The 144,179-nt window shown below is 39.1% G+C and overlaps 1 long non-coding RNA gene across 1 annotated transcript in view; it reads right to left on the reverse strand.

Annotated features, from left to right (window-relative positions):
* Nucleotides 1-261, reverse strand: part of LOC105739002 — a 6,006-nt gene extending 5,745 nt beyond the window's left edge. Inside the window, exon 1 of the long non-coding RNA XR_004026788.1 lies at nucleotides 65-261. This is a non-coding gene — a long non-coding RNA (uncharacterized LOC105739002). The remainder of the gene's footprint in view (nucleotides 1-64) is intronic.
* Nucleotides 262-144,179: the final 143,918 nt, after the last annotated feature.

Below are 144,179 nucleotides of genomic sequence, written 5' to 3' on the forward strand. Positions count from 1 at the left end.
CACTTCAGTTAGGATTTGTTAATTATATTAATTTACGAATTAAAAACAACAATCAAACAATCACATTCATTCAAACACAATGAGTATTTTAAAAGTTGAAATAATCAAGGGGAGTTTCTGCTCTGAGGACAGAATGGAATGGATTAACTGTATTTTCTGTTCCCACCAGAGGACAGGGTAATTAAGGACAAGAAATATCCTGCTACACTGCAGGCTGCCCAAAATGGACTCATCCAACCCTTTCATAAGCATATTTTTTTTTCAAGCTAACTTGCCTACTGGTATCCAACAAAACGGAATTGTTCTGCAGCTGTGATTCATGTGCCCTTCTGTGGATCTCATTCCTGTGTGACCTCACAATACAGTATGGATTTTAACTGAGACACATGGAAACATCAGGTAAGCGCCTGTCTCAGAGCAGTGTCTCAGCTACCTGGGTCTGTGGTTACAGACCTTATAAGTTGGGGTGATTCATATCCACTCATATTCACAGCAACATTTACAATCCCAGGACTGCTCCCAGATCATCATAGTCTATTTTTGAAGGTGGTGACCCCAATGCCATTGCTATGGGGCATCCAGGAACGTATGTCTCTCCAGTGTCTGCTGAGCCACTGGCACATGCAACAGTTCCATTGTGAGGCAGCGGAATCCAGGGTAAATAAATGTTAGACACACCAGCTCCACCACTGACTGGCTGAGCGGTCTTGGGCAAGATTACTTGCCTCAATATTTCTAAAAGTGTAAAATGTGGATAGGATATTATTATCTAGTTCATGGAGTTATTTTGAGAATTGAAATGAGATAATCACTTGAATGTTAATTTCTTCCACTTGTTCTGGATGTGTTTAAGCCCTTAGTATTCAGGCAGTTGCAGCAGGGTTCATTTAATTTGGAAGAGAGGGAGCGAGAAAGAAGGGAAGAAAGAAAACAAATCAGAAAAGAAGAAAGAAGGAAGAGAGGAAGAAGGAAGGAGGGAGGGAGAGAGGAAGAAAAGAAGGAAGAAAGTGAGAGAGGGAAGGAGGAAGGATAAAGGAAAGGAGGAAGAGAGAGGAAGGGAGGTAGAGATGGGAAATTTAAATTCTTTAGTTGGCTGTCTCATGGATCTACAGTCAGGAGTGGCTCTGGCTGTACAGATAAAGACTGTAAATATAAGGGGCAATAAAAGGGAGGTGAATAGTATAAGTGATAATTGGAACCTGGGTTTGATTCCCAGATTATGGCAGGGAAGGTAATTGGCATTGATTGATCATCTATATCAAATTTGACCCTGTGTTTGACATTTTACCCACACTCTTTTCATACAGTTGGTGAGTTTCTAGGCTCTGATTTGAACACACGTTCCTATCTATATCTCTGATTTCACAGAGGTCAAGACCTAAGTTACTTTCCTAGTCTCCTTTGGCCTGTTGGGTCTGTTTGTGTCCTGAGAGATGGACTCTCCACTTGTCTGGTTGTCAGCTTCCTCCCCAACAAGTTCTTAGGTACCCCCATGTCACAAGCCTCCAGAGAGGAGCTGTCTGATTTCCCACCCTGGGTGAGAAGATGGAGAAAGATCCTAAACATATCTTCATGTTCCAGGACCCACAGGCTCAAAAAAGTGCAGTCATTTCTTTGTTAAAAACATAGCTGAGTTTGGGGTCTCTGTCTGCATTGAAAGTACTTCTGGCTTCATGCTCAAAACTAAACATATATCCCTCTCCTGACCTTCCACAAAAGATAATAGTTTGAGCTTCTATAGGCAAAGCAATTTTTGTTTACAAACCCTGGATCTAAAAAAGCATCAGGATTTCAAGTATTTTAATGTTTATGGGACTTTGTCCTACTTATTCCCTCTGCCTGCTTAGTTTTCTCTTGTACTTTCACATCCCATCCCCCTAACCTGGTAAATTATTATGGATTTTTTCAACATTATCGCAATAATCACCTTCTCCAGGGAGCCTTCCCTGATTATACTCTTTCATCCAAATGTGGGTTTGGGTCTGTCTTTCTGGGACTTCCATTATCATCATCATCACTCTGAGCATTAACTGCCACTTTGAGCTTCTGTACTCCTTAGCATACCAAGTTCCTCCAGACATACTCTATGGCTTGATTTCTATTCCCTAATACCTACCTATTCGTGCTGAGATCTAAGGAGGTTCACCCTATCAAAAATGGTCATACTCAACTGGATTAATTAATCTGATCAAGATGTTGAGGTCCCATAGAATCCAAACAGCTCTAGCAATTCAAGCAATTGTTGTTAGAGGACTCCCAGCATGTTCTCATTAGGATGAGCACAGTTGAAACTCATTAGTGTGTCCCATCCATACTCCCTGGAAAGGGAGTGAGATTTATCTAGAGCAGGCAGTTTAATCTAGCTTCCTTCACCACATTCATCTATAGCCACAGGGACTGAGAAGAAGGTCAGAAATTATCCCATGATTTAATCAATGCAAGAGCTAATCTCGGCAGTTCAAATGAAAGGAACCACCTGTTCTTCAGCAGCCCTTTTTTTGGTTATCATTACAGTTCAGTCTGAAAGTGAAATTTTCCTTTTGTTCCTGTTTTCTTCTCCTTGGCATTATACGGTGCTGTGGGGCAGCCCTTCTCAAATCTACATGCATCTGAGAATCAACCAGGGATTAATCAACCAGATTCAGTTAAAATACTGAACCTGATTCAGGAAGTTTGGGGACGGGTCTGAGATTCAGAGATTACAACAAGCTCCCAGGCTAAGCACTGCTGCCGCTGGTCCATAGAGCACATATTGAGTAGCAAGGGTATAGAGACACAGTTCTCAACCTCAGCTGTACATTTCAATTACCTGTGGAATTTGATAAAGGGTCAATTCCTGAGCCCTGTCTCAGACCATTTAAATCAAACTATGGATGAGGCCCAGGCACGGTATTTTGTAAAATCTCTTCTGGAAATTCCAACACATAGCCAAGGTTGAGAACTGTTGGCCTGGACCACAAAGTGTTCCCAAAATGCAATCACCAGAATAGCAGCTTCAGCATCAACTGGAAACTTGTTAGAAATACAAATTCTCGGTAAATAGATACACAAATTGTGATCTACACAATGACTGAAATATTATTCAGCAATAAAATTGAGTGAAATACTGATACATAACTACAACATGAACAGACCTCAAAAATACTATGCTAAGTAAAAAGAAGGTCAACCCAAAGGATCATATGTTGTGTGATTCCAGAATAGGCAAATCTATAGACACAGAAAGTAAATTAATGATTGCTGGGGACTAGGAGTGGGAACTGGGAGTGACTTCATAGATACAAAGGTTCTTCCTGGTGTGATGGAAATATTACAAAAATAGACTGCATTGATGGTTGTACAAATAGGTAAAATTTTTAAAAATTACTGAATTGAACACTTAGAATGGTTGAACTTTTTAATATGTAAAGTCTATCTCAATAAAAAATAATGTAAATGTTCTTGCCACACCCAGAATAGTCAATCAGGAGTGAGGCCTATCACTATGTGTTTATCAAGCCCTCCAGGTGACTCTGAGGCACACTCATCTTTGGGAACTCCTGGTGTGGAGTGGGAAGGTCTTCAGAGTTCCCTGCTGCTAGGGTAGGGACACTGGTAGGAGTTTTAGAGTAGAACCACCAGAAAACTGCTCCAGGTCATTGCAAAGTGAAGGCAAAATAGCATTCTCGAAACAATTAAGAGTGTAGAATACCAGCTTTCTCCTACTACTAAGAGATTTTTACTCCACTGTTTCTGGAATGCTATTTTGTAAGAGTAATTTTCCCAGGCTGCCTTCTCTTAGCCTCGGTAGCCTAATCTGTAATGCAAATAAAAACAAATGCCTTTCAGGCTTATTGTGTAGATAAAATTAGAGGACAAACATGAAAGCTCCTAACAGTAATAGACTCATATTGGGCACTTACACTGCATATAGTGAGGAGAATAACAGATATGGGTCTATTTTCCTTCATATAACTGTCATGATTTAGCCTCTTCTGAGAAGCCCATTCTGGAGTTTTCTGTGGTACTGGGGAAGCTTTCTGCCACCTTCTTTAGAATACTTTTTTTTTCCCCAGCAAATCCATATTATTCTGGATCTTTTCTCACCTCTTGGGTCTTACTTAAGGCTGCTTATTCTCTAAGACGTACATACGCATTTGCTAAGTTGAAGAAAGCTTTAGGAGAATGCCCCTGATTGAGTTCTATCCTCTTTGTTACTGCCAGAGAAGAAACAGCATTTTTACCACAGAAATTGGCGCTCCTGAAAAGACTCCTGCTCTTATCTTGGAGAGGAGAAATTGCTCTTTGCACTCCTTAATCTAATGGGTAGACTAAACATCACAGGAGAAGAATAAGTGCATGTTCCCCAAAGCCATCCACAATATATACTAAGACAATCTGAGTTCAGCTCCAATGCAACAAAAAGAAGTAGGTAGAATTTGCCTCCAGTAGAATATATTTTAGGGTGACATATAGCACTTTATAGCAATTGAAGCTTACGTCAAGATGTAATCAACTAATCATTGGTAATCATTGGTAATTCAGATGTGAATCATGCTAATTTTCAGACAAACAGCCCTTCAGAAGGCCCCACTGAATTTCAGGCACAGGTGTTTATGATGAGCAGCAGCATTTGGACCCGGGGAGAAAGCCCTAGCGCTGTACGGTGGGACAGTGAGACAAGGAAGCCATGGCTAAATTGCTGAACTCTCAGTCATCTTTTTATGCCTCTGCCCACCCTTAGCCAGCCCACGAAGAGACAGAGCCATTTTCTTCTTCCCTGAAGCTCTTTAATGCTCTTGAAAGGCATTCATTTCAATTGGCTTTCTCTTCCAGTTGCTCAGTTAATGTGCCGTGATTCAAATGGAAAAGGCTTCATCCCAGCCAGTATAATTTGTCTGCCATCTATGTCCCATTATAAACTTCTCTAAAGAAGTGTCTGTGTCTTGTCCACTGATGTGTCCTACGCGGAGAATCCTGCACATTGCAGCAGAGCACTATGCACTTAACATGCTCTATTAACAGTTAATATTCACACTGCTCCTGTGAGGACAGCATTATTATCTACAATTTTTCAGGAAGTACATAGTAGAACTGGGGCATGAATCCATGCCTCTCAAACATCAAAGTCCATATTCTTCATTTATTCCCTCTTTATCTCATTCCCTATTTGTATCTAGAAATAAGCAGCAAGTTTGCTGTCCTGGAACTTGACCCTCCAGTTTATCCCCTAGTTTCTGAGTTATTTGGGATAATAGAGGTTTATAAGCCTTGCATGTCCATGCAGTGACAAGAGAGCAAGTCTATGCTCCCTCCTTGCTGTTTTCTGAGGCAGCACCAATTGTTTGAGCCAAATCCATCTCTGCCGAGACCTCTGAGTCCAGTTCTGCCCATAAGCTCTTTAAACAGCTTGCTCATCCGGTCTATAACAGTAAAAATCCCTGGTAAGACAAGCCAGGAATTGCTTGAAATTCCAATTAAGCCAAGTTTTACCAAAGCCTTTTCCATTATCTCAGTAAGCTGCTTTCTACATTAAAAGGCTCCTCTTAATTAATTCTTTGTGCAGGTCTGTGGACATGCAATGCTTTATTATGACCCATGAATTCAAAAGCAAGGAAATAAAGTGTAGATAAGCCGTACATTGAGCTCTTGCTATCAAATCAAAGCAGTGTCATGGTGCCCTGTCGCTGGTCGTGGCTAATTGCTTTTCACATCAAAAAAGAAAGCACCCCTCAACAGATGGCTGCAGAAGACATTAAAGGGCTCTTTCTGGTCTTTGGTATGAATAATGGCATCTCCTAGGGGGTTGCTTGTGTAACTGTGTCACATCCTCCTCTAGACAGAAAACAGAGGCAGCAGAAAGATGGCCCTCTATTTCCCATATTTCTAGCCCAGTAGTGAATGCATATGAGGGGGTTGTTGCATGAATAAATGCATGTGGTGAGAATGTTTGCATGATGCTAACAGATTTCTGGCTTCTGACATCTTACCACCAGATGACTTCCTGTTGAGGGTTCCATCATAGAGCACCCATCCTACTAAGACTGGCTGCTTTTCTTGTGTCTACTGTGCTCTGCCAGTCTCCCAGGTATCAAAAGGCACTGGTTTCAGAGGCCCGATCTCCCTCCAATGCAATCCTACATAGAGATATTGAAGCAGTAGACCCCCTCTTTAGCTTAACCCAGTCTTGTTCAATGCCTAGTTAGAGGCTAAAAAAGTGGAATTGTTTCTACTGGGTATACAGGCTCAACCTGGTCCTCTGTGGACTTTGTGTTTCTCTGACCTGCAATGTTTATTTTCCCTTTTCACTCATGAGTTCAGCTTCACACAGATTTTGTTTTTGTTTGTTTTAAATCACATTCCTCAGGATCTGCTACCAACCCCCGAAAAAAAAAAATCCCTCTTACACTTTGCAATACTTCCCCTTCAGGTAGTTGTTGCTCCAATGTTAGATTTGCCCAGACTTGAATTCTCTATGTAAAAGTCAAGTTCTCGCTGACTTAGACAGTTTCTCTGGGCAGAGAAGTCAAGGCAGGCAGTCCTGAATTTGGAGTTAAACAGGATCCTTGGGAACCAGGGATCTGGCTGCATGTAGTACTAGCAGGGTGAAAAAATGATGATGAGGAGGAGAAAGGGGAGTTTCAATTCAGTCTGACAACAGGTTTAGATTTTAACTATGCTGGGATAAAACTTTAACAAAATTGATACCATGCCCAAAAATGGGTGCTACAATGAAATATGTTCAAAGTATCTATTTCTTTCTCTGGGGCTCAGGGCACTGAGCTATAAGAGGCTGGGTCCTTACTTATAGTGTTTTGTTACTCATTGTGCAGTATGAGGTGGCAACTGAATACAGGGTTGAGAGTTGTCAGAGTCACAAATATTCTCCAGAGTGTGCAGAATGACAACCTCGGTTTTCAAGAAGAAGACATTCTGAAGGTATTTCTAATTGCTTTCATTGAAAGCCATAAAAGGAAACGACTATAGCAGATAAGGTGAGATGGCTTCTGGGAATAATATCTGCCTCTCAAGATTATGCTTGATTTATGGTTTTGCATTACTGAATTCTAGGGTTCTTCCTCCTACCTCTCTGTAAAAGCCATTTCTTTATCTCCATCCACACTGATAGATGGTTTAAGTTCAAGCAAGAGCCTTTTCTCACAGGGAATATTACAGCAGCCTCCTGTCTCACCCATTGTCCTACCAACTCCATGAAACACTTGGAGCTATCCTTATAAAACAAAAAACTGACTGTGTCAAGCCCCTAAAGAAACCCTACCATAGTCCCCTATATCCCCCTTTGGGGTGAAGACCACATCCCCCCATTATGGAGCTGGGAAGGTCGATGAGACGCCACTCAGCACAAGGCAGGCATTCATGGTAGGGGACACCAGGCCCCACTGCTCCCCAGCCTTTCCTCTCACTTGTCTGTCTCCTCCTCTTGTCTATGACTTTTTCCTTAATGTGTGTTGGCTTCCTCAGCATCTCTGTGTTTTGTTACTCCTAAAATGTTTTCAATGAGCTCATTTATGTTATCACCATTTATAAATATTTGCTTTAGGTCAGGAAATGCTGCAGGCACTGAAGACACAGCCATGAGCTAGAGCAGCCACTGCCCTCATGGAGCTCACCTGGACAAGGAAGGGGGGGTGTTTTCATGGAAGGCAGCCAAGAAAACTTTCCTGTTGAGCAGAGATCTGAAAAAGGGGAGGGCATGGATCATAAGGGACCAGAGTGGCTGGAGGAGGTAGTTGTGGGGAGAGAGGAATGTGGTAAAGTCAGAGAGAGGTATAGGAGACCTGTGGCCAAATATAAGGAGTTTTAATTTTATTCTCAGTAAAACAAACAATTACTGGAGGACTGTAAACAAAGAGGTAACATTGCTTGGGTTTTCCAAGGATTTTGTAGGCTGCTACATGGAGAGCAAGTAGACTGAAGGGGATAAGGTGGAAAAAGGAAGGACAATGGGGAGACTATGGGGTGACAGTGGCTATGATATAGGTGGTAAGCAGCTGAATTCTACGTATATCTAACTGGGTTTGCTTGTAGATTGGATCAATGGTATAGAGAAAGAGAAGAAGTAGGAAATAGGGAAGAATTGTTCTAACATTCTTGGCCTGGATAATTCCAATCACCTAAATGGTAAATACTCAGAGAATAGCAAGGGGGAGTAAATACGTATATTTTCACACTGCTATCAAATGGCCAATTCCCTTCCTTACCTGCCTGCCATCTCCACCACTTCCACCCCTCTGAGCTACTCTAACTAGAAGTTGTTCATTATCTACAGCTCAACTCTGGGTTCCTGAAGCTTCCACCCACTTGTCCCAATTCCAGTCCAGGCACAGAATTCATCTAAGTCATGGTCTATTGTCAGTGGTGATGTCCCTCATGGAACTTCCCTGAAGGCCATGCATGACATCCTCAGCCTAGTCACTCCCTTTCATACTTTGTCCATCTCAGACACTTCCCTCTGAGTACTTCTAGTTTTTCTATATTCCCATTAAAACTGGTATTCAGGAGGAACAAAAACTACCAGGTGGACTTGAAAAAAGAATTCTAGAAAGACGCCTCTCATTCTAGAATATTTACTTTTTTTTCTAGAATATTTACTTTTTTTGTTTCTTAAAGAAGGATCACACCTTATCCACATAGCTGCCTGACCCTGTGCATGGTCCTGATCGATCATACCACATCCTCACTTCCATACCCTTCCAGCCAACATGAGCCCTCTTATATACTCCAGGGTGAATCACGTGCTGTATGACTCCCAGAGGCTTCCCATCATTTCTGTCTTAGCCTAAGTCTCTACTACATTGTGAACTACCTGGCCATTCTTGCCTCCTTTCTATTCTTGTCACACACCTAACCATTGCTTTCCCAAGGCCTGACACCTACCATTCTCTTGGCCTCAAAGCTTTTCCACCAGCACCAACTGTGATTGGTTTAGTCTCATCTTCTGGGTTTCATCTCTGCTATTACCTCTTCAGAGAAGCACACCTATCCTGACTACTTTATCTTAAGCAGTACCCATTTACTTCCCACCTGTACCTTCATAGAACCCATACCTATTTGTAGTTGCCTTGCTGACTTATTAAGTTATTTGTTCATTGGCTACCACCCCACCATAACGTAAGCCCACTAGGACAAAGGAGCATGTTTGTCTTGCTAAGTGCTATATTATCAGCATCCCTAAGGTCTGGCGCCTAGTAGAGTTGCCATGCTCTACAGGATGAGTGGAGGATTCTGAGGCATGTTAAAGTGTAATTGTAAAGGCCAACGCACAGAAAGAAAATGAAAATTCACCTCTCTCCAAATAAATTGCTGAAAAAATTTTGTGCAAATCCATCTGAAACTTTTTTTAACAAAGCTGCTTTTCTTAAAAGATGAAAACATACCAAATATGATAATTCATAATTTAAAAAAAATGTGGCATTAGATTGTGGCATCACTCCTTAAGAACTAGTATACTAGTAACCATATAATGGTAATCATATTTTTCTATTAATATATGAATCATATTTGTTTATTATATATGATATTTAAAATGTGATGACATGCTTAATGGTTGCTTTTTATTATATCATATTCATGTACTATAATTTAAATATAGTTTATTTTCAGATGTTTAATCTCCCCTCTTCCAATTTGGAAGTTCATAATTAATATTTCATGGAATAAATTTTAACAAATTTATATAAGCACCTATTTCTAATTATTTACCTATCATATATACATAAAAGTAGTTTCGCTGGGTTATTTTTATTCTTTTACTTATTAATTTAAGAGTTTTTTAAATTTTAAGATTAAAGACTGCATTAGTCCATTCTCACACTGCTATAAAAGAAATACCAGAGACTGGGTAATTAATAAAGAAAAGAGATATAAATTGCTCACAGTTCCACAGGTTGTACGGGAAGCATGGCTGGGGAGATCTCAGGAAGCTTTCAATCATGGTAGAAGGAGGAAGGAGTCATGTCTTACATGGCCAGGCAGGAGGAAGAGAGAACAGGCGGAGGTGCTACATGTTTTTAAACAACCAGATCTCCTGAGAACTCACTCACTATCCCCAGAACAGCAAGGGGGATTGTCCCCACGATGCAATCACCTCCCACCAGGCCCCCCCTTCAACACTGGGGATTACAATTCAACATCAGATACGGGCAGGGACACAAACCCAAGCCATATAAAAGACAGATTCTGTATGTCTTATGTGTTGTCCTCAGTTTTCTGCTTCTATAATAAATTTCTAGCAAATTTTTTCCTATATAACTTTTCAATTTTGTTTTGTAAAATCTATTAATTTTTTTCTTAATGGATACTGCTTTTAATGCCATTCTTAGAAGGTTTTCAGAAGCTAATAATTAACATATATTTGCCATTATTTAATTTTGTTCATGCTTTTATCACTTAACTTTGTAATTCCAAAATTATTGTGTATATAGTAGAGTGAGCACTTAAATTAAGTTTTTCTCTAGTGGCTTGTCAATTGCTTAATTTTAAAAACAGGCAATCTTTTCATCCTGTGATTAAAAAAATTTCTATCATATATATTATCTAGAAACTTTGTTGAATATCTGGGATTCCCTTTATTACTTGTTATTATAGTTTCCTATACTCGTTATTATATGTTTTATAGCTTAATGGTCCCAAAGTTTTGCATCAGTTTTAGTGCTAGTTTCATATAGTTCATTGAAGTTTGCATTAGTCTCTTATTCTTTGATAGCTCAAATAGCATTGGATAAAATTATTTCAAAGAACAATCTAGCTTGAACACTTATTTTTGAGGTGGTTCTTTGACAATTTTTGTCATTTCCCATCACAGCTAATAATCTTTTTTCCTCTTCTAAGTTTTTTTTTAAATAGACCTTGGTAATTTGTATTTTTTGAAAAATTTTTCATACACCAAGAATTGTATGTTATCAAGCTTGAAATGACATACTCAGTTCTATAGTTCCATTGGAATTATTTCACTTATTCTTACATCTGCGGATATATCTTATTTTACATATATAATGTTACATATTTTGGGGTTTTTATTTTTGTCATTTTTAGTACTACTAGAGACGTATCCGGATTATTGTTCTTTTCTAGGAATCAGGTATCAGAATTCTCAATTTTATTCCATCTTATTCTAATTCGCTAAGTCTTGTCTTTATTTTCTTTATGTTTCCTACATTTTTCTAGGAAGTTTTTGTTGTTACTTTCTTGTTTCTAGAATTAAAAATTTCTTTCATCAGTTTCTTCTTATTTAATAATACTAAATAATTAAGCATGTGAATTTCTTGAATATAGCTTTGTGTGATAATTTTTTAGCTATAGTGCTAGCTTGATACTAACTTTGAAAAAAATATTTAAAGATAACTTTGTTCTCTGCTTTAATCAAGAGTTAAAAAATGTTTGGAGCTTTCTGGTGAATTTTCTGTTATTTAGTTTTAAATATGTTAATCATCTTTATACTTATAATTATTAAGTGGCTATTTTATCAAAATATGTTATTTAATATTAAGTATTTGGTTTGTTTGCATTATAATTTGTCAATTTTGATAGAATTTCTACTCCTGAGTTAGATTCTTTTTTAGTATTGATTATGATTTACCTGTGTAAATATACTGTTGGCATCAAAAATGTCTTTTCCTTAAGTGTATATTTGAAATACATGTATTAACGAAACATTAATTAAGGAAGTCCTCCATATAATTTAAAGAAGTTGTTCTCAATATGTCAAAGCAGAAATTTGTTTCAGACTCTCACTATAATTATGTTATTATCAATTTCCCTTTCATCTTCTAACAGTTTTTAAAATATTATTCAGTGATTTATCATTCAGTTCATAAATGTTGTATCTCTGTTGTGAATTATTCCGTTAAAATATGAAGTACACTCAGTATGTGTGTAGACCTTTGCCAGTACATTCTCGTTTGTCTGAGGTTAATCCTGCTGCATCTGCTTTCTGCCTTCCATTTGCCTGATCTACTTCTGCTCTTCCCTTCTGAAGTTTCTGTTTCAAGCCTGTCTGCAAATAGCTTTTATTCTAATTTGCGTTTGTGTTTTGAACATGTGTGAGACATCACCTTTAATAATTTACATTATTTTTATAGCTTAAATGTTTTGGTTTACTTCAATTCTCTTGTAATTCCTTGTTGTATTTTTCCTATTCTTTTCATTCTTGATTTTTTTTCAACTGTTTTGGAAGTAGTAGCTTTCATAGGTAAATTAATAACTTTGTTGAGGTATTTCATCCAATTAAATAAAAATCAATTTGATCAGTATGTGGGTAAATGTCATGGTCTGGGAATGTGAAAATGGCCTGGGTTTTTCCCTTTAGAAACTCCCTTGTTATATAATACAGTCACTACAAATACCCCTTGCAGCACCAAGGGAATGATGGTCTCCATGCTCAACCTCACTTATTTTACCTTCCTTCTGCCCACTCTATTTTCTCTTGTGTACCAGATGATACAATATTGAAGCAGCCATGTTGTCTATGGTATATCCCTGGGGTTTCTTGTTGTGCGCCAGAAAAATTTAGGACACGGACACATGCGAGGAGTTTAGGAGCTGAGGTTTAATAGGTTGAAGAGAAGAGAAGGAGAAAACAGCTTCCTCTATAGAGGAAGGGGTCTCCCAGTGGAAAATACCGGTTGGCGGCGAATGTGCCGAATTTTATAGTCCACTTTGAGGAGGCAGGTCTAATTTAAATAGGGGTCATAGATTGGTTGGATCAGTTATGACGTTTACATAATGGAGCCACCATTTTGAGCATGTCTAGTCCTTAGTTCCTGCCTGCATTCACCCGTGCAAGCTCCCAGCTTGCTTGTCTGTGTCTGCAGCTCAATTTTATAGGCTGTGCTTTGTTAGAAAATGATGTGGGACTGCTTTTCACTAAAAATAAAAGCCTTAGTGAGGACTCCCTTGCTATCTGCCTGTGATTTCTTCTTGACTCCTATATCAATAGCATTATTATTTTAACCTGATATTTAAAAAATTAAATCTATACAAAAGTTTTAAGAATAGTAAAATGGACATACACATACTCTTTGATTGGCCAAATAGTAGTATTTTTACATCTGCTGTGTATGTGTATGTGTGTGTGTGAATCATTTGATAAGAGATAATTATAATGACCTTTCATTCCTAAATTCTTTGCACAAGTTTCTCAAGAATAACGATGTTATTTTATATAACCACAGTGCAATTATCAAATAGTGGAAATTCAATATTGATAAATTATTCTTGCCTAATATACAGCCAATGTCTGAATGTTGCTAATTTTTCCAATAATGTCTCTTAGCAGAAAATAAAATCTTTTTTTCTGATAGGCACCACTGTAGGCAACTGATTGAAGCTAACATTATCACTATTGGGACAAAACCATATCACATGCCTCTTGATATGATATACTATGAAAGATGCAACATCACTTTGATGATATCCTGCCAAAAATGCATAACCTGAATCTAATCATGAGGAAACATCAGAAAAACCAAGTTGAGTGAAATTCTACAAAATAATTGTTCTATACTCTTCAAATATGTCAAGGATAAGAAACACGAAGAAAATATGAGGAACTAATCCAGATTAAAGGAGATTTAAAGGACCAGACAATTAAGTGCAAAGCATAACTCTGAATGGAGTTGGAATAAAAGAACTCTAAGGCAGACGTTGGCAAACTAGTTCTTTAAAGAGCCAGATAGTAACTATTTTAGGCTGTGTGGACCATACGGTCTATGTTGCAATTTTTCAACTCTGTGATTATAGTGTGAAGGCAGCCATAGACAACACGTAAACAAATGGGTTTGGTTTTGTTCCAATAAAACCTTATTTGAAAACAGATGGTGGGTGGGCCATAGTTTGTAGACCCTTGCTTTAAAGAGCATTATTGGGACAAGTGACAAAATTCAAAATGGACAGAGGATTAGATAATGGTTTTTGCTTTATCAGTGTTACATTTCCTAGTATTGGAGCGAGGGGATGAGATGGCCAATTAGATGCAGCCAGGAAGTGTTACTTCCACTAAGAGAGACCAAATTATCAAGTAACCTATCATAATTTGGGCAAGTGTTTGGAGATAAAACACTTAGAGTGGATAGAGATGCAAAGTTGAAGCCCAGGCTGAAGAGAGAGGAAGCTGAGAATCCTGTGCAGGGTGCCTGAATGCCAGGGCTAGTTCCTGGCCCCTAAGGGCTCCTGGGAAAGGGGAGAGTGAGGGAATTGAGGGGTGGCATATTCTTGCTGCAGACGTAAGAGATCCTAGCTACAGAGGACCCTGAATCTCCCATAGATGTGCGACCCGGTAAAAGGATCTCCCCAGGGAGCAGGCAGAGACAGGCCTTTGGATGGCATGGAAACCAGGATCTTTTGTGTGCTGGACAGCTCCAGAGGAAAGAGGCCATAGATGCCCAATCCTCAGGGATCCCCATTGCCCTCCAGGGGGTGTGGGCCTCAGCTGACCTCTGAGCCAGGAAAGAGCAAGGCCAGCTTCCCATAGGAGCATCTGTTCTGCAAGCCCTCCTACCCACTGGCTCCTCCCAGGGTCCATACCAAGCCGCCCTGTAGAAATGGGTGCATAGCACAGCCCCTGCAGTCAACCCTGAGTGTGTTGCTGCACCTAAGTAATTTCCCAGTGACCCAGGAGCACATTAAATCCCCCAGCATAGCCAGAACCTAAACTTAAGCAATGGAATGTCCGGGAGCCCCGAGGGGAGCAGTGTACAGCTTGGAAGCGCAGAGTTGAGATCTGTGGCTGGCAATCAAGTGGGGGAGGAGCACCCATTCTCAGAGCACTTAGAGGGATGAAATGCATGGGTCCTTGGGCCAGGGCAGGAGCAGGGTGTGCCTCCCTCCACAGGACCTGTTCAGAGAAGGTGAAGTATATCGCCTTGTCACAGCTTCTGCCCAAGGGGGTCCTGCACCCCAAAACACCTAACCAAAAAAAAATGTGAGTGCATTGTCAGTGATAGGAGGAGCAGACCTGGATGAAGGGGCCATCCGTCTTTCCACATCCACTGCAGAGCATGCCTGCAAACACAAGGAAGTACAAAAGAGCCCTGTGGCTGTGTATTAACCTAGCTACAGGTTAATATACCAGTAAATGGTACCCTTAATTACCATTTACTCTATCAGAGCCCAAACTATAATACCAAAAATTTATCCCACTAATAATATACACCTATGAAACTAAGTGCAAGAATTCATCTACACGTGAAGATTCTATACAGAGCCATAGCCCTCTGAAAGCATCCAGAAGTGAAGCCAATTGACTATACTCAAATTACATCATAATTAAAGGAATATCAACCGTTCCAGATGTGAAAGAATCAGCACAAGAACTCTGGCAATTCAAAAAGCCAGAGTGTCCCCTTACGTCTAAATGATCACAGAAGCTCCAAAGCAATGGTTCTTTACTAGTCTGAGATGACTGAAATGACAGACATAGAATTCAAAATGTGAATTGCAAAAAATTCATTGAGATTCAGGAGAAAGTTGAAACCCAATCCAAGGAATCAAAAGAATCCATTGAAATGATCCAGGAGCTGAAAGATGGAATAGCTGAAAGAAGAAATGTTAAGAAAGAACCAAATTGGACTTGTAGAGATGAAAAATTCCCTACAAGATTTTCATAATACAATCATAAGTATTAGTAACAGAATAAACCAAGTGGAGGAAATAGTCTCAGAGCTCGAGTACTGGTTCTTTGCATCAACTCAGTCAGACAAAAATATAGAAAAAAGAATTAATAACAATGAAAGAAAACTCCAAGAAATGCAGACTTATGTAAAGAGACCAAATCTATGACTCAATGACATTCCTGCGAGAGGTAGAGAAATAATAAGCAACTTGGAAAATATATTTGAGGATATAGTACACAAAAAATTTCTAATCTCTCTAGAGATGTTGGCATGCAAATCCAGCAAATACAGAAAATCCTAGCTAGATACTATACAAGATGACCATCCCCTAGGCACATAGTCATCAGATTCACCAAGATCAATTCAAAAGAAAAAATCATAAAGACAACTAGAGAAAAGGGTTAAGTCACGTACAGAGAGAACACAATCAGGCTAGCAGCAGATCTCTCAGCAGCTCTCTCTGCAGAAATCTTACAAGCCAGAAGAGATTGGGAGCCTATTTTCAGTGTCCTTAAAGAAAAGAAATTCCAACCAAAAATTTTATATTTTGCCAAAATTAGCTTCATAAGTGAAGGAGAAATGAAATCTTTTTTTGACAAGCAAATGTTGAGGGAGTACATTTCAACTAGACCAGCCTTACAAGAGGTCCTTAAAGAAGTGGCTAAACATGAAATCAAAAGAATGACACCTTCTAGCATAAAGTCACACCTAAGCTCAGAGCCCACAGGGACTATAAAGCAACTATGCAATCAAGTCTATATAACAACCAGCTGACAACATGATGACAAAATCAAAAACATACTTATCCATACTAACTTTGAATGTAAATGAACTAAATGCCCCACTTAAAAGACAGAGTGGCAGGCTGAATAAAAATACAAGACCCAATCATTTGTTGTCTTCAAGAAACCCAACTCACATGTAATAACACCCACAGACTCAAAAGGAAGAACGGAGAGAGATCTACCATGCAAACAGAAAACATTAAAGAACAGGAGTTGCTATTCTTTTATCAGTTAAAACAGACTTTAAACCAGTAAATACTAAGAGAGACAAAGAAGGGCATTATATAATGATAAAGGGTACAATCCAACAAGAAGCCTTAACTAACCTAAATATATATTGCACCCAACATTGGAGCATCCAGATTCATAAAGCAAGTTATTCTTGGCCTGTGAAAAGACTTAGACAACCACATAATAAGAGTAGGAGACTTAAGCGCCCCACTGACAGCATTAAGTAGATGATTAAAGGCAGAAAACTAAAAAACTCTGGACTTAAACCTGACATTTGACCAATAGGATCTAATAGACATCTAGAGAACACTCCACCCAACAATCACAGAATATACACTCTTCTCATCTACACACTGAACATATTCTAGGTTCAATTACATGTTCAGTCATAAAGCAAGTATCAATAAATTTAAAAAATTATACCAAGCGTGCTCTTGGACCGCAGTGCAATAAAAATAGAAATCAATGTCAAGACAATGCCTCAAAACTACAGAAATACATGCAAATTAACAAGTTTCTCCTGAATAACTCCAAAGTGAACATTAAATTAAGGCAAAAATAAAAAATCTTTGAAATTAATAAAAATAGGGACACAACTTACCGAAATCTCTGAGATGCAGCCAAAGTATGGTTAAGTGGAAAGTTTATATCCCTAAATGCTTTCATCAAGAAGTTAGGAAGTTCTCAAATTAACAATCTAACTTTTTACCTAATGTAACTAGGAAAAAAAAAAGAACAAGCCAACTCCAAAACTAGCAGAAGAGAAATAACTAAAATTAGAGAAGAACTTAATTAAATTGAGATGCGAAAATCTATATAAAAATCAATGAAACCAATAGTTTATTCTTCGAAAAAATAAATAAGATTGATAGACCCCCTAGCTAAATTAGCAAAGAAAAAAAAAGAGAAGACCCAAATAAATACAATTAGAAATGACAAAAATAACATTACAACTGATCCCACAGAAATACAAAAGGTCCTCCAAGAATTCTATGAACAACCCTATGCACACAAATTGGTAAATCTAGAGGAAATGGAAACACACACTCTCCCAAGATTGAATCAGGAAGAGACTGAAACTCTGAATAAACCATTATCAAGCTCTGAAGTTGAATCAGTAATTTTAAAATTCTACCAACCAAATAAAGCTTTGGACCAGGTGGATTCATAGCCAAATTTTACCAGTCATACAAAGATGAATTGATACAAATTCATGGATATCTTTTCACCAATGCCCCACTCTACTGGTACCAATTGACTGTATTAGTTTTGGTATGGCTCCTGATGAAGCCACTCCAAAAAAAAAAAAAAAAAAAAATGAGAAGGAGGATCTCCTCCCTAACTCATTCTATGAAGCCAGTATCATCCTAATACCAAAATCAGGCAGAGAGACATAACAAAGAAAGAAAACTTCAGGTTAATATCCCCAGTGAACATATACACAAAGTCCTCAACAAACTGCTATCAAATCAAACCCAGCAGCACATCAAAAAGTTAATTCACCATGATCAAGCAGGCTTTATTCCTGGGGTGCAAGATTGGTTCAACATATGCAAATTAATAAATGTGTTTCACTACATAGAGAGAATTAAAAGCAAAAACAATATGATCATCTCAGTAGATTCAGGAAAAGCTCTTGATAAAATCCAACGTACCTCAAAATAATAAGTGCCATCTATGAGAAGTCCACAGCCAACACCCTATTGAATGGGCACAAGCTGAAACCACTCCCCTTGAGAATGGGAATAATGCATGGATGCCCACTCTCACCACTCCTTTTCAACATAGTACTGGAAATCCCAACCAGAGCAATCATAAAAGAGAAAGAAATAAAAGGCATCTGATATAGTTTGGCTGTGTCCCCACCCAAATCTCAACTTGAATTGTATCTCCCAGAATTCCCATGTGTTGTGGGAGGGACCCAGGGGGAGGTAATTGAATCATGGAGGCTGGTCTTTCCTATGCTATTCTTGTGATAGTGAATAAGTCTCAGAAGACCTGATGGGTTTATCAGGGGTTTCTGCTTTTGCTTCTTCCTCATTTTTCTTTTGCCACTGCCATGTAAGAAGTACCTTTCGCCTCCCACCGTGATTCTGAGTCCTCTCCTGCCATGTGGAACTGTAAGGCCAATTAAATATCTTTTTCTTCCCAGTCTCGGGTATGTCTTTTATCAGCAGCAATAAAACTGACTAATACAGTCAATTGGTATCAGTAGAGTGGGGCATTGGTGAAAAGATATCCAAAAATGTGAAAGCTACTTTAGAACTGGGTAACAGGCAGAGGTTGGAACAGTTTGGAGGGCTCAGAAGAAGACAGGAAAATGTGGGAAAGTTTGGAACCTCCTAGAGACTTGTTAAATGGCTTTGACAAAAATGCTGATAGTGATATGAACAATAAGGTCCAGGCTGAGGTGGTCTCAGATGGAGATGAGAAACTTGTTGAGAACTGGAGCAAAGGTGACTCTTGTTATGTTTTAGCAAAGAGACTAGCGGCATTTTGCCCCAGCCTAGAGATTTGTGGAACTTTAAACTTGACAGGGATGATTTAGGGTATCTGGCGGAAGACATTTCTAAGCAGAAAAGCATTCAAAATAGCACTTGGGTGCTGTTAAAAGCATTCCATTTTAAAAGAGAAACAGAGCATAAAAGCTTAGAAAATTTGCAACCTGATGATGCAGTAGAAAAGAAAAACCCATTTTTTGAGGAGAAATTCAAGCCAGCCACAGAAATTTGCCTAAGTAGCAAGGAGACTAGTGTTAATTCCCAAGATCGTAGGAAAAATGTCTCCAGGCCATGTTATAGAACTTCACGGCAGCCCCTCCCATCACAGTCCCAAAGACCTAGGAGGAAAATGTGGTTTTGTGGGCTGAGCCCAGGGTCCCTGTGCTGTGTGCAACCTACGGACTTGGTGCCGTGTGTCCCAGCCACTCCAGCTGTGGCTGAAAGGGGACAATATAGAGCTCAGGCTGTGGCTTCAGGGGGTGTAATTCCCAAACGTTGGCAGCCGTAACGTGATGTTGAGCCTGTGGGTGCACAGAAGTCAAGAATTGAGGTTTTGGAACCTCTGCCTAGATTTCAGAAGATGTATGGAAATGCTTGGATGCCCAGGCAGAAGTTTGCTGCGGGGGCGATGCGCTCATGGAGAACCTTTTCTCGGGAAGTGTGGAAGGAAAATGTGTGGTCAGAGCCCCCACACAGAGTCCATACTGGAGCACTGCCTGGTGGAGCTGTGAAAAGGAGGGCCACTGTGCTCCAGACTCCAGCTTGCACCTGCACCTGAAAAAGCCACAGATACTCAACACCAGCCCATGAAAGCAGCCAGGAGGGAGGCTGTACCCTGCAAAGCCATGAGGCAGAGCTGCCCAAGACCATGGGAACCCACCTCTTGCATCAGCATGACCTGGATATGAGACCTGGAGTCAAAGGAGATCATTTTGGAGCTTTAAAATTTGACTGCCCTGTGGGATTTTGGACTTGCATGGGCCTTGTAACCCCTTTGTTTTGGCCAATTTCTCCCATTTGGAATGGCTGTATTTACTCAATACCTATACCTCCTTGTATCTAGAAAGTAACTAGCTTGCTTTTGATTTTACAGGTTCATAGGTGGAAGGGACTTGCCTTGTCTCAGATGAGAATTTGGTCTGTGGACCTTAGGTTAATGTTGAAATAAGTTAAGACTTTGGGGGACTGTTGGGAAGGCATGATTGGTTTTGAAATGTGAGGACATGAGACTTGGAGTGGGTGGGGTGGAATGATATGGTTTGGCTGTGTCCCCACCCAAATCTCAATTTGATTTGTGTCTCCAAGAATTCCCTCTTGGTGTAGGAGGGACCCAGGGGAAGATAATTCAATCGTGGGGGGCAGTCTTTCCCGTCCTTTTCTCATGACAGTGAATAAGTCTCATGAAATCTGCTAGGTTTATCAGGTGTTTCTGCTTTTGCTTCTTCCTCATTTTTCATTTGCTCCCACCACGTAAGAAGTGACTTTTATCTTCCCCTATGATTCTGAGGCCTCCCCAGCCATGTGGAACTGTAAGTCCAATTAAACCTCTTTTTCTTCCCAGTCTTCAGTATGTCTTTATCAGCAGCATGAAAACGGACTAATACAGCATCCAACTAGGAAAAGAAGGAGTCAAACTATATCTCTTTGGTGATAATGTGATTCTACACTTAGAAAATTCTTAAGACTCTGTCAAAAGGCTACGGGAACTGTTAAACAATTTTATTATAGTAAGGTTGCAGGATAAAAAATATCAATGTACAAAAATCAGTAACATTTCTATACACCAATAACAATCAGGCTGAGAGCAAAATCAAGAACACAATCCCATTTACAGTAGCCACAAACGAAATGAAATAGCTAGGAATACAACTAACCATGGAGGTGAAAGATCTCTACAATGAGAATTACAAAGCACTGCTGAGAGAAATCTGAGATGACACAAATAAATAAAATAACATCCAATGCTCATTAATTGGAAGAATCAATATTATTTAAATGGCCCTACTGCCCAAAGCAATTTATAGATTCAAAGCTATCACTATCAAACTACCAACAACGTTCTTCACATAATTAGAAAAAAACTATTTTAAAATTCATGTGGAACCAAAACAGAGGACAAACAGCCAAATAAATCTTAAGTGAAAAAAACAAAGCCAGAGGCATCATAGTACCTGATTTCAAACTATACTATAAGGCTATAGTAACCAAAACAGCACAGTACTGGTACAAAAAACAGACAAATAGACCAATGGAACAGCATAGAATATTCAGAAATAAAGCTGTACACCAACAACAATCTGATCTTTGACAAGGCCAATAAAAACAAGAGATGGAGAAAGTACTCCCTATTCAACAAATGGTATTAAGATAACTGGCTAGCCATTATGCAGAAGAATGAAACAAGATGCTAACCTTTCACCATATACAAACATTAATGCAAGATGGATTAAAGATTTAAATATGAGACCTCAAACTATAAAAATCCTGAAAGAAAATTTAGGAAATTCACTTCTCAACATTGGCTTAGCAAAGAATTTATGACCAAGCTCCCAAAAGCAACTGAAACAAACAAACAAAAAATTGACAAGTGAGACCTAATTAAACTAAGAGTTTTGCACAGCAAAAGAAACCATCAACAGAATAAACAGACAACCTACACAATGGGGGAATATATTCACAAACTATACATCTGATAAAGGTCTAATATCCAGAATCTAAGAGAAACTGAAGTAAATCAACAAGTAAAAAATGACCTCATTACAAAGTGGGCAAAAGACATGAACAGACAATTTTCAAAAGAAGACATACAAGTTGCTAACAAATATCTGAAAAAAAAATGCTCATCACTAATCATCAGAGAAATGCAAAATGAGATATCATTTCACACCAGTCAGAATGGCTGTTATTAAAAAGTCAAAACAATAGATGCTGGCAAGGTTGCAGAGAAAAGGGGACTCCTATACATTGTAGGAATGTAAATCAGTCCAACCACTGTGGAAACCCATTTGGAGATTTCTCAAAGAGCTTAAACAGAGCTACCATTGGACCCAGCAATCCCATTACTGTGTATATATCCAAAAGAAGGTAAATCATTAAACCAAAAAGACACATGCACATGTATGTTCATCACAGCTCTATTCACAATAGCAAAGACATGGAATCAACCTAGGTGCCTATCAATGGTGGATTAGATAAAGAAAATGTGGTACATATATACCATAGAATACTATGCAGCCATAAACAAGAATAAAATCATGTCCTTTACAGCAACATGGATAGAGCTGGAGGCCATAATCCTAAATAAATTAATGAAGGAGCAGAAAACCAATTACCACATGTTTCACTTATAAGTGGGAGCTAATCATTGAGCACCCATGGACATAAACATGGGAACAACAGACCCTGCTGACTACTGTGCAAGGAGTGTGGGTTGAAAGACTACCTATTGGGTACTAGGCATACTACCTAGGTCCAATATACCCATGTAACAATTCTAAATATGTACCTCCTGTGTCTAAAATAAATGCTGATATTAAATAAATCAGCAAATTTCATAATATTGATAACAGCATGATAATAATAATGCAGAGAATGTCCTTTTTAAGAGATTACACACACACACACACATATACACAGAGGTATAGAGGGAAAATATAGATACATAGATGGATAAGTAGATTGATATGGTTTGGCCATGTCCCCATCCAAATCTCATCTTGAATTGTAGTTCCCATAATCCCCACGTGTCATGGTAAGGACCTGGTGAAAGGTAATTGAATCATGGGGGCAATTACCCCCATGCTGCAATTCTTGTGATAGTGAGTGAATTCTCAAGGTCTGCCGGTTTTATAAGTGGGTTTTCCCCCTTTGTTCGGCACTTCTCCTTCCTGCATCATGTTGAGAATTACCTGTTTGCTTCCCCTTCTGCCCTGATTGTAAGTTTCCTGAGGCTTCCCCCAGCCATGTGGAACTGTGAGTCAATTATGCCTCTTTTCTTTATAAATTACCCAGTCTTGGGCAGTTATAGCAGTGTGAGAACAAACTAATTAATGTATGATAGCTGGGTAGATAGATAATCTTACCCATATCTTTATCTAATCTGTATCTTTTCTTTTACTAATCCAGGCTGTAACTCAGGGCCATGCCTTTCATGCAGTCTCCTCTAATTGGGAACAGTTTCTCCTCTTTTCTTTCTCTTTCATGATTTTGACACTTTTGAAGAGTCGAGCTATGTATTTTTGTTTTTATAGACTATTCCTCAATTTGTGTTTGCCTCATGATTACACCCAGGCAATGCATTTCTAGTAGCACTACTGTAGAAGTGATTATCTGCCCTACTCAGAAAATCCCACCAGGAGGCACATAGTGCCTATTTATTTTATTGTTAGTGAAGTTTACATCCGTCACTTCACAAATGTGGATTTTCCAGGCTTCTCCACTGTAAAGAAAACTTGGTTCATCATTCTTAATTTACTATTTCCAAATTTCTTCAAACAACCTTCATAGTGATATCTGACATGTTCCTCTGTTCATGGAAGCCATCATCTTTTGTATTTTATACACTTACACAAAAGAACCATTCGCATTGTATTGGTGACCTTAGAACTCAATCAGTCTTGGTGAAATCTTTTTTTGAGAGTCTGTATTTGTTTCTGCCACATTAAAAATAATTTTCATTATATCTGCATATAACAGTGCAACACAGAGTCTGGGCATCTTAATCATGTGGGTGGGCCCCTTGCAGAGGCTCCGTGTGTTTAAGAACATACTCTTCTATTTAAGGGTTGTTGGGCAAACACCAAGTAACTTTCACAGCTGTGAGGTGGTAACTTTGATTCATGGGCCTTTCAAAGCTTCTATGATTTGCATTACTATAGTTAGAAGGTTTTATTACAAGTTATACATTATAATAACCCAGATTTAAGAAAAATAAATATGGGTTTTAGTACATTAATGTTCTAGCTACACAGCTAATTAAACATTCAGAAAATCAAAAATACTAAGCTTAAGATTTGAATGTTTCAAATGATTTTTAAGACTGAAAAATAGCAGGTTTGGTTATTAATGTGGCTACCAAACTGATTTCCTTTGCTTTAGCTGCACCCCTCAGAGAGCACTGACAAGGAAGCCAGGATCCAGGGACTTTCATCTGGGGAGATATCTTCAGGCACGTAGGTCATCAGATCTACTTTAACAATGGGATATCCCCACACGATGATGGACATATGATGGATTACATGTGAAATAAATAAATGAGTAAGTGAAGAAAAGAGGAGAAAGAGTGGATGTCCTAAATCTAAACAGAGCAATAGGATTAGCAGTGTGGACACAGCCTTCAAGAGGAATGAGGCAATATGACAGGCCCACCTGTGATGGAAAATGCCAAGCACCTTGCAAAACTCGTGAATTAAGAGAATTCTCAAGCTTGACACATTAGAGCTGAAATAGGAAATCATTCAGGCTTCCTTTACGTTGATGGATGGAGCCTAGTAGTACATTCTGGCTTTGAAAACAAATATACCCAGAAGAATGAAAAGGAGGTAACAGCCAGAAGAGAGTAAATTCAGAAGCCACTGTTCTCCCAATTATCTTTGGAAGAGATAAAGATTTATGGAAAGATGTTTATTCAGGATGATCAATGGTTTCCTGTCCAGTTCTGGGTACCCAGCAGAAAATTTTTATTTTATATAGTGAGTGGAGAACACCAATTTATCTTTCTTTTCAGAGGCTACAGTTGACTGGGGGTGCAGAGCACACCTAACTTGGGCTCCTCCATCACTATCTTCCTGGAAATGGTTCAATAAATCTACCTTAGGAAAATACCCAGCAGTGCATTTGCTTCCTACAAGAAGTTTTGATGGCCCTTCTGTAGGACTCGGGCTGGCAGAACAGATTTGGACAGAAAAGACAGTGAGGGGGATAGAAAGCTACTGAGTAACAGCTGCAGCCCACAATTGCTCCTCAGGCTGAGATCTGTGGAGCAAAGTCACTGCGCAGCAAAAGGTAATGTGAGTGCCCAGAGCACTCAGCAACAGCCAGGGGACCAAAGCTTCAAACTGGAGCTGAGTTGTCAGACAAAGGGAGGATGAAGTATGGTTCTTCCTTTTGCTTTCATTGGCCAGGCATATATTGAGCGGCATTTATCCCAAGAGCTCTGCTCATTCCCAAAACACCCACTCCATTCCCTACAGCCCACAGTGGCCCAACACAAGTTTAGGTAGCAATTCTCACTGTGGGTCTGGCAGGGGGCAGAGACTTTTGGCAAGAAAAGATGGTAGCAAATGGAAGAGATTTTTCAGCAAAATGCTTTCTGATGTTTGTAGAGATTCTATCTCCCCATGGAACCTGCCCCACTTCCCCATTCCTGTCTATCCATCTGCCTTAACAATCTGTTCCTCAGAGACCCCACAGCTCTGTAAAAGCTGACCTGGGTAACCGTAGCCATCCCCATGTAAGTGATCTGCTTCTAACCCAATTTTCCATCTGAGTTAACAAGACGAAGTGAGTTGAAGCAATTGGACTTTGATTCCCAGTGAGCCTGTAACAGAGCCTACATTTAGAAAATAACTCACCTTTCTCCTCCCCAAGCTGTTCATGACAGCCACTATGTCCCTGAGCCTTTGAGCTGCACTTAGATATGGTCTCAGTTAATATTTACTTAATCACCAGATGGACATTTTCCAGGCCATGCCAGCGGGCAGGTCATGCGGAAGAGTTCCTCCCCCCTCCTAAGTCAGGCACCATTAATCCTTCGATAATCAGTCAATCAAGCAATCGATCTACTTTTGCCAATTAATAAAATAAAATTTCTAAAGGCATGCATGCTTCCCCCCCAATCACTCATTTTAGCATTCCTATCACCTTGGACCATCTGACAGCTTTTAATTTTTTTTTTAAGAAAATCTTGAAGAGGAAGGCATTAGAACCTTCTGAGAAACTTTCTTACTCATTGCCTGAGATAGGTTATGTTCTCGCTTCTTATTCTGTTCTTTCTTTTAAAAAGTTCATTTCCTTTTATAAAAGCAGCAAAACTATCTATAATCTGATGCATTAAAATAACTTTCCCGTTACTAATGAAACCAATTTTTAGAACTAGCATTCAATTTGGGAGTTTTAATTATGGACATATTTCCAAATCTGATGAGAGTACCCAAGATATATTGGACTGTGGCTTTATGTTTTATTCCAGGAAGAAAAAAATTCTACTCTCAGTTGCCCAGATTGCTTGCTTAGCATTATGACAATCACAAGCATTGGATTGGTGAAGGACATGGATAATTCAGACAGATGGGGAGGCGGAGAATGACAAAGGCATGGCTTCAGACAAGCGGTGACTGAGGACAGCAGGGTGGGGGTGCTGAGCATTCTGTAGGGAGGAAAGAATGGTAAGTAAGCCTGAGCCTCAGGGAGGCTGGGAACCACAGGTGGGGGTGGCTCTGTGGAGGATTTGTTTTAAACAGTCCCTCCCAATCCAACTCTGAGTGTGGTGACATTAGCAGAAATAGAGAGCATGTGGCATTTGAGGAACATTTCAGTTTCTTCTGCCTGCTTAGACCACACTGTGCAACAGAGAATTTATTAGCTCACAAAACATAATTTATTGGGGCATAATATACTGTATTAGGCCATTCTTACACTGCTACAAAGTAATACCTCAGACTGGGTAATTTCTAAGTAAAAAGGTTTAATTGGCTCACCATTCTGCAGGCGATCCAGGAAGCAAAATGGCATATGCTTCTGAGGGGGCCTCAGGGTGCTTCCAATCATGGTGGAAGGCAAAGGGAGAGCAAGCACATCACATGGCAAAAGTGGGAGCAGAGAGAGCATGGAAGGGGAGGTGCCACACACTTTCAAATGACTAGACCTCATGAGAGCTCACTCACTGCAGTGAAGATAGCACCAAGCCATGAGGGATCCATGTCCATGACTCAAACACCTTCCATCAGGCCCCACCTCCAGCATTGGGGATTACATTGCACCATGAAATGTGGGTAGGAACAAATATCCAAACCATATTATATTTGAATCCAGTTTTCCATGTATGAGCACATCTGCTTTTAGGAAATGCCCAACCTGAGGAGCTGTGTACAGGAAACAAGAAATGCAAAGCACTGAGCCCAATGCCCTGCATGGAGCAGAGGCTTAATATATATTTCTTAAATGAATAAAATGATAAATGGATGAACGGATATAAGTTTATTCCCTTTCCACATTCTGATTTCTGCAAGGTCTATGATTTGGAGACCAGTTGAAGATCCTAAGTGATCTTATTTATCTGGGTAATCACTCCAGGGCTGAAAGTAGGTCTGAAATATCAGCCTTACCCAGGCAAGTACTAACTTACAGCAAACTAGTGGGGAATAAAAAGCAGGAATAATAACTAACATTGGTTCAGAGTGCACTGTCTGTCTGATGCATTTCCAAATGCATACATGTACTAACCTGTAATCATCACAATGATCCTATTAATATAATAGAGACACAATTATTAATTCCACTAACAGATGAGAAAAATGAAGCTCAGAAAAATTAAATAATTTGCTCAAAGACACTCTGCTTGTAAAGAGCAGAGCCAAGAGTTGAACCCAGGCGGTTTGGCTCAAAGCCTAAATTCCTAACTTCTGTGAAGCTCTGCTTCTCCTGGCAGGATGAGCTCCTGAGAATCCATCAACTGGAGGATGTGGGACTGACCCCAGTGATAAAAACTGCAGTCCAAATACTATAATCAAATGAAAGCTGGACTTGAGGAAGAACATGAACATGCTCATCCCCAGGCAATGGATGTCATTAGTAAAAGGAGGTGGTTTGTGGCAAAGGTGGTTCATTCAGTTTAGCAGAAAATCCCTGCCTGAGACTGTATTTGAGGAGACAAGGACTTCCCCTAGTGAGAGCAACGTGGTAGTGACTAGGAAGGATGTTAGGACATGAGAAAACTGAGGAGAGCCAGAGAACAAAGCAGTAAGTGAGATAAGAGGACAAATATATTGCACTGTGGACATGTGGTGGGGATTAGTGAAAGTCTACAATCTATCAATAACAAATTATGATTCAGGGTTAGGGTAGCAAGGCTAATCTAGTCTCTTTCTGCAAATGGCCTGGCTTGCTGAAATGTAGCCAGGTTTTCTCAGGGTCTGGATGGCCTGACTGAGAAAGTTCCAGGCCTTAAGGACTCAGAGAATGTGATTGCTGAGGTCAGAAGCCAACACAAGTATACAAAGGTGGGCACAAAAGCTAACCATCTAGGCAGGGTGCAGTGGCTAACACCTGTGATCCCAGCACTTTGGGAGGCTGAGGTGGGCGGATCACTAGGTCAGGAGATTGAGACCATCCTGGCTAACACGGTGAAATGCCGTCTCTACGAAAAATACAAAAAAAAATTAGCCAGGCGTGGTGATGGGTGCCTGCAGTCCCAGCTACTTGGGAGGCTGAGGCAGGAGAATGGCATGAACCCGGGAGGTGGAGCTTGCAGTGAGCCAAGATCGTGACACTGCACTCCAGCCTGGGTGACAGAGCAAGATTGCTTCTCAAAAAAAAAAAAAAAAAAAAGCTAACTATCTGTTCCAGGGAGGAGCAAACAGGTGGCAGGCAAGTGGTCCTAGCAAGAGGCTGAGATGGAATCCAGTATCCAGAATAGCCATTCAAATAGAGGATGAGCAGACAATTAACAGATGGGTGCCATCAGGTGTCCAGAGTACTGCAGGTGGGCAGTTGGATAGTATCTGTTGATAACCAGAGGTATAGATGGAAATACAGCTGACAAATGGTGACTATGGTCCACCTGAGGTCTAGACAACTCACTGATGAGGTCAGACACCAGCAGAGGCACAGGTGACTAGAAGAACAACATCATATCACAGGATGACTGCATTCAGATAGTACTGTGAGATCCCAACATGTACAGCTATTCTTTGCTGTCCAAATTCTCCACTATCCAAACTTGAGTATTGGAAAGGATTGGAGAGGTAGTGATTTTTGTATCAGGAAGCCAGTCTAATGGAGACGGGGCTCCATGGAGGAGATTATCGTGAAGCTGGAAGGACTGGAGACACCCTTGGTGCCAGGCTAGTATATATAATGCCACAAATTAAGTGCTACATGGCCTTTGCTTGTAGGATCTCAGCCCTAAGGGCAGGTCAAACAGGCTGTAATGTCTTGATCCACTGGTTAGAGTTGATATTTCAGCTCCTAGTTCCCTGCACCCTTGCTCTCCATACCACAAGAGGTCCCACACAGCAAGGGATGAGCCCAACCTGCTGAAAAGTAATTATACACCTGGCCCAACAGGCTCCTGTAGAGGCCCCACCCAGTGGTTTCAGGCCACAAAGCACTCTGCCCAACGTAGGGCTCTGAGACATCCTGGTATGTGAAAATGGCCAATCCAAGCCTTCAGGCCCTAAAGGAATTTTCTGGCCTTCTCATTTTTCCATACTTAACAATAAAAGGAATCAAACCAGGAACCTATCCCACCACTGCACCCCATGTACATACATATTTATGCTCACTTCTGTTTCACAGTTGGCAGTATTTCCCTTCTATGAACACTTCCTTCTCTTGTTCTACCTAGCCTCAGCTAATGTTTCCTTCCAGGTATGGTTAGGCCAACCTTGTTCCCTTCTTCCATTAAGCCAGCCTCTTCCTGTACTGCGCTCACTCCTCAGCCTTCGTTTAACCTCTAGATTAGATTGTAGACAACTTTGCAGAACCCTGCAGCCCTGTGAAAAATGACAGAGCAAACAAAACAAGGGCTGAGCACAGTGAGCCAACAGCCTTTTGCTGACTATGGTTTCACATGGCTCAGCCAAGTCTTAGTCCGGCTCTTTGGCTCCTCTTGGTCCCATGGTCACAGGGCACCCTTTCACTCTCTCTAGTTTCTTCTGGCTCCTCAAATGAGTCACACACCCTCTTCCTACAGGGATTTGGCACTTGCTGCCTGAAATAATCTTCCCTCTCCTCTTTGCTAGATACCACTTATGCATCCTTTAGATTAAAACTCTTACTATCAATTCCTTAGGAAGCCTTCTCTGACCTCTTGATTAGGCAAATGCTCATTCTGAGAGTACCATGGCCTACATTTTGGATGGCTATATTCATATAACAATTTGTGTGGCTGTTAGATTAGTATCTAACTCCTTTCCTGGGCTATAACTTCTCTAATTTCATTTACTTTGGCACTCAGCACTGAACATGATACTTCCTAGATGTCCAATGAATATATGGTAAATGAATGAATAAATGAATGCCTTTGGTGAAAACACTAACAGCCGCAAGCTGAGCCTATATTTCCATCTATGCAGAATAGGAATAATGAAAGTAAACTGCCAGGGTTTTTGTGGTAGATTGGATCATAGAGCATCTATAAATGGCCTTGCATGTTGTCTGGTACACATTCTGTCACCCCATACCTTCAATTTATTTTGTTCTCTATTTCCCAGTGCCCAAGTGTGGTAAGGTCTCTCTTTCCCTGCCTAGGGCTTTAATCTGCAGTTAGCCCTGCAGGAGAGAGATGCATAATGCTAAGAATATCGACCTTATGTCAAATCCACATGCAGAGAGGCCATGGAGCACCTTATCTCTCTTAAGCCTCTCTTTTCTCACCAGTAAAGTTGGGATTTTAATAATGCATAGCTCATAAGGTTGTTATTGGTAATATACTGAAAAGTACTTAGCACAGTACCTGATGTGATATTCAGGAATCGATAGTTGTTGTTATTATTTTTGTCTGTATCACAGGGACCCACTTAGATGTTCATGAAAAAAAGAACATATGAAGACTGACCCAGAGTTTGCCACATCCTGAATATTCTATTAGAATCCTGTGTCGTTAAACCAGCTAGAGGGCTATCTTGCTGACCAGGAGAGAGGTCCTGCAAAGCCAGGGGAGCATCACTACACTATTTTGGTTAGAGGTTTTCCTTCTGTAAGTTGGCTTCTCAGCCTTGTCAATTCAGCAAAATGCATTTTACTGAAACTTGAAAATGCTCACTTGATCATATTTCCACTTATTCTTTCTGAATACAGCTCTCGTTGAATCCTGCTAAGATTGGCAGTTCCATTTTTCAGTTCTCAAAGACATCTTAAAGGATAAAGGAAAATTCTATCCACTGTAGCTGGCTGTGTATCACTGCAAAAGAGTTTGTATGAGACCAGCTTGAGCCCTAGGTAGACAAGAAAAGAAATTGCAGAGGATGAGCCAAATAGATGAACCAAAAAAGCCAAGAAAGAGAGAAACACAAAAAGAAAGAAGGAAGGAAGAAAGGAAGGAAAGATTGAAGGCAGGAAGAAAAGAAAGGAAGGAAGAGAAGAAAGAAAGAAAGGAAGGAAGAGAAGAAAGAAAGAAAGAAAAAAGGAAAGAGAGAGGGAGAGAGAGAGAAAGAAAGGAAAGGAAAGAAAAGAAAGAAGGAAAGAGAAAGAAAGAAAGGAAAGAAAGAAAAAGGAGAGAGAGAAAGGAAGGAAGGAAGTGAGAAACGACAGTGTGCTGGCAGTCCTCACAGCCCTCGCTTGCTCTCGGCGCCTCCTCTGCCTGGGCTCCCACTTTGGCGGCACTTGAGGAGCCCTTCAGCCCACCGCTGCACTATGGGAGCCCCTTTCTGGGCTGGCCAAGGCAGGAGCCCTCTCCCTCAGCTTGCAGGGGGGTGTGGAGGGAGAGGCGTGAGCGGGAACCGGGGCTGCACGCGGTGCTTGCGGGCCGGCTGGAGTTCGTGTGGGCGTGGGCTTGGTGGGCCACACTCGGAGCAGCCGGCCCGCCCTGCCAGCCCCGGGCAATGAGGGGCTTAGCACCCAGGCCAGCGGCTGCGGAGGGTGTACTGGATCCCCCAGCAGTGCCGACCCAGCGGCACTGCACTCGATTTCTCACCAGACCTTAGCTGCCTTCCCGTGAGGCAGGGCTCGGGACCTGCAGCCTGCCATGCCTGAGCCTCCCACCCCCTCCACGGGCTCCTGCGCGGCCAGAGCCTCCCCGACGAGCGCCACCCCCTGCTCCACAGCGCCGAGTCCCATCAACCACCCAAGGGCTGAGGAGTGTGAGCGTGCGGCGCAGGACTGGCAGGCAGCTCCACCTGCAGCCCCGGTGCAGGATCCACTGGGTGAAGCCAGCTGGGCTCCTGAGTCTTGTGGAGTTGTGGAGAACCTTTATGTCTAGCTCAGGGATTGTAAATACACCAATCAGCACCCTGTGTCTAGCTAGGGTCTGTGAATGCACCAGTCGACACTCTGTATCTAGCTGCTCTGGTGGGGCCTTGGAGAACCTTTGTGTCTAGCTCAAGGATTGTAAATACACCAATCGTCACTCTGTATCTAGCTCAAGGTTTGTAAACACACCAATCAGCACCCTGTGTCTAGCTCAGGGTCTGTGAGTGCACCAGTGGACACTCTGTATCTAGCTGCTCTGGTGGGGCCTTGGAGAACCTTTGTGTCCATACTCTGTATCTAACTGATCTTATGGGGACATGGAGAACCTTTATGTCTAGCTCAGGGATGGTAAATGCACCAATCAGCGCCCTGTCAAAACAGACCACTCGGCTCTACCAATCAGCAGGACGTGGGTGGGGCCAGATAAGAGAATAAAAGCAGGCTGCCCGAGCCAGCAGTGGCAACCCACTCGGGTCCCCTTCCACACTGTGAAAGCTTTGTTCTTTCGCTTTTTGCAATAAATCTTGCTACTGCTCACTCTTTCGGTCCACACTGCTTCTATGAGCTGTAACACACCGCGAAGGTCTGCAGCTTCACTCCTGAAGCCAGCGAAACCACGAGCCCACTGGGAGGAACGAACAACTCCAGACGTGTGCTGCCTTAAGAGCTGTAACACTCACTGCAAAGGTCTGCAGCTTCACTCCTGAGCCAGTGAGACCACGAACCCACCAGAAGGAAGAAACTCCGAACACATCCAAACATCAGAAGGAACAAACTCCGGACACACCGCCTTTAGAACTGTAACACTCACTGCGAGGGTCCGCGGCTTCATTCTCGACGTCAGTGAGACCAAGAACCCACCAATTCCGGACACGGAAAGAAGGAAGGAAGAAAGAGAGAGAGAGAGAAAGGAAGGAAAGAAAGAAGGAAGGAAGGAAGAGAGAAAAAGAGAAAGAAAGAAAAAAAGAAGACATGAAGACATTTTGTCATCAGACACAGACTGTCTGATTTCTTTAATAGAGGCAGGTTGACATTAACAGGGCCAGGGGGAATTAGGGAGGACCCCAACGAAAATCAACATGCTCCCAAGAAGTTTCTTCAAATAGAATATTGCAAAGATGAGGCTGAGACTCCATTCAGGAAGCAACTTCTTATCCTTGAGCAGAGGGTCTGCTGAGTCAGGCTGCAAGTGAATCTCATCCTTATACATCCTTCCAGAACAAGGAGAAATGCTTAAAGAAACTCCAACAGAAATATAGGAAAGAGCAGGGAGGGGCCTTGTGGGTCACGGGAAAAATACCTTGGAAAGACTCCTATCAATAGCTCTACCCTCCACATGGATTTAACTTGAAGAGATCTCTACAAGTCTAGAATTAGAATTAGGACAATTAATGACTCTCATTATAGCAGTACATGTTAAAGTTCTGGCTTACCCCACTGGAAATGGAACTTGTTTAGCCTCTGTCTTATGTGGGGGAATAGTAACCTGCTCTGCGAGCTGCTGGTACATGTTACTCCAGCTCAGACACAGTGGCTAACAGACTTCAATGGTTCTTCAGTATTACCTGAGTCAAAGAGGAATATTTTAGAGCAACTGAACCATACACTATAGAATGAATGCTAGGCAATTATATGTGGTTATTTTTGGTGCATACATACATACTCTCATCAAGCCGTAATTAATATACTTCAGGATTTGTGTTATCTCTAATCATTCCCTCAACACCAAATTAAAGAGCTGCTTGATCTCTTTGGTCAGGTATCTCCCTTGTTCACTCAATTTTCAATTTTTATTTTTGCAGATTGGAAAGATGATGTAGCCTTTGAGGGCACAGAGACCAGAGCTCAGATCCTGGGTGTGCCATTTACTAAGTGTATAGCCTCAGGCAAATTGTTAAACTTTCTAAATTCATTTCCTCCACCAGAGAGCCAGAATAATAATACTCACCCCCATAGGATTAGTATAAGGGTCAAACGAATTCATGGAGGTAAAACATTTTACACCATGACCAGCAAGAGTGAGACAAAGCCAATGTTAATTCTCTTTCTTTTCTCTTTCCATATTCTAGTGCACATTGGACTAATTTCATGTTTACTTCACAGTTTTATGCAAACTACAGAGAACTTTTCAACTTGCCCTTTCAGAAAGTTTGGACTTTAATCTAGAATCTTCATCAACCATGTACAAAGCTCTAGCTACTGCTCTTTCTAATCTGCTACTCTCTAGACCGGTGCACTGCTTGAACTTTAGGAAGTCTCTTCCTCCCTAAGTCTAAATTGATCATTGGGAATAAATTTGGCTTCTCTTTTTCTACCTGGCTCATGTGGGGAGGAGGAATTCTGAGATTATCATGACTTTTCATGGCAGGAAAATCACTTCCAAATTAAGTGTCCATTTAAAATATGCCCTAGTTGACAAAGTCATTGATTTTGTTATCATTCCAAACATGGTTCCAGGTAATATAGTCATTTCTTGCACTGTCATAGTGGCATGGACAAAGCAAGAAGTAGCTTCCATTCACACTGTTTTTGGATCTGAACCCTCCTGTGCTTGGAGCTGAGAAGAGAGTCCATATGTTTGGACTGCAGTGGCGAGGGCTTTGGAAATCATGTCTTGCAGTTGGCAGGGGAGTGGGGCCCTGGGCTGGTCAGGGCAGAGTGTTAATATAATTGAAAGTAATTATGTTGACAGAAAGGGGAATTGTAAGGGCACCTCATAATTAGAAACAGATGCGTTTGGATAATAGCAACCAGTCTTTCAGGGGCCCAGCAGACGGATGATTCGGCAGGGACTCATATCCCCAGTGGGGCAGAAATGCTTTGACACCTCTGATAACCCAAATATAGCAAGTCAAAGTGATGGAGTTATTTGCAGAGAAAATGGCACACAAAGAAATCATATGAGGAGGTCAGTATGGTAAGAAAAGCTTAGGTTTTAGAGCCAGATAGACTGATTTAATTCCAGATATACAACTTAATAGCTGTATGTCTTCATATTAACTATTCAAGCAAACTGTGTCTCTTTCTTTATCTCTAAACTTCTGAGACAATATCTGTTATACCTTTTGAAGTTATTAGTAGAACTTAGGAAATATATGTAAGCTGTCCAGCAAATAAAATACACACAATTGTTGCTAGTGCAACCTGAAGTCATTGTTTGCACAGCCTCTTAACTGATCTCCTTGCTACCATTTTGACCCCAGGATCAGCTGTTCTCCAACGAATTCTTTTATAAGTCAGAACACACAACTGCTCGAAAGTTGCTAACAGTGTCCCACCATACTTCGACTAAAATCCAGGATCCTAAGCCTATAAGATCTGGGATCAGGTCTTACAGCTCTCAGACCTCCTCTTCTCACACTTTCCTCCTTTCTAGTGCCCTTTATCCAAGATGATATCTTGGTCATTTCAGCATGTCAGACTTTTTCCACCAGATGTTTGCGTGCCTGGTTACTTGTCACCACTCACGTCCCAGCTTATATATCACAACTCAGAAGAGGCCTTCCTTGACTGCTATCTTGGTTTGCACTTCCCAGAAAAAGAGCCTGAGGGATGGGTTTGGGAAGACATGATTTATTGAGTGTACACTTAGGAAAAATCTCTAAAGGGATGAGGAAAGCAGGGAGGGGAAGAGGAAAAAAGAGCAAGGATTTGGTCTTAGATGTGGTCTTAGGTAATGTCTAACTTTGGACTGACCTGTGGATGGGGGTGGTGAGCGGATCTGGAGCATAAATCACACCTCACAGGTGGCCTGCCTTGAAGGAAGGGGCCAGGCTTTCATAAACAACATCAATCAGTCATTCGCTGCCCTGCAGGTATCTTCTATCACCTGAGGATAATTCTCCTGAAAAGACTGTCGGTTTAAGCCACTGGCCATAGACTTATCCTCCAGTAGCTGGAGGAGGAGTGCACCAACTTGTAATGAGGATCTTATGGGGCATCTGCTCACCTGCACAATCATCTGGCCCAATTTTGCCATTTACGGACTCTATTCCATAATCCTATTTCAACTTTTTGGTTGACATTTATTCTCGCTTAATATTTTTCTTGCTAATTATTTGTTGATTTTCTGTCTCTGTGACTACAGTATATGATCTTAAGAGCAGGGACCTTGTCTGTTTTGTTCATGGGTATATCTCCAGACTCTAGAACAAACACTGGTTCAAGGAGTGAATGTGGATTGCCACGCACCTTCTCATTCTGAAATGGAAAAAAAAAACAGTTTATGTTCAGACAAAGAATATTAAAACTAAAATGAAGACAAGGACCATTCAGACCTTGTCATGGTCACCTGCTCCCCCAAGTTCCTCTGTTTCCTTTGCTATTTTTATGTTTCATCAGTGAAAAATCAGCTGACTTTTTAAAGCATTCCAAAGAATTTTGCTTATAAACTCTGTTTTCTAAAACAATGATATCTGCCACCAGGGAGGCAAAGTCATCTTTCAGCATTTACCCTGAAATATTTACAGAACAGATTTGAAGAAATGGAAGGGAAAAGCTATTTCCAGAAGCTTATTTCCCTCACTTATTTAATATGACTTTCCCCCAAAGATATTTCCCAGCCGGTTAATTGCTACAGGGACCAGATTTTAAGAAAAACATATTTTCTACAGATGAAGCTATTCCCCTCCTTCCCCAGATCTTTCATGTGTATCAAAGCACAATATTTTTTTTGTTACTATTGTCTCCTGCTCCCTCCTTTTCTTTAGGGAAAAGAGATTATGGCTAAATAGCAATATGTTAGAAGATTAATATAATAATGAGATGTATGCCTCTGCTTCATACTGTGTCTACACAAACCATATATGCACGTCTTGTTGAAAAATAAGGGAGGCCAACAGTTTTTGTAGCAGCCTTTCTGAAAGTTTCAGCTTTTCATGAATCTTCTGGTCATCAAAAATTCCAAAGATTGAGACATTCTGAATTATTTAAATAAGGAGCCAGAGGCATGAGCAAAATAAGTTGCATCTAGGAATGCATAAGAAGACAGTCCAGAGGCCTGTGCCATTATACTGTAAAATAATAATATGCTATTTGATGTATTTATGAAGCACCAAGCATTGGGCTATGTGATTTCAAACATCATCTCATGGGATCCTTCGAAAATGCTGTGAGATGCACAATAAGTTTTACAGATAAGGAAACTGATAGACATAGAGGATATGCACTAACCACAGATGGTTTCGTGGCTGTTTGTTGTTTTTCCTCTCCAGCATCCATTTACCATTCTTCTGGCCATGACACCCTGACTTGTCTTGAGAATCCCTTTCCTGGACTTTAAGTACATGTATTTCCATGACCTAGGTCTGGATAATCAGATTGTTTCATTGTCTTGGCCGTCTTGTGGGTTTGGGGATGGACACATGGCCTAAGCCAGGCAAGTGAGATTAAGCTCCTGGATTTTCCTGGAAATGTTGGGAAAGAAATTATCTGTTTCTCTTGGGATCTCTCAGGCAAGATAAGTAGAGCTAATTGTGATGAACTTGCCACCTCTAGGGGAGGAGGAAGTTGGTGACAAAAAACTGACATTAAGGAAAATAGAGACATGAGATAGAGACGTAGTCCTAAGGTCCTGGTCAAGCACCTATATTCCACTAGTGCTGAAGTTGTTTCGAACCATGGGATTTCGGGGGGAACAAATACATTTCCGTTATTCTTTAAGACAGTTTAAAGTAGAATTCTCTCTCTAGTAACTGGATGAGTCTTAACATAGAATTAAATAAGTAATGGTGACCTTGAATATTAACTGAAGCATGGCTGACCCTCCTCCTCACAATGCTTGTGTACATAGCTGGAGAGCAGTGACACTCCAAGCATCAAGCAAAGAGAAAGGAACTGAATGTGCTGTTAGCTATTTTAAAAATCACTCTTATCCAACTGGCCACAGAACTAACCTAGAAGAGGACGAATGAGAACCAGACTTACAGATTGAAACACTAAAGGAATATGGGCTTAGAATTAAACAGTACTTGGTTGAAATTTAAGCCTCGACACTACCCATCAAGTGACTTTGGAGGATTGCTGAACCTCTCCACTCCTGTTTCCTTGTCAGTAAAATGTGTTAATAAAACCTACCTGGTAGGGCTATTAAGAGAAATACGTAACAGCATGCATAGTGCATTCGATCCCAACCCCAAGTAAGCCACTATCTGATCATGACTGTTGAAGTTCACACACACTGGCACAGAGAAGTGTTTAGGAGTTTTTCCTCCATGCCTGCCTGCAAATATTACTTTCTGGTTTTAGGATAGGTAAATGAGGTAAGTTGGGCTCATTCTCTGAGGGCTTGAAGAACTAGTTATATGAATATCTTATAGACTGTTAGAAGGAGGGCATGTGTCTAAACAAAACCAACCCAATTGTTAGGGAATTTCATTTTAAATAACTGACTGTGTCTTTGACATCTTGTCAAATAGCTAATTTGACCGATTTTCCTCTTCCCTCTGAATAAAGGCTGCCTGGATTGATTAAGCCAATGAAGTTTCTTGACAATGTGTAATAATACCAGGGACATCAGCTCCATGACAGCCACTTGTCAGCAAGTAGAGCATGCACCCTGTACAGGAACCAGGTGTGTACAAGGCCATCTACATGCTGTAGAGTCCCTTAAAGCCAGTGGCTATGGTAATAAAAAATCTAGTTAGAGTTAGGGCATAAATAACGACTTTAAAAGAAGTCTGGATAGATTTTTCTCCGGAAGAAAGAGGTCATGCCTTTATCATCTTCTTGCTATATGCAACCTATTGGGCCACTCACAGGGCCATGTACGCTGTAATGAGGAATAAAACTGCAAGAAAATGGATGGAGACCCATTCTTGGCTGTGGTTATTAGAGTCCATTTATTCAATGTGCATTTATTGAGTACCCACTAGGTGCCAGGAAGTGTTCAAAGTGCTAGGATACCTATAAAAACCCTCTTTCTTGTGGAGCTTAAAATCAACTGGAAGGATACAGATAAAAATAAGTAAATTTTCTAGTATAGTATGTTGGAAAATGGTTTAAGTACTGTGAAAAAAAAACAATAAAGTAAGGAAGGAGAATAAGAATGATTGATGCCAGAGGGCAGGAGGTATAAGGATTGTAACTAAACAGCAGGTACTCCTGGCCGGGTATGGTGGCTCACGCCTATAATCCTAGCCCTTTGGGAGGCTGAAGCAGGAGGACAAGAGTTCAAGACCAGCATGGACAATTTAGTCAGACTCTGTCTTTACAAAAAATGTAAAAATTAGCCAAGCGTGGTGGTATGAGCCTGCAGTTCCAGTGATTTGGGAGGCTGACCCGGGAGGTCAAGGTTGCAGTGAGCTGTGATTGCTCCACTACACTCCATCCTGGTCACAGAATAAGGCTTCGTCTCAAAAAGAAAAAATTAAAAAGCACTTGTGAAGGCCTCAATAAAAACATGATGTTTGAGCCCAGGAGTGATGGCTCACACCTCTAATCCCAGCACTTTGGGAGGCTGAGGCAGGCAGATCTCTTTCTTTTTTTTTTTTTTTTTTTGTTTTGAGACGGAGTCTCGCTCTGTGGCCCAGGCTGGAGTGCAGTGGTGCAATCTCGGCTCACTGCAAGCCCCGCCTCCCAGGTTCACGCCATTCTCCTGCCTCAGCCTCTCCAGCAGCTGGGACTACAGGCACACGCCACCACGCCCAGCTAATTTTTGTATTTTTAGTAGAGACGAGGTTTCTCTGTGTTAGCCAGGATGGTGTCAATCTCCTGACCTCATGATCTGCCCACCTTAGCCTCCCAAAGTGCTGGGATTACAGGCGTGAGCCACCGCGCCCCGCCAGGTAGATCTCTTGAGGTCAGGAATTTGGGACCACCCTGGCCAATATGGTGAAATCCTGTCTCTACTGAAAATACAAAAAATTAGCTGGGTGTAGTGGCATGTCCCTGCCACTCAGGGGGCTGAGGCAAGAGAATTGCTTAAACTCGGGAGGTGGAGGTTGCACTGAGCCCACTGCACTCCAGCCTGGGCAACAGAGCAGGAGTTCTTCAAAAAAAAAAAAAGGAAATGAAGAAAATCATGTGGGTTTTTGGGAGAAAAGGGTTCCAGACGTGTGCCTTCCCTGTGTGAGGACAGCAAAGAGTAATGATGGGAAGGGGTAGCAAAAAAAGTCAGAGAATGGGCAGAGGCAAGATGGGATGGCGTGGGCTGGGGGGCTGGAGTGCCAAAAGCCTCTCCTTCCAGAGAGAGGAAACGCCACCAGAAGTTCCTGAGCAGCCGTCACTTGTGTTTGGAGCGTCCCCCTGCTGCTGCTGCTACTGCTCTGAGACAGACTCTGGAGGTACACGGGGCAGGGGGGGCGGGATATGAGCATACAGACCAGGTGCCCCGTTATGGCAACGTAGGTGACCAAGGACAGTGAGAAATAGCCGGCTTATGGAATAACGTCACAGATTGTGCTCGGGCTTCACGTAATGGACTGGGGTAAAGTAAGCAGCCATCTAAAGACCTGAGCAACATGGACAGGCTCTCAGGTCAAGGAACGTGAGGCAGTTTAGCAAGGTGCCACGCTGGGATCATAGACAGGGCTACAAATCTGCAGCTGGGAAGATAATTTCCTCAGCCTTAAGAGTGAGGCAAAGAGGGACTGGGGGAGTAGTGGCTATCACGGAGGTCCCAAGAGTGGCAGGGCTCAGCAGCAAGGCCTGCAGTGGTGCTGGCGGTGGTGGGCGGGACTCGTAGAGCCCCTTAGAGGCTAGATGAGTGAGGGGCAGGAGGCAGGCACGCGAAACCCCAGGGTGCCAAACTGAAAACGAGCGCCTCTGAAACAAGGTGGAAACGGGGCTAGGGTTGGGGTTAGAGTTCGCCTCCCCCAGCCGAGGGGCTGCATCTTGTTCACATCCGGAGGAGGTGAGGGGCCCTGTGGGTGGGGGCGGTGCGAATGGGAACAGTAGAGGCACAGGGACCGCCTCATCAAGGCTTTCCTTTTGTGCGAAATCAGAGTGAACATAGAAAGTGGCTCCTTCTCTTCCTGGGAGTGACACTGATTGAAGATGATGCCCCTAAGTTGTATCGCAGAAAATGAAGCATGGCTCCTGGTGAGTGTGATTTTCTGCCTCCCTGCCCTCACCCTGAGCGGTGCTGAGGTGCAGCTGCCTCATCCTTCACCGGCTTCCTCTGTGCAGGAGGCTGAGCGCACCTCGGGCGATGAGCATCTCTCACCCGGACAGCGGGGATCCAACCGCACTCAGGGCTCGCTTTGTTAATCTTCCAAATCCTTCAGGCCAGAGCACGATCCCTTGCAGAGGCCTGAATCCGAGCATGAACAGGAAATGAAGGGGAGAAGAGAGCCCCACTCATTAACCTTTTCCTCTCAATCAGGCCAGTACCAAATACTTCTTGCCTGTAACTCTCAAAGCTCTCACGGAATCAGGGTCTCGGAGATGAGTACATGAAGGAGCTGAAAACAGTTGAATGACTTGCTCCAGGTCACCCCCACCCTAAGTTTCTGGCCCCAACACCGCAATCACCCCCATTTCATCCTCTGTCTTCAGTAGAGGCTCCAGGAAGGAGATATTCAGCCTGCCCCGACTATTTGTTTTGAATAAAAAGTCACATCTGCTTAAGCATCACTGTGGTTGCATCTTCTTCCCCCAAATAATGACAGGGACACTTTCCTTTGTGAAAGTGAAACCCCAAGTTTCTCTCCATGATGGCAGAAGGAGCGTGAATGCCCAGCAATGACTACGCAGAGCCAGACTCTGGCAGGAAGGAAACCGCCCTGTGAACCATGACTGGCCAAGCATCTCTGAGGGCCATGAGCCCCTCCTGGCCATGCCACAGGAAAGCATTTCGCACCCTATAGGGCCTGCAGGTTACTGAGAAAAAGGAATGAGGGAGAGACATATTTTCTGGACACACTGTGACAAGTTTTGTGCTCCGTCTTTTTATATACATGATTTTATTTAATCCTCACGGCTTTAGGAAGATGTTATTTCCCTGAGGAAACTGAAGCTCAGAGTGTTTACCCAGACAGCGAGTGGCTTTTCTGGAGGCAGGCCCAGCCCTGGGTGCACCTGAAGCCTGTGTTCACTGCAGCATGAGCCCTAGAAAAAGCCCCTCTAGTTCTGGTTCTGGCAAGCTCTGGTGGCAACTCTCTCATTCTTTTCATCAAGAGTCACCAAAATTAAATCCAGAAAATCAGACTTGTCAGAATGACTGACGTCAAAGGATACCAGGGAGGCATCTTGGGCATCATGCTCAAGGCTTGTGATCCCTGCAAGGGGTGGATCGTAACCTGCCCACTGTCAGGATTCAAGAGTGACGATGTACTGAGACGGCTTAGGCACATCGGCTCCCAAACCTGGCTGTGCCACTCACCAGTGCTGCAACCTCGGGCATGTTATCTAGCCTTTCCATTCCCTCAACTATGAATTGATGGTAACTTGTTTCCTCCTAGGTTTCTTATGAGAATAAAACAAAGCACTGTTTTAATGCGTTTGGTGCCATACTGTTGTGTATTAGATAAGTTCTAGCAGGAGTACTTGTTGAATAACTAATACTTGTACCCATGGACATGTCACTGCCTTGAGCAGTTTGCTCTACAGGGTCATATTTATTTGGAATTATTTAGAGTCACTATTGGAGGGAAAACATGAGAAGGAAAGAAAATGACAGGAGGCAAAAGATAGGGAAGCTGGTGAGTAAAACTTGAGGAAGCTGGTGGAACTGTGTTAGTACGTGAAGATCACCTTCAGAGAAGGCTGCAGAGCCCCTTGGGTGAGGTGATGAGCCCCAGAGCACCTAGATGGTCATGATGGGTAAAGGAGCGGAAGAGTCATCTTATTTGTGAGGTCATTTTCTTATGAAAAGTGTTACAAGCCCCGTGTGGGGCAGAGCTCAGGCATGGGTGGGGGTGGCACAGATGAGGGACCTCATCTTCATGTCTGCTTTCTCGTGATCCCATGCCATCCCTGTCTGAGCAGCCAGTCCTCCACTGCGGCACATGTGGTAGGGCCAGGCTACCTGGGTGTGTTCATCATGCAGATGAACTGCAAATTTTCCGCTTGGCGTTATCCCCACACTGCCATCCTTTCCGGACAATCCTTTCTTGCTCTGATGGCTTTAAGAATAATTATTTTTCTGGTTCTTTCTGCTGAAAAAGATAAAGAGAGAAATCTATTACTGGACTTAGGCTGCAGCTTCTAATTTAGTCATTAAAACCATTTGTGGGTCCTTAAGCCTTTTACATTGATGGCCCTAGGACACCCTTTTCCCAATTTCTGAAGTCAATTTCTAGTAAAGTTATAATTCCTGCTGATGAGCATGTGATGTGAGGAGAATCTTGCTTTAAAAAACTTATCAAAACATGATTCTACAGATTCTCAGTTTTAAGAGGCTTGCAAGGTGAAGAGACAGTGGTTTGCAGTGTTTACAGTCCACAATGGAAGCTCGCCTGAAATATCGCAGATTTAGAAAGCAGGAGGATTTGCTAAAGCTAAGCTCACTTCTGTAATAACATTTTTTTAACTGCCTTTGTTGTTAGGCTGAAGGCAGTTCACCTGCTCATTTGTCAAATTTGTGATTCTGTTGCCAACAAAATGAGAGAAACAGGCAGAAAAGAGAAGAGGGAAAACATTTGTTTCGAAAAGAAAAATAAAGGTCTTTTTCTGACACGATTTGCCATGCTCCACCTCTTAGATGGCAGACAGCACACCAGTTGTTGCATGGTAGCCCCTTGGATACATCATACTTGGATTACTTAAGATTACCTAAGTAGATATGGGTTTTAAAGATGTGAAAATCATGCATTAGAAGTCTACATGGTCCACAGAAGAGACCACCCTGAGAAGAAGCGCAGTTCCCCCCAGGATGCTGCTCACCCTTTATTCTGCCCTGGAAGACCATCCCGATCCCTCATTTATTTCTATAGCCTTGACTCCGTCACTTTAACCTCTTTCGTTCAAAATCTGTGCTCAAAATTGACTTCTTTCTTCAGCTTCCACAAACCATCTTGTTCCTAACACTTCAGGCCTGCTCTGCCAATGCTATTCACTCTCACCTCCTGCCCCAACCCTCTACCCACTTAGCAAATTCAGTACAAATAACAGTTCCTCTGCTAAATCTTTCCTGATCCCTCATGGGCTGCCTTATGGCCTCTCTGCTGTTTCTGCCCAGCTCCATTGAGCCTCGATCTTTACCAGCCAATGCCAACAAGTGGCAGAAAGGGCAGTGCCACAAAACATCCTGTCCTTTATACATGCCCACATGCTCACCTTTTTTAGGCTCATGAAATCTTGGGGATTTATTTGGGTAAACATGGAGAAACTGAGGCACAGGGCTCTTTTAGCTTTAAAAAGTTATGTACATCAGGAAACACAGGTTAAGATTTGGGAGTGCTGGGCAGTGTTTACCTGTGGATCAACGATACTGAGTGAGCTCAAAAAGAATTTTAGGAGAAACTGCCATGATGGACACAAACCAACAGCAAAGCAGTGAACTCACTTACTTGTCCCTCACTAGGAGGCAGGCACGGTGCTGGATGCAGACAAGATGAGGTCTGGTCATTGAGGAGCCAGAAATTAAATAAGGAATTAGACAACGCAGCAATATATTCCACTTGGGGAAAATGATATCTGCATGATTTTTTTTTCTAATAAAACCTAACTGGAATTTTTTAGTCTCCATCCACTATCCTTAGTTCTGCCCCCGGTGGGTCCCACAAAAAGTTCAAAAGTATTCATTGTACAATGGGATAACATTGTTTATGAGCACCCTTAGGCTACTCTCTCCTTGTTGCCCCATGCCACCTCATTCCTTGTGAAACAGCAGAGTCTTTCACTGTTTTCTGTTCTAAAATGGTGGCTCCAGCATCTCCGGACACTCTTCCCTGGACTCTGTCTATCTGTCAGTGTTGCTCTTGAAGTACATTGGCCTGGTCTAGACCTAGTGTTTGGCCGTGATATGAACCATGCTGCCTAGACCTGAAGCACCACCTTCCTCTGTGTTGTCAGCCATTTCCACAATCCATTTCTTGATGGCACTGGCAATTTTTTTCAGAAGCTTTGGGATCCTGATTCAGCATGTTTGATAACAGCATACTAGACATCCTTCCTTATTCCTGTCATGCAGAAACTTGATGGGAATACTGATATTGCTTTTACAAGTCTACGGTAAACATCTGAACAAGATAAAACCATTTACAGCCTTTTGTTTTCCAAAGCAGTGATTTCTACCTTAGTGTCATGGGCCAGAGAGGGAGGCAGGGCATTAGCATAAAGTTGTCAGTATTTTATTTTGTTAAGTAAGAGAATTTTTTATTTAAAAAGAAAGAAAAAGATAAAGAAAAAAAGAAGGAAGGGAAGAAGGAAGGAAGGAAGGAAGGAAGGAAACGAGGGAGGGAGGGAGGGAGGAGGAGGAGAGGAGGGAAGGAGAGGGGGAAGGGAGGGAGAGGGAGAAAGAAAGAAGAAAGAAAGAAAGAAAGAAAGAAAAAAAGAAAGAAAGAAAGAGAAAGAAGGAAAGAAAGAAGAAAGAAAACAAACAAGGAAAGAAAGAGAAAGAAGAACAGAAAGAAAGACTACCATCTACAGTCACTATCATTTTATTGGATAAAAGAAAAACTAACCAACAACAGGAAAGATATCATCTTAAAATAAAAAAAGTCTTTACATGACTCATATATTTTGTTCTCTGAAAAGCTCACAAAATGGTCCTAATTTTTATTATTTTACCATGGACACATGGAGACTCAGCCTGATATGTGGGCTTTCTGCACTACCAGGACCTACTCCCTAAAGGATTTCCCAGCATGGACACTGGTTTCTTTCCCAGCTCACCCTGACCATTGCCACCATCCATGTACTGCATATCCTGGGGTCACAGCACACATTTTGTCCAATACTAATGAGTAAATGGATGTAAAAATAAATATGATTAATAGAAAATAGGCTCCACTGAGTTAAAAATTATCTCCAACAGTTCTTCAACTCAGTGACTATTGATCTGGTGGCAAGAAATGGTTCATTTGTCAGAGGGAACACATCCAAGAGAACAGTTTACTGCCTTTGTGTGACCAAGTACATTTGTCTTGTGTGACATTGTCTCCTAAGTCTTGCATAGCCACTGCCTTCCAACAGGCCTTAAACCCCTGGCTCTAGAGTCTTGAAGCCCTAACATCAACAAGATGGCACGACAATCCCCAGGACCTCTCATGCCCACAGCTGTGGAAGCTCAGAGATATCTGCGGGCAGCCCTGGGTCATGCACACCAGAGCTCTAAGGTTTATTTAACACATGATTCAATGATGGCTCTCCCTTCCTCAGCCCCCAGCTAGTAACCGATCAGCCTAACTCCAGTCATCTCCATTTCCTGTTGCCTGATAAATTTTCCTAAATTTCAACCCTTACCTTAGCCTTCCCCAGCTCAAAAATCTTTAATGACTTCAAATTAGACCCCCCAAATGCCCAAGACTTTAGAAAAGCATTAAAGGACTCCTTTCATCTGGCTTTAATGTATCGTTTCAACTACAGTTCCTTTTAAATGGCCGTTGAAGTATCTACTTTGCTTGTTAGTAAATGTTGTTGTCTTATGTACTTTTCAAGAAAGTGAGCTGGGAGCCTCCTCAGCACCAGCACAAAGTCCTGCAAGAAATACCTCACAATCTTAGATGGGTGATCAAGGTAGGCAGACACAGATAACTGAAGACACAACTGTTGGTTATATTGTGATCTTCTCCAGTACCTAGCACAGGGTTAGGCACATCATATGTAGTCAATGCATAGGCATTGGATAAAGAAAGGACAGAAGGCAGAAAGACAAGAAGAAAGGGAGAAATGAGGGAAAGGAAAGGGATGAATGAATTCAAGAGAGCTCAGAATTTAAATTATATTCAGTTCTATTAACTAAATTTTATCTCTTGGACCACAGGGCAAAAGTGCAAGAAGATAAAGCTAAGAGAGTAAGCGTGAGAGGCTTTGAATCAATTCTGTCCACAAAGAGGCAAGGAAAGAAGAAATAAAGTCTCATGTCACAGGCGTGGGAACCCCCAGTCTGCAGCAAAGGAGAGGAAATATGAATGTTTAAAGTAAAGGCAAATGGGCCAAAGATTTGGTGACAGTCTATCGCAGAGGTGCCTGGTGACTTCCTTACAACTGCCCCTCTGCTCTGTGTCCAGGTCTTCTTCCAGATGCTAGCTCTGCTAACCAAGAGTGGTCCCAGCCACCCATCAGGCACTTGCTTGCAGTTCCTCAAAGACAGAAGCCACACAAATTCAACAACTTTAAATAGACATCCTCTGCAGGTTCTCTGCACAGTCTACTTTGTTGCTTTCTCAGCAAGCTGCATCCTGTCCACCTGCCGCATTTCTCCAGGAAACCCAGTTTATGACTCTCCTCTGATCAACCAGCTTCCTCTTCTAGACCTTCACTTACCATCCAGACCTCCCACAGCTGTGGCAAGTCTAAATCCTATAATAAATCCTTTATTCCACAGTACTCATGATGAATTTCCTTCCCTGATTGAACCCTGACTAGTAGGAAATGAGGAGGCCTCTATATGCTCGAACTTTTATAGACAGGAAGCAGCCGGAGAAAGCTATTTCTACAGTAAACGTGAACTATTTCTTTTTCTTTTTTTTTTTTTTTTTTGAGATGGAGTCTCACTCTGTCACACAGGCTGTAGTACAGTGGTGCGATCTCAGCTCACTGCAACCTCTGCTGCCTGGGTTCAAGCGATTCTCCTGCCTCAGCCTCCTGAGTAGCTGGGATTACAGGCACCTGCCACCATGCCTGGCTAATTTTTGTATTTTTAGTAGAGATGGGGTTTCAACATCTTGGCCAGGCTGGCCTTGAACTCCTGACCTTGTGATCCACCCGCCTTGGCCTCCCAAAGTGCTGGGATTACAGGCGTGAGCCACTGTTTCTTACGTAAAACTATGGAACTATTTCTTAGGTAAAAGGAAATGTATTCAAATGTTCCCAGAATTTGTTTTAATCAGGTATGGTAAGACAGCAGACACAGGAATGATCATCATGAAGGAAGGGGTTTATACTCACAGATTCCTAGAGACAGGAGGCATGGCATGTCATGCAGGGCCACATGGAGAAGCATCAGGGACAGTCAGGAGGTTAGAGAAGGACAAGATGGGGAACATGGCCCATAACCTTTTTTGGGGGGGTTTTGCAGGAAGGAACAGAGGAGACAGGGTAGTTACATTAAACAAGCTCAAGATTTGATAGCTTGAATAAATTCGGGCAGACTCTGGGCTGCAGGGGTGGTTCCTTCTTGTCTGTGATGTAGTTCTGGGATGATTTGTGGCAGGCGTAATGTTGGCCTGGTGTGTGAGAGTTTGATAAAAAAAACATGGCTGGTTGGTTCATATATCAAAGGCATGTTCCCAGGGAAGTTATTTGCAGTCGCTAGAAATTACCTTGCTGTGGGAGGAGCAGTTTCCTCAGGACTGAGTCCCCAGATGCCAGACTTTCAAGAATACAGTAAATAATAAAACATAGTCAATACAGAAGAGATGATTCAGAGAAATGGAGGGCCAAGTCAACAAAGCTAAGATCTAAGGAGAACCATCACCAGGCAGCAAGACTGAATTCTAATCACTACACATCCCCCATCCCCAGAGTAGGGGGACTTAAGACACACGCCCAGTGGCTGGGCGTGGTGGCTCACACCTGTAATCCCAGCATTTTTGGAGGCCAAGGCAGGTGGATCACTTGACCTCAGCAGTAACCAGCCTGGGCAACAAGTTGAAACCCGCTCTCTACAAAATATATACAAATTAACTGGGAATGGTGGTGCATGACTGTAGTTCCAGCTACTCGGGTGGCTGACGTGAGAGGATCACCTGAGCCCAGGAGGTGGAGGTTGTGGTGAGCTGCGATTGCACTACTGCACTCCAGCCTGAGAGACAGAGGGAGGCCCTGTCTGAAAGAAAGAAAGAGAGAAAGAGAGAGAGAGAAAGAAAGAAGGAAGGAAAGAAAGAAGGAAGGAAAGAAAGAAAGAAGGAAAGAAAGAAAGAAAAAGGGAAAAGAAAGAAAGAAGAAAGAAAGAAAAAAGAAAGGAAGAAAGAAAGAAAGAAAAAAGAAAGAAAGAAAGAAAGAAAAAAGAAAGAAAGAAAGAAGAAAGAAAGAAAGAAAGAAAGAAGGAAAGAAAGAAAGAAAGAAAGAAAGAAAGAAAGAAAGAAAGAAAGAAAGAAAGACAGACGGAGGGAGGGAAGGAAGGGAAAGACAAATGCCCAGTTGCAGCCACAGTCTAGAATGGCCGTGGAGCAGTGGTGTTTATGTGCCTCCCTTTGAACATGAGTTTCTATCACGGTTGTCATATACTTGCCCCATCATTGTATGTTCGGTTATGTCTCTTTAATTCAAAGGCCAACAGATAAAGAAAAAACATACCGAAGGACCTACCCCCATGGAAAGACACGTCAGGGTCAGTTTCTCATAAGCTCTTGGAACTGAATGAATGAAAAGATCCTGGTCTTCAAGCCTAAATCTGACATCATAATTGGAAATAATTTTTGTGTTTTTTTAGGGTATGGGGGAGTATGTTTTCCTTTGGAAGAAGTATAAATAATTTGTGGCCAAAGGGGGAACTGTGAATAATTAAAGATGGTCTTAACTTCTTTGTTTTCTCCACTCTTCTCATCTAAAGGTGAGCCATATTCCCCTCCTTTTGAATGTGGGGTGGCCTTTTGATCTACTTTGACTAACAGAATATGGTGGAAGAGACCCTGCGTAACTTATAAATCTAGACCTTCAGGAATATGCAGTTTTTGTGCACTAAAAACACTCTCTCAGAGCCCAGTTGCTACACAGAGAGAAACTCAAGCAATATGGAGAGTTCAGGTCAATGACAACCATGCTCCCTAGTTGATAGCCCGGCTGAGCTCTCAGCAAACAATGCTACCAAAATCAGCCATTTGAGTGATTCTAGCCTGCAGATGATTGCGGTCACAGCCAACCAAAACGAGGAGGAGAAGAACCCCCTATGTTAAACCCAAGCGAGTTTTAGAATTGTGAGAGATAATAAATGGTGAATATTGTTTTTAAGCCATTCAGGGAGGCACAGAGGGAGGGTTGTCACACCACAGTAGATCTGAAACAAGGGAAGAGCAAACTTGGAGATGCTTTAAAATAATCTAGAGTGTGGAGTCCGGTCTATGTTCTCAGATTTTCCCATTAGATATCCTTCTAAATGTCCATTTATTTTTACCTCTCTCTGAAGAACCACCTTCCTCTAAAAGGAGAGCAGCCACAAATCAGATATTTGGGACACATTTGATTGTCTATTTGGACAACTCTTATCTGCCCTTTGGGAAGTTTTCTTCGTCACTCTCTTAACAAAGACAAGACTCTTAAAACAAACAAAAAAATTAAAATTTCCTTCAGAGATTAACGCTCTTGTATATAGAAGTAAGAAGCCTTTTATGGGTTCTAGCCACTCTGTATTCATTTTGCTTTTATATTGCTGCTGGCAAATCTACATAACATAAAAGTATATCTCTGTACTCTTATAACAAAAATTTTAAATTTCCTTTATAGATTGATGTCTCTGAATGAAGAGGTAGGTAGCATAGTTTATTTATGTGGTTCTAGCTGCACTGTTTTTATTTTGCTATTGCATTGCTTTTGGCAAATCTACATATCATAAAAGGATATTTGCGCCTGCTTGCCTGAAGCTTGTTAATATGTTTCCAAAGTTGCCTAAAACGTGATTAAGATTACTCAGGACAGTCATCAAGCCTTGGGATCCAAATTAGGTCAACCTAATTTGGATGGTGCCCTTGAGCTCTTCTATTCCTCAACCTGGCAAAGAAACTTGGAGCGCTGAGATACATGAACACATAGGTTGCCTGACTTAGTAAATAAAAATACAGACCATTTAGTTAAATTTGAAGTTCAGATAAATAACACATTTTTTAATAATGCAAGTTCATTCTATTCAATATTTGGAAACACTTAACTAAAAACATATTAAACTGGATGTCCTGTGTTTTACCTGGCAACCCTATCATAAGGTCACAGCAAAGTGTAAGGAGACCAGGTGTGTTTCCTATAGTCATACATCCTTTAACAAAATGTGTTTTTCTACTTCTAGGGGATTCGTAGGAATGTGGTATGAAAAAGATAATATAGACTTCCCAGAACCCAGTGAGGTAGGGCAAGAGCCTTCACATCTATTGGGCACCAATAATATATCCCAAATTTCACATATATTATTTCACACAATTTTTACAACAGTCTGGACAGATGTGAGTGTTGTCACTTTGCTACTGAAGAAACAGACACTTAGAAAAGGGTTTGCCCAGGTTCTGCAGCACTTAAGTTGAGGCTCAGCTGTCTGACCCAAATCTCTGTGGTTCTCAAGCCTGTGTTCTTATAGCTCCACAACACGCTGACCTCCAGGGAGCAGATGGGGACAGTGGGGGTTGTAAGGGGGGTGTGAAGTTCTTGCTATTTTTCTGTCACTCTTGTGCCTTTTGTGTGTTCCCTTGTTGCATGACATTTGCAAGGCTTGTTGATAACTGTATACTTTATTGAGGACAAATAAAAGTAAGAGAGAAACAGGGAAGATGTAGAAAAGACATGAAATGTGCCTCTTTTTTAATCTCTGAAGGCAGAATAAATTCTTATATAGTGACTTAAACAGTCCCTTAGCCACTTTCTCTTGTCACCATACAGAGGCAGCAGGTTCTTCTTCCACGGAAAGGGAGCTGAGCAGGGGGATTGCTCTGAGGTAAACTTATGGCTAAGTGGTCCCTCTTTGATCACTCAGAGTCCTAGCGGAACGAAGTCTATTGTTATTTTACAAAGTAAAAATAAGAAGGCTACTCTTCTGAAGGTGCAGAGGAGGTCTCTGTGTCTTGGAATATTGCAGGAGGGAATAAAGGGAGAAGAAAAATGAGGACACAAGGCAATGTAAAGTAAGTTATGAGTCCCAGTGCTGTGTAGTTATAACCTATGCTGCTTGGTGGAGAAGATGAGTCCCTGCAAGCAATATATAGGACTTCAATTGTAAAAAGGTAGTGAATATTATATCACCCCTATGTGGACGTTCATTTTCCACAAAGGAACAAGCCAAGACTTAGATTCAAGATGTTAGCAGATTGTTTTCTTTTTCATGGAAGACGGACACCCCTTAGCCAAGTTAAGTGTCTTAGTGCATTTGGGCTGCTGTGACAAAATACAATAGACTGGTATCTTATAAACAACAGACATTCATTGTTGGAATGATTGGTTAAGTGTCCTTCTTAGCCTGGTTAAGTGTCTTAGTCATGGAAGACTGACACCTCTTAGCCAGGTTAAGTGTCCTAGCCCATTTGGGCTGCTGTAACAAAATACAATAGACTGGTATCTTACAAACAATAGACATTCATTCCTCAAAGTTCTAGAGCCTGGGGAGTCTGAGATCAAGGCAGATTTGGTGTCTGGAGATGGTCCACTTTTGGCTTACAGACAGTGCCTTCTTGCTGTGTCCTCACACAGTGGAAGGGGTGAGAAGTCTTTCTCAGGAATCTTTTATAAGGGCACTCATCCCATTCATGAAGGTTCTTCCCCATCACCTAATTACTGTGAGCCTGTTTAATTTATAAAGAGACTGGGTAATTTATAAAGAACAGAAATTTATTTCTCATAATTCTGGAGACAGAGAAATCCAATATCAAGGTGTGGGAAGATTTGATGTCTGGTAAGGTCCTTCTCTTGGTAGAAGCCTCATATGGCAAAAAGCAGAAGGGCAAAAAGGAATGAACACAGCATCCTCACATGGTGAAAGAGCAGCAGAAGCAAACTTGCCCCCTTGAACCCTTTTTATAAGACACTTATCCAGGCCCTCATGGCCTGATCACCTCTTATAGACCCCACCTCTTAATACCACCACAATGAGGATTAAGTTTCAACACATGAGTTTTGGAAAGGACACATTCAAAGCATAGCACCACCAAGGGCCACACTTCCTAATACCATCACCTTGGAGCTGAAGATCTCAACATCTAAATTTGAGGGGTATACAAACAGTCAGTATAAGTATAGTATTAAGAAATTCCAACCTTGGCTTCTATTTTCCATCACTTCTTTTCTTATACCAGAGAGCTGAAAATAAACTAGTCAGCATTTATCCTTGAGCGTGACCTAAATCATTTTCTGGAAGGATGATGACATGAAGGGAAACCAATGGCCCAAAGCTGAACTGAGCAGATAATTTACAAATACTTTTGTCCCATTGAAGCATGTGGTCCGCATGCTCCTGGGAACCATGATACAGGAAAAGGGTCCTAACTGGCCCTCTGCCACTCTCATTTGCCATTCAGAATGGTTCTTTTCCAAGGTACACACAGGCTTACATCACTGCCACCATTACAACTTTGGAGAATTCTCACAGCAGGCAAGATAGAGCAAACTCACTAAATGTACTTCTAATTACACATTACACATTGATTCCCCCAGATAATCGTGGAAGTACCTCTTCTGTTTCTGCGAGAAATGCCTTATGTGTGTATTTCTGGAATGGGAGCTAGTAGATTTCAATTGATTTTCAAAGGAATCCATGAACCCCCAAATTATATTTGCTGATTTAGGGTCTACAAACGAAGAATTACTTGAGGCTTTGACTAGAACAGAAACCACCTCTTATTGTTGGTTTTAAGGCAGTTTTCGAGGGGCAGGTGAATTAATATATCTTGAGCAGCAACTGCATGACAGGTAAGTGCAGTGTTGAGATCTGACAGATGTTATCCCCTGGAGTCTTCTAATCCCCCCCTGTGATGTGTGATGTCCCCCTGACATCCCCCTGTGATATGTGATGTCAGTTTCCCTGGCTCACCGGTGAGTTCACCTACACTTAAAGAAGGTTAGCAAGTTAGCCCAAGTCCATCAGAGCCAGCAAATGGCCCAGCAAGCATGTCTAGCCAGGTCTGTCTTATTCCAAAGCTGTGCTTTCTGTTGCCTCCTCTTTACTTCTTGACTTGTAGAAGGTAAGTTTGTTTCTTTGCACGTGTACTGGTACTCCACCCCATCCTTACCACTTCTCAGTGCCTAAATTCTTTAGCTGAGGGCCTTTGCTTGCTCTGAAACTCATTTTGCTCTCCTTGTCACAAGCACAGGAGAATTGACTTGCCCACCTCCAGGACTCCTCAATTATGACTGATGAAGTTGGTAGATGAATACCCACACTGTTGTCCTTCTGTGAGGTAATGCTGATGAGGGTTCCTTTTTTTTTTAGTTTTCCTGAGGCCCCAGTCCCCTGACTCTGATATCAGTAGCTGGTTTGCTAACTCATCCTTTGTTGACTGACATCCTTCCTTGTGTCATTTCTCCATTCACATGGTGGTGCTTTTCAGACCATCTCTCTTATCTTTGTCTAATGGCCTGATTTTGAGAGAGCAAAAAGACATGTGGCCTCCACTACTGGAAAATGTATTCAGGGATGGAAGAAGTGTGTGCATACGTGTGTGTACACGTGCATGATAAGAAAGGTGAAAGAAGATGATAGTCTAACATGAGAACTATCACTTCTATCCTAATTCTATATTTTCACTCATAAATGTGATTTAAAAAAATACCTACCTTACATAGCCATTGAAAGTATTGAGTAGGGCTGTGCACGGTGGCTCACACCTGTAATCCCAGTAATTTGGGAGGCCAAGGCAGGAGGATTGCTTGAGCCCAGGAGTTTGAGATCAACTTGGGAGACATAGCAAGACTGTATGTCTACAAAAAATTTAAAAATTAGCTAGGCATGCTGGGGCACATCTATAGTTCCAGCTGCTTGGAAGGCTGAGGAAAGAGGATTTCTTGAGCCCAGAGTTTGAGGCTGTAGTGAGCCATGATCATGCCACTGCACTCCAGCTTGGGCAATGGAATGAGACTGTCTCTAAATGGAAATTTTTTAAAAAAAGGAAAGTATGAAATAGCATGATATATGAAAAGCTTTTGTCCAATAGTAGCTGTTCAATAAATGTTGAATGATTATAGTAGAGTTGAAAGGTCATGCACTTTGGAGGTTAAAACACCTGGATTTAAATTCTGGATCTGTAACTTCGTAGCTTTATAGGTTTGGGTAAATTACTCAGTTTTAGTGTTTTTGCCTATGCTATTGGCATAAAGATATGCTCCACACAAGGCCGTTCTGAGGATCAAAATAAGCAATGTACCTAAAGCAGCTGCAGACAGGACACTGAGTTCTCAGACCACAGGAGCAGCTGTGCTTCTGCTTCTCCCCCTTCTTCAAGGACACAGAAAGAAACTTCTGGGCAGGGTGAGCTTTCCCAGCCTTCTCAGTCCTACTCTAGCAGGAATTAAAATCACACTTGCAATTTCTCCTAGTGATTGATTAGCATTTCATGATGATTTTATCACTTGATGGAGGATGAAAGTCACTCAATGATTAGCTGGATTCCTCCATTAAAACCCACCGCCCAAGACATACTCTAATAACCCACAAATTCCTGTTAGGCTTTATAGTGTAATTGCTAGTCATGGTCCAATTAAGGGGCAATTGCAAGCTGAGGAAAAAATATGCTTTATTGCTTCAATTTTGAAATCTGTGTATCTTGGAGCCTTAATCTACTGCTGGTCTACAGGGTTCCACACACAGAGCAATGCCCATGCTGCTGCAGTGAGGTTTGCAGGGCAACCTTCTCCTTGCCGGGCTTCTACGGGAGAGCTCTCTGGCTGACAGACAAGGCTCCAACAAGCTCCAATGTTCCATATTCTAAAAGACAGAAGGACAGGCTAGGGGATCTGCTCTTTCTGGTATGTTTAAGATGTTAAAGAAAATCATCAGACTCTTTTAGAAATGAGCTACTAGGGCAGGTGTGGCTCTGTGAGGTTGGAAGATAGCCACCTCCAGGGGGAAGACCACCTGCAAATGCTTAGGAGAAATGCAGACCCCATCCAGAGGGCTGAAAATCCAGGCCAGATTAGGTTCAAATCCTTGTTCTATCCTTTTCTAGTGGTGTCACCTTAGGCAGGATAGTTCTCAATGCCCAGTGTCCTCATCTACTCAATAGGGTTAATGACAGAGCTCACTCTTCAGGATAATTGTAAGGATCAAATGAGATAATGCATGGAAAGCAGCTAGCAAATAATAGTTTCATAATCGGCATCATTTTCATCACCACCATCAACACCAACATCAATGCTACTAATTCCACTACATATTATTCCATTCTGAGCAAATGGGTCAGGAAGAGATAAACTTTCTGGTTGTGGCAATACTACCTGACAGAGCTTAATAAAGGGTTAAACAACATTAAATAGGTTTCTGAGTACTGCTCTGTGCCTTTCGTTCCCTAATTGCCTTGTAAGTCTCAAAAAAAAGTGGCTATGAACCAACAAGGAGCAAAGTGTCCAAGAATGTAGACTTCGAAGTCAGAGACAGCTGGATGCAACTATCTGGTTCTGCACTAACTCGCCTCTTGACTCTCAGCCTCTGCATCTATAAAATAGGTATAATTGTGATTCCTTCATAGATTTATTTATGAGGATTATATGAGATAATATATAAAAAGTACTTCCCACAGTATGTGCACTTACACATTCAATAAAATTTCTCTCACTTATTATCTTTTTTTTTTTTTAAAAGGAATGGCATCATACTATTTCATGGAAGCTGCCCAGAGCCTCTCTTCCAAAACTTATGGAATTCTATGAAGAGGACAAACATCTCTTCTGAAGCTTTCTCTCAGAACATCACAGTGCTATTGTACAAAGTGAAGGTGGATGCTGGATGCAGAAAACCAGATTTGACTGGTTTAATATACAACTCACACTTCCCACTGGATGCATAATGGAGAGGTGGTTGTATTGCCACTAAGGGATCAGTCAAATCTGTGTGAGAGAGATGCTTTTCTGAAGAGAAGCAGAGCAAGTTTCCAAGAAAGCTGGGGTTTGGGGTAAATTTGGAATATGTCCAAGTAAGCACAGAATGAAATTACTGGCATGATGGTGAAATATACCCCAGTGATCAAATCATTCCTTGGTCTACTAGGAACTGTCTTTTTGTCAGAAAGTGCAGGGGCTTCTCCAACAGTCCTTGCTCTAAGAGGCATCGTGGAGGATGCCATGTCTGAGGTTCTCAGGGTGCCCTTGTTTCCCAGTTCCTGCCTTTAGCAAGACTCTTGGAGTGTGGAAGAAGTTCTGCTTTCCAAGCACTACCGAGTTGGCGGGGACATTGCCATTTCATCCACCTGCAGAAGATTCCACCAAGCCTTTGCTTGTATGCCCAGAGGAATAGACTTAAGGATTCCTTCATCTTCCAGAAGTTAAAACCCAGATCCATAGATCTTATAGTTGAGGAGCTGGTGGTTAAGCTGCCTTTTACCATTTCACCAGAGACTTCAAATCATGCTAAACATAATGGGTCATTTTTCCTCTGAGTTTGGCCCCATGGTTCCCAGGTTCCCATTGTTGATGCATTACCTTCTCACACTCTGGTCTGGTCCATTTGTTTCTGCTTCAAATTTCCCAGAGCCTTATGAAGGTGACGTTCATAGATTTTCCCATTTATGTCATTTCCTCATGCTTAACAATGATCTGTTGGCTTTCATTTCCTTTAATGACCTTCTGAATGGGGACATGTTCCCTTGGCATGTGACATGTCTGATGCTGGCCTAATGTCAGAAGGTGAAATAGTTTTGTATGTTGATGACCTAAAAAAGGGCTGTTCTCCACCCTTTTGCATGTAGGAGGCAAGTCCCAATCCAAAAGGGGAGGGTATCAGAGACAGGCAAGCTGGGGCAAGGTAAAGAATGAAACTTTTAGAGCCAGATAGACAAAAATGTGATGTATAGCTCTGACACTCTCTAAGTATCTAGCCTTGGGCAAGTCACTTAAAGGCTTTCTGCCTCAGTTTCCTCAGCTGTAAAACTGAGCTTGTGCCTATAGACATTGTGAGATAGTGGTAAGGGTTGTGATATTACTGCCACTATCAGTAAGAATATGAGATCCCAGGAATTAAGTATCAGGTTGTCTGTTCCACACTGGCTTCTCCAGAGATGAGTGGATATCAGTAAATACAAACATCCCCAAAGTTTAAAGGATGATTAAAACAATCTACCATACTTATTTGTTTGCATATCTCTCTCTCCATTAGATTGTGTGTTTCTTATGGGCAGGAACTGTGTCTTATCTTCATTTGTACACCCAGTAATCAGTAATCAGTAAACATTCATTGAATGAATGCAGATGCCAGCTGTATATGGAGGCTAAATCAAGGACAGTGGCCCCTACTGCAGGAAACAGGCCAGCCTAGAATGAACACCCTCTTAGTCAGAAAAGGGCATGAACCCAGGAGAAAGGCAATAACCTAAACACTGAGGACTGAGAGAAGGGCAAAGCAGTTCTGAGAATAGAGGAGCCAGTCCTGGGTAGACGTCCAGAGATCTGGAACTTCCTCAAGTGTTCAAGGATTCAGTCTAAAAGAAGGTGAGAGCTGAGCTCCAAGGGGCTGGGCAGGGACAGCCTCGTCAGTAGGGGGATGAAAGGAAGACACTTCACAGACCCATCATGGTTTATGCAATTTGAGATTGAGCTAGTTTGCTGTGGCCCTTGTAGGAGTCTTGATATAAATTCCTTCATGGCAAATGAGATTCCCAGTGTTTGCAGACTCCTCAGGAACCTCAGGGGACTCACAGTACAGTGAGTTGCTGAAGCTGGAACAAGTTCTACAGAAGCTTAGCTGGGGTGAAAGCTCAGCAGACCTTGCAGGGCCACAGTGCACACACATGCACACACGTGCACACACATACAAATGCACCTTTATTCCAAGGGCAAGAGGAGCCACCCATCAACCTGCACAATCCTACTCCAAGGGGAAGGAGCAGGTAGGAGTGTGACTGCAGGCTTCCCATCATTCTCAGTCACAGCACCCACTGCAGAAAACCACTCTAGGGTGACTCTCCCTCGGAAGGCACCCAATGGTAAATTGATGGGCTCCAAATGTATCAGGGTACGTGCCTGAGGAATTTCTTTCAGATTACACAATAAGAGATGGGAAAAACTGAGGCATAAGAGGAGGAGGGGAAACTGAAATGGGAGGGAGGCCTAAAATGAGGGAAGGAAAGAAGGAGTTAATCAGCTATAAGTAAAATGACTGCCATGGTGCAGGGTGCCCAGCCTAGCCCTAAATAGGCTTCTATTTCCAAAGCCCAGTGAAGAGGAATTTATCTTAAGTTCTTGTTAATGCTCTGTACAGGGAATGCTCCTGCTGGGAGTGCCTGTATGCACCAGGAGACAGCTGCCTTGTGCGGCTGGATGATGGTAGAATACATGGTAATGACGTCATCGTCATCTTTGCTCCCATTAGAATGGATGGGGATTATTCCCTTCCAGCCACTCAATCATCTGAGGCTGTCTGCCTTTTCTCTGATGATGTATGCAGCTTTGCCTAGCAAATCATCCTAAATGAGAGACACATTAAGGGCACTGTTGGAAAGGGTGGTCCCCTGGGAGGCTCACTCAGGCCTTCTGCGGAGCCCCAGGCAGGTTCACCTCTGGGCCTTCCATCTCCTCCTTTGCCAGTCCCTCTGGAGCAGCCAGACGCTGTTATTCAGTTATTGGGTCACATTCTATACAGGGAAACCGAGGGTAATAAAAATAGCACCTCACATTTGAAAAAATGTTTTACAATTTCCAAAGTGCGTTTCATACCTGTCATCTGACTCATTCCTCAGAATACCCTTCTCCATGAGGCAGGAAAATATCCCATTTGACAGAAAAGAACATTGCATGGCAATGTCATCCACCCAGCATCCCAAAGAAGATCCTCTTAAGCCTGCCTCAGTGGTCTTTCTTCTGCTAGGTTTTTCTCCTGCTCAACGGGAGGTCAGGAGAGGCGTGTCCTCTTATTTCATTGCCCAGACCTCTCTGCCCTCCACATCCAATCGACAGCTGCATTCTGTTCATTGTTAATCATGCTGTCTGTCACCGCCAGCCCCACCATTCTATCTTGGTGCAGGCGTAATCCCCCAGTCTTGCTCACTTTCCCCCTCCCCAGTGCTTCCTGCAGAAGACAGACAACTGACAGGCACTTTCCCCAAAACAACAAGTACGACCATGCCCCATTGCTACTCAGATTTTCCCAGTGGCTTCTGAGGACAAAGTCCTGGATCCAGGTTGGCCCACAAGATCTGTTACTGGGCTGTCAGTCACATCTCCCTGATGCTCTGTGCTTCAGTGACCTATGACCTTTTCCAAATATGGAGACCTCTCTTCTTCAGGTCTTTGGTCATGTGTCTGCCTTCCTGGAATTATAGCAATTGTAATCACTGTAATAATAATAATAGTGAGGACAATAAGGAAGTTGATGATGGGCAGATTGATGGCTTACTATCAGTTATCAAATGTTACCTCCTCGGAGCAATCTTTCCCAATAATCCTCTGTAAGATTTTCCACCTTTTCTCATCACTCCCTGTATGAGAACCCTGTCTTTATCTTGCCACAGCTTATCTTATGTATGTGTTTGCATGGCAATGTCCTGTCTCCAATCCCACTGCCACTGGCGGAGTGTGAGCTACTTGAGAACAGAGACAGCATGTCAAGTGCAATGATTAATTTACTTGACTGAGCGAAGGGATATCCAGATAGCTGATAAAGCATTATCTCTGAGTGTGTCTATGAAAACATTTCTGGAAGAGATTAATATTAGAATCTGTAGACTAAGAAGAGAAGATCCACCCCCACCAATGTGGGTGTGCATAACTTAATCAGTTGATGACCCAATTAGAACAAAAAGGCAGAAGAAGGGGGTGTCTGCTCTTTGCTTGAGATGGGATGCCCATCTTCTCTTGCCTTTACATATCAGTACTCTTGGTTCTTGAGCCTTCAGAATCTGGCCTTCCTGGGACTCTAGTTTTCCTGGGACTTCTCAGCCTCTGTAATCATGAAGCCAATCTCTCATAATTAATCTCATTCTACATATCTATATATGTTCTACTGGTTCTGTTTCTCTGGAGAACATCATGTGTGTTTTCTCTGTGGCCTTATGCCTAGAACATGCCCATGGTCATGCGGCTAAATGAGTCAGGATTATTTGACTGATGAGGAATCTGAGACTCAAGCAAGTTAATTAACCACTTAAGTTCAACCAGGTCTGAAGGGTAGAGCCAAGAGTTGATTCATGGTTTGCTGTCCCTAAAGCTAGCTTCTAGTCTCAAGGTCACATGGTCCAGAAAACTTTCTCTAGTGTCTCCAAGACAGTGTGTCTCAGCATACATGACCTCACATGCTCCCTGTCCCCAGTAAGGACCCCTTAGTACTTAACCTGTCTTGTAACTGCCCATTCATGTATGTCTAGACTACAAGCCACTTGACATCAGGAATGGTGTCTCATTTACTAGAATATCTCTACTTCTTGTTATGATAATCAAAACGAAGAGGATGCTGCCTATGTTGAATAAATATGGAAGTAAGCAAGGATTGTTTTACCAGGTGCCCCTAGACTTAACATTACTCTAAACCAGTGCTGCTCAAAGTGAGGTCACTGGACTAGTGACATTCCCTGTGAACTTATTATAAATACAGATTCTCAAGCCCCATCTAGATATACTGAATCAGAAACCTGGGGTGTGGCTCAACCATTTGTGTTTTAAAAAGCATTCCAAGTTACTCTGACACACACTAAACTTTGAGAATCACTGCTTTAGACCAAGGACTGACACTCCTAAGCAAACTTAACACAGTCCTGGCTGATTCCCAGATTCTCTTGGGCCATGGGATGCTGTGGTCTCTGAGTTAAAGGCACTGCGAAGTGTAATCACTGAACCCCTTTTTGAAGTCAGCTGCAGCACATCCTGCCATAGAGGGCACACTCACACAGCCCTTCTCTAGACAATGTCTTCTTGGTCTCCTGGAAGAACCTCCTGCCATGGAAGGAGCCCTGTGCAATGGGGTTTTCCCCACCCATGACACACCTCCCGACCTCCCCAACACCATTTGCGTCTATGGCACACCATTCATGTTCTCCAGAATCCGGCTTCCTAGCTGTACCTCAGACCCCCCTTTGCAGGATCTGTGCTCCTACCTTGTACTCAGTGAGAATGCCAGGTTGGCCCTGCTCCTTCAGGTGCTATCAAAGGTCCTGCTGGCTTCATTTGCACTCCTGCTCCTTAAGAAGCTGGATGAGCCCAATCTCATTTCCCAGATTCCTGATGCTGGGGAGCTACTATTCTCCTCCCAACACCAGTGCAGATTGGAGTGGCCCTCTGGAGATGAAGTGATTTTGCTAATGGCTTTCTTCATAGTCAAGCACACTAACTATACTTCCCAGAGCCTTGTCCTCACCTGTGTCCAGCTATGCCCCTAATACTGCAGGCCTAACATCAACTCAACCTGCCTGAAGACTGGGTTTTGCAGAAGCTAGCACTTCCCTAACAACATTACATGCTCTTCCAACTTCATCCCCCTTGACAAGAGACTCACTACCTCCCAAAGTGGTCCATTTCATTTCTAAAGACTTCTGGCTGTTAGAATGTCCTCATATGATCCATTCTTCTTCTCCATAACATTTGCCCACAGCCCCTGGATCTACAGACCCATTTTTAGCCTCCCTTCCCTACAACCTCCACTCAAAAGTATTTGCTGATGTCTCCCAAAGCACCACCATAACTCTGGGGACGCTTCAAGCCTTATCTGCTTTTTTTCTCACTAATACATATTTTATTTTTAATGAAATGAAGGCTATGAGAGCCTGCATGAGTCATGCAGTGCTGCAAGGCCAGGTAACAGTGTTTCCAGGTTAGGGAAGCAGATGCCAGTGCTGATAAGAGAGAGAAGCAAGTCTCTAAAAATGTGTCGGTGACTGCCCGGAGCTTCCCAACAGCTTAGCTCTGAGCACATGAACATTTCTACTTCAGAATAGCATCATTTTATTTTTAGAACTTGCCCTGTGGAACTACAAGCTTTGAGGGACACAGAAAGCACATGAACCTTCTCAAATTGCTGCAGACCTGTTATGGAAGCATGAGAGAGGAAGCTTGCAAGAAGAGGGAAATGCCAAAAAGTGGGAGGATAAGCTGGATGGAGGTTATTGGCTAGGCCCAAGCAGCCCTGACTAGAACGTCTAAGCCCAGGTAAAGACCTCTGGTGCAACTCTTTGGTCAGGTGAGTGAGATCCTACAAGTTTCAGCCCATCTCCTCTGACCATACAGGACCTTAGTCACTTCAGTAGTATCACTGCAAATAAATCTGACTGGGCAATAATCAGAAACTTCCTGCCTCATCAGTTTATTGGGTTTGGAGATCATCTGAGCTTCTAGGGATAATTCTGAAGTATAGCCCCCAAATAACTCAGGCATATTAACATGAGTCCTGGAATCAAACAAACCTACTTTTAAATCTTTGCCACTCATTAGCACTAGGACATTGGACAAATTACCTAACCTTCTTCAATCTAAAATTCCCATATTTTAAATGGGCATAAGAATAAATAACTTATTTGGAAGTGGAAAATCAACAATACATAGGAGGTTGCAGCAAATAGTCATGAGTATTAAATGGAAGACTAGACCTTTTCTTTTCTTTTTTTTTTTTTTTTTGTGTGAGCAATAAAGCTTTTATTTTTTTTTTATTTTTTTATTTTTATTTTTTTAAAGTGTGGAGTTTTTATTCATTGTTTCTATTTTTTTTCTTTGTGATCTAAGATGTTATCGCTTTTTTTTTTTTTTTTTTATTATACTTTACCATTTGACCCAGCCATCCCATTACTGGGTATATACCCAAAGGACTATAAATCATGCTGCTATAAAGACACATGCACACGTATGTTTATTGCGGCACTATTCACAATAGCAAAGAGTTGGAACCAACCCAAATGTCCAACAACGATAGACTGGATTAAGAAAATGTGGCACATATACACCATGGAATACTATGCAGCCATAAAAAATGATGAGTTCGTGTCCTTTGTAGGGACATGGATGAAACTGGAAAACATCATTCTCAGTAAACTATCGCAAGGACAAAAAACCAAACACCGCATGTTCTCTCTCATAGGTGGGAATTGAACAATGAGAACTCATGGACACAGGAAGGGGAACATCACACTCCGGGGACTGTTGTGGGGTGGGGGGAGGAAGGAGGGACAGCATTAGGAGATACACCTAATGCTAAATGACGAGTTAATGGGTGCAGGAAATCAACATGGCACATGGATACATATGTAACAAACCTGCACATTGTGCACATGTACCCTAAAACCCTAAAGTATAATAAAAAAAAAAATGCACACATCTATAGGGTTTCTCCATCACTGCCTCCCTGGATAATAAGCTCTTCCTTGATTCCCCAGCCACATGATCTGGATTCATGTTCTTTCTTCCACATGCATTCCTGGGGGCTGGCCCCAGGTGCACTTTTCCTGCTTTCTTTTAAATTTGTATCTTCTGTACCTGGAAGTTCCATCATCTCCACCCAGCACTTTGATGTCCACTTTGTTTTGCAGCCTTAGATCTGACTCTACCTACCTGCAACTGGATTGCGCTTGAACTGACCCAATTTTCTACTGAGAAGAGAAAGGTTGAAGGGTTACGGTAGAAAAAAAAAAAACACAACAGTGGAAGGGGAGATAAAATATTTTCCTTCCATATGAATACCCATTCCTGCCTTTTCTTTTGCTAAGTAGCATCATGCCTAATTCATACAACCTAAAATGCTGAAATAAGTTCCTAAAATTCCTAAAATAAGAAAATCTGTGTTTCCTGGCTTCCCATGACAACTTTGGGTTTGACTAGAGTACCTGACAAGGCAGGACCTAAGGCATCAAAGTGTTGCAGGATGGCAGAGAAGGAAGAGTCCCTCTGGGGCATAGACCTGAAACTCAAAATGAAATATCCACACATAATCTAGGCCAGACCAGGGAGCCATAACATGAATAGGATCCTCAAAGGAGGAAACAGAGCTGGGAATGGCTACCTTTGAGCCTTGGGGCAAAAAAACTATTTATGCATAGATGGCTAAGCTCCAGGGCTGGAGAGGAATTCTTGTAGCCTGGATTTCTTCCTAGCTTGCCTTTTTTAAGTGTCTCCACTCCTACAGTGGTGTACAGTTTTACCATGAAGCATGGGTTCTTGGAGTCTCTTCATGGCTTAGTCTGGTCTTTTTATTCTGCCAGGATTATACCACATTGAGAGATGCAAATGTCCTAGGCACTCATCTGTCTGGAAGGTGGGTGACATGCAATGGTCGAGCTGGGTCAGAGGGGCTGGTTGACCACATGTGGACTTGAGAAAAGCTCTACCACACACAAACTGAATGACTTTGCAGTGAATTCTTAGCATTTACAAACCTCTATATCCTCATTTGCAAAATAAGGTAGGAGCCATATTTCTGTTCACAATGTTATAGGAAATGAGAAAATAAACAGATATCATTTTACACAGTCTGAAATGTAATAGGAATATCAGATGTTGGTATCATCAATATATTATTACCTATAGTTTTGGAATAATAGTATTGATCCAAGTTATTATATGTTATGAAGCTACAAATCATTTATTAGGGCTGTTCTCCATGAACAGACACTGTGTGAAGCTCCATGGGCAATAAAAAGAACAAAGTTTGATTCACAAGCTTAAGGAATTTATTGGATGACTAGATGAAGTAAGACAAATACTTGTCATATGAGAAGTAAAGTTAGCCTATTCAAAGACATCTAAAAATGCTGTGCCATTGGAGGAGGGAAGGTGACTTGTGTTTACCAAGTGTCTGCTTTGTCCCAGGTATTATGTTAGAGGCTTACAAAGCATATTTGCCATAATCCTCCCAAATACATTGTGGGGCAGGTTCTATTACTGCCCTCACTAATGCCCTCAGTTGTGAACTGAGGCTCAGAAAGCCCAAATGACTTTCCAAGAAGTCCTGACTAATAGACAATAAAAGAGATTTTAGGCTGGGCACGGTAGCTCACGCCCATAATCCCAGCACTTTAGGATGCCAAGGTGGGTGGATCACCTTAGGTCAGGAGTTCAAGCCCAGCCTGGCCAACATGGCTAAACCCCATATGTACTAAAAATACAAACATTGGTTGGGCATGGTGGCGGGTGCCTGTAATCCTAGCTACTCGGGAGGCTGACGCAGGAGAATTGCTTGAACCTGGGAGGCAGAAGTTGCAGTAAGCCAAGATTGCAGCACTGCAATCCAGCCTGGGTGTCAGAGCGAGACTCTGTCTCAAAAAAAAAAAAAAAAAGAGAGAGAGAGAGAGAGAGATTTTAATCCTTCTGGCTGATTCTTAAGTTCTGCTCTTTCTGGAATATCTCATTGACCCTAAGGAGAGAGAGGGTAAAGAGGAACTATGCAACTATACACTTCCTCTAGAAGAGATAACTTGTTATTTCTGCATTTTTTATTGGATAATAAGGAAGCTGTAAGTAGTTCTGCAAAAGGTAAGTATAAATCATGGATTTTTTTTTTTCTGAAATGTTAACTGTGAAAACAAAAGCACAGATTCTCTCATCCAGTGCTGGGTGTGAATAACATGGGTTGGACTGGAAAAGTAACCTCATGCTAGATTCCTGATGGCTATTGTGGGGAAGCATCCAATGATGATTAATTGGAAACCAGCCCAGAATACCTTGATGAGTAAATGAGCCATGGACATTTTCTAAACTACAACCTCAGAATATATATCCTAGATAAAACAGCAGACATAAGTTAAAAAAAAAAGAAAGAAAACAAACAAAGAAACAACTTTATTTGCAAGCATAAGGGTTGCACCTTTGTAGATATTAATAGAAGGTGCGGGAAAAACACATTTATTTAGTAGTTAATGTGCCAGCTATTGTGGTGCTCATTGTTTTGTGTACACTGATTGAGTCTTAAGCAAGGCAATATTGAAATAGAATCACAATGGAACTAGAGGAGCAAAAGGATTACCCAGAATACTTGGTCTTGATGCAATGAGGATAGAATCATGGAGTTCCCAGGGAAAGCCTGCATGAAAGGGAAGACCACAGAGAGGAAATTGGGGCTGAGGATGGGGTGGAGAGGTAGGAAGATCAACACCTGATGAAATTGTTATAGATCCTGAATGCAGGTGTACCTGAAGCCAGATCCATCCCTGGATTCCATGGTTGTGAAAGCCATTAACATTTTCTCTTAGGTTTAGCTAGCTTGAGTTGGAGTGGCCTGTACTTACAACTGAAAGACTCCTGATGAATATAGAAATGAGTTTCTGGTTTGTCTCCAACAATCAGCATAATGCCAATCATATAGTAGATGCTCAAAGATATTATTGGAATGAGTAAATGATATGCTTAATAGTTACAAGCAATTACAAGCAATGACTCAGAAATAGGACGCACGCCCCTTGATTTCTAGCTCATTGCTCCTTCAATTACTTTACATGACCTTTGGCAATACATGGAAAGACTTCTGCCTCCACTACGTAGAGAAGAATGTTTTCTTTTTTTAATTATGTTTTTTATGATTTAAAAAATTCTACAAGCAATACATTTACTTTTTCATTATAAAAGATCCACCCACTCCACCACACTCCTACTGCATTCTCAATCACAGTTCACTCTATACTCTAATAGAACTTCTATGCATTTATATAAAGTTAATTAAGTATCAAGTTGATGATAATCTTTGAAATAAAAATAACATTTTAATTTGCCTTAAAATAACCCAAGGAATATATGGGGGGGAGGTTGATGGGATTTAGATAAAATAGAATGGGCTGAACTGATAATTGTTGAAGTAGTGTGGTGGATATGTGGAGATTTGTGACCCTATTCTCTCTACTTTTGCATGTGTTTGACATATACAAAACATACAAAAATAAAAAAAGTTATTGCACAATGAATGTGTGTATAAAGAATTGAAAAACACAGGAAAAGCAAAATAAGAATATTAAAGCATCATATTTTTAAGTGTATACTCTTGCATGTCATTCTAGATCCTATGTGTACACACACACACACACACACACACTTATACATAATTCCTTTTTGGTATTTTATTTAGCCACAATTAGATTAAAGTGTATATATTTTTTTATTATCCGAATTTTTATTGTTACCATTTTTATTTTACTATTTGAGAGGAGCAGTCTCTCTCTCCATGTTTACATGTCAATATTCAATACTTTTTTCTTAATAATGCCAATTTAAATTTTTCTAACCTTGTTTAACAATTCATTTATTTGTCTACAAACATCTATTATAGGACCAGTTATTTTATCTACTTTTCATGCCCTTTAAAACTCATGGGAAAATAGAAACAGCTTTGTTGAGATAATTAGCATATAATTCACCCATTAAGAGTGTAAGGTTCCATGTTTTCTAGTATATTCATAGAATTATGCAACCATCACAACAATCTACTTTTATAATATTTTTATCACTCTCCAAATTAGTAGTCACTCTTCATTCCCCAGCTCCCTCTCCACAGCCCTGGAATACCTTCTATCTCTAGACATTTGCCTATTCTGGACATTTTATATAAATGAAATCCTATAATACGTGTTCCTTTATAATTGGATTTTTTTTACTTAGCTTGTTGTTTTCAAGAATTGTCTATGTTATAACATGTACTGGTATTTTATTTCTTTTTGTGACCAAATAATATTCTATTTTATTAACATACCACATTTTGTTTATACATTATTAGCTTAAGGGCATTTGGACATTTTTTACTTTTTAGACCTTATGAGTAATGCTGCTATAAAAACTTGTGTTCAAGATTTTGTGCAGACATGTGTCTTCATTCATCTTGAGTGTATATCCAGGTGTAGAAATTGTTGGGTAAATGGTTACCTTATGTTATGTATTTTTTAGAAACTTCTAAGTTGCACAATCTAAATTTGTGAAACTTCCAAGTTGCACAATCTAAATTTGTGAAATATACTGTATGTGAATTGTGTTCAGTAAAATGTTTTAGAAAGATGTTAAACATTTCTCTTCAAGGCTTATTTTAAAATAGTTTAGTCCTACTAGTGAGGTTCCTTACTGGGTTATTTATTGAATGTGCTGAAAATTCAATGAGAGTAGTTGGTTGGAACTGGAAAATTTATCATCCCTTTCTGAGTTCTGATAATTGCTTTGCTTACATGTCTTCAGTCATTCTTCGTCTGGCCCTAGGGGTGGGGAAAATTACTCCATATATACACAGACACAGACCAAAGAAAAACCTATGAAACCTTCTGTTTCTTTATCTCTGTGTATCTTCTTGCTCCGTGGTAGTTACCCTGGAAATTCTAGCTGCCTCAGCTCAAAAAACTCATCTCTTTATCCTCAACTCAGTGAGACCACAGTTCTATGACTGAACTCTCCTTCCTTCCCACTGGAAAACCTTTCTGTAGAAAGTAGCTCAGGGTCAGGCAATTATAGAACCTCATTTGTTTCTTTTTACTCAAATATTACAGTCCTGTGATACTTTTTTTTTTTTTAGGTTTTGTCCAGTTTCTACTTGTCTATGTAAGAAGAATGCCACACTCTATGTCCGTTTTGCATTCTATAAATGAATACCTGAGGCAGGGTAATTTATTAAGAATATAGGTTTATTTGGCATATGGTTCTGCAGATTGTACAAAAAGTATGGCACCACCATCTGCTTTTGGTGAGGGACCTCCGGAAGCTTCTAATCATGGTGGGAAGCAAAGAGGAGCAGGGATTACACGGCAAGAGAAGGAAGCAATAGAGAGAGGAGGGAGGTGCCAGGCCCTTTTTAACAATCACATCTCATAGGAACTAATAGAGCAAGAACTCTCACTAACCTCAGGACAGCACCAAGCCTTTCATGAGGGATTCGCCCCCATAACCCAAACACCTGCCACCAGAATCAACCTCCAACTTGGGAATCCAATTTAAACCTGCAATTTGGAGGGGGCAAATATTCAAACAATATCAGAGAACAAATCCAGTGTTTCTTCAACCTTGGCTAAAAACACTACCTTGTTTTTTGAGCTGCACCTCCCCAAATGGATTTTATTTATCACAATTGGTTTTCTTGTAGACATGGAGTAAACAGGTCTGATAAATCACTGTAATGTAGCTGCTCTGAGTTGTAGGTATCCATTTGGGTTTCAGAGTTGTCTGTTTTTACTTGGAAAATATGCCCACAAATGAAAAAATTATTCCATGAGTTTATTGAGGGAAGACAGAAATGTATTCTGCTTAAATTGTTAAAACTCTCTTGCTAACAAATAAAAGTCATGGCTATAGGTTTATAGTGTATCACTTCTTTTTAGTGTGTATCCCTTCCCAACAATTACATAATAATAGAAAACAGGAATACTTCAGATATATTGAGGGTTCAGTTCTAGACCACTGCAATAAAGTACCTATCACAATAAAGTGAGTCACAGAAATTGTTTGGTTTCTCAGGGCATATAAAGTTATATTTACTCTAGATGATAGTTAACTGTGCAAGCAAAGCAATGTACATGTCTTAATTTGTCACTACTTTATTGCTAAAAAATGCTAACAACAGTGGCTTACATCTCTACTCCAGTACTTTGGAAGCTGAGGTGAGTGGATGTCTTGAGGCCAGGAGTTCAAGACCAGCCTAGCAACATAGCAACCCTGTCTCTACACACGCGTACAAAAAATGCTAACAATTATCCGAGCCTTCAGCAAGTCAAAACCTTTTTGCTAGTGAGGTTTTGCCTTGATGTTGATGACTACTGACTGCTCAGATCTGGTCATGGCTGTTGAAGACTGAGGTAGCTGTAACAATTTCTTAAAAAAAAGACAATAATGAAGTTTGCCACATCAACTGACTAAATTGATAGCGTTTCACCCTCAGTAGAAGTTGTTTCACAGTTGGAGTCAATCCTCTCAAACCCTGCCACTGATTTATCAGCTAGGTTTACGGGATATTCTAAACATTTTGTTGCCATTTTAACAATGTTCACAGCATCTTCACTACAAGTAGACTCTATCTCAAGAAACTTTCTTTGCCTGTCCCTAAGAAGCAACTCCTCATTCATTCAAGTTTCATCATGAGATTGCAGCAATTCAGTCACATCTTCAGTCTCTACATCTAACTGTAGTTCTCTTGTTGTTTCCACCACATCTGCAGTTACTTCTTCCAGTGAAGTCTTGAACACCTCAAAGTCATCCATGAGGGTCAGAATCAGCTTCTTGTACATTTCTGCTACTATTGATATTTTAATGTCAACCCATGAATAACAAATGTTCTTAATGGCATCTGGAATGTTGAATTCTTTTCAGAAAGTTTTCAATTTAGTTTACTCAGACCTATCAGAGGAATCACTATCTATGGAACCTATCACCTTACAAAATGTATTGCTGAAATAATAAGACTTAAAAGTCATAACTACTCCTTGATCCATGGGCTGCAAATGGATGTTGTGTTAACATAAAAACATTAATCTCCTTATACATCTTCATCAGAGCCCCAGATGACTAGATGCATTGTCAACAAGCAGAAATATTTTGAAAGGAATCTGTTTTCTGAGCAGTAGATCTCAATAGTGGGCTTAAAATATTTGGTATATTGTAAACAGATGTGTTGTCATCCAAGGTTTGTTGTTTCATTTATAGAGCACAGACAAAATATATTTAGCATGCTTCTTAAAGGCCCTAAAATTTTCAGAATGCTCAATGGACATTGTCTTCCACTTAAACTCACCAGCTACATTAGTCCCTCATAAGAGAGTCAGCCTGTTCTTTGAAGCTTTAAAGACAGGCATTGACCTCTCTAGCTCTGAAAGTCCTAGATGGTATCTTCTTCTAATATAATGCTGATTTTTCTGCATTGAAAATCTGTTGTTTAGTGTAGTTATCTTAGCTATATCTTCTGGATAACTTGCTGCAGCTTCTGCATCAGAACTTGCTGCTTCACCTTCCACTTTTATATTATGGAGATAGACACGTTAAGCCTCATGAACCAACATGTGCTGGCTTCTAACTTTTCTTCTGCAGCTTCCTCACCCCTCTCAGCCGTCATAATATTGAAGAGAGGTTGGGCCTTGCTCTGGATTATACTTTGACTTACAAGAGCGTAGTGGCTAGTCTGATATTATATCGAGACCACTAAAACTTTTTCCATCTCAGCAAAAATGCTGTTTCACTTTCCTGAGTTCATTGGAGTAGCGCTTTTCGTTTTCTTAAAGAACTTATCCTTCACACTCGTAACCTGGCCAACTGGCACAAGAGGGCTAACTTTCAACCTATCTTGGCTTTCAATATGCCTTTCTTTACTCAGCTTGATTATTTCTGACTTGATTTAAAGTGAGTGACATGAAACTCTTCCTTTTACTTCAACACTTTGAGGCCACTTTAGGGTTATTAATAAGCCTGATTTCAATATTGTTGTGTCTCAGAGAATATGGAGGTTTGAAGAGAAGGGGAGAAATGGGGCACTAGCCAATTGGTGGAACAGTCAGAACACACAACTTTATCAATTAAGTTTGCCGTCTTGCATGGGTACAGTTTGTGATACCTAGAAACAATTACAATAGTTACACATCAAAGATCACTGATCACAGATAACCATAGTATATATAATAATAATAATGAAATTTGAAATCTTTCAAGAATTGCCAAAATGTGACACAGAGACATGATGTGAGCACATGCTGTTGGAAAAAAAATGGCACTGATGAACTTTCTTGACACAGGGTTGCCACTAACTTTTAATTTGTAAGAAAAAGGGTAATATCTGCAATGTGCAGTGAAGCAAAGCACAATAAAATAAAGTATGTGCCTTAGCCCATTTGCATTGCTATTAAGAAATACCTGAGGCTGGGTAATTTATAAAGAAAATAGTTTATTGGGTTCATGGTTCTTCAGTCTATACAAGAAGCATGGCACCAGTATTTACTTCTGGTGAGGACCTCAAGAAGTTTTCATTCATCATGGAAGATGAAGGAGAGTAGGGATCAATGGCAAGAGACAAGGAAAAGAGAGAGAGGAGGAGGTGGCAGGCTCTCTTCAACAACCAGTTTCCATGGGAACTATTAGAGCAAGAACTCACTAGTTACTGCTAGGATGGCACCAAGCCTCTTATGAGGAATTCACCCCCGTAACACAAACACCTCTCACCAGGCCCCCTTCCAACACGGTGGGTCAAATTTGAACATGAGATTTAGAGGAGACAAATACCCAAACTGTATCAGCATGCCTGTATTTTGATCTGAAACCCTTATAGTGTTGCTACCTATGAGCTATGTAAGGACAGGGCCAGGTATTATTTCTCCTCGTCTCTCCAGTTTCTGGATTTGTCCTGACATAAAGTAGGTATTAAGTTACTGTAAACATTGAATAAATGGCTGTTAAGAATAAAAGATTATATAAGTGCCCCAGATCCTCCTCAAAGACTCTTTGTCAGAGATCTCTAAAATGTTAAAGGACACATTTTATCAAACCTCATCTTAAAGGAAGAAGGAGGGGCAAAGATGAGACACAGAGGGATGTGCAGCCAAGACCAACAGAAAAGTAACTCTAAGTTCAGTCAACAGTTGGATTTTTTTCTCCTTGGATCAAGGTTGCTGAGTTCCCATAAGTCAGCATAGTGAGATCTAATTGAAATGGATGTAAGATCAGAAATTCATTTTATTCTGGAAGTAAAAGAAATTGCTCCAGAAGTAACCTGCTCCTCGATATTTAACACTCAACATGGCCTCCTCCTCTGCTCAAAGTGAGCACAAACATGGATTACTTCCAGAATGGGCTATAAAACATGGTTAATTTAACAAATATGGTGAAGTAGGGAGCTCCAGGTCTCCACCCATTCAGAAAGACAACTGAAAAGATGGAAAAAGCTGTCAGAATTAACTTTTGCAGAACCCTGTAATGTAGTTAAAACTCAGAATAATCAGGGGAAAATTTAGTAAAGAAGTAAGTGGCTGCATTATAGTAAGAGAACCTTGTGGCATTTTAAATTACCCACCTACCACACTCCCACTCCGCAGAATACCAAGAGTCATATAAATGGCAGTGTGAATTCCTGGTGCAGGTTACAAGTGCCACAAATAGCAATATAGCCCTTATTCTTAAAAAAGTGTTTTAAAAGTTGTGTACTTTAACCTGTCTGTGGCTCCCTTAAAAACTTACACAAGGCCGGACGCGGTGGCTCACGCCTGTAATCCCAGCACTTTGGGAGGCTGAGGCGGGCGGATCACGAGGTCGGGAGATCGAGACCATCCTGGCTAACACGGTGAAACCCCGTCTCCACTAAAAATACAAAAAACTAGCCGGGCGTGGTGGCGGGCGCCTGTAGTCCCAGCTACTCCGGAGGCTGAGGCAGGAGAATGGCGTGAACCCCGGGGGGCGGAGCCTGCAGTGAGCCGAGATCGTGCCACTGCACTCCAGCCTGGGTGACAGCGAGACTCTGTCTCAAAAAAAAAAAAAAAAAAAAAAAAAAAAAACTTACACAAGGACGTGTGTTGGTTTTGCCTAACTGAGAGACTTCCTAGGGGAGGGGCAGCCCCTTGGGAAGCTTTTAGTGAAACATTTAAGGTTAAAGTATTGGCTTTCAACAGCCTGTGGTAAGGGAGAGCAATTAGAACAAGCAGTATGCAGACCAAAACACCAGCAAAAGAAGGGACTGGGAAACAAAATATGTAGGGGAATGAGAGCTTTATAAAAGGTTCCTGTGTACAGTGGAGAATCAAGAATGCCAAGGCCATTCTCATGGATGGATGAATGCTCAAAAAAGGACTAAGAAGACCTTAAGATTGCACCTCTGGCTGACATTCAGGCTCAACACAGGCAAAAAGCAAAGGTTAAGGTAGAGTGGTAAATGCTTTGACTAACCATTGAAGAATTACCCTAATACAGAGGCAATCTACAATGGCTTGGACAGGTTGTCTATTTGTTTTTTCTTTTCTTGGCTCCAGGTACTTAAGAAAACATTGTCAAAATACCATATATGACATGGAACATATACTTTAGAATAGTGTAGGATAGTCATTAACAAATAACTCCTGTAGAACAGGAACACAAACCTAGGGGGTGGAAAGAATATTATTTCTATAGTTGCCATAGTAAACATTTAGAAAGCTTAGGTTTCAGCAAAAAATTATCAAGCATGCAAGGAAACAAGGAAGTATGTCACATTCAAAAGTGAAAAAAGAAATTAATAGAAACTGCCTCTAAGGAAGCACAGATATTGGACTTACTAGACAAAGACTGCATTAAATATGTTTGAAAGCCAAAGCAAATCATGCACAAAGAATGAATGGAAACTAGAAGAACAATGTCTCACCAAACAGAGAATATCAACAAAGATATAAAAACTATAAAAAAGCAACCAAATAGAAATTCTGGTGCTGAAAAGTATAATAACTCTAATTAAACATTTACTAGAATGGTTCATATCAAATTTGAGACAGGAGAAGGAAGGAAGAATCGGTGAACACAAGGAGAAGTCAATTAAGATTATTCAGTCTGAGAAGGAGAAAGTGAAAAGAAGGAGAAAAAAAGAGGTTGGCCAGGCGCGGTGGCTCACGCTTGTAATCCCAGCACTTTGGGAGGCCGAGGCAGGCGGATCACGAGGTCAGGAGATCGAGACCACGGTGAAACCCCGTCTCTACTAAAAATACAAAAAAATTAGCCAGGCGTGGTGGCGGGCGCCTGTAGTCCCAGCTGCTCAGAGAGGCTGAGGTGGGAGAACGGCGTGAACCCAGGAGGCGGAGCTTGCAGTGAGCCAAGATTGCGCCACTGCACTCCAGCCTGGGCGACAGAGTGAGACTCCGTCTCAAAAAAAAAAAAAAAAAAAGAGGTTAAGAGACATATGAGACACCATAAAGCATATGAACACACTCTTGAGAATCTCAGAGGGAGACAACGTAGAAAAAGGGGAACAAAGAATCTTTGAAAAAGTTTGCCCAGAAATTTAACAGACATGAATACAAATCCAAAAAGCCTAATGAGCTATATACAAGCTATATACAAGAACTCAGAAATATTCAAAAATTATAATCAACTTGCCAAAAATGAAGACAAAGATAAATTCTTGGAAGTAGCAAGACAGAAGCAATTGTCATATACAGAAATCCTCAATAAGATTAACAACCAATCTCTTTTCTGAAACCATAGAAGCCAGTTGGCAAAGGGATCATATATGTAAAGTATTAAAAGAAAAAGAGAAACCTGTCAACTAAGAATTCTGTATCTACCAAACTACCCTTTTAAAATGAATAAAAATTAAGATAGTCCCTTATTAAAAAAATAAATAAGGCATTCATTACTAGTATACCCATACAACAAGAAACATTAAAAAAAAACTCCATTAGGTTGAAATAAAAAGATATTTAATACAAACTCAAAGCAATATGAAAAAATAAAAAGCATCAGAAAAAGTAGCTAAAGATCTAAATAAAAGCCAGTGCTTTTGAATTTTTTTGTATCTTCTTTTTTTTCCCTACATGATTTATAGATAATAGCAAAAAATAAACATTAACCTGTGATAAAGGGAATACAATGTATAAATATATAACTGGTATAATGAAAACATAAGGAGGGGATAGATGAAGCTGTTAAGGAGCATAATTTTTGTGTAATATAGAAATGATTTAAGTCATTTCAAATGTGATTGTTATAAACTTATATATTAATTGCAATATCTATGGTAATTACTAACAAAACACTAAAAAAGAAATTTATATAGAAATAAAAGTGATGCACTAAAAATTAACTACGGGGAAATACAGAGATGGAGAATTATAGGAATATAGGTATAAAAAAGGCATAAGATACATAGAAACAAATAGCAAAAAGACAGAAGTAACTCCCCCTTTATCAATAATTACTATTTATTTATTTATTAGGAGATGGATTCTCACTCTGTTGCCTAGGCTGCTATCAAACTTTTGACTTCCTGTGATCCTCCTGCCTTAGCCTCCCAAATATGTGAAATTACATGTGTGTGCCACTGTATCTGGTAGAATTGTAAAATGTAAATGGCTTAAGCTCTCCAATTAAAAGTCAGAGATTGGCAGACTACATAAAAAGCATCCAACTATATGCTCTTTACAAGAGACCAAATATTTGACAAGGCAAAGAGAAAGGATGGAAAACATAATATATTCAAAAAGAAATCTGGGGTGGCTTTACTAATATCAGACAAATTAGACATAAAAAAATTATAGCAGGAGAAAAAGAAGGACATTATGTACTAATAACATGGTCAATTCACTGAGAGGATGTAATAATTATAATCATATATGCACCTAACAACAGAACCCTAAAATATATAATGCACAACCCAACAAAATTGAAGTGAGAATTAGACAGTTCTACAATAATAATTGTTGATTTAATATCCCATGTTCCCTAATAACTAGAATATTTACACTGAAAATCAATAAAATGTTAAGGAATTTAACAACTCTATAAACCAACCAGATATAAAAGACATGCAGAGCATTCAATTCAACAATAGCAGAACAGACATTCTTCTCAAGGCTGCATGGAATATTCTTTAAGTGTAATCACATGTTAAGCCACAAAACAAGTTTCAATAATTATAAAATAGCAAAATCACACCAAGCACACATATTGAGATCATAAAGTATCATCTTGTTAAGATGACAATATTATCCAAAGCAATGCCAAATTCAATGCAATTCCTATTAAAAACCCGAGGCTTTTCTCTCTCTCTCTCTCTCTCTCTTTCTTTCTTTTTCTTTCTTTCTTTCTTTCTTTCTTTCTTTCTTTCTTTCTTTCTTTCTTTCTTTCCTTCCTTCCTTCCTTCCTTCCTTTCTTTCTTTCCTTCCTTCCTTCCTTTCTTTCTCACAGAAGTGGAAAACTGCCTTAATTTTGAAAATGCAAAACAAAGTTGGGAGCCTCACACTTCCCAATTTTAAAATGTACTATAAATCTGAAATGAACAAAGGAGTGTGGTACTTACATTAGGAGAGACATGCAGATCAATGGAATAGACTGACAGTCCAGATGTGAAGCCATAAGTCTATGGTCAAATGATTTTTGACAGGGGTGCCAAGGCAATTCAATAGGGGTAAGAATAGGCTGTTTAACAAATGATGTTAGGACAACTGGATATCTATATGCAAAAAAAAAAAAAGAAGTTGGACCTTTTACCTTATACCATGTAAAAAATTAACTCAAAATAGACTTAGATAAAAAAGTTTTAACCAACAAAAAAACTTACAATGAAACATATGGGTAAATCTTTATGACCTTGAATTTGGCAATGGATTCTTAAATATGATATGAAAAGCATAAGCAACAAAAGAAAAAGCAGAAAAATGAGACTTAGTCAAAACGAAAAAACTTTGCTCATCAAAAGACTCTATCAAGAAAGTAAAAAGACAACCTAAACCAACGAGAACAAAGACACAACATACCAGAATCTCTAGGACACATGCAAAACAGTGTGTAGAGGGAAATTTATAGCACTAAATGCCCACAGGAGAAAGCAGGAAAGATCTAAAATTGACACCCTAACATCACAATTAAAAGAAGTAGAGAAGCAAGAGCAAACATATTCAAAAGCTAGCAGAAGGCAAGAAATAACTAAGATCAGAGCAGAACTGAAGGAAATAGAAACACAAAAAACCCTTCAAAAAATTAATGAATCCAGGAGCTGGTTTTTTGAAAAGATCAACAAAATTGATAGACCGCTAGCAAGACTAATAAAGAATAAAAGAGAGAAGAATCAAATAGATGCAATAAAAAATGATAAAGAGGATATCACCACCGATCCCACAGAAATACAAACTACCATCACAGAATACTATAAACACCTCTACAAATAAACTAGAAAATCTAGAAGAAATGGATAAATTCCTCGACACATACACCCTCCCAAGACTAAACCAGGAAGAAGTTGAATCTCTGAATAGACCAGTAACAGGCTCTGAAATTGAGGCAACAATTAATAGCTTACCAACAAAAAAAAGTCCAGGACCAGATGGATGAACAGCTGAATTCTACCAGAGATACAAGGAGGAGCTGGTACCATTCCTTCTGAAACTATTACAGTTAAATAGAAAAAGAGGGAATCTTCCCTAACTCATTTTGTGAGGCCAGCATCATCCTGATACCAAAGCCTGGCAGAGACACAACAAAAAAAGAGAATTTTAGGCCAATATCCCTGATGAACATAGATGCAAAAATCTTCGACAAAATACTGGCAAACCTAATCCAGCAGCACATCAAAAAGCTTATCCACCATGATCAAGTTGGCTTTATCCCTGGGATGCAAGGCTGGTTCAACATATGCAAATCAGTAAATGTAATCCAGCATATAAACAGAACCAAAGACAAAAACCATATGATTATCTCAATACATGCAGAAAAGGCCTTTGGCGAAATTCAACAACCCTTCATGCTAAAAACTCTCAAAAAATTAGGTACTGATGGGACATGTCTCAAAATAATAAGAGCTATCTATGAAAAACCCACAGCCAATATCATACTGAATGGGCAAAAACTGGAAGCATTCCCTTTGAAAACCGGCACAAGACAGGGATGCCCTCTCTCACCACTCCTATTCAACATAGTGTTGGAAGTTCTGGCCAGGGCAATCAGGCAAGAGAAGGAAATAAAGGGTATTCAATTAGAAAAAGAGGAAGTCAAATTGTCCCTGTTTGCAGATGACATGACTGTATATCTAGAAAACCCCATCTTATCAGCCCAAAATCTCCTTAAGCTGATAAGCAACTTCAGCAAAGTCTCAGGATACAAAATCAATGTGCAAAAATCACAAGCATTCTTATACACCAATAACAGACAGAGAGCCAAATCATGAGTGAACTCCCATTCACAATTGCTTCAAAGCAAATAAAATACCTAGGAATCCAACTTACAAGGGATGTGAAGGACCTCCTCGAGGAGAACTGCAAACCACTGCTCAAGGAAATAAAAGAGGATAGAAACAAATGGAAGAACATTCCATGCTCATGGGTTGGAAGAATCAATATCGTGAAAATGGCCATACTGTCCAACGTAATTTATAGATTCAATGCCATCCCCATCAAGATACCGATGACTTTCTTCACAGAATTGGAAAAAACTACTTTAAAGTTCATATGGAAACAAAAAAGAGCCCACATCGCCAAGTCATTCCTAAGCCAAAAGAACAAAGCTGGAGGCATCATGCTACCTGACTTCAAACTATACTACAAGGCTACAGTAACCAAAACAGCATGGTACTAGTACCAAAACAGAGATATAGATCAATGGAACAGAACAGAGCCCTCAGAAATAATGCTGCATATCTACAACTATCTGATCTTTGACAAACCTGACAAAAACAAGAAATGGGGAAAGGGTTCCCTATTTAACAAATAGTGTTGGGAAAACTGGCTACCATATGTAGAAAGCTGAAACTGGACCCCTTCCTTACACCTTATACAAGAATTAATTCAAGATGGATTAAAGACTTAAATGATTGACCTAAAACCATAAAAACCCTAGAAGAAAACCTAGGCAATACCATTCAGGACATAGGCATGGGCAAGGACTTCATGTCTAAAGCACCAAAAACAATGGCAACAAAAGCCAAAATTGACAAATGGGATCTAATTAAACTAAAGAGCTTCTGCACAGCAAAAGAAACTACCGTCAGAGTGAATAGGCAACCTACAGAATGGGAGAAAATTTTTGCAACCTACTCATCTGACAAAGGGCGAATATCCAGAATCTACAATGAACTCAAACAAATTTACAAGAAAAAAACAAACGACCCCATCAAAAAGTGAGTGAAGGATATGAACAGACACTTCTCAAAAGAAGACATTTATGCAGCCAACAGACACATGAAAAAATGCTCATCATCACTGGCCATCAGATAAATGAAAATCAAAACCACAATAAGATACCATCTCACACCAGTTAGAATGGCCATCATTAAAAAGTCAGGAAACAACAGGTGCTGGAGAGGATGTGGAGAAATAGCAGCACTTTTACACTGTTGGTGGGACTGTAAACTAGTTCAACCATTGTCGAAGTCAGTGTGGCAATTCCTCAGGGATCTTGAAAAAGAAATACCATTTGACCCAGCCATCCCATTACTGGGTATAAACCCAAAGGATTATAAATCATGCTGCTATAAAGACACATGCACATGTATGTTTACTGAGGCACTATTCACAATAGCAAAGACTTGGAACCAACCCAAATGTCCAACAATGATAGACTGGATTAAGAAAATGTGGCACATATACATCATGGAATACTGTGCAGCCATAAAAAAGGATGAGTTCATGTCCTTTGTAGGGACATGGATGAAGCTGGAAACCATCATTCTCAGCAAACTATCGCAAGGACAAAAAACCAAACACCGCATGTTCTCACTCATAGGTGGGAATTGAACAATGAGAACACATGGACACAGGAAGGGGAACATCACACTCTGGGGCCTGTTGCGGGGTGGGGGGAGCGGGGAGGGATAGCATTAGGAGATATACCTAATGCTAAATGACGAGTCAATGGGTGCAGCACACCAACATGGCACATGTGTACATATGTAACTAAACTGCACGTTGTGCACATGTACCCTAAAACTTAAAGTATAATTTAAAAAAGAGAAAAAAAAAGAATGGGATAAAATACTTACAAATCATGTATTTGAGAAGGGTACAGAATATATAAAATACTCAACAACCAAAAGACAACTGAATTTCATTTTAGAAAATGAAAAAAGGCTTGAATAGACATTTCTTGAAGAAATATGCTATACAAAATTAATTCAAGATGGATTAAAGACTTACATGTTAGACCTAAAACCATAAAAACCCTAGAAGAAAACCTAGGCAATACCATTCAGGACATAGGCATGGGCAAGGACTTCATGTCTAAAACACCAAAAGCAATGGCAACAAAAGCCAAAATTGACAAATGGGATCTAATTAAACTCAAGATCTTCTGCACAGCAAAGGAAACTACCATCAGAGTGAACAGGCAACCTACAAAATGGGAGAAAATTTTTGCAACCTACTCACCTGACAAAGGGCTAATATCCAGAATCTACAATGAACTCAAACAAATTTACAAGAAAAAAACAAACAACCCCATCAAAAAGTGGGCAAAGGATATGAATGACACTTCTCAAAAGAAGACATTTATGCAGCCAAAAAACACATGAAAAAATGCTCATCATCACTGGCCATCAGAGAAATGCAAATCAAAACCACAATGAGATGCCATCTCACACCAGTTAGAATGGTGATCATTAAAAAGTCAGGAAACAACAGGTGCTGGAGAGGATGTGGAGAAATAGGAACACTTTTACACTGTTGGTGGGACTGTAAACTAGTTCAACCATTGTGGAAGTCAGTGTGGCGATTCCTCAGGGATCTAGAACTAGAACTACCATTTGACCCAGCAATCCCATTACTGGGTATATACCCAAAGGATTATAAATCATGCTGCTATAAAGACACATGCACACGTATGTTTATTGCGGCACTATTCACAATAGCAAAGACTTGGAACCAACCCAAATGTCCAACAATGATAGACTAGATTAAGAAAATGTGGCACATATACAGCATGGAATACTATGCAGCCATAAAAAATGATGAGTTCATGTCCTTCGTAGGGACGTGGATGAAGCTGGAAACCATCATTCTCAGCAAACTATCGCAAGGACAAAAAACCAAACACCGCATGTTCTCACTCATAGGTGGGAATTGAACAATGAGAACACATGGACACAGGAAGGGGAACATCACACTCTGGGGACTGTGGTGGGGTGGGGAGAGGGGGAAGGGATAGCATTAGGAGATACACCTAATGCTAAATGACAAGTTAATGGGTGCAGCACACCAACATGGCACATGTATACATATGTAACAAACCTGCACATTGTGCACGTGTACCCTAAAACTTAAAGTATAATAATAATAAAATTAAAAAAAGAAATATGTATAAATGCCCTGAAGGTACATGAAAATATATTTAACAACATCTATCATTAAGTAAAAGCAAGTCAAAAATCACAGTGAGATATCATTCACACACACTAGGATGACTATATGTGTTTTTTAATTAATTAATTAATTTCTTCATTATTAAAGTAAGCTTTGGGTAGACGGTGGGATTTGGGAGAACACTTACTTTTTTTTTTTCTTTTTATTATACTTTAAGTTCTGGGATACACGTGCAGAGTGTGCAGGTTTGTTACACAGGTATACATGTGCCATGGTGGTTTGCTGCATCCATCAACCCATAATCTACTTTAGGTATTTCTCTTAATGGTATCCCTCCCCTAGCCCCCAACCCACTGACAGGCCTCAGTGTGTGATGCTCCCCTCCCTGTGTCCATGTGTTCTCATTGTTCAACTCCCACTTATGAGTGAGAACATTCAGTGTTTGGTTTTCTGTTCCTGTGTTAGTTTGCTGAGAATGATGGTTTCCAGCTTCATTCATGTCCCTGCAAAGCAGAGGAACTCATCCTTCTTTATGGCTGCATAGTATTCCATTGTGTATATGTGCCACATTTTCTTTATCCAGTCTATCACTGGTGAACATTGGGTTGATTCCAAGTCTTTGCTATTGTGAACAGTGCTGCAATAAACATACATGTTCATGTGTCTTTATAGTAGAATGATTTATAATCCTTTGGGTATATACCCAGTAATGGGATTGCTGGGTCAAATGGTAGTTCTGGTTCTAGATCCTTGATCAATCGCCACACTGTCTTCCACAATGGTTGAACTAATTTACACTCCCACCAACACTGTAAAAGCATTTCTATCTCTCCATATCCTCTCCAGCATCTGTTGTTTCCTGACTTTTTAATGATTGTCATTCTAACTGGTGTGAGATGTTTCTCATTGTAGTTTTGATTTGCATTTCTCTAATGACCAGTGATGATGAGCTTTTTTTCATGTGTTTGTTGGCCATGTAAATGTCTTCTTTTGAGAAGTGTCTGTTCATATTCTTCACTCACTTTTTGATGGAGTTCTTTGTTTGTTTGTTTGTTTTTCTTGTAAATTTGTTTAAGTTCCTTATAGATTCTGGACATTAGAACTTTGTCAGATGGATAGATTGCAAAAATTTTCTTCCATTCTGAAGGTTGCCTGTTCACTCTGATGATAGTTTCTTTTGCTGTGCAGAAGCTCTTTAGTGTAATTAGATGCCATTTGTCAATTTTGGCTTTTGTTGCCATTGCTTTTGGTGTTTTAGTTATGAAGTCTTTGCCCATGCCTATGTCCTGAATGGTATTGCCTAGGTTTTCTTCTAGAGTTTTTGTGGTTTAGGTCTTACGTTTATGTCTTTAATCCATCTGGAGTTAATTTTTTTATAAGGTGTAAGGAAGGGGTACAGTGTCAGTTGTCTGCATATGGCTAGCCTGTCTTCCCAGCACCATTTATTAAATAGGGAATCCTTTCCCCATTGCTTGTTTTTGTCAGGTTTGTCAAAGATCAGATGGTTGTAGATGTGTGGTGTTATTTCTGAGGGCTCTGTTCTGTTCCATTGGTCTATATCTCTGTTTTGGTACCAGTACCATGCTGTGTTGGTCACTGTAGCCTTGTAGTATAGTTTGAAGTCAGGTAGCATGATGCCTCCAGCTTTCTTCTTTTTTGCTTAGGATTGTCTTGGCTATACAGGCTCTTTTATGGTTCCATATGAAATTTAAAGTAGTTTATTTTCTAATTTTGTGAAGAAAGTCAATGGTAGCTTGATGGGGATAGCATTGAATCTATAAATTACTTTGGTCAATATGGCCATTTTCACAATATTGATTCTTCCTATCCATGAGCATGGAATGTTCTTCCATTTGTTTGTGTCTTCTCTTATTTCCTTGAGCAGTGGTTTGTAGTTCTCCTTGAAGAGGTCGTTCACATCCCTTGTAAGTTGGAATCCTAGGAATTTTATTCGTTTTGTAGCAATTGTGAATGGGAGTTCACTCGTGATTTGGCCCTCGTTTGTGTATTATTGATATATAGGAATGCTTGCAATTTTTGCATATTGATTTTGTATCCTGAGACTTTGCTGAAGTTGCTTATCAGCTTAAGCAGATTTGGGGCTGAGATGATGGGGTTTTCTAAATATATAATCATGTCATCTGCAAACAGGGAAAATTTGACTTCTTCTCTTCCTAATTGAATACCCTTTATTTCTTTCTCTTGTCTGTCCTGGCAAGAACTTCCAATACTGTGTTGAATAGGAGTGGTGAGAGAGGGCATCCTTATCTTGTGCTGGTTTTCAAAAGGAATGCTTCCAGCTTTTGCCCATTCTGTATGATATTGGCTGTGGGTTTGTCATAAATAGCTCTTATTTTGAGATACATTCCATCAATACTTAGTTTATTGAGAGTTTTTAGCATGAAGGGATGTTGAATTTTATCAAAGGCCTTTTCTGCATCTTTTGAGATAATTATGTGGTTTTTGTCATTGGTTCTGTTTATGTGATGGATTATGTTTATTGATTCGTGTATGTTGAACCAGCCTTGCATCCCGGGGATGAAGCTGACTAGATAGTGGTGGATAAGCTTTTTGATGTGCTGCTGGATTCGATTTTCCAGTATTTTATTGAGGATTTTTGCATTGATATTTATTAGGGATATTGGCCTGAAATTTTCTCTTTTTCGTTGTGTCTCTGCCGGTTTTGGTATCAAGATGATGCTGGCCTCTTAAAATGAGTTAGCAAGGAGTCCCTCTTTTTCTATTGTTTGGAATAGTTTCAGAAGGAATGGTACCAGCTCCTCTTTGTGCATCTGGTACAATTCAGCTGTGAATCCTGCTGGTCCTGGGCTTTTTTTTGGTTGGTAGGCTATTAATTACTGCCTCAATTTCAGAACTTGCAATTGGTATATTCAGGGATTCGACTTCTTCCTGGTTTAGTCTTGAGAGGTTGTATGTGTCCAGGAATTTATCCATTTCTTCTACATTTTCTAATTTATTTGTGTAAAGGTGTTTGTAGTATTTTCTGATGGTAGTTTGTGTTTCTGTGGGATCAGTGCTGATATCCCCTTTCTCATTTTTTATTGTGTCTATTTGATTCTTCTCTATTTGCTTCTTTATTAGTCTGGCTAGCAGTCTATCTATTTTGTTAATCTTTAAAAAAACCAGCTCCTGGATTCACTGATTTTTTTGAAGGGTTTTTTTGTGACTCTATGTCCTTCAGTTCTGCTCTTATCTTAGTTATTTCCTGTCTTCTGCTAGCTTCAGAATTTGTTTGCTCTTGCTTCTCTAGTTCTTTTAATTGTGATGTTAGTGTGTCAATTTTAGATCTTTCCCACTTTCTTCTGTGGGCATTTAGTGCTATAAATATCCCTCTAAATACTGCTTTAGCTGTGTCCCAGAGATTCTGGTACATTGTGTCTTTGTTCTTACTGGTTTCAAAGAACTTCTTTATTTCTGCCTTAATTTCTTTATTTACCCAGTAGTCATTCAGGGGCAGGTTGTTCAGTTTCCATGTAGTTGTGCAGTTTTGAGTGAGTTTCTTAATCCTGAGTTCTAATTTGATTACACTGCAGTCTAAGAGACTGTTTGCTATGATTTCCATTCTTTTGCATTTGCTGAGGAGTGTTTTACTTGCAATTATGATGTCAAATTTAGAATTAGTGTGATGTGGTGCTGAGAAGAACGTATATTCTGTTGATTTGGGGTGGAGAGTTCTGTGGATGTCTATTAGGTCTGCTTGGTCCAGAGCTGAGTTCAAGTCCTGAATATCCTTGTTAATTTTCTCTCTCATTGATCTGACCAATATTGACAGTGGATGTTAAAGTCTCCCACTATTATTGTATGGGAGTCTAAGTCTCTTTGTAGGTCTCTAAGAACTTGCTTTATGAATCTGGGTGCTTCTGTATTGGGTGCATATATATTTAGGATAGCTAGTTCTTCTTGTGTTCATTCCTTTACCATTATGTAATGCCCTTTTTTTCTCTTTTTTTATCTTTCTTGGTTTAAAATCTGTTTTATCAGAGGCTAGGACTGCAACCCCGGCTTTTTTTGGTTTCCATTTACTTGGTAAATATTCCTCCATCCCTTTATTTTGAGCCATGTGTGTCTTTGCACATGAGATGGGTCTCCTCAATACAGCACACCAATGGGTCTTGACTCTATCCAATTTGCCAGTCTGTGTCTTTTAATTAAGTACACCAATCAAACATAGGTTTGGTCTTTCCACATAGTCCCATATTTCTTGGAGGCTTTGTTCATTCTTTCTCATTCTTTTTTTCCTTAATTTTGTCCTGATGCTTTATTTCATTAAGTTGATCTTCAATCTGATATCCTTTCTTCCGCTTGATGGATTTGGCTATTGATACCTGTGTATGCTTCATGAAGTTCTCATGTTGTTTTTCAGCTCCATCAGCTCATTTATGTTCTTCTCTAAACTGGTTACTCTAGTTAGCAATTCCTCTAACCTTTTTTCAAGGTCCTTAGTTTCCTTGCATTGTGTTAGAACATGCTCCTTTAGCTCAGAGGAGTTTGTTATTACCCACCTTCTGAAGCCTACTTCTGTCAATTCGTCAAACTCATTCTCTGTCCAGTTTTGTTCCCTTGCTTGTAAGGGGTTGTGATCCTTTGGAGAAGAGGCATTCTGTTTTTCGGAATTCTCAGCCTTTTGCCCTGGTTTTTCCTCATCTTTGTGGATGTATCTATCTTTGATCTTTGATGCTGGTGACCTTCAGATGGGGTTTTTGTTCATGTGTCCCTTTTGTTTATGTTGATGCTTTTCCTTTCTAACAGGCCCCTCTGGTGCAGGTCTGCTGGAGTTTGTTGGAGGTCCATTCTAGACCCTGTTTGCCTGAGTATCACCAGTGGAGGCTGCAGAACAGCAAAGATTGTGGCCTGTTCCTTTCTCTGGAAGCTTCATCCCAGAGGGGCACCCGCCAGATGGCAGCTGGAGCTCTCCTATATGAAGTGTCTGTTGACCCCTGCTGGGAGATGTCTCCCAGTCAGGAGGCATGGGGTCAGGGACCCACTTGAGGAGGCAGTCTGTCCCTTAGCAGACCTTGAACACTGTGCTGGGAGATCTGCTGCTCTCTTCAGAGCCAGAAGGTAGGAATGTTTAAGTCTGCAGAGCTGTGCCCACAGCTGCCCCTTTTCTCCAGGTGCTCTGTCCCAGGAATTTATCTATAAGCCCTTGTCTGTGGCTGCTGCCTTTCTTTCAGAGATGCCCTGCCCAGAGAGAAGGAATCTAGAGAGGCAGTCTGGCTACAGGGGCTTTGCTGAGCTGCTGTGGGTTCCACCCAGTTTGAAATTCCTGGTGGCTTTGTTTACACTGTGAGGGGAAAATTGCCTCCTCAAGCCTCAGTAATGGTGGATGCCCCTCTCCCCACCAAACTCGAGTGTTCCAGGTTGACTTCAGACTGCTGTGTTGGCAATGAGAATTTCAAGCCAGTGGATCTCAGCTGGCCAGGCTCCATGGGGGTGGGATCCACTAAGCTAGACCACTTGGCTCCCTGGCTTCAGTCCCCTTTCCAGGGGATTGAATGGTTCTGTCTCACTGGTGTTCCAGATGCCACTGTGGTATGTAAAAAACTCCTGCAGCTAGCTCGGTGTCTGTCCACATGGCCACCCAGCTTTATGCTTGAAACCCAGGGCCCTAGTAATGTAGGCACCTGAGGGATTATCCTGGTCTGTGAATTGCAAAGACCTTGGGAAAAGTGTAGAATCTGGGCCAGAATGCATCATTTCTCATTGCACAGTCCCTCATGGCTTCCCTTGGTTAGGGGAGGGAGTTCCCTGACCCCTTGGGCTTCCCGGGTGAGGCAATGCTCCACCCTGCTTCTGCTCACCTTCTGTGGCTTGCACCCACTATCTAACCAGTCCCAATGAGATGAGGTGGGTACCTCAGTTGGAAATGGAGAAATTCCCCACCTTCTGCTTTGATCTCACTGGGAGCTGCAGACAGGAGCTGTTCCTATTTGGCCATCTTGCTAGCCACCCACAGCTATATGTGTTTTAAAAATGGATAATAACAAGTATTGGCAAATACGTGGAGAAATTGGAACTCTCATGCATTGCTTCTGGGAATGTTAAACAAGGTATCCATTGTGAATAAGTAAGTTTGATGGTTTCTCAGAAAGTTAAATATAGAGTTACCATAAGACCCAGCAATTTAAGTCCTAAGTATATAACCCCCAAAATTGAAAACAGATACTTTAACAAAAACTTGTATGTGAATGCTCACAGTAACACTATCCATAATAGTCAAAAAGTGGAAACAACCCAAATGTTCAAACTGAAAAATTGTTTTTCTTAAAGAAAGGTATATACATACAGTGCTATATTGTCCAGCCAAGGATAAAGAACTGATACATGCTAAAACATGGAGGAAACATTGAATTACGTTAGGTGAAAGAATCCAGTCACAAAATGTCACATATTTTATGATTCAATTTATATGTATTTTATTGAGTTTGGGGTGCTATAACAAATTGCTATAGATGAATGGCTTAAACAAAAAATATTTAATTCTCACAGTCCTGGAGGCTGGGAATTCCAAGGTAAAGGTTTTGGCAGATCAAGTGCTTGGTGAAGGCCCACTTCTTGATTTGGATATGGCTGTTTTTTGTTGTATCAGCATGTGGTGAAGAGCAGAAAGAATAAGCTCTCATGTATGTTCTTAGAAGGGCACTAATCCTATTCATGAGGGACCCCCCTTCATGACCCCCCAAAAGCTTATCTTTTGGCATGTACTTGCCAAAGGTTCCACCTCCTAATACCATCACATCAGGGGTTAGGTTTTCAACATATGAAATTTGGGAATAGGGCACAAATATTCAATGCATAGTAACATTAAATATTCCAAACAGGTAAATCCATAGGAAAAGAAAGAGATTGGCCAGGTGTAGTGGCTCACGCTTGTAATCCCAGCACTTTGGGAGGCCGAGGCAGACGGATCACAAGGTCAGGAGATCGAGACCACGATGAAACCCTGTCTCTACTAAAAATACAAAAAATTAGCTGGGCATGGTGGCGGGCGCCTGTAGTCCCAGCTACTCAGAGAGGCTGAGGCAGGAGAATGGCGTGAACCTGGGAGGCGGAGCTTGCAGTGAGCCGAGATCACACCACTGCACTCCAGCCTGGGTGACAGAGCGAGACTCCGTTTCAAAAAAAAAAAAAAAAAAAAGAAAAAGAAAGAGATTAATGTTTCCCAGAGTCTTGGATGAGAGGGAAATAGAAAGTGACTGCTTAATCGAAATGAGATTTCCTTTTGGAATGATAAAAATGCCTTGGAACTAAATAGAGGTGGTCATTGTACCCTGAACATTCTGAATGTTTATTTTCCAAATAAATGGTTCTAAATTGTTTATTTTAAAATGCTGAAATTTTTGTTGTACAAGTTTTACTTCAATTAAAATGAAACAGCATCACACTTTCTCCCAACTTGTAGGCTGTAACTTTTAATATTAAATTAGTTTATTTCTGCATCCATTTGGGCAAAAACATTTAGAAAAGCACAAAATAGTCTGCACACATCATACAATCACATATACGTGACTATATATAAAACCATTGGGTTCATATCATTTCCTTCATCCTATTCACAAAATACTTCACTTGTATAGCAGTAGATATTGATGACTCATTTACTCCAGAGTAAAAAAGGCACAGATATTCATGAATATTGTCATTTTCATATGGTTCCTCAATGTCTACAAGATACATTTTATATATTACTTACTAAGCTCTTTAACACCTGGTCTATGTCATTCCTGGTTGTCATCAGTCTTTCACTCATTATGGCTCCGCTTCAGCCACATGCCTCCTATAGTTACCTAAATATAATCAATTGTGGGCATGCTCATGTTTCTATCTTAAATGTTTGTGACCCCTCTGAAGGCATGGGAACAGTTATACAGCTGTCAAGATTTGGGACAAGCCATTGTTCCTTTGGAAGACTGCTCTATTCACATATCAGCAGAGGGGATAAACTGCTAATTCTTTATGTTTACAAGTCCTAGTTACTCAAAAGTCAGTGCCTGGACCAGCAGCATCAGCATCATGTGAAAGTTTGTTACAAATGCAGAATCTTAGGACCCATCTCAGAGCTACTGAACCAGATCCTGTATTTTATGAAGAATCCCAGATGTCATGTGCACATTAAAATTTTGGAAGTACACAATGCAGACCTCTAATTTTATACTCACATTTATTACATCATTCTCTTTATTACTCTGTATCAACTGCAACTGCTAAGCTCCTTGAAGGTAGGAAATCTGTTTTATGCATCATTGCATCCCCACATGAACAGTTCTGGGCTCACATCCTTCCTCAGAAAATATTTTCATAATTAGTAAAGAAATAAAGTGATTTCTACAATTTCCAAGGAAGAACTTCCTTCTGCAAGTAAACCACCAGGAGGCTTGGTTGGGAAAATCTTAGAGTCCAATCTCAGCTATCTGTTAGTTTTCCACATCAGGATTTAAGCAGCATCATGAAACTAATAAAGCTAACAGAGTAATGAGAAGGAAATGACAACAGAAGCCAGGCGTCTTTTGCTACCCTAGAGCAGAGGATAATTTGACAGTTCAATGCCCCCTGTTTGCCAAAATACTTCCATGGCCCATTTCTCATTATGAAAAGTGGCCCAGAGGGGAGGCATGTCACTTTTTGGGTGACAGAGGACCATGTGGGAAAGTACAGTTCAGCATGTTGCTGCTGGGCTTGGCAGACAGTGAATGACAGGAAGGATTCCCCATTTGAAGGCTCCTTTCAACTCCACATGCTGTGCTCAAGCCTGAATAAAAACACATCACTGGAAAGGTCCTTCTGGTACTCTGGGCTAAGTTTCTTATCACCTTTTCTCCTTTTTCTGCTTTCTCCAAATAACTATCATCACAATTAAAAAGATAGTTAAGGCACAATCCTGCCCTCAAAAAATACCCAGTGTAGTAATAAAGATGCTTGTAGGCAAATCATGGAAACATACTTAGCTAAGTACTATGGTGGGGGTGTATTCAAGGAGATAGAGAGGTGCATGTAGTTAAATAATGCTACAAGGAAAGATGAAGGAAGATGGAGCAGAGGGAATGAGGAAGTGGAAGGTACATGGGTAGACAGAGTCAGTATTAAGAGAGCCTTGTATAACTTACTAAGGTGTTTGGACTCTATTCTCTGTGTGGTGTTTCTCATACTTTTATTATGTGAAACACAGCAAGAAATACATTTCATTTCATGACTTAATAGACATACATATAATTGAAGCAAAAGTTACTTGAAATAATATTCAATCACATTAAGTATCTTCAACTCCTGTAATTTCCATTATATTCTATGTTTTCAATACTGTACTTGTTATGATTTTCTCTCAGTGTCTGCTTTCAAGAGGACCTACACCGTGACAGTGAGTATCCTCGTCTTGCTGTAGATCTCAGAGAAAAGCTGTGATATTTCCTCTATGATTTCGATAGATTACCTTCTTAGATTAAGAAAGTTATCTTCTGATTAAAGTTTAGCATGGTTTTTTAAAATAAATAAACGTTAAATTTTATAAAACTTTATAGAGGTGATAATTTTTTCTATTAATTTAATAATGTGTACATTAAATTGTTTATTTTTCTAATATCTAAAAACTTGTGTTCATGAGATAAACTTCATTTTGGCATGATATATTATCCTTTTTATGTATTTCTGGATTCAGTTTGCTACTATTTGCTTAAAACTTTTCAAAATTTATATAACAGAAATTATATATAACCCGCTAAACTCCAGCGGGTCACAAAAACAGACAGCAATCTGGACACAGATTTGAGAAGCACCATAAAATCTCTGGCTGGATGAATTGGTGATTCTTCTCCTACACAGGCCAGTCTGACAAGACTAGGGTAGGTAGTTGTCTTATCTAATGTGCAGAAACCAAAAGAGGGAGTCAAGGGAAAATGGAGAAACAGGGCAAAACATTCCAAATAAAAGAAAAAGTAAGTCTTCAAAAATTTACCCAAGTAAATTGGGTATATGTGATTAACCTAACAGGAAATTCAAAATGATGTTTATAAAAATGCTCACCAATGTTAGTTCTATGAGTTTTGACAAATGTATAGAGTTGAGTAAACAAAATCACCTGTCAAAAAATTATAGAGGAGCGATGTTAGCAACCTGGTGGAATAGGAAACTCCTTACCCTGACAGTGTCCTCCAGACAATGAAATAAACATCTATGCATGATCACTTTTCTCTGAGAGAAATCAGAGACCAGTTGAGTGACTCCTACCCACTAGACAACCAAGAAAACATTCACATAGAAAGGGTAGTAAAAGACGAAGCACACTTGGGCACAGGCCCCCACCCCAGACATTGCTCCATAAAATCAGGAAAGGAATTCTCAACACCCAGATTCTCCCTGTGGATAGGAGGTTTTGGGACCTCACATACAGGGCACCAGCTCTCAGGTTTTGGGGGATTGGCTCCTAATTCGCCAATTCTGAAAGCAAAAGGTTAAATTAAACATATGTGAGTCTCTCAGATCCAAATGAAAAAAGTGGCCGTTTTACATAAGCATGCAAGCACTTCCAAGGGCTGCATCCCCTAGGAACAGTGCAAGAGAGAGTACATAAAAATTCAGCCCCTTGTTTCTTCCCTGAAAAGGTTTATGACACACTTTCCCAGTGGGCACTTGGTTAGCTGGATTCTTGCATCACAGAGTTAAAGGGCAGAAAAATATTAGCTAACCAGCAGCCCCAGAAGCAGATTGTCACTTCTCAGGCCTACTCCCTTAGCATACCCAAGTTATAACTCCAAAACTATTAATCCATCTTGGAAGAAGTTTGTCCACAAAGTGAGCACTCACATTCTTGTAGCTTCCACTGAGAGAATGTATCCTAAATCCCCTCGCTCTGGGAGCAGTGAGGACTAAGTATATGTGAGTATCTCTAGACCACAGAAAAAAAGGGCAGTTTTTGCATGGCATGTAAGCACTTTCAGGGCTTCATCTTCTAGAAGCAGTGCAAAGGGGGTTTGAAAATGCAGCTTCTTGTTTTTCCCCAGATGGGATTTATGCCACGCATTAAACATCTAAATTTTTTACAGCTACTTTTCAAAGGATTCCATCCTAAACCTCTTAGCTCTTGGATCAAAAAGGACTAGGTATCCATGAATCTCCTTAGATCACAAAATAAAGAAGCAGTTTTAAATGGATGCATAAACACCTCCAAGGGATACAATCCCTTGAAGATGTGCAGAAAAGGTGTAGAAACATGTAGCTTTCATTTTTTTTTTTCTGGACGGAGCTTACTATACACATTTTCAGTGGCTCCTTAAAAGGCTGGCTTGTAAGGAACTTGCACTGGGGGGGCTAAAAAACAAAAAGAAAAGAAAAAAAACCTGTCCGGCAGCCAGAGCTAGAGCTTGGGACTTTATGAACCTTCTATGTGGCCTGCCTCAGTAATAAATCCAGGTCTACTCATTCTTCCTGGAAGGAATTTGGCCTTGCAGTGACTGCCATACCTTCTACACTTCTCACTCAAGGGATTATATCCTTGATAACTTAACCCTCAGAGTCAAAGGGAATTTGAATTCTTAAATAATGCCAGATCAAAAAACGTAAACAATTGGATGTACCATGGGCCCACTTCCAACAGCTGTTGCTCCAGTATCAGAGGGTGCTGCTTGAACATGAGTACAAACATGTGGCACAGATTTTTTTCCCCCAGCTAAGTGCAGAGACACTGGGAGATAAACACCCATCCTAAGCTTCAAAATGAAGATAGGAGTAACTGAAACTCACATTCAACACCCGAACTGTTTTAGCTACAGTCGTCTGGCATCTACCTCACTACTTTAAGGGTAGTTACAGAATATGGCACATGCTAAACTCCAGCGGGTCACAAAAACAGACAGCAATCTGGACGCAGATTTGAGAAGCACCATAAAATCTCTGGCTGGATGAATTGGTGATTCTTCTCCTACACAGGCCAGTCTGACAAGTCTAGGGTAGGTAGTTGTCTTATCTAATGTGCAGAAACCAAAAGAGGGAGTCAAGGGAAAATGGAGAAACAGGGCAAAACATTCCAAATAAAAGAAAAAGTAAGTCTTCAAAAATTTACCCAAGTAAATTGGGTATATGTGATTAACCTAACAGGAAATTCAAAATGATGTTTATAAAAATGCTCACCAATGTTAGGAAAGCAATGCAAGGACAAACTGAGAATTCAATAGTTAGAAAGTATAAAGAAGTACCAAATAGAAATCATAGAGCTGAAGAGTACTATAATTAAATTGAAAAATTGATAGAGGGAATTTAAGAGAATCCTGTCTAGACTGAGAAGAGGAAAGGATCAATGAGCTCAAAAACTTGTCTCTGAAAATGATGTGACAAAGAGCAAAAAGAAAAGCACAATAAAAAAATTGAGGTTTAAGAAACATATGGGATGTAATTAAACATTACAACACATGCAATATTGAAGTTCCAGAAGGAGAAGCAACAAAGAAAAAAAAACAGAAAACATTTAAAATATAATAGTAGAAAACTTCCTAAGCCTGAAAAAGAAAGTAAAAATTCAGATCCAGGAAACTCAAAGGAGACCAAGTAAGATGAATATAAGGAAACTCACACAAAGAAATATCATAATCAAATTGTCTGTTAAAGACAGAGTTTTGAAACCGGCAAGAGTAAAGTGAGTTGTTACATTGAAAGGAACCACCATAAGACTATCAGTGGATTTGTTTCAGTAGAAACTACAGGTCAGAATGAAGTAGGATGATATACTCAAAATCCTGAAAAAATCTTGGTTTTGAACCAAGAACGTTATACCTAGCAATGCTGTCTTTCAAAAATAAATGGTGATAAAGACCCTTAGACAAACAAAGTTTGACTTTGTCACCAAATTTAACATTACAAGAAATGTTAATGGGGTTTCTTTAAGCTGTAGGAAAAGGCACTAATTAGTAACATAAAATTTATGGAAGCATAAATATAACTCATAAAAATATGTACATTGTCAAATCCAGAATTGGTTGTAGGTAAATCATTTAAACTTCTATTATAAAGGTTAAAAGACAAAACTATTAAAAACAAAAGTTACAATAATTTGTTAGGAATCCAATTTTTAAAGGCTAATTGTGACATCAAAAACACAAAGTGTGAGAAGAGGGTCAGTAAAAGTGTGGAGTTTATGTATGTAATCAAAGTTAAGATGTTATCAGCTCAATATAGCCATTTACAATTATAGTATATTTAATGTAAGACTCAGGGTAGCCATAAATCAAAATCCTGTAACATATACACAAAAGATAAAAAGATTCAAAGCATGTCATTACAGAAAGCCATCAAACCACAAAAGAAAGGAATAGAGAAAGAAAGAAAGGATCTACAAAATAATGAGAATACAATATATAAAATGATACTAGTAAGTCCTTTCCTATCAATAATTACTTTAAGTACAAATGGGTTAAATTCTCCAATAAAGCAGCATAGAGTAGCTGAATAAATTTTAGAAAAAGATCCAACTGTACACTGCCAACATATGACTTACTTCACCTGTAAGGACATTCATAGATTTAAAGTGAAGGAATGGAAAAGATATTTCATGCGAAAAGAAACAAAAAGAAAGCAGTAGTAGTTATACTTATTTTAGACAAAATAGACTTTAGGTCAAAAATTGTAAAAAGAGGCAAAGATGGTCATTATAGAATGATAAAGTGGTGCAGCCATTAAGAGGATGTAATAATTGCAAAAATATATCCACCTAATATTAGAGCATCTAAATATACAAAACAAATATTAAGAGGCTTGAAGAGAGACATAAACTGCCACACAGTAATAGAGGGAGATTTCAATAACCCACTTTCAACATTGAACAGATCATCCATGCAATACAATACATAGCACTAGACATGTCATTGAGATAGAAAGTCAACAAATAGCACTGAACTTAAATAAACTTTAGAGCATTTCGACCTAACAAATACCTACAGAATATTCTGCCTAACAACTACAGACTATACGTTCTTCTCATCAGCACATAGAACATTCTCCACAGACTGACACATATGATATGTCGCAAAGAAGTCTCAATAAACTATTTAAAAATAAAAATTGTATTATTTTTCTCAGACTGCAACAGAATAAAAGTAGAAATCAATAACGATGAATTCTGTAAATTATACAAATACATGTAAATTAAACAACATGCTCCTCAATGATCTTTGGGAAAATGACAAAATTAGGATGAAATTTTAAATTGTTTAGAAAATGAATGAAAATGGAAACACAACATATTAAATCCTCTGTGATATAGCAAAAACAGTCTGAGAGGGAAGTTTATAGTGTTAAATGTCTACATCAAAAATATGGAAAGATTACACATTAATAATCTAATGTTGCACTTCAAGAAACTAGGAAAACAAGAACCAAACCAAACTCAAATCTAGTAGAAGAATAGAAATAACAATGATCAGATCTGAACTAAATGAAATAGAAAAAAAGTACAATTGATCAACAAAAGAAAAGTTGGTTCCTTGAAAAGATAAATAAAATTGATAAACTGCTAGCTAGACAGACGAAAAGAGAAGATTCAAATACACATAGTCAGAAAAGAAAAAGGAGACATTGCAACTGATACTATAGATATACAAAGATCGTTATGGACTCCTGTTAACAACTATGTTCTCACAAGTAGAAAACCTAGAGATTGGTGAATTTCTGGAAACATACAATCTCCCAAGAGTGAAGAAGCTACAGAAATTCTGAATATACCAATAAAAAGTAGTGAGACTGCATCAGTAATACAAAATACCACTACAGCAACAACAAAAAGCCAAGAACTAGATGGATTCACAGATGAATTCTATCAAACACACAGAGAAGAACTTGTACCAATCCTCCTGAAACTGTTCCAAAAAATCAAGGAGGAGATAATTCTTCCTAACTCATTCTATAAAGCCAATATCACTCTGATGCCAAACCCAGACAAGAATGTAATGCAAAAATAAAAGTAATAAAGACCAATATCTGATGAACATAGATACAAAAATCCTCAAGAAAAATATTAGGAAATCTAATACAACAGCACATCACGGAAATAGTATACCATAGTCAAGTGGGTTTCATTCAAGGGATGCAAGAATGATTCAACATATGCAAATCAATAAATGTGATTTATAGCATAAACAAAATTAGGGACAAAATCCATATAATTATCTCAATAGATACAGAAAAACATTTGATAAAATTTAGCATCTCTTTATGATAAAAACCCTCAACACACTGGGTGAAGAAGGAATATACCTCAAAAAAAATAAAGGCCATATACAACAAACTCAACAGACAACATTATAGTTAATGGGGAAAATTTGAAAGCGTTTCCCCTGGAAATTGGAACAAGGCGAAGATACCCATTTCCACTATCTTAGAAATTAAAATAATTTCTCAATAGCATCAAAAATATTTAAAAGTCAACAAAGAAAGAAAGAGATCTGTATACTAAAATCTATAAAATATTGATGAAAGAAATTGGAGATACAGATAAATGGAAAGATATCCCATGTTCATGGATTGGAAAAATTAGTGTTGTTAAAATGTCTATACTACACAAAGTGATCTATGGACTTAATGCAATCCCTATCACAATTTCAATTTTGTTCCTCATGGAAATAGGAAAAAAACCCTAAAACTTCACAAAAGATCCCAAGTAGCCAAAAGAATCTTGAACAAAAAGAACAAAGCTGAAGGCATCATATTATCAGATTTCAAAATATATTATGTGGCTATAGTACTCAAAATAGCATTGTACTGGAAAAAAACAGACACCTTAACCAATGGAACAGGAAAGACAGCTCATAAATATACCCACATCTATAGTCAACTTAAATTATTTTCAATAAAGTTGCCAAGATCACATTTTGGAAAGGATTGATGTTGTGAAAACTAGATATCCACACACAGAAGCATGAAAATAGATCCTTGTCTACTTTTTATACAAGAATCAACTTAAATGGATTAAAAACTTAAACCTAAGGCCTGAAACTATAAAACTACTAGAATAAAACGTAGAAGAAGAGCTGCATAACATTGGTCCAGACAGAAATTTCTTGAATATGAGCTCTACCACACAGGCAATGAAAGCAATAATAGACACATGAGATTTCATCAAACTAATATATGTGGAATCTTAAAAAGTTTAACTCATGGAAGTAGGGAGTAGAATGGTGGTTTCCAGGGACAAGATGGTAAGAGGTGGGCTGGGAAAGGGGAGACATTAGTCAATGAGTACAAGGTTCCAGTTAGGAGAAATAAGTTCTGTTGTCCTATTACAAATTATTGTGACTGAATGGTGGTCAATAATAGCGTATATTTCAAAATAGTTATATAAAGGATTTTAAATGTTCTCACCAAAAACAAATGTTAAATATTTGAAGTGATGGATATGTTAATTTACCTGATTTGATCATTGTACAATGTATACATGTATCATACTATCATATTATAACCCACAAATATATACAATTATTATTTGTCAATTAAAAATAAAATAAAACTTAGAAACTATAATAGTGTTTAAATTTCCAATTGTCTCATAAATGCCATTTTTTAGCAGTTTGCTTGAATCAGTATTCAAATAAGCCACACATTACAAATAGTTAATACACCTCACAAGTCTCTTTTTGGACGTTAGGTTCTTCTCCATCTGTCTCTCTCCCCCTTGCAATGTATTTGTTAAAGGAACTGGATCATACATCGTGTAAAGCTTCCCACATGCTGAATTTTGGTTGTTGTTGAACATTTGTTGTTCAACACATAATGTACACATCATTCTGTCTTTCATTCCTTTACTAAATTGAATTGGGAGACTTGTTCTGTGATTCAAAGTTGATTAAAGTTGGAGTAAGACTTATTTATACGAAGATTTGTAAATTTCATCAGATGTGTGGTGTTTGCTGCTTTTTGTAATGGAAACAATACTTAATGATCAGTGCTTATAAGTATTAATTCATTAGGTTTTGCAAAATGATGATGTTCTAATTGTGTTATTTCTTCTTCATCTATTAGCTGGAATACTTTTATAAAGAGAAAATTTGCCTTATCTTTGTTTTGGTGGTTTAGGTGTATGAAAAAAATGTGAAAAAATGCTTACTTCTTTTCTTTTTTCCAAATTTCCAATGGTGACCAAAGTATTTTTTCTTTTAGCACCATATTGTACTCAAATATGTATATATGTACTCATATATAGCCATACTCAAATATGTATAAACAAAACATATGTATAGTTTTATACATATTTTTTGTGTTTAAATTCATTGCAGAAATCAATTTTGGTGAAGCTCAAATTACACCATTCTTGGCCAATGAAAACTTACTTGAACTGACTTCAAATTTGTTTAGACTTGATTCTAGTATTCTTTGATAGAGTTTTTGTTATTCCATGTAACGAGATATTCCAAAATGATCTTATATATTTCCTCTACCATACTTGGAATTTGTCATTCTGAAGAGTCATTTGGTGAAAAATGGCACTTCAAGATTACAGTCTGTGAATTATGGGGGCTCTTTACTACCAGCTTATCATATTGTATTTCCAAGGCATTTTCAGAGAACAAAGCTAGAAAACACACACACACACACACACACACACACACACACACACAATTCCAGTACTCTAGGAGGGATGATAGATTTCGAATATTATACGATAATTAATTTGATGGATTCCAAAATACACATACCCTACAGTCTCAAAAACAAATAACAGATAAATGCATAACAGCACTATTACCAACATTTTTACTATAAAACATTTGACTTTTTTTTATAGTTTCTTCACCTGAGAGTATATCATTGGGAATTTATGACTGGGGTTTTAGAGTCAGTTGGTCAGTTGTAATAGTTCCACTCTGAATATGCCACCAAATAGGAAAACACTTAGTCTCATTTTTCCATATAACCTTTCAGTTTCTTAAGGATCTGATTCTAAAATTAAATGTATAAAACAAAGAATATTCAAAGATATCTAGTTTCTACCTGTGTGCCTTCTATAACACTCCCATTTTTCTCCTTCAGCTGTGGTTAAGCATGAGGGCACACACACACACACACACACACTTTTCTATTTTTATTTTCCTTAGGTAAATAGCAGCACCCTGTACATACTTTTTATCCTCTTTATTTTCAGAAAACAAGATATTCCAGAAAACTCTCCAAATGTAGATATAGACATAGTTCTTATAACTTTTAAAAACTGTCTGGTACTCCATTATGGGTACTGCATTTTATGCATCCAGTCTCCTACTGATGGCTATCTGGGTTATTTCTAGTCTATTAATATTTCAAATATTCATGCAAAGAATGCCTAGAGCATATGACCTTTTAATATTTTTGCCTGTATATTTTCAGCATCAATTCCTAGAAGAGAAATTGTTGGGTCAAAAGGTAAATGAATAAGTAATTTTTCTTGAAATTACCTTCTATGCCCACACAGGCCTTTAATAATCTGCACTCTCACCAGAGATATGTGAGAATGCCTGATTTCTCCCCACAGCTTTGACAGCAGAACATGTTGTCAAACATTTCTTTTGTTGCCAATTTCACAGGTGAGAAATGGTATCTTATTTCAGTTTTACCTTTCATCCCTCTTATTGTGAGTGAATGTGAGCATATTTTCAAAGGATTATGAGTCATATGTGTTATGATTCATATTTTCTTTCTATGAATTTTATGTTCATGTTCTTAAGAATTTTATGTTAATATTCTTAGTCCATTAGTCTTCAGAGATATTCTATTATTTCTCTATTTTTATGTCTTTTATGTATTGGAAATATCACTTTTTTGATACAAGTTGCAAATAATTTTTCAATTCGTCATTTTTTTATACTTTACTTGGCTTTTCCTTTTTTGTAACCATGCAAAAGTTTTTAGTTTTGTGTAATCACATCTGCCTGTCTTTCCACTTATGGTCTCTAGATTTTGAGGGCTAGGAAAATTGTTTACAGTCTCTGATAATAAGAGAATTCCTCTAAAGATTCCTTTATTGCTTTTTCAACTTTTATTTTGCAATAATTATGGATGTGCAGAAAGTTTCAGAATTAGTACAAAGAGGTCCATGTGCCTTTCACCCCATTTCCCCCAATGGTAATAGGTAGTTATACTACAATATCCACATAATGAATTCAACATAAGCACAACTCACGCCATATTCAGATTTCACCCAATTTACAAGCACTTATTTGCACATGTGTGTGTTTCAGTGCAATTTTATCACCTTTGTAGATTTGTTAATCAACACACAATCAAAACACAGATTTGTTTCATCACCTTTAGTTCCCTTTCTCTAACTGCTGATAACCACAAATCTTTTCTTCATCTCTACACTATTGCCATTGTAAGAATGTTATAGAAATGGAATCCTACAGTATCTGATCTTTAAAGATTGGGTTTTTCACTCAATACCTTTCCCCCTTGAGATCCACCCAAGTAGTTGTATCAATAATTTGTCCCTTTTTTATTGCTGAGTAGTTTTCCACTGTATAGATGTACCACAGTTTAACTGTCCACCCTTTGAAGAGCATTTAGGTGGTTAGTAATATTTGGCTATTACAATCAAAGCTGCTATGAACATTCCTGTACAGGTTTTTGTGTGAATATATTTTATGTGACAGAAAAATGCCATAATAAAATTAAAAGGGCACATTACACACTAGAGGAAAAAAAAAGAGTGACACTAATAAGACAAATTCTGGATTTTCCTAAAATAAAGAAAAGAATAGTTTCTTTTCACCAAGCTAAATGTCCAGAAGTGTGATTGCTAAGTCCTAGTTTAAGTTTATCTTTAGTTTTTAAAAAATCTATTATTTTTCTGTTGCTGCCATAGCAACCTTAATGATTTAAATACCACAAATTTATTGCCTTATAGTTCTTATAGTTCCAGTGATCAGCGGTCTAAAATGGTCTTAATGGGCTAAAATCAAGGTATTGGCAGAGCTGTGCTCCTTTCTGGAGGCTCTAGGGGATAATCCACTTATTTCCTTTTTTCCAGTTTACAGAGGAGCTACATTCCTTGACTGTGGCTTCATTCCTCCATCTTCTAAGACATTAACATCACATTTCTCCAACTCTTCTTTTGTCATTGGTCTCTTTTTCTGAGTATAACCAGGAAAAATTCTTTGCTTTTCAGGACTCACTTGCTTAGATTGTGCCCACTCAGATGACCCAGGTTAATCTTCAAGGTCCTTGACGTTAGTCACATCTATAAAGTCTCTTTTGCAGTCTAAAATAACAGTCACAGGTTCAGGCATCAGGGTGTCAACATCTTTGGGAATTTTTATCTGCCAACACAGCAAGTGCCAAACTATTTCCCAGAGTGGTCATACCTTTTAACATCCCCATCAGCAATGTATAATAGATCCAGTTTCTACATGTCCTCATGAGCATTTGTTATTGTCACTATTTTTTCCTGGGTTTTTTTAAATAGTTATTTGGGATAGTTCATCATGATTTTAGTTTGCATTTCCTTAATGGCTAACAAAGTGAACATCTTTTTATGTGCTTCTTTGCCATCCATATATCCTCTTCAGTGGCATATCCGGTCATGTCTTGTGCTTGTTTTCCAGTTGGATTTTTCACTTTTTTGTTCAGTTTTATGAGTCCTTTATATACTTTAAATATGAATTATTCATTAGATATACAGTTTGCAGATACTTTGTCTCAGTCAGTAGCTTATATTTTCATCCTATTTACAGGGTCTTTTGGAAAGCAAAACCTTTAATTCTGATGAAGCACATTTTGTAGATATTTTTTCTCATGATCATGCTTTTGCTGTCATGTTAAAGACACCTTCGTTTTGCCATGTATCCTGAAGATTTTTCTACTATTTCTTCTAAATGATTTTTGATTGTACATTTTATACTTAAATCTGTGATCCATTTTGATTTTATTTGTGAATATGGTGTGAGTTTAGGTTGAGGTTGTTTTGTTGTTGTTGTTATTTTTGCCTAGAGATGTCTAGTTGTTCCAGTACCATTTGTTCAAAGAGTATCTTTCCTCCATAAATTGTCAGTGCTCCTTTGTCAATCAGATAGACATACTTGTGTTGAGCTATTTTTAATCTCTATTCTGTTCTATTAATCTATGTGTCTCCCTTTGCCAATACTTCATTGTCTTGATTTCGGTAGTTTTATGGTAAATATTAAAATAAAGTAGACTGATTTCTCCCATTTTCTTCTTCTTTTTCAAAAGGAGCAATGAGGGAATTCTAGCCTAATCAGACATTAAAATATTCCCTAAAACTTCTATGATTAAGACAGTGAAGCATTGACAGATGGACAAATGAAATATAATAAAAAATATATAAGTAGACCTAATTGCATGTGGGAATTTAGCATACAATACAGAAAAGATCTCAAATCAACAGAGAAGAGGTGGGTATTTAAGTTAGCAGTTTTGGTACAGCTGGAAGAAGATACAATTGAGTCATTCCCTATAATATACATCAGGTTTTAAAATGAATCCTCAAATTTATATAAAATCATACAATTACCAGAAAAAAACATGGATGAAACCTTCATAATCTGTGAGCTGGGAAATTTTTATAATTTATTACTCAAAATCCAGAAGCAGCAAAGAAGGAATAAAGATAAATTTTATTACATTTAGAAAATAGTTTGTGTGACAGAAAAATGTCATATGAAAATTAAAAGGGCACATTACATATTAGAGAGAAAAAGAGAGTAGCACTAATAAGAAAAACAAATCATGGATTTTCCTAACTTAAAGAGAGCTTTCAAAAATAGAAAAGATAAAAGCCAACAATTTTTCTAGAAATGGAGGCTAAAGAAATAAACAAAAAGTTAACAGAAAAAGAAATGCAAATAACTTGTAACCATATGAAAAGATGTTCAAACTTGTTTATACACTAAGAGAAATGTAAATAAACATTATATTGAGATACTATTTTTTACCCATCAAAAAGGCAAGAACTCTGGTTGACCATAACAGTATATAATGAAGCTCTGAGGAAGCAGTCATTCTCATACATTGCTGATGGGAATGCAAAGGATGAAATCTCTTTGAACAGGAATTTGGCAATACCTAGGAAAATTACATATGCACATTTACCCCTGGGCCCAGAAATTCAACTTCTAGAATCTCTCCAGAAAATACACCTTATAGTCGTCACACATTTCTCAAATTATCTTTTAAGCTCATCATACTTCAACATTTTTATAGTTTAAAGGCTCGATCCTGTTATTAAGTGGCCAAAGAAAAAAGCAAATATACTCTCATATCACAATTTAAGTTTTTAAAAATATGTTGAAACACTCCTTTCGTGTCATTTGAACTTTAGACAAGATAAATATCACTCCTATGGGCACAGGTATTGTACCTCTTAACACTCTCTTCCCCACAAAGACGCACACACACACACATATTTTGAAAACTCTTAGCCTGTACATATAGTCTATATGTATATATATACATATAGAATATATCATTATGGGGCAAGAAAAGGCATGGCCTGGGCTAAATATCAAAGAAAAGTACTAAAGGCAGTGAGATGAGGACTTTGGAGATAATTCAATCACAGAGTGATTGAACAGCATTCATACAGCCTTTCTGAAGTGGAGAGCCAAGAAAATCCACCCTCTTATTCCAGGAAAAGAGGATACTTTTGGTCTGTATTAATGAACTTGGCTATTGACCAAACCAAGAATAATTATGTCTTACGTTGACCAGTTCTTTGTTGTCCTAAACTTTAGGTTGGGACATAGGTTATAGAACCTACCTCCCTGTTGTACAGATGAGCAAACTGAGCACAGCCTAACTGGGATTGGGCAAGCGAGCCATGTAGGGCACAATATTTGATGGGGCACAATATTTGATGCGGCACTTGCTGCTAGGACCATGTATGTGCAGGGCCAGCCTGGAGAGTGAATATGTACCTCCTGGAGTTCTGTTCTCTGAGTACCCCAGGCACCTCAACTTCACGTGAGCTCTGAAGCTGATGCCCAGGAAGACAAAATGGTTGGTCAGCTCACGTGGCTAGTTGGGACAGAGGTAGGACTAATACTGCTTCTCTAATTGGAGTCTAGAATCTTCCCCGTACACTAGGCTTCCTCCACCCTTGCCATTGCTCCATAGAAATACCCTCAAGGCACAGTGGTCAGCCCCTTTGCCTGGATAAGGCTATGGACCAATTTGGATCATGGCATCATGACCACAAGAGCACAGTTAGACTTCATCTGCAGCAAAGTTATCCCACTGTTCAAGTAGTGGGAAATGTTTATAAGTTGAATGAACAGGTAAACAAGGGAAATGTTTTTCTTCATATTGAAGGTCAAGAAACAGTTTTAAAGTGTTAATTAAAATTTTATAAATAGAGCTATTATAAGCAAACAGTAACTTCATTAATTTACAAACCATTCCTCTCATTGATTGAAACACAGAGAAACCCTCCAAGGAATAAAATACGTTAACTTTTTAAGACAGCACTGGTTATAGATTTAAAAGAAATAGTTTTGCATTTCAAGAATGTGCCAAAACTTGGGGTTTTTCATAAAACGAATAGACCTAGTAATCCTCATTTATCCTAGAGAAATTAAAACTTACATTAACACAAAATAATTTGTACTTGAATGTTTGTAGCATCTTTATTTCTAATCACAGAATACCTTAAAGTAACCAAAATGACCTTCAAGGGGTGAATAGATAAACTATGGTATGTCAATACACTGGAATACTACACAGAAACCAAAAGGAATGAACCTTAGATATACACAACAGTGTAGATGGATCTCAAATACTTTATGCTGAGTGAAAGAAGACTGACTCAAAAGATGACATTATAGAAAAGGCAAAATTATAGGAGGAGAAAATAAATCAGTGGAGATTGGAAGAGGGGTTGACCTCAAACAGGCATGGGAATTTTTTTTTAATACTTTAAGTCCTAGGATACATGTGCACAACATGCAGGTTTGTTACATTTGAATACATGTGCCATGTTGGTGTGCTGTACACATTAACTTGTCATTTTCATTAGGCATATCTCCTAATGCTATCCCTCCCCCCTCTCCCCACCCCACAACAGGCATGTGATGCTCCCCTTCCTGTGTCCAAGTGTTCTCATTGTTCCATTCCCACCTATGAGTGAGAACATGCGGTGTTTGGTTTTTGTCCTTGCGATAGTTTGCTGAGAATGATGGTTTGAGGTGATAAAACTGTTTTAAATTTGTTTGTGGAAGAGGTTACTGGGCTGGATGTATTTGTCAAAGATCAAAGAATTATACATATTTAAGAATAAATTTATTATAAACCACATTATGATAGCTGTTTTTAAGTATAACTGGATTCTTTGTAATATTATACTAAATATTTCATTGCATGCATATTAAAAAATTAATCTTAGAAATGATCAATATGCTTCACTAGGTTGTCACAGGAGTCCATGAGGAAAAAAATTAAGAACCTCTGGAGGATGTCATATTACTCTTGGCCTCTACCTTTAGTGAATCTGAGCTCCAATCCTGTCAACCCCAAGTGTCAGCCAAATACTCAGCTCACCTCTCAGCTGCTTCTCAAGGATTCAGAGACAGAGGACAAGATCTCAGCGTGTGTGTGTGTGTGTGTGTGTGTGTGTGTGTGTGTGTGTGTGTGTGCTTGTGTGTGATGGAAGAAGGTCTCTTTAATTCTTGTCTCATCCCTGGCTCAACATTACATTGCATCCCTTCATCCCTTGTGCTTGCATAACTCTCCCTCCCAGCTGCCTCCCTCCGGATTCCTGGGAAGATGTCAGTAGTCAGAGCATTCCATTTTACATTTTGTGCTCCTATTTTTACCCATGACTTGTTCTAGGAATCTTCAGTATCTTGTTAGCCCTTTGATATGATTAAAACAAAGTTTTCTGTATTTTTGCAGCATTTTTAGTTGTTGTTAGTGAGAAAATTGGTTTAAAAAACCCAGCCTACCATTGCATAACCATGTTTTAATGGTATTTGAACTCTTTGGTATTTGGCTCTTTAAGTATTGCATATGTTTAAAAAATTTAAATGGACTCATTCTAAAAGCTAGATTGTGTCATTCTTACTTTTAAGTGAATGGATACCAATGATAGGGAATGGAACAATCCCTGTGACTGATTATATCTCATATTGTGTTAACTGGGTCTAAGTATACATTCATCTTTGTTTCTATCCACTAGATACCATCATGATTCAAAATCAAAACTACTAGTAAATCATGCTTGTAAGTTTAAAATTGGGCTTTTATTTAATAATTATTTCATTGCTGATTTTGAATTATATTCATATATGAAGTTCTCAATTACAATTTCTGTCCAATTAGGAAGGAATTAAGGATAATACTATGCCTCACAGGACTTTTTGCAAGCTACAAAAATATGGTTTCATATGATATAGTGAGGTTGTGAGATTAAACGTAGATCCTTTTTTCAAGTGTTTCTAAGACAATATTAGCATCATGACAATGAAGATTTAAATACAGAGAAAAGTTTTCAAACCTGCGATGATATGTTGAGAATAAATTGAAATGAAAGACGTTAGGAAAAAGGAAACCAAGCAGTTATGAGGTCCAAGGCCTAGAATCAGAGAGGAACCCTGGGGAGGCAGATTTTCAGTCACATTTTGAAGACCTTTCTAGCAGCCACAGTTGTCCAACAATAAATTTGTGTCTGCTGCACATGGCTCTGAGCTCTTCACCACAAAAGGGCTCTATCACGGCTGCACAGTCACGTTCTAGAGCAGTTTGAATCATGGGTGATTCAGTACCACATGACACACTGGACTCCTGTCCTGGGAGGCCTTTCTAACTCTAAGAATCTGTGAATCTCTAATCTTAAAAAGAGTGACTTTTTTGTGTCTTATCTAAAGTTATCTAATTAGATATTAAATAATATTAGACTTTGTCAGCTTTAAGGTGAAGAGGATTGAGTTAAGTGTACTGCTCAGTTTTTGGTATTATTTATGCTGGCCTATGCAAAGCTGTCCTCTTTTTTAATTAATTTAATTATTTATTCATTTCTTCTTATTTCCACAGTCTGTTCCCAATTCCTTCTCCTACATTAGGCAAATTGTGTGTATGTGTGTATGTGCATGTGTGTGTGTGTGTGTGTGTGTGTATATTTTAATTATATACCCTATTTGTATGAAAAACTGTGTCCTTGCAAAGTAAGCATTTGTCTTGCAAAAATGTATACTGTTGTTTTACATGTATGCATTTTCAGTTTATACTAACATTGTGCAACATATTTCATTCTGTTCTGGGTTTTTTTTGTATTTTTTTGGTCCTTCAGTGCTTACCTTCCATTTGTCTTTATTACATTTGGTTTATTCTTTCCAGTTGTGGCACAGACCTTTATGGTATGAATTGTACCATATTTGACCTACTAAGTCTCCACCTCCACAAATAAAATGAAAACCTTTATCTATGTCCACTTATGGACTGTTAAATAATGGCATTGCCATTTTGCATGCATATTAGTCAAAGTTCTCCAAAAAATAGAGCCAATAAGGTGTGTGTGTGTGTGTGTGTGTGTCTGTGTGTGTATGTATGTATAAAGAGAGAGAGAGAGAAAGAGAGATGGAGAAAGAGAAATTTATTATAAGCAGTTGGCTCACATGATTATGGAAGCTGGTAAGTCCCAAGATCTTCAGGGTGAGTCAGCAAGCTGGAGACCCAGCAGAGCTGAGAATTGGAGGAGCCAATGGTGTAGTTTTGGTGTGAGGGCTGGTAGGCTCAGGACACAGGAAGAGCTGATGTTTCAGTTCCAGTCCAAAGTCAGGAATAAACCAATGTCAGGTTGAAGGCTGTCAGACAAGAAGGATTCTGTCTTGCTAGGGTGAGAGGTGGCTTTTCTGTTCTACTTAGACCCACAACTAATTGGATGAGGCTCACCCATACTATGGGTAACAATTTAAATGTTAATCTCATCTAAAAATGCCCTCACAGAACTACCCTCACCAATGTTTGACCAAATGTTTGACCAGTGTTTGGCACACCATGGCCCAGTCAAGTCAACACATAAGATAACCATTGGACAGCACATAAAACCAGGAGTTTAAATGCTGGATCATGAAGCATGTATATACTTAACTTGATCAGGAACTGTCAGTTAACACTCTTGATTGGTAGGTCTCATCCTACGTCCACTCACCGTGCATCAGATTCTTACTCTCAGAATTCTTAATCCCTGCTAACACTTGGCATCATCTGACTTTTTAACTTTGCCAACCTACAAGGTTTAAAGTGCTATCTCATTATTGTTTCAGTTTGCATTTTTCATATTACTAATAAGTTTGAACAGCTTGTCATATGCACACTATCTCACTTCCTCTTCTATAATTGTTGTTTTAATATGTTTAAATCTTTAATGTGTCTAAACTTATCACCCCCTTTCATTCAGTATTTATCTGTATTTTCCAATTTTTCTTATTCAGTCTTGCCTGAGGTCTATTTTGTTAATCTTTTCAAAGAAAAAATGTTGGGTTTTGTTAATCTTCTGTATTGCTTGTGTGTTTTTTATCCAAGTTTTCTTTATTTAATATTTATCTTTCTTTACCTTCCTTGAGAAGAAAGATGAGGGCTTATTCTACACAGCCTCCTCCTAAAAGCACAGCACAAGAGCCTGACACATAGCAGGTCACAATACAAGTTCATCAAATGACTGAATGCATGAGAAAACACATTATTGCTGAAGTATAGAGATTTATCTCATTTTTTAAAATGAGTTTTCTCAATTTAAAAAATGAGTTGGATATGGCCAGAGGATAGAAATGGGACAAGCTGAGGAGATGAACAGTGAATATTTAACCTGCCTCTCTACTAAAGTTTGATTACTTTCATTGAATGCAAACATGCTTAGGAATGTGGGGCATTAGAATGGAAATTCTCTGTTCCAAAAATAATACCAAAGGATCAGCATACAGAGTTTTAAAAGCAGAGCTATGGAGACTCTGGCTCCTAGAAATAGAATCACCAGTAATACTGAGAAGAGTTCTGTGGAGTTGACTTACTAAATGAATATCTGATATATTTTACATTGTACAAATCATGAGGATTATAACCTAGATGAATAGAATTCTAGAGAAAAACTATAGCATAAATTAAAAACAACTACTATTAAAATAATCTTACTTATGCAGTAATAATGCCTAGGTAAGTGGATATGAAACATTAGCCAACAGGTGTGACAGTATCTCCTCTCATTGAGGGAATAATGGAGGAGGTTGGATGGGGGGAGATTGCTGGCAGCTATATTTTTTAAATGGTGAGAGAAATGACTTTCCTAAGGAGCACAAAGTCAAAAAGTAAGTCTTTTTCCCGCAAAATACCACAAAAGAGAATCAACACACCGAAGAATATGAAAGTTGGTATCATGTATGAGGAGAAAGTTCTGGCAAAGTTCCTTGTGACGAGAAGCTTTCAACAACAACAAAAAACAACTTGAAGCACCTCATAAAGTTTTATCAAAATAACGAGGATACTTAGTAATTAATGTTTCTCAATTACAACATAAATTACATGTTATACTTCACAATAGGGTTTATGGGCTTTGTGATATTAAAATTATATATTCAAATAACATATTTTGTCCAAGCAAAGAAAAAATATATGCTAAAACTCAAAATTTTTACATCTGAGAAATATAACAATCAATCTATTGCTTTCAACTCTCAAGAGATTACCCATATTACTAAAAACTATATGCATTTGGCCACTTTATATGAGATTTGAAAGAGAACACTCAATCAATTTAACAAATTTGAAGGAATAGCTTCTTTATTGCTTTTTTAAAAATTCACTCATCTGGAATTGCCATTTTTCCAAGAAAAGTCTACATCATATATCATCTTAAGGCAATGGCTTTTTCTTAAAACTAATTGGAAGAAATTTCTAGCCCCACATTTACATCATACAAATTTGAATTACTTCAACAAAAGACAATGCATTTTGTGATTCATTAAATTCAAAGCACTCAGAGTATCAACAGTTAAAATGTCAAAGCCTTGCCCTGTCTAGACATCTCAGCACTCTCCATATACATTTGAACTTTCAAAGTAGATGTAACAACTATAGAAAAAAATAAAGTCATTCTCATAATTAGGATGTTATTTTTTATATATCATAATAATTGTTTTCTTTTAAAAACAACTTTGGAATTCAAATCAAATTAGGAAAAAAATTGACAATTCATCTCAATTGCTGCAGTGATTTACCAATACTTTTAAAAATTAACTCATCCCTACTTATCTAAACAATGCATGCAATTTATCATTTTTATTCTAAATTAATAGGATAGCACATCCCCTAAAGTTGTAATCTAGAGTGAAATTCAAAAGATAATTCAGTAAAAGATAAAGAACAGCAAAGTATTTTTCCTATAAGGGGATAACATGACAAGGCATTAAAACCTTCCTGATTGTCCCATATAACTAATGTTTATGGTTTCTTTTGAATAAGCATAGAAAGTGACTCTATCAGTCTTAAAACTCAAGACAGTTACATTTGTCTTATCTGAGTTCCTTTCTCAGGAAATCAAATCAGGTCTCCCAGATAGTATCAAGGAACTGAACCTTACGTGATCAACACATCTAGATAATGAGATGCCAGACCCCTCACTTATTGTGAATGCCTAAGTGACCACCTGCTTCCTGTTGACCAGTTTCTCTTTCTTACCCCTCCCTAACTCCTGTTTTCCCACACATAGTTACATTGGTCCCCTGCTATATAAAGCTTCCAATTTTAGTGGATCAGGGAGATGGATTTGAGACTGATTTCCCGTCTCTTCAGCTGCAGCATCCAATTAAAGCCTTCTTCTCTGGCAATATTCCTTGTCTCAATGATTGGCTTTCTGTGCAGCAAGCAGCTGGAGCTAGACTGAACCCCTACATTTTGATAACAGCATCAGTTCCCAAAGAAGGCATCATTTTTCATCATGCCAATGAGTGTGAATGTCCACCTCAGACCTTCTAAGCTGGAGGAAAAACTGCTAATACCTTACTTCAACCCTGACTCTTTTCTCAACTGTCACTAATAAAGTAGATCAAAACATTTGCCCTTCCCCAGCAGGCACACACACACACATTTGCTGATCATTGAAAAAGTGGCTGGGGCCACATTGAGGGTTAGCCCTGAGTTTTGCAGACATTAAATAATTAATCACAGAAAGTGAAACGTCTATGGCTTTAGGATGAGGAGTTCTAATTTCCCATGCCGACATCCTCAGAAAAACAAAAACAAAAAACCTTCTGATTGCTTTGACTTGGCAGTGCTCTTTGAATCAGTAGGACCCAGGACACGTATGAAGGCAAGTGAAGAAAGTGCTATGTGGGTCCAGGCAACATGCTGAATAGTTGCTATGGCATGATTTGTGATTGACAGTTAGAAGGTTAGTGCTTTGGAAACAAGTAACCATTTTGTCAATAGTGATAAATTTCTTTCAAGTGACATGCATTTGAAATTGTGACTTTTAAATTTTTTACACCTATAAAGAGAAAATGCAAACACACTTGTCACAGTTAGGTGGGAATAGGTCAAACAGTTAGACTAGGACTTTGTCTCATAGAGACAGAACATGAGCTTTTTTAATTTTTAATAGAGACGACTCTGGAGTTTCCCAAAAAATAGAATTGCTAAATATTCTTGCCTTAAAAGAGTAATGTAAAATCAAGAAAGACCAAAGGAAGCCATATAAATATACAATTGTCTTGAAATATCCATTTTTATAAATGAAAATATGGCACATTCTGTCATATTTGCACAGTTACTAGACTATGGAAAATGTGGAGTCTGACTGAATTTCACCACATGGTTGTGTGCTCTGGGCTTCATGTAAAACTGCCTATGCTGATGCTAGAAGAAGTCTCAAGCTCTTATAAGTGAAGCACAAGTCAGCCTGCTAATCCGTAATCAAGATCAAATAGCAAGCAGAAATCCCCACATTTGTGCTAGTATCATACAAATATGAAAATAAACATAACAATAATAACAAGCTCAATGTATTTCATTACACAGTTCAACTTGGCAACCCTACTGGAAGACCGTTCAGCTTTGGTGAGTTGTATTTGAAAAGGGTACTTAGAAGTATATGTTGCCTTAAAAGAGTGAGGTTTCACTGTGAAGCTGACAGGGGCTGGTGCCCAGGACGTTTGACCTCTTCTTCCACCACAGTGGTAAGACAAAGATTTAATGAGAATTTTACCCACAACATGTAAACATGGACAACATATTTGAGGTTATATTTTATCTATTGCTACTTTTGTGATACCACATATTAAAAATGTTAGGGAGACCCATATTTGTTTTGCTTTCTAGAGGTTTCTAGGGGTTCTGAGAAAGATGCATTCCCTCAAAAGTGATATATCTAAGTTAGTGACCCGGGGGACACCAAGAGTCAGGAACATTTGATCTGACTCTTCACTAAGATGCAGAGACCTTAAGAACAAAAAATATTACGAAGAAATGAGTTACAGAACTAGAAATACCAAATAAGAGAAAAGTTGATTATTTAAATTTTGAGAAGAATTTTCTAAAATGAAAATACAGTGTACCAGAAATACTGACTATAAAAACAGTGAGTGCCAGAAATCCCCGTAACATAAATACTGAAAGGTGGAAACACAGAATGTTGATGTTAGAAGTGTTCTTGAAAAGTCCTTTCCACCTATAAGGACTTGTACACAGGTTAAAATCTACAAAGTACTTGTGAGTCCTCAGCAATAATGTGAAATATCCTGGATGTTATTATCATGGAATCCAAAGAGCTTTGCTTCTTCTTAACCTTTTACTAAATCCTCTTTTTTTTATCACATCTCTTTGTGGTGATATCGACCACCTGGTATTTAGGACTAAAGCCTCTTTCAACAGAAGCTTTGCAATGTTTTCAAGAGCAGCTCAAAAGCTGAAATGCTTTATGAAACACTCCCATTTCTTCATTCATTGACATGTCGGTCTTTCAGCGAGCCAATCTGGCTTCCATGAATAAAAAAGTGAATGAAACACAGATTCTTAAAACATAATAATTACAATTAGTTTCTCCATTTGAAATAAACCATAACACAGGCTGTGGAGAGTGGGAGTGAATAGTTTGAGATCTCACTGAAAACCTAGGTGGTCTGTCCCATTAGAAGCCAGAAGTAAACCAGTATGGTCCAGACCCATAAGCGTTGGAAATTTTATGCTACTTGAAAATTCTGTTCATTTGGTTTGTTTATTTCATTTTTGTGACTAAACTTAGCCTCCTTGAACAATCTTCTCAGTTCCTTTGTACCTTGGACATGTATCTGGCAATTTGCTTTAATTAATAAAGTGCAAATAATATTTCAGTGTTGGCAAATATATAAATGGAACAGAATAGAGGTCTCAGAGAAAGACCCTCATAAATGTGAACAACTTATCTGGTACAAAGCATCAGGTGCAATTCCATGGATAAAAGATAGCTTTTTCAATAAATGATTACTGAGCAACTGGACATCACATGTACAAAAAATAAATTTAGATATTAACTTTACATGCTTCACAGAAAATACCTCAAAATGGATCACCAACCTAATTGTAAAATCAAAACTAATAAACTCCTAAAAGGTAACGTATTAATAGAAGAAAATTTAAAATGGACTTGGGTATGGTGAAGTGAGATTCATGAAAGAAATAGTTGATATGCTTGACTTCGGGAAAATTAAAAACTTCTGCTCTGTGAAAGGCAAAGTCAACAGAATGAGAAACAAGTTACAGACTGGGAGAAAATATTTGAAAAATACACACCTGATATAAGACTTCCAAATAATACAAAGAACTTCTAAAACTCAACAATAAGACATTGAACAGCCTGATTAAAAATTGGGCAAAATCTATAAACAGACATCTCTCCAAAGATATAAATATGGCAAATAAGCACAAGAATTGTTGTTCAACATCATATGTCATTAGGAAATTGCAAATTAAAATGCCAAGTTACAACTATATACCAGCAGAATGGACAAAATCTAAAACGCATGAAACACAAAACACTGGGAGGGTGTGAAACAACAGGAACTGTCATTCATTGATAATAGTAATGCAAAATGACACAGCTACTTTGGAAGACAGTTTTGTGGTTTCTTAGAAGAAATTGGTGATTTAGGTTATCAGATTTGTGAGTTGTTCACAGTATTCTTTTATTATCCTTTTAATGCCCATGGGATCTATAGTGTTGCCTCCTTTTTCATTTCTGATATTAGAAATTTGTCGTCTTTTTCCTAAGCTTGGATAGAGGCTTACTGATTTTATGGATCTTTTCAAAAAGCAAGCTTTTGGTTTAACTGGTTTTCTCTATTTCTTATTTTCAATTTCATTGCTTTCTGCAGAAATTTTTATTGTTTCTATTCTCTTGCTTACTTTGGATTTAATTTGCGCTCCTTTTTCTAGTTTCCTGAGGTAGACACTTAAATGATTGATATTAGAACTTTCTTCTTTTCTAACATATGCATTCAATGCTATAAATATCCCTCTATGTACTGCTTTTTGTGCATCCTACAAAGTTTGATAAGTTGTATTTTTATTTGATTTGGTTCAAACACTTTTTCAATACCCCTTGAGATTTATTCTTTGAACAATGTATTTATAAGTGTGTTGTTTGAATTCTAATAATTTGGATATTTTTCTATCTTTCTGTTATGATTTTTATTTTAATTCTATTGTAGTCTGAGGGCAGACATTGTATAATTCTATTCTGTTTATTTTAAAAATATATCTTATGGTCTAGATTTCTGGCTATCTTGGAGAATGTTCCATGTGAGGTTGAGGAAAATTTGTATTCTACTGTTAGATGAAATAGCCTTTAAATGTCCATTATATCCCATTGATTAGAGATTCTGTCTTCAGTATTCAACTGTTTCCTTACTGATTTTCTGACTGTTGGATCTGTCCATTTGTGATAGACTGGTTTGGAAGTCTCCAACTATAACAGTGAATTCATCTATTTCCCCTTGCAGTACTATCAGTTTTGCTTCCTGAGTTTTAACATAATGTGCCATACACATTAAGGATCACTATGTGTTCCTGGGAAATTGACCCCTTTATCATTATGCACTGCCCCTCTTTATCCCTGACAAGTTTCCTTGCTCTGACGTCTGATCTGTCTGAAAATAATATGGCTAGTCACACTTTCTTATGATTACTGTTAGCTTGATGTATTTTTCATCCATCCCTTTGCTTTTAATCTATGTGTCTATCTATTGATGATGGAAATGCAAAATGGTAATATAAAATGGGAATGCAAAAATATACCATACTTGCACACACTAATCACAAGTGAGTTTCTTGTAGACAACCTATAGGTGGGTCTTATTTTTGATCCACTCTGCTAGCAATCTGTATCTTTTAATTGGGGGTACTTTAAGCATTGATGTTTAAAGTGATTATTGATAAAAGTAGATTAATATCTACCACATTTGTTACTGTTTTCTATTTGTTGCCCTTATTCTACATTCCTATTCTTTTCTTCTGTATTGTTTGGCCTGCTGTGGTTTAATTCAACACTTTATATAATTCCATTTTATTTCATTTTCTTAGCGTATCAATTATACATTTATTTTTTAGTGGCTGTCCCAGAGTTTGAAATACACATTTACAACTAATTCAATTTCACTTTCAAATAACACCATACTGCTTCATAGGTAGTGTAAATATCCTATAACAACAAAATATTATAAATTTCTCTCTCCAATTCTTTGTATTATTCCTGTCATTTATTTCACTTACACATAAGCATTTATAATATATATTACATAACATATAATTGAATACATTGCTGCTATTATGATTTTGAACAAACTTTTATTTGTTACATCACAGTCAAAAAATAAATCTTTTAAAAAACTTCCTTTATTTATTTTTCCATGCTCTTTCTTTGTGCACATCCAAGTTTAAGACCTATATCATTTTCCTTCTCTCTGAAGAACTTATTTTAACATTTCTTGTATGGCAGGTCTCTTGTCAGCAAATTCTCTCAATATTTGCTTGTCTGAGGAAGTTTTTATTTCTCATTCACTTTTGAAGGATAATGTTGCAGGGTACAGAATCTATGAATGTGAATCTACAGAATTTCCTGACAAGAGATTTGCCTTGAAAGAAATGTTAAAATAAGTTCTTCAGAGAGAAGGAAAATGATATATGTCATAATCTTGGATATGCACAGAGAAAGAAAAAGCATGGAACAATAAATGAAGTTTTTAAAAGGTTTATTTTTTTACTCTTAATTGATGTAACAAATAACAGTTTGTTCAAAATCATAATAGCAACAATATTTTAGGCTAGTGTTTTTCTGTTTTTTCTCTCCACACTTTAAATATGTCACTCCTTAATCTTCTTGCTTGCATCGTTTCTGGGGAGAGTCACGTGTAATTTTTATCTTTGCTCCTCTACAGGTCAGTTCCCTTTTTCATTCCCCATCCCAAGCTTCTTTGAAGATGTTTTACTTATCTTCAATTTTCTACTGTTAGAATATTATATGCCCAGATGTCATTTGTTTGTTTGATTGTTTGTATTTATACCCCTTGGTGTTCTCTGAGCTTCCTGGATCTGTGGTTTGGTGTCTGATATTAGCTGGGAAGTTTTCAGTCATTATCACTTCAAATATTTCTTTTGTTTCCTTCTTTCTTCTCCTTCTAGTAATCTCATTATACATATGCCAGACCTTTTGTAGTTGCCTCACTGTTCTTTGATATTGTCTTCTTTTTTTCCGTTATTTTTTTCTCTTTGTTTTCAGTTATGGAAAGTTCTATTCTGATCTCCTCAACCTCAAAGATTCTTCCTTCAGGTATGTCTAGATTACTGATGAGCCACACAAAGGGATTCTTCATTTCTGTTACAGTATTTTTGATCTCCAACACTTTTTGTTTTACTTAGAATTTTCATCTGTCTGTTTGAATTACCCATGTGGTGTTTTTGTATGTTCTCTACTTTTTTAATCAGTGCATTTAACATATTAGTCATAGTTCTTTTAAATTCACAGTTTGATATTTATGACATTCCTGTCATATCTGGACCTGGTACTAATGCTTGCTCTGTCTTTTCAAATTATGTGGATTTTTTTCCTTTATAAGGAAATTATAAGTAGGGCTTATAATTTTTTTATTAAAAGGTAGACATGATGCACTGGATAGAAGTAATTTGGTAAAGAAGTCTTAAGTGATGTAATGATACAATGTAGTGAGAGAGGAACTTTCTATGGTCCTATACTTAAGTCTGTCTTTTAGTGGGCCTGACCTATAAATGTCACAAATGCCTTTCAGTTGTTTTGGTTTTTGAATTTTTTTCATCCCCTTAGGTAATGAGGCTAGAGTTGGATATTTTCCTTTCCCCCAGTGAGTTAGACTGACCTCATGGAATTCACATTTCAGTGAAAGACATACAATAAAGAAGCATACATACATAATGCATATGATATACATGTCATAAATATTAATAAACATGTTATATACATACATGAGTATGATCTATATATCATAATATATACATACATAATTGACATAATATGTACATATGTGAATGTGTGTGTATATAAAATTTCAGTAGGTTAGGCTCTGGTAAAATAATTCCTCTGGAGGACAGGCCTACAGGCCTTTGTAAGTAGAAGACAACGTATATTTCATTATGGTTCCCTTACCCTTTCTTCTACCAGAAGTATGAGAATTTTCTCTGATATTTACTTTGAGAACCTGGAACAGCTCCTGGAGGTAAAACTCCCCAAAGTATGGGGGTTTCCCAATAACTGGATCCTTCTTGAGTTTTTACTTCTCAGGCTTGTCCACACTGAGCCTCTAGTAATTCATCGATTAAAGTTCAGGCTTTCTTTCCCTGGTGCTTGTTTCTAAGAAGGTTTCAGCTTGAGAGTTGCCACTTCACTCCAGTAAGTCATGAAATATTTGCCTGTGAGTCTCTCCCATTTTCAGAGCAGTGGTTCACCTGTGATCTCATTTCTCCAATGGATCTAAAAAGAGTTGTGGGTTTTTCAGTTTGTATATCTTTTTTTTTTTTTTTTAGAATGAAGAGGCCACTTCTAAGCTCCTTATGTGCTGGACCAGAAGAAGGAAGCCAATATTCGTTATTTTTCTCCACACACCTCTTTTTTTTAAAAGAGCCCTGGTCTGGGATCAGTTGTATGTTTCTTGGCAATTCTTTCTTGAGATTTTTCTGGCCTCTCACAAACATTTGTACCCAGGCAAAAGATGAAATGTGAGCTCTGCCATGCTGATAATAAAGCAGAGCAAACAGTATGTGTAAACAGCACACTCTTCCCAGTTCCTAACCCTCTTCTGCCCCAACCTATATGTACTTTTCTATTCTTCTTACCTGGAACTCCCTTACTTAGTTATTTGCATACCTTACTATTCTTATTTTACTTAGGTATCTGCTCAAATATCAGTTTCTCAAAGAGGTCAGTCTTGTTAAAATATCAGTCAGAGTGCTCTCTATCTCTTTAGTCTATTTCATTTGCTTTATGTCATAATATGTGTTTTTGTGTATTTGTGTGTATACATATAGAGCCAAATACATATGTATATATGTGTATATGATATATACACATACAATTATTTACCTCCCATACTAATAGCACAATAATAATCAATATTTTTTGGTGCTTACCGTGGTCCAATGCCAGATATTTACCTTTTATATATGAAGAAACTGAGGTTCAGAGAGCCTGTCATTTCCTTAAGTTCAGGAAGCTGGTATCTAACAGAACCAGGGTTTAAACTCAAATGCATGTGACTCCCAAAGTCAGTCAAGGAACACACAGTCTCCATGGTGTGTAGCCCAACAGGAGAACATTCACACTTATATATTATTTTTATATGTGTGTGTGTATATATGCACACACACACACATACATATACACACACATTCACATATGTACATATGTCAATTGTGTATGTATATATTATGATATATAGATCATACCCATGTATGTATATAACATGTTTATTAATATTTATGACATGTATATCATATGCATTATGTGTGTATGCTTCTTTATTGTATGTCTCTCACTGAAATGTGAGTTCCATGAGGGCATGAGCTTTACCTTGTTAACTACTCTACCCCCAGGGCCTAGAGAACTAGGAACAGTCTGCAGGGTGCTCTTTAGAGATCTCCTAATATTCTAATAGTTTTTGAGGTGTTCTCCATAACTCTTTTAGGCCTTTCTACAAATACCTGTTGAGTAAATGAATAAATCTGTGAATGAATATATCCAGGAATATATGGATAAATTAAAATGAAATTTTGAAAATTACGGTTGTATGGATGATATGCATGCTTCAGGAACAGACAAAAATATGACTTGGCATGTAACAAGGCTATGCTGGCATTTCTTTCTTCCCAATGATATTAAAATTTACTTTATTGACCATCAGTTTGCAAATGGGGTGTTCAGGTAATGAACCCAAGTAGAGGCATACATTCATTCATAAAGAAGCCTTACTTTTGAGGGGAGTGTTAACAGGACAGAGAGGAGGGGAGCATTATTACAATGCAAAATAACTGCCAGACTTTTTCAGAGACCAGCTTAAAATTCTAGCAGATTAGTTGCTATTTTAGACTATATTGATAGATCTCCAATAGCTATAATTAAGTTTTTTCTTCTCAAGAAGAAAAAAGTGATCAATGACATTTTCTAAGGTTTATTTTAATTGTGTAGCAGAATGCATCTCTCAAACGCTGTCATTTGTGAGGACTTCAATAGAAGACTTAATGAGGGTTTGGAAACATGCAGACAGTAATCATCATTTATCTCGGGCTGACAAAAAGAGTGTTAACATATCTAAAAGGGGCCTAAGGTTAATTGACATTTGGCAAAATGAAAGCCCTGTTTAGAGTATTTTGTCACAAATTGGAGTACATCAGTTTACTTCTTGAACCTCATATCAGCATAATTCTGCTTGCCACCTTCCATGTTCATATATCTGAGTTTGCATTTCTAATCCCAATGCAGGAGTTAAAATTTTTTTAAAAGCCAGGATTACAGGACTTAAGGTCTACTTGTAGTATCAAATAATTTATAAGTATAAATTTAAAGTATAAGTATAATACAACATTTCTAGCACATGGAAAATTTAGGAGAAAAAAGGAAAAAAATATTGATACATAACCCAAATTATCAGGTGCAAATATTTTGAAGTATTAAGTTTTATAATTTATTATTATTGTTAACAATATTACAGATTTTATTGCATATACAATTTTAACCTGTTTGACTAAATTAAAGAATTGTCATCATACTTAAACATTTGATGGTTATATAATACGTCATATAATAATCTATTGTATGTTTATAATAATCTATTGTATATTTCAAAATAGCTAGAAGAGAATTATTGGAATGTTTCTAGCATAAGGAAAAGATACTTAAGGTGCTGGATATCCCAATTACATTGACTTGGTCTTTATAAATTATAAGAATATATTAAATAAGCAGATACACTCTGAAGACATGTATATCTATTATGTATCAAAAAGATTAAATTATATATATTAAAAAGTACATTAGAAGCAGATTTATTCAGTCATTCATTTGGTCTTTATCGCTGAGAACTTGGAATTTTCTTTTCTTTGCACTTTTTTCAATGCTTCATTGAACATTTTTGTGACTGTTTGTTTCTGAATTCAATCTAATGCTCTTGCTCTGCAGTCCAGACAGTAGAATTTATGGATCAAAGATTCAGAGCAATTGTAAAAGTCCATTTTTAAATTTCCAATTTGTTTTAAAAGGTTGGACCATGCGTTATTATTTTCCATACTAGAGATACGATAAGGTCTGAATCCATCATGGAATATACGCCATCATCCTGACCTTGAATTTTCCCCTGTCTACAGCAGATGGGACCTGGGCCAACCTAAGAAAACTCTATTATTTTTAAAAAATATTTTGTTCTGTGAAACCAAAAAAATACAACCTCTGTTCCACAATATATGTGGAGTTGGACCAGAGGTAGTGTCAGGGTTGGTTGAAACTACCTGACATGTAAGCCAAAGACATGGAGACAAGGACACAGAAACCATGGGAGAAGCAATGAGCTTGGCAGAAGCAGCCAGTTTGCCCTGAGGCAAGAGGCCAGGTAGTCCCAGGAGCAGGGAAAGCCTGTAATAGGTGATCAAGTCAGCCTCAAGAGTTGGTACTCTCATGAGACCTGGCTGCACTGTCCAAGTGAGCCCCTCTTCTTACAACCAACATTCTGTTTTCATAAGCTTCTCTGAGTGCATGCCTGCTTTTTGCAACAGAAGATCCCTGTCGAAGCACATGTCAGTGCCAAAAATGACAGCTTTTAAAATTTAACTGTTTCCAAATTCTCAAGATCTTCCAGAGAAGCCAAAGGTAATAGATACATGATTACTGTTTAAGGGCTGACATCAACAGAAAACCTATTTATGAGATCTCTCTGTATAAACACATACGCACTTATACTTTATGACCATACATACATATACACGCACATATATGTGTGTACACACACACACACATCATGACTATGGCTTTCTTATGGAAGGACCAAATACAGATTTGAAGGCCAATGATGGTTACCTGCAAGCACAACTTAATACCATCCTTTAATGCCCTGAAACCCAGGGAGAGAAATGTATGGAAAAGCAAATCTATAATTTAACCTCAGGAAATGGCATAAAAGAATGTAGAAGTTTATAGAAAATATACAAATTAATTGAGAGAAATTTACAATTAGCTTCCAAGTAAAAGGTCAAGGAGGGCAATGTCATAACATTAAAATAATAAAGCACTTAATAAACTATTAACATGCTACACAATGGTAATTCTGCATCTGAACTAGCAGACAAGTGGTTACAGGGAAAGGGGAACTTACTGGTCGATCCCACTGAGTCAGAGCTGATGTGTTCCTCTGTAAGCAAGTGACAGAGCCAGGACATGAGCCTAGTGCCTCTTTGACCCCACAGGTCATAGTTTATTTCCACTAAACCAGGAAACAGAAAACAGACTTGTCCTTATGATATTGACTTATCCTTAAGGCAAACATATTTTGTAGGGCTTGCTTTTCTATGATCGAGGATTGAAACCTCAAGCAGCTTGCCATTATATCCTCAACTCACATCCTCCAAGACTTTTTGACTTTTACAATTGCAGACTGTGGGGACTAAGACGTATAATCACTAACATAAGAGACTGAAGCGACAAAATTTAGATTATGAGTTTCTTGAATCATGCACAGTTTAGGCCAAGCTTGTGGGGAAAGTGAGAAAAATTACATGGAAGGAAGAAAGAAAAAAGAGCTTTCCAAACTGTATTTCCGTGTTCAGGCTTCCTCTCTCTACCCCCAGCTCAACCAAGTACTGGTCAAAATTATTCTTCTGCTTTTCCAGATTCTGTTGAATGTTTTCAAAGTATCACTGTTTAGACTCATCCATTCATCTACCTCTGAATTCAAGGGAAGATTCACATTACTGATTTTTCTTACCATGAAACTTTTATTTTCAGGCCCAAGTAAATTGATGTTTATCTTCAATTCCCCACATAATCTCCCAGGCACACTCACTCTATGTCGATGTGCTCTACGAGATATACAGCTCCACTGTGGGTGAAATGGAATGTAGTTACTGAAATGAAATGTAAAAACTAAGAAGAAAAAAAATCATTGCAGCACTCCCTCACCCCATTTCCAAAGGGTCAGGCTAGAATTTATCCTCCAAAGTATTCTCCCAGGCTTTATCTCACCCTGGGCTTGATGGTGCTATTTGGAGAATCCAGAATGGATTTTATATCAATAATAACATTCTACTTTATTATGTTTATGTATTAAATCATTCACTCATTGAAAAAACATTTATCAGTGATCTTTATGTACTGGGCACTGTGCCAGACACTTAAGGGATAAAATACAGATTTAGTAAGATCCGGATTTTGTCTGTTGCAGGAAGAAGGAAAATAACCAATCAAAGAGGAGTGAGATAGGGCTTCAGGAGGAAATCCTGGAGACCAAGAAGAGTACCTTATTCTGCACAAAGGCTATAAGAAGAAGTTCAGCCACAGAGGCCACTTGTGATTTAATGTGTGCAAAAAAAAGAGGTCATGTGCAAAAAAAATAAAAAAATACAGCTACCTGGCTACCATAACTAGGAGAGATGAGGACACATGAGTCTTGCAACATGACAGGGCCCAGTGCTGGAGGCTGGGTTCGGATAGGGAAGAGTAGGATGATTATGGGAGACCAATCATGCCCAGTGAGGCCAAAGGCCAGGCTACATCACAGAAGACCTCCTAAGCCTTGGTAAGGGCTTTAACTTTACTCTGCCTGTAACTAGCAGTGGCTGGGGCAATGTGAAGGAGGCTGCCTTGATGGTGGTCATCTGGGTTCTGGTCCAGAGCTCATTATAGGTGGCAGATTTTAAATTCCAGATCCTACAAGATCAAGGAGGGGGCTCTAAATTTCTGGTTTGAAGAAGAAAATAAGGGTTAGGAAAAAAAAAAGAGAGTCTCTGTTATGTTATTTATCAACTATAAGACCAGGATCAATAAATTAACCCTCTCTGCCTGCTTATTTGCACATTGAGAGTGAACTGGGTTGCCCTGATTAGGCAAATATCTTAGTGTATAAAATGTCTTCCTGCCCTTGTGAAGATAAAGCATGTCATGATGTTTACTAAGACTCCCTCTTCCTGCCCCCTTCTCTAACAATTCCACCTTCACCACCTGTGTCAATCCTGAGCTTTGGAGTTGCAAGTGCCAAATCTCTGGCTATAGACCTGATTTCAATGCGCTGAAGTCAAATCTTTGGCTAAAGGTTTGAAAGTCAGAGTCCTAGAGGAAGCCAATAATTGGACTCTGCTGTGTGTGGCTGGGTTGCCTGTGACCTTCTAACCTATTCTTGGCATGATCACAGTCACCTCAGATGGTTCTGGGGAAGTCAAAGGAAGAGGGATGCTGGGTTCCTATATTCATTTGCTTCCGATTGATGCTGCAATAAGTTACCACAAAGTTGGCGGCTTCTGAGAAACCATATTTGCCCTCTTAGAGTTTGGTTCCCAGAATGGGTTTCAGTGGGTAGAAATCACAGTGTCAGCAGGGCCACACTCTCTCCAGAGGCCCTAGGGGAGAATAATATCCGTGCCTTTGTCGGCCACTGGAGGCTGTCCACACACCGGGGTGGGTGGCTCTCTTCCATCTTCAAAGCCACAAAGTCTTCAAATCTTGCTCCCTCTGCAAAGGTCATGACAATGCCTTTTCTCTTCTGTCCCTGTAGTCAAATGCTTCTCTGCCTCCTTCTACAAGTATAAGGACACTGTAGTTAAATGCTTCTCTGCCTCCTTCTACAAGTGTAAGGACACTTGTGATTACATTTAGAGCCCACCTAGGTAATCCAGGACAATCTCCTTATCCCAAGATCCGTAACTTAAAACTCCTTGTGCCATATACGGTAATGTATTCACAGGCTGAATAGGGATTAGGGCCCGGACATCTCTGGGGGCCATTACCTATGCTACCATAACTCCTTTGACGAGTAAAGCCTGGGAAGTCCTAGGGCCCAGTGGCACCTGGGTTAAGGTGAGTCAGACACCCCGAGCACATGATTTAAGGAGGCCCTTGCACTCAGGGACATACAAGTGAAAGATAACCACCTGAGAATGAGCACTTCCTTCAATTTTGTGCAATAGGTGCCTCTTTCATCCCAGCTTAGTCTGAGACCTGTCTTGGAGAGGCTCAGTTCTCCAACCTAGCAAAGCAGCAGTAGACCAGAAATGGGTAGGGGTTTGTCTAGGCAGCAGGCTAAGACAGTCCACTGGAGTTCCTGCTGGTTCCCAGAGCCAGGCTAAGTGTCTGTGTGTCTGTGGAGTGGGGGCATAGAGTGGCAGACAGGCAGGAAGGTGTGGAGCAGTAGAATGATTTCCCAGTAGTGCAGGAGTAACGTCTCACTCTAGTAACAACCCAGTGTAGAGTCAATTTTGCTCAGACAGAGCCAGGCTTGGAGAGGCTTTGCCTTTCTCTGGGAATGTGATTGATTGCAAGCCACCTAGAATATGAAGTTATCTCAGAGCTTGTCTGCATGGGCATCACCAAGGAGTAAATGAGCTCTCTGTCCCCCAGAGGTACGTGCATCAGAGAAACGTGATGGGAAGACCATAGATCAGCAGCACTTAAACCTCCAGGGGAATGGGGCCTCAAAGAGGAAATGAAATGCAGCATTACACATCTTGTACATGCATCCACAATGTCTCCTCTATGGAACACATTCAACAGTGATGTTTCTTTTCTCCTGGCTCACCCCACAAGGACTAGAGATCTGTTTGTGCGCCATTTGTTCTGAGCTTCCTGTGTCTCGGAAACTCAGTGAAGACCAGCACCTTCCTCAGACCCAGGCCTGGCTCTCTTCCTCCCAGCTGAATGTCCACCAATTGTCTTCCTTTACACCTCCTCCTTCTTTGCATCATGCACTCCCAGCCAAGAGGACAGTGACTCATGCTAATTATACAGTAACAGAAGAAACACACACGCACACACACACACACACACACCCTTTTTTTTTTCCCAACAGCAGCTGGGACTTTCTATTTATTTGCCCGCTATTTATAACTCACTTAGACAAGAAGGCCTTATCTCCTCCTCCTACCACACTCTCCCAAATGAAGTTTCTCTAGGGCAGATCCACTTTTATCTAAATTGGTTGGACAGAGGAGCACAGCATATATAATCCATAATGAAATAGATAAGGCTCTCTCCTTGTGCTTGATATAAAAATAACCAACAAGCAAAATGAGCATGGATAGGGAAAAATTAATTTACTTCCCTGCCTAATTACTAGATGCAGGATAAATGTATCTGCTTAGCTCTCTAATTATAATAATACTTAGCAGTTACGTGAAACTCTTTATCATCAAAAATACCACCCTCCACTGACACTAAATAATTAATCTTTGGCACCCTAGTGTGAGCATCTTATCTGAACAGGAAAAGGACCATTGGTTGGAGGAGAGTGGAGCAGGGTGAGGTGCAGAGAACTCCTTTCATCACTAAGCAGAAACTGTTTCCTGGGTCTCAGTTCCCTGGCCACCACTTGCGTGCTTGGGAAGAATCTGCCTGCCAGGGCTGTGCCAGCTGCAGGGAGAAGTCTACCATCCAGTGCCAGAGGCTGTGATCACTCACCCTACTGTGTTGCCAGACCTCCTCCTCCAGCAATGGCCTGAGGTGTCCCTGAGACAGCAGAGCCCCAGGGTGCTAAGCAAGAGCAGAAACGGTTATCAGGCCAGCCACATAAGGTGTCTGCAGCCTGTTCATGGGCTTTCTGCTCAGTTCCTGGTTTGATGTTCCATTGCCCAACCCTACCTTCCTTTATCCTGTGGTGGGATTCGGCTCCTGGCATCACTCACATCCACTCAGAAGTTCTGATAAGGTCTGTGACTCCCACACTCACCAGGTATAAGCCAAGTCATTGCCTCCATACCCTGTGGTCTTACTGAGAAATCCTGCACCTGAGTTCAGATGCTTTAAAGGAGCACAGTTTCTGGCTTGGGGTAGAATGGGGTTTGATGCTCCATCCTCCTGAATGGCAGCTGTCTGTTTTCCATCCCTGAGGGACATGTCCTTAGGCCCACCCTCTTCCCACATCTCCCTCATTCCCCACCCTGGACCATACCAGAGAGGGCAGGAATCTTTGACCCAGACCAGGACTCAAGTTACAGATCAAGGGGAAGGGAATTGTGTTCTGTCTCCCTACTGCATGCTTTCCAGTAGCTTCTAATGCCCTATGGTTATCAGACACTGGGATATATTAGAATTACTTAAGAAAAAAAAGTAATCCAACACAATCATTGTGTTTGGTACTTGATAAATGCTTAATGAAGTTTGTTTAAAAAATTAAAATATTCAAATTATTTGCTAAGAGCTTATTTTTGGTGACTTTCAGGGAAAGGGAAACGCATAACCAAGCAATCAAGGGAATCTTCAACTATGAGAAATCAGCTTCACCTCTAGCTGGGGTGGGGGAAGAGGCAAGCATTTAAAACAATCATCACTACTTAAACTGTGGTTGTATTCTGCTTTTTTTTTCTTATTTTTATAAGCATAATAGATCATATGCATATTGCTTAAATTTAAAATTTGTTAAAGTTCAAATCAACTATAATGGGATAAGAATTATAACTTCTAATTACATAGATTTCAGGCAATGTAATTGTGCAACAGTTTGGGGGGAAGAACAGATGAATGCAATGCAGTGGATCTCTCTCATTTCTTAATATTGGGCTTTATCCTTAACCGTGGAAAAAGGCCAAACTCCTGGATCTCCACTAATCATCCCCCCATAGTTCAGTTAAAAATACATTTCTGGTTAAATCATGTTAAATCCCATTCAGAATGGGAAAGAGGAAAGAAATACATGAGTTTGCTACATCTTCTCACAACACGCTTGTGAGGTGGGGACCCTTATTCCTATTTCACAAATCAGAAATCTGGGCTCATGGGTCCAAATTGATGCTAAATCTCCAATGCCTACTTCTGTCTGTTACACAATGGATCAGGTCAGAGCATCAGTTCCGGGTGAAGAAGACAACAGGGTAAGGCTTTGACAAAGAAAAGTCCCAGCAAGGAATGATACTGTCAAGAAATCAAAGAGGCACCAGAATGCGGGAGAAGGATCAGACCTTTTCTTCATGGAACCTGGAGATGAAACCACAGTGAAAGCTTCAGGAAGCTCAGCTGGCTTTCAACACTAAAAGGAAATTACTAGACCTTCTGAGTTCTTATAGACAGTGGATGGCTTCTGTGGTGGTCAGCTTTCTAGAGATGAATAAACATAGGAAATAAATAGGCTTATCAGAGATGCTGTAGGAGAAATGCAATCTGCAATCAAATAACTGCTTCTCTTTAGGTCATTTTCAAATCTGAGGACCTCTGAACCCTGTGTTTCAACTCCTGTCGTCTTAGTTTCCTCATCTTCAAAACGAGAGAAGTTGAATTAAAGCCTAAATAAATGTGTCAAGTTTCAGAGCTACGCATGTGTGTGTGTGTATGTGTGTCCTGAAATGAAGCCTATATTTAAGTGTAGCTTGTGAAATTTCCATATTACACTGCTGCATTCAGTCAGCTCACCACATGTTACTGCAACAAATGATAGATTATATTTCCTGATCAGTTGATTAATAAAAACAATTAAAGAGAAGATAATCATTATGCTATTTAGATTGATGAAAAATGGCAATAAGGAATGATATTCAGAGTTGGGTGGTCTAGGTTTTTCTTAGAGGATGACTATCTTATTTTCATAATAAAAGCAGACACTATATACTAAAAACAGCCAATCTGTGCTTTCTACTTTCCAAGCGTGTACTATGTTTCCCATATATAATCTGTACAGCAAATTTTTATTAATAGTTACTATTTCCATTACACAGAAGAAAAAAATAAAGCTCACATATGAGAGGTGCTGTGCCCAAAGTCCCCGCATCTGGTAATTTCAGTCTGATTCTGAAGCTCTTGCTCTTTCCATGGCATATACTGCCCAAGAATAATAAGAGAAACCAGCCCCAAAGAGTTAAGATGTTCATTCTCATAATTTCATGCCAAATTAATTTTTAGGTAACGTGGTCCTGTAAAACAATTGGCACATTTTTTGGTGCTGGATGCCCTCTCCCCATCCTTGAGTTTGCAGCATTCCACCCTCTTTGACTCAGGAGCCCCTCAGCTTTGGAGCCTGCCTTCTCCAGTAAACATGCTGAAGAGCATCCTCTAGAAAGTGCCAATTCCCACTCCACACTCAGATCCCCAATAAAGAACCTCAACCTGGATTCTTTCAGCACTACTTGCTTACTCATGCACAGAACCAGCTTCCCTGAGATTCCCAGCAACACTCTCTGTCCTTAGCTATAGCATCTTAAAAAGTTAAAGACAAGTACATTCTCTTTTACAGAAAATTAACTGCTTTGCACTGACATATGCTGTATTGACGAAGGGCCGCAGGCCTTTCTCTCCCCAAAACTTTCAAAACATAAGGCTTCTGTCCAAAATAGAAGTGAATGTTACACTGTTCCCACAAAAGAAGGAAACAAGAGGAGTCTCAGAGCCACAAATGTTCTATTTCCAAGTTCAGAGCAAACAAAAAATATGTCAGCCCAGAGGGGATGGATTTGGTGGGAAGGGGGAGAGAGACATGCAAACTTTATTCTATGTTTAAATCTCTCAACATATGGGCTGTTTCTATTTTAGGATGACAAATACTGACTTCCATATTATGATAATTAATGACATACAAAGAGGAGCTAAGCTACATTTGATGTCCCAGTGGGCTATCCCAGTATCAGTAGTTTGGGGACCATGTGCCCAATTTGTAGATTAGATTTGAAGACATCAATTGGCATTGCTCAATCTCCCAGCTATTTAAAAGCAGAGACTCTGAGCCAGTGACCTCATTTCTTCTGATGAATATCATTTTTTTGGGATCAACTTTTAACAACTTGGTATATTCCTAAAATGAAACCTGCTGAGATCCAAGGTTGGTGGGAGACCCTTGCCAGTGCTGGGATGAGGAGCAAGCATTTCTGAAGGCTAGTGATGGGGATATGGCACTTGAATTCCAGTATAAGGAGCTCTTTGTGGGCTGATCTCAGGGCTTAACAGACCTCTGGACCATTCCTATTTGTCAGACTTTTGTTTTTAATTCTGTTTATGTGGTGTCTCACATTTATTGACTTGCGTATGTTAAACCATCTCTGCATCCCTGGTATGAAACTTGCTTGATCATGGTGGATTATCTTTTTGATATGTTGTTGGATTCAGTAAACTACTATTTTGTTAAGGATTTTAGCATCTATGTTCATCAAGGATATTGGTCTGTAGTTTTCTTTTTTGGTTACATCCTTTCCTGGTTTTGGGATTAAAGGTGATGCTGGCTTCATAGAATGAATTAGGAAGGCTTCTTTCTTTCTCTATCTTGTGGAGTTGTGTCAAAAGGACTAGTACCAATTCTTCTTTGAATATCTGGTAGAATTCTGCTGTGAATCCGTCTAGTCCTGGACTTTTTGTTGTTGTTGTTGGTAATTTTGTAATTACCATTTAAATCTCACTGCTTGTTATTGGTCTGTTCAGGGTATCTAATTCTTCCTGACTTAAGCAAGGAGAGTTGTATTTTTGCAGGAATTTATACATCTCTTCTAGGTTTTGTGGTTAATATGTGTAAAGGTGTTCACAGTAGCCTTGGATGATCTTTCATATTTCAGTGATGTCAGTTGTAATAGCTCTTGTTTTCTTTCTTAGATTATTTGGATTTTCTCTCTTCTTTTCTTGGTTAATCTTGCTAATTTTCTATCAATTTTATTTATCTTTTCAAATAACCAGTTTTGGTTTTATTTATCTTTTGTATTTTTTTTTGTTTGTTTGTTTCAATTTCATTTAGTTCTGCTCTGATCGTGGTTATTTCATTTCTTCTGGGTTTGGGTTTGGTTTGTTCTTGTTTCTCTAGTTCCTTGAGGTGTGACCTTAGATTTTCTGTGCTCTTTCAGACTTTTAGATGTAGGCATTCAGGGCTATGAACTTTCCTTTAGCACCACCTTGCTGAATCCCAGAGGTTTTGATAGGTTGTGTCATAATTGTCATTCAGTCGAATAATTTTTTAATTTCCATCTTGATTTCTCTTTTGACCCAATGCTCATTCAGGAGAAGGTTATTTAATTTCCATGCATTTGCATGGTTTTGAAGGTTCCTTTTGGAGTTGATTTCCAGTTTTATTCCACTGTGGTCTGAGAGAATGCTTGATATAATTTCAATTTTCTTAAATTTATTGAGGGTAGTTTTATGGCCTATCATATGGTCTATCTTGAAGAAAGTTCCATGTGCTGTTGAATAGAATGTGTATTCTGCTGTTATTGGATAAAATGTTCTGTATATATCTGTTAAGTTCATTTGTTCCAAGATATAGTTTAAATCTATTGTTTCTTTGTTGACTTTCTGTCTTGATGACCTGTCTAGTGCTGTCAGTGGAGTATTGAAGTCCCCCACTATTATCGTGTTGCTGTCTATCTAATTTCTTAGGTCTATTAGTAATTGTTTTATAAATTTGGGAGCTCCAGTGTTAGCTGCATATATGTTTAGAATTATGATATTTTCCTGTTGGATAAGGCCTTTTACCATTATATACTGCCCCTCTTTGTCTCTTTTAGTCATGGTTGCCTTAAAGTTTGTTTTGTCTGATATAAGAATAGCTACCCCTGCTCACTTTTGGTGTCCATTTGCATGAAATGCCTTTTTCTATCACTTTAAGTTTATGTGAGTCCTTATGTGTTAGGTGAGTCTTCTGAAGGCAGCAGGTAGTTAGTTGGTGAGTTCTTATCCATTCTGCAGTTCTGTGTCTTTTAAGTGGAGTTTTTAGGCCATTTACATTCAATGTTAGTATTGAAGTATGAAGTACCATTGCATTCATCATGCTCTTTGTTGTCTGTGTACTTTGGGGGTTTTTTTGTTTGTTTCTTTTTTTTTTTTTTTTTTGCTTTTTAATTTGTATTTTTGTTTTATAGGTCCTGTGTGGTTTATGCTTTAAGGAGGTTCTGTTTTGATGTGTTTCCAGGATTTGTTTCAAGATTTAGGGCTCCTTTTAGCAGTTCTTGTAGTGGTGGTTTGGTAATGGCGAATTCTCTCATCATTTGTTTGTCTGAAAACGACTGTTTCCTTCATATATGATGCTTAGCTTCACTAGATACAAAATTTTTGGCTGATAATTGTTTTATTTGAGGAGGCTGAAGATAGTTCCCAAATCCCTTCCAGTTTCTAGGATTTCTGCTGAGAAATCTGCTGTTAATCTGATAGGTTTTCCTCTACAGGTTACCTGGTGCTTTTGCCTCACATCTCTTAAGATTGTTTCCTTTGTCTTAATTTTGTATAACCTGATGACAATGTGCCCAGGCAAAGATCTTTTTGCAACGACTTTCCCAGGTGTTCTTTGTGCTTCTTGTATTTGGCTGTGTAGGTCTCTCACAAGGCTGGGAAAGTTTTCCTCAATAATTCCCCTAAATATGTTTTCCAGGCTTTTAGAATTCTCTTCTTCCTCAGGTTTGGTGGTTTAACATAATCCCAGACTTCTGGGAGGCTTTGTTCATATTTTCTTATTCTTTTTCCTTTGTTTTTGTTGGATCGGGTTAATTTGAAAACCTTGTCTTTGAACTCTGAATTCTTTCTTCTACTTGTTCAACTCTATTGCTGAGAATTTCCAGAGCATTTCACATTTCTAAAAGTGTGTCAAAAGTTTCCTGAATTTTTAATTGTTTTCTCTTTAAGCTATCTATTTCCATGAATTTCTTCCTTCACTTCTTGCATAATTTTTTTGGATTTGCTTGCATTGGGCTTTGCCTTTCTCTGGGCCCTCCCTGATTAGCTTAATAACTAACTTCCTGAATTCTTTTCCAGGTAAATCAGGATTTCTTCTTGGTTTGGATCCACTGTGGGTGAAGTAGTGAGATTTTTTGTGGGGTGTTGAAGAGCCTTGTTTTGTCATATTACCAGGGTTGTTTTTCTGGTTCCTTCTCATTTGGGTAGGCTCTATCAGAGGGAAGGTCCAAGGCTGAAAGCTGTTGTTCAGATTCTTTTGATCCACAGGGTGTTCCCTTGATGTAGTACCCTCCCCCTTTTCCTGTGGATGTGGCCTCCTGTGAGCCAAGCTGCAGTGATTGTTGTAGACTAGCCACCCAGTGAGTCTACCCAGCTCTGGGCTGGTACTGGAGGTTGACTGCACAGAGTTCTGTGATATGAACCATCTATGGGTCTCTCAGCCATAGATAACAGCACCTTTTCTGGTGGAGGTGGTAGAGGATGCAATGGACTCTGTGAGGGTCCTTAGCTTTGGTGGTTTAATCTCTGTTCTGTATTTGATTACTTTCCTAGTCAGGCTCCATCTGAAGAAACAGGCATAGACTTACTTGGAATTTTCTTTTTTATCCTATCAGAAGTAGCATTTTATCCAAAAGCTTAAATATATCCCCAACATCTGGTTTGTTCTGGTGAGTGGATTCCCTTTCTTAGTGCATCTTTGAAATTATTGTTTCCAAAGTCATTCCAAGGACTCTTAGAATCTAAACCTTCTTCGTATTAGAACTTTGCAAATTCACATGTGAAATCAAGAATTAAGGGATATAATGATATGTAATGATATGGGGGGAACCCACCCCCAATAATTTAACATTATTTCATGTAGGTTCTTTTCTATTTTCCCTAAGTGTCGGCCAGTCTGAGAAATAAAGGGAAAGGGTACAAAAGAGACAAATTTTAAAGCTAGGTGTCTGGGGGAGACATCACATGTCAGCAGGTTCCGTGATGCCCCTGAGCCATAAAACCAGCAAGTTTTTATTAGCAATTTTCAAAGGGGAGGGAGTGTACAAATAGGGTGTGGGTCACAGAGATCACATGCTTTAAGGGCAACAAAATATCACAAGGCAGAAGGTCAGGGGGAGATCACAAGGTCAGGGTGAAACTCAAATCACTAATGAACTTCCATGTCCCGCTGTGCACTCACTGTCATTGATAAACATCTTAACAGGGTTCAAGGGCAGAGAACCCGTCTGACTAGAATTCACCAGGCTGGAATTTCCTAATCCTAACAAGCCTGGGGGCGCTGCAGGAGAGGGTGTGTTTCATCTCTATCTACATCTGCATAAGGCAGACACTCCTAGGGCGGCCATTTTAGAGGCCCCACCCTGGGAATGCATTCTTTTCCCAGGGCTGTTAATTATTAATATTCCTTACTGGGGAAAGAATTCAGCAATATTTATCTTACCCATTTTCTGTAATAAGAGAAATATGGCTCTGTCCTGCCCAGCCCACAAGCAGCCAGACTTTAAGGTTATCTCCCTTATTCCCTGAAACTCATTGTTATCCTGTTCTTAAGGTGCCCAGATTTCATATTGTTCAAACACACGTGCTCTACAAACAATTTGTGCAGTTAACGCAATCATCACAGGATCCTGAGGTGACATACATCCTCAGTTTATGAAGATGACAGGATTAAGAGATTAAAGGCAGGTATAGGAAATCACAAGAATATTGATTGGGGAAGGGATAAGTGTCCGTGAAATCTTCACAACTTATGTTCAGAGATTGCAGTAAAGACGGGTGTAAGAAATTATAAAAGTATTAATTTGGGGAACTAATAAATGTCCACGAAATCTTCACAATTTATATTCTTCCGCCATGGCTTCAGTCAGTCCCTCTGTTCGGGGTCCCTGACTTCCCGCAACATAATATGTGTGTGTGTGTATGTGCACACATGCATGTTTTATAATTTACGAATTAAATATTTTCCTTACCTTAACCAATCTTTTTATTTTATCAACTGAGATGATTACATAATTTCTCTCTTTTATTCTATTAATGTGGTAAATTGCATGATTGATTTTCAAATGTCAATTTCAGAATAAAAAAGACAGCTTAGTTAGAAAAGTACATTTGCTTTTTATGTAACTGGATTTGGTTTAACAATAGAGTTTAGGAATTTTTGCATGTATGTTCCTCAAAGAGCTTGTCTTTCTTTGCAAACTCTTTGTCAGATCTTGATATTAAGTTGTGTTGATCTGATAAAATGAGTTGGGAAGTATTCCTTCTTATTCCATTAACTGGAAAGTTTGTTTAAGGTCTGTGTCCTTTCTTTCATAAGAATTTGGTTGGTTTCACTGGTGAAAGCATATCAGCTTAAAGTTGTGTTCTGTGGAAATTTTTAATTTCTTTAATAGGTATAGGGTTATTCAGATTATTTGTGCCTCTTCGTGTCAGGTTGGGTTAAACTGTATTCTCTAGGAATTTATTTCACTAAGACTTTCAAAATTATGGACAGAAAATTGTTCATAGTGCCCCCTTATAATCTTTTAATCTTTTAACAGTGTCTATTGATTCTGTAATCATAGTTTTCATCTCATTTCATTTTGAAGTTTATGTCATTAATTTATTTTTCTTGCTATTCCCTTTAGGAGTTTATCAATTATTTTAGTCATTTCAATTAACCTTTGCCTTTGTTTGTTATCTGTGTAATGGGTTTATTTTAGACTCTAGTGTGTTTAGTCCTTATTGTTCTCTTCTTTCTACCTTCTTTGGCTTTAATTTGATGCTTTCTTTTGAACTTCCTGAAATATAGACTGTACCTATATTCCACATGTTTAAGGTTATACATTTCCCTTTAAATACATTTAAGTTTATAAATTTCCGTTTAATCATAGCTCTACTCTAGTATCAAATTTAAATACATAAAATTTGTATTATGATTCAATTCATTATTTTTTGTTTTCCAATTTTCATCTTCATGCCTTCATCTATCATGGATTATTTAGAAATGTGCCATTTAATTTTCAAATGTATAGGATATTCCAGCTATTTTTTGCTATTGACTTCTACCATAATTCTTATCCAGTTAATAAAATATTTTATAATGCCTCCTCTTTTTTGTATTTGTATTATCTTTTCTACTGCATATTTGAAATTATTGGTTCCAATGTCATTGCAATGAATTATAGAATCTAAACCTTTTTTTAATAAGAGATTTAAAATTTTCAGTCATTTAGAATCTGATGAGAATTGCATCTATCCAGTAATTGGTCAATTATGGTAAATGTTCTATGTACTTTTATAAAGAAATGTATATTTTATAATTGTGACATGCATCATTTTAATCATTTTAATCAGATTCTTGATTTTTTTGTCTTTATATTATTATCAGTAGTATAGTGGTATCTTATCTTTCACATTTATTATGTCTTCATTTAAATTTTTTCTTGTTTTAGTTTTGTCAGTATTTGCTTTACATACTTTGAGGCTACTGTGGGTTGAATTGTGTTTTCTAAAAGAATATGTTTAAGTTCTAACCTGTGAACATCCTGACCTTATTTGGATAGGGTCTTTGTGAATGTCATCAAGTTAAGATAAGGTCATACCAGATTAGGGTGGTCCCAAATCCAATATGACTGTCCTTTATAAGAAGAGAAAACAGAGGTTCAGGGAGGAAAATGCCATGTAGCAACAGAGGTAGAGATGAGAGTGATGTGGTTGAAAATCAAGGAATGCTAAGTGTTTATAGCCACAGTCGGCAGCTAGGAAGAAGCAAAGGAGAATTCTACCCAGAGTCCCAGAGGGGGGATGGTCTTGCTGACCCCTTAATTTTAGACTTACAGCCTCCAGAACTGTCAGAGAATGCATTTCTGTTGTCTTAAGCCACTCACTTTGCTTGGTTAATAGAGAGAGTATATTACTAGGTGCATAAAAGTTTAAAGTTTGTGTAATTTTCTGGAGAGTTGAAACTTTTATAGTTATTGCATGTGCTTATTTATCTATGATTGTCAGCTTACAGTCTACTTTGATATTAGTATTACTACCCTGCCTCTATTTTGAGTGTTTGCATGCTATAACTTTTTACATCTTTTCATTTGCAAGCTTTGTGCGTCTGTCTCTTATATTTAATATTTGTATGTTTTTTCAAATAAGCCCAAGAATGCATGCCACTTAATTGTATTATTTAGTTTTCTTACACTAAATGTCAATTTTTGTATTTTAATATACCCTGTTCTTAATTGCTATTTGTCCCATCCTCCTATCTTTCTTTCCCTCTGCCTTCTTCCTTTTCTGAGGAATTATTGTTATTACTTATCATTCCCCTCATTAAGTTGTTATTAGCTTATTATCCTGGAAAATCCTTCATGAATCTTTGACTCATTAAAGTCCAATGTAAATCAGTACTTTTATCACTTATTAGATAAGGCAAGGACACTAGAATACCATATCTATATTTAATTACCCTCAAACATACATATTTTTAATTATTTGAACTTTTATATTTTAACCACAATGATACATTATTATTGTTTTTATACACTTAGGATTCATTTAAATGTGTCTACATTTTTACGCTTTCTATTGCTTGTTACTTCTTTATGCTCTCTTGAGCTTCTACCTGGGATTACTTTTTTCTTCCACCCGAAACATGTGCTTTAACATTTGATTTAGTGTGGACCTGCTGGTGATAGTCTGATAGTCTCTTAAGTGTGGGTGTGTGTGTGTGTGCACGCATGTGTGTATATGTTTGAAATATCTATATTTTTGCTTCATTTCTGTTTTAGTACACGTGTCCTGCTGTAACAAAATAACAAAATACCTGAGACTAGGTTCAGCATCTGGTGAAGTCTCACTCTTTGCTTCCAGGATGGTGTCTTGTTGCTGTGTCCTCACATGGCAAAAGAGGTGAACACAGTGTTCTCACATGATGGACAGAAAAAGGGCAAAAAAAAAAAAATGGGTCTAGCTATTTCTTCACAGCTGTTTTATAAGAGTACCACAAATCCCATGTATAAATGTGGGTCCTTCATGATTCAATCACCCCCTAAAGGCTCTACCTTTTAATACTATCACATTGGGTCTTCAGTTCCAACATATGAATTTTGAGGAGCCATACATATTCATTATTTTTTTTTATTTTATTATTATACTTTAGATTTTAGGGTACATGTGCATAATGTGCAGGTTTGTTACATATGTATCCATGTGCCGTGTTGGTTTGCTGCACCCATTAACTCGTCATTTAGCGTTAGGTATATGTCCTAATGCTGTCCCTCCCCCCTCCCCCCAGATATATTCAAATCATAGTAGTATAACCCTGGCCCCCCAAAACTCATGCCCTTCTCACATACAAAATACATCACTCCATTCCAATAGCCTGCGAACTCTTAACTTGTCTCAGCAACAACTTAAGAGTCGAAGTCCAAAGTCGCATCCAAATATCATCTAAATCTGATATGGATGAGACTCAAGGTACAATTCATTCCGAGGCAAATCCTTTCAAGCTGTAAGCCTGTGAAATCAAACAAATTATGTGATTTCAAAATGCAATGGGGAGGACAGGCATAAGATAGACATTTCTATTCCAAAAGGGAGAAATAGGAAAGAAGGAAAGGGTAATAGCTTCCAACCCAATCCAAAAGTTAACAAAGCAAATATTGAATCTTAAGACTCCAGAATAATTTTCATTGACTCTAGATCTCACCTTCTAGACACACTGGGTGGGAACTGGACTTAAGGCCCTGGACCACCTACCCTCTAGCTCTCAAGGTTGGAGTTGGTGGCTGCAATTCTTGCAGGCTGTACAGCTGGTGGCTCTAAAGGTCTGAGGTCTTGGAGGCAGCCCTGCCTCCATAGCTCTACTAAGCCTTTCCCTAATGAGGGCTTGTCACGGTGGCCCTGGTGCATGACTCTGCTTGGCATTGCTGTAGTGGGGACTCTCTGCATGGGCCCTGCTCCTATGGGCTCCACTAGGCATTGCCCTACTGGGGAAGGTCTGTGGCAGCTCTGCCTCTGTGGCAGTTCTCTGCCTGGGCCTTGAGGCTCTCTGAGGCATCCTTTGAAACTTAAGTGGAAGTAGCCATGCCTTCATAGCTCATGCACTCTGCACACCAGCAGACTTGGCACCACACACGTGCTGCCAAGATTTGCCACTTGTGCTTCCAGAGCACTGGCCCAAGATACAATTGAATCTATTTCAGCAACATCTGGGGCAGCCAAAATGCGGAGAGCAGAGACTTGAAATGGTGCTAAGCAATGAGCCCCAAGATCCCACAGGTGCCCTGGGCCCCTCCTTTGTAATTGTTCTGTCCTCAGGGGCCTGGTACTCTGGGCCTGTGATAGGTGTGACAATCTCAAAGATCTCTGGGATGCTTTCCAGGTCATGTTCCCATTGTCTAAAGAACAGCATCTGACTTCCTTATATGTATGTTAATCTCATCATCATTCACTTGTCCATACTCTTTGATATTATCTCCTGAACACACCTTTTTAGCCTTAATATTCTTACCAGGCTGAGAATTTTTCAAATCTTTAGGTTATAGTTAAAATTAAGTTTGTAATTATAAACTCCATATTTAATTCTTGTCTCTCTTCTTATATTTTACTATAAGCAATCAAGAAAAGCCATGGAGCACCCTCAACGCATTGCTCAGAGATTTCTTTGGCCACATATTCTAGCCCATCACTCTAAAGTTCTGCCTTCCCTGCCTTCCACTGAGTACTAGAGCATGGACACAATTCAGCCATGTTCTTTGCCACTTCCTAACAAGGGTGATGTTTCCTTCATTTCCAATAAGATAGTCCTCATTTTTATCCAATACCTCATCAGAATGGTCTTTACCCAAAGCACCTTTCAGATTAAATGAAATCCCTTTAAAAATATCAATGCATTCTTCACAGAAATTTAAAAAATTCCTAAAATTTATATGGAACCACAGAACACCCAGAATAGCTAAAGCTATCCTAAGCAAACAGAACAAAACTGGAGCAATTACATTACCAGACTTCAAGTTATACTACAGAGCTATAATAACATCAACAGCATGGTACTGGCATTAAACAAACACATAGACCAATGGAACAGAATAGAGAACCCAGAAACAAATCCACACACCTGCAGTGAACTCATTTTTAACAAAGGTGTCAAAAACATACACTAGAGAAAAGACACTCTCTTCAATAAAAGGTGCTGGCAAAACTGGATATCCACATGCAGAAGAATAAAACTACACCCTTATCTCTTGCCATATACAAAATTCAAATCTAAATGGATTAAAGACTTAAATCTAAGACCTCAAACTATGAAACTATTACAAGAAAATATTGGGGAAACTCTCCAGAATGTTGGCCTGGGCAAAATTTCCTTGAACAATACCCCACAAACATAGGCAACAAAAGCAAAATGAACAACTGGGATTACATCAAGTTAAAAATCTTCTGCACAGCAAACAAAGAAAACAATCAACAAAGTAAACAGACAACCCACAGAATAGAAGAAAATATTTGCAAACTACCCATCTGACAAAGGATTAAGAACTAGAATATAAAAGGGAGCTCAAATAACTCTATAGAAAAAAATCTAGTAACCTGATCCAAAAAGTGGTGAAATATTTGAGTAGACATTTCACAAAAGAAGACATAACAATAGCAAACAGGCATATGTAAAGGTGCTTAACATCACTGATTATCAGAGAAATGCATATCAAAACTACAATGAGATATCATCTCAACTCAGTTAAAGTGGCTTATATTCAAAAGACAGGAAACAACAAATTCTGGTGAGGATGTAGAGAAAAAGAAATCTTTGTACACAGTTGGTGGGAATGTCAATTAGTGAAACCACTGTGGAGAATAGTTTGCAGGTTCCTTAAAAAACTGAAAATTGAGCTATCATGTAATCTAGCAATTACAGGGCTGGGTATATACTCAAACAAAGGGAAATCATTATATCAAAGAGAAATCTGCATCCCCATGTTTGTTACAGCACTGTTCATAATAGCTAAGATTTGGAAGCAACGTAAGTGTCTATCAACATGTGAACGGATAAAGAAAATGTGGTACATATACACACTGGAGGACAATTCAGCCATAAAAATGTGGGAGATCTTGTCATTTGCAACAACACGGATGAACCAGAGATCATTATGTTAAGTGAAATAAACCAGGCACAGAAAGACAAACATCACATGTTCTCACTTATTTGTGGGACCTAAAAATCAAAACAATGGAACTCACGAACATAGAGAGTAGAAGGATGGTTACCAGAGGCTGGGAACGATACTGGCGGGCTGTGGGGGAGGTGAGGATGGCTAATGGTTACAAAAAACAATAGAAAGAATGAATAAGACCTACTATTTGATGGCAAAATAGGGTGATTATATTCAATAATAACTGTACATTTCAAAATAACTAAAAGAGTGTGGACTGTTGGTGATACAAAGGATAAATGCTTGAGTGGGTGGATACCCTATTCTCCATGATATGATTATTTCATATTGCATGCTTGTATCAAAACATCTCATGTACCCCATAAATATACATATCTACTATGTAGCCACACAAATTAAAAATAAAAATAAAATAAATAAATAAATTGAAGAAAAAAATGGCCTTTACTGTAGATATTCCTACCAGCATTCTGATCACAACCACTTAGATAATCTCTGAGAAGATTTAGGCTCTTTCTACAGCTCTCTTCTTCCAAGCTTTCACCAGAATCACCCTACATGCTCCATTCACAGCAATCTAGGCTTTTTCTATCATACACTTCCAAACTCTTCCAGCCTCTGCTCATTACCCAGTTCCAAGACGCTTATAGTTTCTTGTATTTGTTATAGCAGCATCACACTTGTCAGTTCCAATTTCTGTCTTTGTTCAATTGTGTTGTTATAACAAAATACCTGAGACTAGGCAATTTATAAAGAATAGATATTTATTTCTCACATTTCCAGAGGCTGGGAAGCCCAAGAGATGAAGGCACCAGCAGACTTAGTATCTGGTTAGGGTTGACTCTGCTTCCAAGATGGTGCCTTGTTGCTGTGTCCTAACATCGCAGAAGGGAAGAACACTGTATCCTCACAGAGGGAGGGAAGAAGAGCAAAAATTGGGCCCAGCTAGTTCTCTAGAGCTCTTTTATAAGGGGACTTATTCCACTCAGGAAGGCAGAGCCCTCATGATTTAATCAACAAGGGCCACCTCTCTTAATCACACCGGGTCTTAGGTCTTAACATATGACTTTGGTGAGAACACATGCATTCAAACCATAGCAACATCTGAGAGCTATTTATATTTGGCATAGAATTCTAAATGGACAGATTTTTATTTTCTTTCAGTAATTTGCATACCTAATTCCATTAGCTTCTGTTTTACATTTCATTTCATGTTGAGACATCATCTGTTAGCCTTCAAAGAGCCTATTGTTGCTCTTTTAAATTAATACATCTCTGCAACATCCACTCCAGGCTGCTTTTAAGATATTTCTCTTTGTCTTTGAATTGAAGTTTTACTATTATGTGCCTAGATATGGTCTTCAAAATGTTTCTCCTGTGTGTTTTTCAGTTTCTTGAATCTGGGGCTATATATCACTTGCTAGTTTGTGGAAAATTCTAAGTCATTATTTATTAAACTATTGCTCTCTCACACTTTATCTCTTTCCTCTCCTCCTGGGAGTCCAATTACACGTATGTTACATCTTTTCACTATATTATATGTGTCTTTTATTCTGTTTGTATTTTCATTTCTTTTACATCTTCATTATTTAGAATAAATATTTTCTTCTGATCTATGTTTTGGTCACAAATTCTGTCTTCCCCTGTGACCAGTTTGTTGATAAACTCCAAATATGAATTTTTAAATTCAGTTGTTTATTTAAGTTGTTCTAGGCTTTTCATCAAAAATAACATGCATCTCCT

Source organism: Nomascus leucogenys, chromosome 18, assembly GCF_006542625.1.
Source record: "Nomascus leucogenys isolate Asia chromosome 18, Asia_NLE_v1, whole genome shotgun sequence".
NCBI lineage: Eukaryota > Metazoa > Chordata > Mammalia > Primates > Hylobatidae > Nomascus > Nomascus leucogenys.